The sequence below is a fragment of the Siphateles boraxobius genome, unplaced genomic scaffold (assembly GCF_051911475.1).
Source record: "Siphateles boraxobius isolate OS27281-9 unplaced genomic scaffold, OSU_SipBor_1 2, whole genome shotgun sequence".
Classification (NCBI taxonomy): domain Eukaryota; kingdom Metazoa; phylum Chordata; class Actinopteri; order Cypriniformes; family Leuciscidae; genus Siphateles; species Siphateles boraxobius.
In genome coordinates, this window is record NW_027508810.1 from 2270999 (window position 1) to 2393825 (window position 122827).

Here is a 122827-nt window from a genome sequence, read left to right on the forward strand (position 1 = left end):
GCCGACTCATAAGCAAGTGAGATAGCCTCAACCACCCACTTGCTCATTCTCTGTTTAGACGCCGGACACCCTTTCCTGGGTGGCCCGAAACATACAAAAAGTTGTTCTGATTTCCTCCACAGGGCAGCTCTGTGGACATAAGCGTCTAATGCCCTAACAGGGCAGAGTGAATTAAGTTTCTCCTGGTCCGATGACATAAATGGAGGAGGACAGAAAGCCTGCAGAACCGTAGGTCTAACAATATTAGTAGGAACCTTAGGAACGTAACCTGGTCTAGGATGCAGAAAAGCTTTAACCATGCCAGGTGCAAATTCCAGGCACGAGGGTGAAACCGACAGAGCCTGCAAATCTCCGATTCTTTTTAGTGAAGAGATAGCAAGCAAAAAGATAGTCTTAAAAGTGAGAAACTTCTCGGGAACTTCTTCGATAGGTTCAAAAGGAGCTAGGGAAAGACCTTCTAATACAATGGCCAGATCCCAAGTCGGCACCCTCGTACGAACTGCTGGCCTCAGCCTCAAAGTGCCACGGAGGAAACGAGTTATAAGCGGGTGTCTCCCAAGAGAAACTCCACTGAAAGGGACGTGGTAAGCAGCTAGTGCCGCCACATACACCTTTAGTGTGGAGGGGGATAACCCTGTGGAGAAGCGCTCCTGCAGGAATTCCAGCACTGCACCCACTGGGCAGTTAACTGGGTCCTGCAGGTGTTCTCCACACCAAGAAGTGAAAAGTTTCCACTTCAAGGCATAAAGCTTCCTCGTGGATGGAGCTCTGGAGTTAAGAATGGTCTCAACAACCTCGGTTGAGAGACCGGAGTCTATGAGCTGGGCCCCCTCAGAGGCCAAGCCCACAGTTTCCACAATTCTGGGCGGGGGTGAAGTATCGTGCCCCCCGCCTGGGAGAGTAGATCCCTCCTGACCGGGAGCTCCAAAGGAGAACCGTCCAGGAGAGAAATCAGGTCCGCAAACCATACTCGGGCCGGCCAGAACGGGGCTACTAGTAGTAGACTGACCCCGTCCCGGCGGACCCTCTCCAGAACTCCTGGTAACAGAGCAATCGGGGGAAAGGCGTACAGACGTGACCTCGGCCACGGCTGCACCATAGCATCCAACCCCAGGGGGGCTGGAAGAGTGATGGAGAACCACCGATGACAATGAGTGGTCTCCTTGGAAGCGAATAGGTCCACCTCGGCGCGACCGAAACTCAACCAAAGGAGCTCCACCACCTCGGGGTGGAGTCTCCATTCCCCTGGCCTCGGCCCCTGCCTCGACAGGGAGTCTGCTACCACATTCAAATACCCAGGGAGATACATTGCTCTCAGAGATAGTAGCTTCCCTTGGGACCACAGGAGGATCTGACGGGCCAACTTGTAAAGCCGGCGAGACCGCAGGCCCCCCTGATGATTTATATAAGAGACCACCGACGTGTTGTCTGATTGAACTAACACATGATGGCCTCTCAGGTCTGTTAGGAAGTGTTTCAGAGCCTGAAACACAGCCAACATCTCTAGACAATTTATGTGCCACGAAAGATGATGATCCTGCCACAGACCTTGGGCTGGGCGACCACTCATGACCGCCCCCCACCCTGTGAGGGAAGCATCCGTCGTTAGCGTTATGCGACGACAAAGAGCCCCCAGCACAGGACCTTTGGATAGGAACCAAGTTTCTCTCCACATGACCAGAGCACGAAGGCAGCGCCGCGTGACTTTGAACGTGCGGAGCGGATTTCCCCTCGGGGAGAATCCCTTGGTCCTGAGCCACCACTGTAGCGGTCTCATGTACAACAGGCCGCAAGGTATAACGTTGGACGCTGCTGCCATCAGACCCAACAGTCTCTGAAACTGCTTGACAGTGAGTAGCTGGCCTAGCTTCACTTGTTTCACAGCTGAGAGAATCGAAGCGATGCGGGTCGGAGAGAGTCGCGCCCGCATCGATACCGAATCCCAAACGACACCCAGAAAAGTGGTCTTCTGGGAAGGAGATAATACACTTTTCTTTGCGTTCAGCCTCAACCCCAACTTTCTGATATGAGCGAGGACGACATCTCGATGCCGAACCGCCATCTGCTCGGTCTGAGCTAAAATCAACCAATCGTCGATGTAATTGAGAATACGAATGCCCTGAAGCCTCAGAGGCACTAGTGCTGCATCCATGCATTTCGTGAAAGTGCGGGGAGATAAAGCTAGGCCAAACGGAAGAACCCTGTACTGGTACGCCTCGCCCCCGAAGGCGAACCTCAGGAACTTCCTGTGTTGTGGAAGGATGGACACATGGAAGTATGCGTCCTTCAGATCTATCGTGACAAACCAGTCCTCGGACCTGATTTGAGACACGATCTGCTTGATAGTGAGCATCTTGAATTTTAGCTTCCCTACCGAGCGATTCAATATGCGCAGGTCTAAAATTGGACGCAACCCCCCATCCTTCTTTGGAACGATGAAATATCGGCTGTAATAACCTGACTCCAAACTGGGAGGAGGAACCCGTTCTATAGCCTCTTTTTGAAGGAGCGTTTTCACCTCTTGTTCCAATACCAGAGCCTGCTCGGGGCCCACCACTGTGTGCAGAACCCCTCTGAATTTTGGTGGACGACACCTGAACTGGATAGCATAACCCTTTTCTACTGTCTGCAGGACCCAATGAGATATTTTTGGAAGGCTTTTCCACTCTGCCAGAAATTCTACTAAGGGTACCAGCCTCTCGAGACTGGCCTCTGGTGTAACTTGAGCAGCAGACGCAGCGCCCTGTAACGGCGCACCGGCAGGGAACAACTGGTCTGACCGCTCTGAGACCCTCCTCAGAGGGAGCGAGCGTCCCTCGGGAAAGCGCTCGCTGGGATCGTCTGTGCCCCGGCATAAAGGCGGGGTTGGCAGAACGAGCCCCTGAGGGCACCGAGGAGGAATGGGCACCGTAAAAAGAGGTGAACACCTTTCCGCCTCGGTGGGGACCACCCTCAGCATCCTGAACGGCTTGGCGTCAGGACTTCTTCTTAGCCGAAGCCTTCTTAGCCAATATAACTGTCCTCAGATCAGTTCTACTGGGAGAAGGCTTCGGCTGAGAGTGTCGCGGCTGAGCCCACTGTCCAGCAGGGGGAGCACGAGACGCGACACTCTGCCTCTGCTGCGCTCTATGTGATGAGCTCGAAGACGGCCGGGGCTGCTCCCGCCCAGCAGCCCCAGGGACATGAACTTTAAGGGGAAGAAACTTTTTAAAAGCTGCAGTTTGTTTCTTTTCTTCTTGGAATTTATCGATAACTGAATTCACAGCATCACCAAACAACCCCATGGGAGAAAGAGGAGCATCTAAAAGAAAAGCTTTTTCTCTCTCTTTAATATTAGTCTGATTTAACCACAAATGTCTTTCTGCGGCCACCAGAGCTGCCATAGAACGACCCATTAATTTGGCCGATTCTCTGGTGGCACGCAGGGATAAATCAGCAGCCTGACGCAGTTCGCGAACTACGTCAGTACTGACCTCCTCACTCTCACTCATGTCCCTTAGCAGATCAGCCTGGTATGCCTGCAAGATTGACATAGTATGCAGACATGACGCAGCCTGACCTGCTGCCGAATATGCTTTACCCACCAAAGCCGAAGTGTTTCTTAAAGGCTTGGTGGGTAATGCCGGTGCCTTAAAAGATGATGCTGCTTCGGGGGAGAGATGGCTCGCAAGCGTCTCTTCCACACGAGGCAACGCACCATAACCATGAGCCTTGGCTCCCATAATATTAGCGTATGTTGAAGTCTGGGGACTAAACACTCTATATGACACCGGTTTTCTCCATGATTTCGACACCTCGGTGTGGAGATCATGGAAAAACGGCAGGCACCGGCGTGGAGGCTGCACACGTGACGGCAAAAATCTCTCATCCAACTTTGATTTAGAAACAGACTCCTGTCTAGTCACTGGCCATTCAATATTAAGTTTTTCAACAGCTCTTGTTAACACCTCCATAAGCTCATCACTCTCAGGAGTGTGGGGTGGCGAATCCTCCACATCTCCCTCAACACTAACAACATCAAGTTCCTCAGAACTGGATAGCATTGGTGCCTCAGCCCGAGCGGAAGAAACCGCAGCGCGTGCTTCCGAACCCGGGACTGAGGCACTGGATCTCACAGGTGAAGGGAGAGATAAGGCAGAGCCCGTCTCAAACCCCGCTGTGAGATCCATCTGCGATCCCCACGATAAGCGCCGCCGCTCTGCCTCGGCAGAAGCGGGACCCGAACCGCGGGGAGCGCGCACCGAACCGCTCTCCTCAAAGAGCGACCGGCGGGAGCGGAGCGTCCTTAACGGCAAACGCTCGCAATGCTCACAGTCTGCTCCCTCGAGAGCAAACTGGGCATGCTGAACTCCCAAACAAACAACACAAAGATCATGTGTATCCCCGCTCGTTAAATAACGCGAGCAGGGAGGAACACACTTTCTAAACTGCTGTTCGTCCGCCATAATCTCTCAATATATATATATATAGGGATAAATTGTTTGTGTGGTGCAGGGTATGTAAGACAGACAATATCACACAGGGACAGATTCACATGTAGCGCGACTGAAAGCACAGAAGCTAATGCGCTTGTGTTTTTGGGGTGCTTTATAGTTTCCTGGTCGATGACGTCACCCGCCTATGACGTTTCATCTCTCCATTGGGCTGATTCCATACGTGCTTCATGACGCACAACGCAGGGGCGTTCCCGCAGCGTTTGACGCAGCTCGAAGTTCCCTTGAAAGGGAACACTGCTGGTGACGGCACACCATAACACATGAAAAAACACTGCTGGTGACGGCACACCATAACACATGAAAAAACACTGCTGGTGACGGCACACCATAACACATGAAAAAACACTGCTGGTGACGGCGCACCATAACACATGAAAAAACACTGCTGGTGACGGCACACCTGCACCATAACACATGAAAAAACACTGCTGGTGACTGCGCACCTTCACCATAACACATGAAAAAACACTGCTGGTGACGGCACACCTGCACCATAACACATGAAAAAACACTGCTGGTGACGGCACACCTGTACCATAACACATGAAAAAACACTGCTGGTGACGGCGCACCTGCACCATAACACATGAAAAAACACTGCTGGTGACGGCGCACCTGTACCATAACACATGAAAAAACACTGCTGGTGACGGCGCACCTGCACCATAACACATGAAAAAACACTGCTGGTGACGGCGCACCTGCACCATAACACATGAAAAAACACTGCTGGTGACGGCGCACCTGCACCATAACACATGAAAAAACACTGCTGGTGACGGCGCACCTGCACCATAACACATGAAAAAACACTGCTGGTGACGGCGCACCATAACACATGAAAAAACACTGCTGGTGACGGCGCACCTGCACCATAACACATGAAAAAACACTGCTGGTGACGGCACACCATAACACATGAAAAAACACTGCTGGTGACGGCGCACTTGCACCATAACACATGAAAAAACACTGCTGGTGACGGCGCACCATAACACATGAAAAAACACTGCTGGTGACGGCGCACCTGCACCATAACACATGAAAAAACACTGCTGGTGACGGCACACCTGCACCATAACACATGAAAAAACACTGCTGGTGACGGCGCACCATAACACATGAAAAAACACTGCTGGTGACGGCGCACCTGCACCATAACACATGAAAAAACACTGCTGGTAACGGCGCAACAAAAACCATAACACATGAAAAAACACTGCTGGTGACGGCGCACCATAACATATTGTTAACTAACTGCTATGACTACACACACATAGGCCTAGGTCCAAATACATTAAAAAAAGATGCTCACTTACATTATATCTGCATTTTCCTCTATGCGAAGTTGTCGATTAAATCCTTAAGATCCAGATGGCGCGCAGGGGCATTCTCAATTGACAGTATGGCAAGTCCAGAGAGACGATTCTGTCCCATTGAGCTCCTGAGATAGCTTTTTATCAGTTTCAGTTTTGAAAACTGAATTTCGGAAATCAGTAGTAATGTCATCTCTGTAAATCTCCACCAGCCTGTTCGCTTGCAAAAACAGTTCATCATCTGTTGCAGCGCAAACAGCATAGAAACGTTCATCTTGACACAGCTCATCAAAATGCGCTTGCACTTTTCTCAACCGAGTGTTCTCAAATGCCTTGCTCATTCCCCACTTCTCTGAAAGGCCCTTCGTTGTTTGTTTGGCATCTTCAAAATGTTCTCGGAACGCGGTTAGGTCCAGTCCAGTAGCTGGACTACTGTAGCCAGATCCATGTCTTGGGATTGTAGAAGTTTTGATATCACATTAGTTCACTCCAGGATTTTGCTTTGGAGGACAACAAGACAAACAAATGAGTATTTCTCCATTGCCCGTTTCAATGATGCAGCCTCGTCCCTTTCATCTTTCTTTCTGCTTGTCAGTGAAAGTCTTGCCAATGCCTTCATCACATCATTGTACCAATATCTCAGAGTGGTTACTGCATCGTAACGCGAGGACCATCTAGTTGGGCATAACTTTTTCAGTGTTATGTTGGAGTCACTGTTTGTTTCGAAATCAAATCCAATGAAGGACGGATTTGATCGTCCCATCAGTGGCAACACCGAGAGCATCTCACTCAACTATGACATATCTGAAGATCTGGCTCATCTGATCAACTTTAGCCACATCTTGTGTTGTGTCCATAAATCACTGAGAAAAATGGAGCTGATCGTATTACGCCTAGATTTTCTTTCTGACTATGTTTTGCTAGAATCTCGATTAGCTCATTTTGTATCACTGGGCTTAGGTAATTGATCGAGCGAGCAGGGCGGCTAATCAGATCTTTAAGCACTGGGTCGTTGTATCGAAGGACGGCCGAGGGACATGAGAGAACCCAGGAGGCCGGTGGTGCGATTGCTAATGAGCAGAGAACGGCCTTGCGCCGTTCTCTCACGTCCCTCGGCCGTCCTTCGCCACAGTCGTCAATTGCCAGGAGCTCAATGACAGAAAGGAAATTACCATTGTTAATTTCCCCTATTTTTTCCCTATGTCCTCTAAATGGAATGTTGTTCATTGCTAAAGTGAGCATAACATTAATCACACGATGTAGTACCGGTCTCCAAAACCTGGCCTCATGAAGTGTGTCCCTCTCCATAAGCTTACCCATAGTTCTGTTCTGACGCCAAAGGTCGCATATCACACATGCAGCTTTATGTAGAGTGAATGACTCGTGTTGTTGAATTTAGTTTGATAAATTGACCCTTCGCAGGGAGCTTGATTGACAGGTGATCTGACCAATCAAACTTCGCCATCCGCCATTTTGTCCGACAAAGCAGTCAGGAGAGTTAGTAGATTAACATGGGAAGATTTGAACTTGAAAAACTGAATATACTGATGCCTTTCCACGGTTAAAACAATATTCCTTCTTATGTTCATTCATGTTTATTTGATGCTATAAATGAACTAGAAGGAAGAGATGATCGGTTCACGAGCAGCTTTAACTGAGGCTCTACAGCGATCTGTCACGACACATTAAACAGCCACAAAACGGTACTTATTGTTTAAATTTCTTTTTAAAAATGACCAAATTTGAAAGGTAAGACTTTGTTTAATATGTTTAATCTCAAAAGTAACCGAAAAGTAACCTGGTCTGTCCTGTCTGTCAGCATATTGTCAGTCTCCACTCTGATCCGCGATGTATTTTTCACTGCGTGAGAACATGGTGTGTGCGTGAGAGCGGCGTAGCTTGTCGGACATAGCGACAGTAACTAAGAGGGGCGGGTCTTCGCAAAGGGTCAATTACGCCAGGTATTTGTTTTCCATGTTGACTTGGCAAAAAGCCAACAGGGCTCGCAGTAGGCTATAGTAGCATCTAGTGTGGGGGAGTAGCACAACCATGTTCTCGGTATCTCCAAACCAGACTTGGTTTTGCAAACGAAATATGCCGTAGTAAAGGAGCGGTTATCCTGTGAGGGATCCCGTGGGAAAGGGCCAGTAGGTTTGCATGACCCCGTTGATACTAAATAACATTTGACATTTGTGTCTATACTCAACAAAATGACCCATATCGGTTGGATAGAGGATATATTAGCAGTGATGGGCATAGAATCTACCTCGTTCTCCTCGATGCTGTTGGATGACCCGCTGGTGTTAGCACAGGCCACCGAGCTCGCAGCGGGTGCCTCACTCCCTTCCTCCTCAAAGTTTTCACCTTCTACATCGATGTTGCTAGATCCACTGGTGCTAGCATTAGCTAGGGAGCCAACGGTCACTTCAGGTGCTTCACTCTCTTGCTCCAACTCAATCGCCAATCCCCCCTCCTGTGCTATCTTTTTAAAGAAGCTTCCTATTTTTGGTAATCTACCCATTCATTTCTCGAATTCCTCTTTTCGTTTTCGCCTTTGAAAGCCACATTTGTGTTTGTAATTTGACGACGACTCCATATCAATATTGTCTGTCTCAAGTTCAACGTTTTTACTGTTTTACATGCAATACGCATGTTCACTCGGGGATTCCCCCAGTCAAACACGCGGGCCCCTGATTGGTTCGGGCCCATAAGCAACCGCGTACCCTGCTTACTGATAGTTACGCCTGTGATCAGTGGTTGCAGTATCAAGCAGGGACACGTTTGTGTGCTTTTTGTTTTGTGATTTCACCGGAACGAATAGAGAGTTTCCGCAATGGTGATAGATTGAAGCGCGCGTCCGAGTAAAGACTGCGCGAGCCACAAGAGAACACTGTATCCTGATAGCCTGATAGCCTGTAACTGATAGCCCCGGCAACGAGCTTGATTTAAAAAACAACACATTTTAGCGCTAGATCGTCTCTTATTTAATAACGAACTAAATGAATGCTCTGTTAGTTAATTGGAGATTGTATTAGCTACATCCGTGCCTTGAAATGTTTCACAAAGTGGTGAGGGACAATATTGACCCTGAGAAAAAGTGCTGGGGACATGTCCCACCCATAAATTACACCTATGCACATTAAAATTAAAGCTCCACTTTCACATGAATGCTTTACTTTGCGTGTCAGAATGTTTGAATCCATGTGCTAACTGTAAAGCTGAATGGCAAAAAGCGCTAGGCTACATAAATAAAGGTGACTTGACCATCATATAGCCTATTCTACTAACAGCATAAAATAATTAGAGCACCATTTGTCTCAAAAAAGTCTGGTATTGTTATTATTATTATTTATTGCTATACTTCAACATGTGAATTATTCCATCAGGAAAAAAAAAAACACTTTTAGCGTTGTCAGACTTTAAAACAACGGAGCTGTGCACTTGTTGATATTTGTGTTTTGAAAAGGTTTTTGATTGATGTTTTGACTCCTAACCAATTTTCTACATTAAAAACTGTCTTTTTATTTGGGCTAGCTAGTAAAATTAATTTCGGGCTAACAAAATCTGAAGAGTGCCTGCCCGAAGGGCTACCAGTGATTCTGAAATTTTGAAAGCCCTGCCACCACCACCTCCTTCACTTGGAAGGTCTCTATCTATCTATCTATCTATCTATCTATCTATCTATCTATCTATCTATCTATCTATCTATCTGTAAATAGTATAGCACATAACAATCTGCAATTGTAAGTGCTAAAAAAAATGAAAAAGCATTACAACAATCAGCAATCAATAAATCTGAACATTTTAGAAATGATAATCTGCAACTGTAACTAAACATATAAATAAAGCAGAACATAAATAAGCTGTATGTCTGTTTAACAATATATCTATCTATTTGTAAATATATCATAACAAATAACAACCTGCAATTTTGAATGCTAATTAAAATGACAAAATATAAAAAAGCATAACAATCAGCAATCAATCAATCTGACTGACAATATAAGAAATGACAATCTACAACTGTAAACATGATGACAAAAAATAAAGTATAACGAAAATAAGCTATCTATCTATCTGTAAATATTATAGCACATAACAATCTGCAATTGTGAGTGCTAAACAAACAAACAAAAAACAGAAAAAGCATAACAACAATCAATCAATCTGATAATTTTAGAAATGACAATCTGCAACTGCAAATACCAAACATGATGAAAAATAATAAAGTGGGCTATAACAAAAATAAGCTGTAGGCCTATGTCTGTCAATCTATCACTTTTGCTTGTTCAGTGGAGTTTGTCATAGCACTCACACAAACATGTGTACAAATGCACTGTATACAGTATGCATGCACGATTGACGAACTTTACTGTTATGAACTTTACACTTCAAGTCAACAACACTGAGCTGACTTGAGCCGAATAATTACACTATTGGCTTGTTAGAGACGCTTTTCAGGAGAATTTGAAATTGTTAGCTATATTGTGAAGCTGCTTTGAAACAATCTCTATTGTTTAGTTGAATAGAAATAGAGGTGACTTGACTTGTAGGCTATGCATTCAATATTTTTTACACAATAAACAAATGCAATGGTGGAAAATGTTTTTGTTTCTCAAAATATTGACTTGATTCCTATGTGATCAAATTAGGTATATTTACACTAAACAGAAATACAAGGGGTAAAAATAAATTATTTAGATATATACATTAATTAATTTTTGATTTCTATGTGATCAATTTAAGTGTTTTCACACATGGTCATTGGGTGTAGGCAATGACATTTAAATGCCAGTGTTTTTTTAAGAAACAAGAGCTGATAATTTTGAATGATGTGTCCAATGTAGAAGACCATGTTTAGCATTTTGCAAAAAGTTTGTTTTACAACTGCAAACAGAGTGTAAAGCAGATGCAGCTTTGCAGACTTGGTCTAAAGGTTACATGAGTGAATGGTTTCATTGAGTGAGCCTCAAGTACCAATTGTAGTGTGTAAACAATTAAAAAACTGTAATATCACAACAGATCATCAATAGTGCATTTTTTTAAAAAACATTTCTGCATGTTTTCAATTGTGTTAACTTGGCACAATAGACAAAATCAACAAGTATCCTTTTCACAATACAAGATAAGCGTGTCATCTATAACGTTAAACATTTCATTCACAGCCTTTTATAATGAACGCTTCACCCATTTATCACTGCACAACACCCCTAGCAACCATCTTAGCAACGTAAACATATATTCTCATTGATATTGTTCATTGAAGCTTATAGAGTAAAGTATTGCGAGAGATTGAGTAACTTAAGCGAGAGTAACGTTGCATTTACAGTAACGTTAGATATAGCATTATCCTTCAGGCCAGTCATATATTCGTAATAAAAAATCCATTTGAATGTCCGCTGCGATATTTTGAACTTCTAACAGTTAAGGGTTTTTCCCCGTGCCCTGACACGCTAGACATTTGCGTCTTGCTTCTCCGTGTTCACAACTGACAGACTGTCTCATAAAGACAGTCTTTGCCGCCATCTAACGGTGAAATAATGTAAATATAGTTTTGCCTACCTTTGATGTCGTGCGATGCAGCAGATTCACTTCTCTTCACTGCATTCACTCATTGCACATTTGCCCGAGTGCTTATGACGTCACAGTGGCTACGTCACCTCGCCAGAATTCCTGAGGATGGAAATGATTGTTTAAATTCGCGAATTTATGTTTTAGTTGTTGCTTCAAACAATTAGATTAACCTTTTCTTTTTTTATCACGTGTAAGTGTTTTAAATTACTTGTATGAATAGATTTTAATTTACCCTGCCAGCTCTAGAAACTAAAATGCAATGTAAAACTATGATAAACCGAAAATAAATAAATAAACATATATTTTAATAGCTTATTTATCAAGTGAAAATTAATTCTTCAAACGTTATTGTTTCCCAGTTACCAAAGAGCCAACAAAATGAAATGAGTTGTGTGTGTATACATAAAAAGGGTAAATTTCACATATCAAATATTTTTATTCTATTGTGTTTTTATCTATGATGCATTTTTTGTCAAATTATGCACAAATAAAAAGATAATTTGTTAGTAGTTAATATAAAATAGTATTTGTTTGTGTTCATTCGTCACCGTCAATTCCAACACTGAATATCATCAAAATGAATACATATAATTTTTTTAGTTGGCCCATTGACTTAAGTTTTAAAATATGTTTGCTTAACTAGTTTCATAGTTCATTCAACTGGGATGTTTAGCCCAACATTTAGAAATCTAGTGTGAAGATTCTGTCAATTACAAATTACCAAAAAAAGTTTATTGTTTATTATTTTATTTGTTATATGATAATAGGAATAGTTGTGGAATTAGTTAGTAAGCAGTTTTATACCGACGATGCTAAACTTAAAATACTTAACTGCCAAAAGATACATACAATTATTTGCATTTAATGCACAAGAAAAAACATATTACGTAAAGTGCTGCCTTGGCCGACAGTATACAAATGGCTGAGGGCAGAAATATGCTAATATGGGACAGTCCATCAGCGGTCGTGGGAGCATGAGCAATAGGACATCATATTGCTCAAAAAATCCAAACGCCATTGATTATTGAGAGTGTTTAGGCTTTTTGAGGATTAAAAAAAGGAGTAAATGGATTTTTTTCATTGTATGGTGGTTGTGTTCACACTGCAAAGACACATTTATATGCGAACACCATATAAAAGTGAATTTTGCATCCGATGACCCTTTTAAAGCCCCAGACACAACCACAGATTACTTTTGAATCCTTAGATCTTTAAAAAACTTTGTGGAGCAGCTGCTTCAGTTTGAGCTGGAAACTTTCACTGCCAAGACCCAGAAACACTTTCTGTGCAGCTTTAAAGGGGGAATTGTTTAGGATCCTCAATGTAGATCGAAGAGGAAAGAAATAAAAAATTAAAACTGAAAGATATATAAATAATACAAATATATGCAGTAAAAAACCTCAAGCCACGTGTTATCTGAAGTTTGTGAGAGTTGATATCCTTCAGTTCCTCCAGTGATGATGGCTGAGGTAGAAGGTCCAGCTCTGAATGTTGTCAGGACCCAGTGTCACATGAAGACAGAGTTTCTGATGCTTGAACAGAAATAGAGAGAGAAAATAAGGAAGTCATTAATGAGATGTGTCTATGTGTAGGGAGGGTCTAAAAATGTTTTCACTTTCTTTAAAAGCTAACAGTGTATTTGTTTCAAATTAGGGATGCACAATATATGCCACTATATCGGTATCGGACGATATGTTAATTTTTACAGTTATCGTTATCGGCCCGAAAAGAAAATTTGGCCGATGTATTAAAGTGGATAAATAATGTATTATTTCCTTCAGCTGAGACACTTCAGATGCGCACTGTTCGCCATGATGTTTTTGAATTGCTTGAAATATGATTGAAATCACTTCAAAAAAGGAAAATACAGTTCAGTGCAACATGTGCAGTGAAGTCTGTCACATAGACTTAGACTACATAAAATTATAATGAGTACATTATAATTGTGTTTGGGTCATGGCTTTTAATAATGAGACTTTTGTGTTTTTAATCCGGCTCTCGAAAATTACATCAAAATTTGGATTTAGATTTATCTGCCAACATATCGGTTATCGGTATCGACCAAAATGTTCAGTGTATCCCTATTTCAAATGTACAGTTCATAAACATAAACAAAGATGTATACACTGTAAAAGGGGTGGTGATGGCGCAGTGGATAAGACACATGCCTTTGGTGTGAGAGACCTGGGTTCGAATTCACTGTGAGACACCAATGTGTCCCTGAGCAAGACACTTAACCCCTAGTTGCTCCAGAGGCGTGCGACCTCTGACATTATATATAGCAATTGTAAGTCGCTTTGGATAAAAGCGTCAGATAAATGTAAAAAACTGTATAATCCAATATTCTGCATTTTGTACATTAAAAAAAACCATAATTTAGTATGATTTATAAGCTGTTTTAAATGTAGACTAAAAATGTCCCCATAAGGACAAGGATTTTGGATATTGCCATCTTTGTGTACACGTTTTGTCCTCATAATGTAGTGTTTACCAGTACACACACACACACACACACACACACATAACGGGACTTTTATTAGAGGAGTTTGTTTTTCTCGAATCAGCACTATGCCAAATGATGTTGACTTTATGCAACAGTTCAATAAACAATAGGTTAATAAAATTTGTCATTGCTCTATTTCACCAACGAAAACAGTTTTCCAAACAAATCCACAGCAGAACCGTTCCGTCCCCGAACAACGATGATTCAGCGTTTTGAACGAATCGGTTGAGTAGCCTACAATAGATGATTTAAATTAACCGCCTGCCGCTTGCTTTGTTTCTGAATGAATCAGACCATTTGAGCGAATTGAATGATTCAATAGACTCAATTTAAAGGGAACCTTGCTTATGATTCCACTTTTTTAACTTTAGTGTGTAACAGCCTATAATGTTTAAATAAAAAACATACCACTCTGAAACTTCCTGTGAAATCCGTTCTAGCAAAGTCCGTGCTTGAAATCGTTCAGCACATTCCTCTTGATCGTTCTCGTTCCGTGCCGATCTGGTCCAGCTGGTACGGTTACGGTATCCAGCAGCTCTTTGGAATGTATACAAACTGGTCAGTCGTTGCCTTGGTAACGCAAGGATACGCACAACCGGCGCAACGTCATAGAACTCTGAACAGATTCACGCCCACTTTTACGGGAAAATAAAAAGACTTCCCATATATCAATACAAAATACAATAGCGTCACAAAACAACGTCAGTACACAGGCGTGAATAACTTAAATCACTAAGATTAAACATGTCAAAAAATTATATGTCCACCCTGCCTGCCATAGAGCGTGAAAGATACATTTTTGTTTTTTAATGTTAATTTAAAAACACGTCCCTTCATTCTCCCAGCGTCAAATTGGTGTAACAACCCCACCCAGTGGCCAGAGGTGTCTCACCCGGACATTTACTCGTAGTCGTACCTCATCGAGTAACCATGCTAAGCCAGTGAATGATTTTACTTTGTTTTTTAAAGTAAACATCTTTAAATATATATATTATGTCTTATAATATACATTATAATATATCAATATGATATAACCCCACTGGGTAAGGTTGTTACACCAATTTGACACTGGGAGAATGAAGGGACATGTTTTTAAATTGACCAAATTAAGTGGGCAGGCAGGGTGGACATATAATTACTTGATATGTTTTATATTAGTGATTTCTTAAGTTATTCACACCTGTCGGCTGTCTACGGACGTTGGTTTGTGCCGTTATTTTGTATTGAAGGCTATGGGAAGTCTTTGTTTTCCCCTTTACAGTCTATGGTTTTCCCCTAAAAAGCGGCAGGGACGAAATTGACAGTTAAGTTCCCGGATGTGCGAGAAGCACCTGGCTGCAGCCTGCAGATCGGGGCTGGGGTGCACCTGGGGCGGGGCTACACGTCTCGTCCCGCCCACATATCTTCTAATTGGTTAGTGGCGTCATGTCATCTAGCGGGTTTCCATTTCCGCGGTTCTTTTTTTTTGTTTTAATTTTAATTGCAATTTTTAATTCTGAGTGGCGTTTTAGTGTTATGTTAAAAGCAAGTATTTAAAAAAAAAAAAAGATCGTGTAACTAATTTGAGAAGCACCTGGCTGCTGGCTGCAGCCTGCAGATCGGGGGCGGGATGTGTGTGTGTGTGTGTGTGTGTGTGTGTGTGTGTGTGTGTGTGTGTGTGTGTGTTTATTTTGTATTAAACCACATAACTTGTTATTTAATTAGTTAAGATATACTGTTATTTTTTTACATTTAAACATGAAAATTTGCCTAAGTCATAGAAAAGTAATTTAAATGTATTGGTAGAAATGTGTACAAACCCTGTGCATTTCACATACCTTTCCTGTACTACTTTTCATTACAGGTCGGATGAAGAAAGACGGGCAAGAAAAAGGCAAATGAGGCATACGGAAAAGAATGTATGAGACATTTAATAAGACATTTTTACTTCTCTTACCATGTATATTTTGACATGTATTCTCTGCTATCCTTTTAGGCACAAAGGGCAAACAAGTGTGTTAAAGTTTAAATGTGTGCAGCATAAGTCCTCATGGGTATAAAGTTGGCTTTTTTTTAAGTTATCTTGCTTCTTGCATTTTCTTAAGCAGTATCATGGCTAACATCTTAGATGTGCATATGAAAGGGTTCTGTTTTGTATGTTTTTGGCTATAGGTGACGTGAACTGGGGAAAGGAGATTGAGGAAAGTGTGTAAAGGATGTTAATGTCTAACCACAGATGTATATGTACAAAAATCTAATTAAATTGTACAAACAGATTTGTATATGTGCAGAGAAATGTATATGTAAAGTTTCACCCATCTTTATCAGAACTAATTAAACCGTTTGATACCTAAATAAATAAAAATGAAATAATTGTCTAGGCATGTTATACATGTATAAACAATGCTGGTATTTTAACCATAACCCTTTTCATTATCAAGTAAATCCATCATTTATTCATTTTAATAACATCTTGAGACTTGCTGAAAATATTTGACTGTTTTAAATGTTAATAATTAATACTTGTAACTGTAAAGCATATACTGAAATAACATTCAAATTAATAAAAATAACTTGAAACTAAGTTCGTTGGCATTGCAATTTGGCAAGTCAAAAGAAGTCACTGGATTATTGCTTGGAAATGTACATGAAACGTTTTCCAAAAAATTACAATATTTATAATACTATATATTATCACCAGATATAAGTAATAAACGGATTGAAAGTTTTGTTTTATCTACCAAGTATAAGTCATAAGCATTGTTTTCAACCGCATTTCCTGTTTACCCCGGCGTTGACTTCATGACTGTGCTACTAACCAATGAGAAGTGTTATGCGCCCCAGGTTCAGCCCTTCCCCGATCTGCAGGCCACAGCCAGGTGTACTTGTTTAATTTTATTACTGCTTGTTTGTTTACTTCGCTACAGAGAAACTAGTAGCCAGGCAACAGACAAGTGACCAATCCTGAGTAGCGACGTACTTCATGGAACTACCAGCATGGTTCGGGCCGAGAATGGTCTGTAATCAGAACCAGACTCAAGGGGAAACAGAGCTGGAACAGTTCCTTACCATTCAGAACCGTTCGGCCCGACGGAGGAAAAGCGACTATGAGTAAGAATCAGGCTCGAAATTGACACTATCGTTAATATTTACATTTGAGTAGACATTGCGGTTATGAAGGAGCGTGACATTTCCCAAACACACGCTAAGCACTGCCAATCACAACACACTGGGCCAGCTGACCAATCACAGCACATTTCCTATTTCGAGAGGAAATTTCGAGAGGGCTTCATCGAAAACTACGCAATCAAACCTATTTTTTAAAAGTCTATGGCTCAACCAGACTGGTGATAGAGGAGCTGTAAAATATTGCGTTTTTTGAACAATCAAGCATGAAAACTTATTCTAGTACACCCAAAAACAAAATCAAGATTTCGTAAAAAGGCACAATAGGACCCATTTTTAACACCGTGATCTGCTTCCACCTACTGGCGGTTTTAGTTTCCTATCATATATTTTCCATAATTTTATTTATTCAAAATGTTATATTAAAAATAGGCTATTAATCTAATCAATTATTTACGCTATTGTAATCACAGTGTAAATTCATTCATACCTGTCACAATTCCAGACTCAGGAAGTTCCCTCTCTAGTCACCAGAGGGCGCCCTCGCCCGAATATTAACTCCCTTCATTACATTCATCTCTCACAGCCGCTCTGACTCTAATCACCTCCTCCAGCTGTTCCCCATCTCCTGGGCTTTATAGCCATCTCTCTCACTTCGTTCCTTGCGAAGTTTTGCATTACCATTGTGATCAATTCTGAGCGTTTACCTCCTGTGAAATTGTCTACCTGGTTTGACCTTGTCTCTGTTCCTAGACTCCTCCAGTTTGCTGCCTGCCTACTTCGACCATTGCCTGGATAACCCATACTGATCTGCCCGCTGCCTGTCAACCTTCTGCCAGTATATCAAGACCTTGTTTGCTCGCTGCCAGCACTGACCCTTGCCTGTTCTATCGAACCCCGTTCTGGTCTTATGATCCCTTGCTTTACCATCTCAGCATTATAAATAAAACACTTAAAAGCTGCACATGGATCTCTCTGACTCTGATTCTGAAGACCCGCAACAGAAAACTTCGCCGCAACCAGATCCAGCAGCTATGTCTTCCTTGTCTGCCGCCTACACAGCCCAAGCGAAACAGCTCGAAGTTCATCATCATCAGCTGTCCCGTCTCACCGCTTTGACGGAGAAACTAGTCAAAGCAGTTCGAACTCTTCAAATGCCCACACCAACACCGATGCCCACACCATCGCCCGCACGCCCGACTGAGAATGTGTCCGCCACCAGCCCTCGTCTCGCATTACCAGAAAAATTTGACGGGGACCCAAGCAAGTGTAGAGGTTTCATTTTACAATGTACCCTGTTCATCGCTCAACAACCCTCGCTGTATACCACTGAAACTGGCAAGACTGCTTTCGTATGCACACTGCTCACGGGAAAAGCGCTGGATTGGATAACAGCTGTTTGGAGAGAGGATGGTACAGCATTCTCGTCTTTTGAGAATTTCCTCCAACGCTTCCGCGAGGTGTTCGAGCATTCTAAGGAGGGTAAGAGTGCGGGCGATCACTTGCTTGAGCTCACACAAAATAAATCTACCGCTGCTGAGTATGCTCTCAAATTTCGCACCCTTGCCGCTCAGACTACATGGGTGAAAGACACATTGACAGCTATCTTCCGTAGGGGCTTAAATTACGAGCTTCAGTCTGAACTAGCCTGTCGTGATGAAGGCAGGAACTTGGATGAATTTATTAGCCTCACTATTCAAATTGACAACCTCCTACGCAATCGACACGCTAATCAATGCACCAGATCTCAACCTCTTAACATGAACATTCCTCGCCTCAGCGCTCCCGCTCCACGTGATGACGCCGAACCCATGCAACTCGGCGCCTATCATCTTTCTCCTGAGGAACGAGAGAGGCATGTTACGTAGCGGTTATGTATGTATTGCAGCGAGGCTGGTCACCTCCGCATCACCTGTCCTTCCCGCCCACGCACTACAGTCCCGAGGTCGGTGAGTTCACTATCTGATGCATCTATTCCTGACTCGTGCTTTTCAGTATCCATTGTAATCACAATCCACGACCATGAAATCTCCACTAGTGCTTTGGTGGACTCCGGAGCGGCCGGAAACTTTATCTCCAGGGACTTTGTTCAAGCTAACAACATATCTTTAATTCAGTGTGTTTCCCCTCTCACAGTCGAAACCGTTGACAGACGACCGCTGGGTACAGGAAAGGTGACCCACATCACTCAAGAGCTCCACCTGCAGACTGGAATCCTTCATAGCGAGGTGATTCAATTTTATGTTCTCAACAGTTCTCATGTCCCTGTCATTTTAGGACTTCCGTGGCTCCGCAAACATGATCCCCAAATCAGTTGGAAGTCCAATCAGATCGTCCGCTGGAGTGAAACCTGTCACATCAAATGCCTCAACCATGTCACCCCCTTGTCTGTACGAGCCCTGTCTGCGTCACCAAGTCTGCCAGTTCGGCATGCCCTGAGAGGATCAGTTCAGAGAACCTACCCTGTGAGTATCATGACCTGATGGAGGCCTTCAGTAAAACAAAAGCTTCCAGACTCCCTCCTCATCGAGCCAGCGACTGCGCCATTGACCTGTTACCTGGTTATGCTATCCCTAAGGGCCGAATATTCCCTCTTTCACAGCCCGAGTCCGATTCCATGAAAAAATATATTGAAGAGGAACTAGCTAAAGGTTTCATTCGACCTTCCACCTCTCCAGCGTCCGCCGGGTTCTTTTTTGTAAAGAAGAAGGACGGGGGCCTTCGGCCATGTATCGATTATCGAGCTCTTAACGACATCACTGTCAAGTTCCGCTACCCCCTACCGCTGGTACCAGCCGCCCTTGAGCTACTACGTGCAGCCAAATTCTTCACCAAACTTGATTTGCGCTGTGCGTACAACCTCATCCGTATCAGAGAGGGGGACGAGTGGAAAACAGCCTTTTCCACCAACACTGGGCACTATGAATACCTGGTTATGCTGTTCGGCCTATCAAACAGTCCTTCCGTCTTTCAATCCTTCATTAACGATGTGTTCAGAGATATGCTCCACAATACGGTAGCAGTCTACATTGACGATATCCTTGTTTACTCTGACACATTTTAGGACCACGTGAAACATGTTCGAGCGGTTCTTCAGCGGCTTATCCAGCACCAGTTGTATGCCAAGATGGAAAAGTGCGAGTTTCACCAGACGTCAACGACCTTCCTGGGATATGTGATCAGCCCTGATGGAGTCGCCGTGGATGACGGTAAAGTTCGAGCGGTCCTGGAATGGCCACAGCCCAAAACTCTTAAGGAGCTCCAACGCTTCCTCGGGTTCGCCAACTTTTATCGTCGCTTCATAAGGAATTTCAGCTCCGTGGCAGCCCCTCTCACATCCTTGGTTAAGAAAGGAGCACACCGTCTATCCTGGAATGAACCTGCAACTCAAGCTTTTAACCTCCTTAAGCAGCGTTTCACCTCTGCACCCATCCTGTCCCATCCGGACCCCGAGGTTCCCTTTATGGTCGAGGTCGACGCCTCCAATACTGGGGTCGGTGCAATTCTCTCCCAACGACTGGGAACTCCTCCTAAGTCTCGCCCTTGTGCTTTTTACTCTCGAAAACTCAATGCTGCAGAGATAAACTATGATGTGGGAGACAGGGAACTTCTCGCTATGAAGGCAGCCTTCGTTGAGTGGCGGCATTGCCTGGAGGGGGCTCGGCACCCTTTTACTGTTCTAACAGACCATAAGAACCTCGAGTACTTGCGCACCGCCAAAAGACTTAACCCCAGACAGGCACGATGGTCATTATTCTTCAGCCGGTTCAACTTCTCTGTCACCTATCGTCCAGGATCCCAGAATGTCAAGGCAGATGCCCTCTCTAGACAGCACGACCATGACTCTACACCAGAAGATCCTAGACCCATTCTGCCCCCTGACCTCATCATCGCTCCCATCCGGTGGGACATCGAGACGGAGATTGAGCAAACTAACTCCCAATCCGAAATACCCTCAGCTTGCCCACCTAACAAGCTCTTCGTGCCAGAAACCGTACGGAACCAGGTTCTGGAACAGATCCACTCTCATCCCAGCTCAGGTCACCCGGGAATCACGGCCACCACTCAGCTGTTGCAAAACCGCTTCTGGTGGCCATCATTAAACCAGGATACCATCAATTTCATTCGGCATTGCCGGGTCTGTAACACCCAGAAGTCGTCACGACAACCACCTGCTGGACTGCTCCAACCTCTTCCAATTCCTCAGCGACCATGGTCTCATATCGCAATTGATTTCCTCACCGATCTTCCACTCTCTGATGGCCATACCACCATTCTTACGGTAGTAGATCGATTTTCTAAGGCCTGCCGCCTTATACCCCTGGCCAAATTACCCACCGCTCTACAAACCGATGAACTCCTATATAATCTGGTGTTTCGGTTTTACGGCCTCCCGGAGGACATCGTTTCCGACAGGGGCCCCCAGTTCACTTCCCGAGTATGGGGGGCCTTCTTTCAGACATTGCAAGTCAACGTCAGTCTCACGTCGGGTTACCACCCCCAGTCGAATGGGCAGGTCGAACGCCTTAATCAAGAAGTCACCCGGTTTCTCCGCACTTACTGTCACGAACATCCCGAAGACTGGAGTCGCTACTTGTTATGGGCCGAGTATGCACAGAATTCTCTCCAGAAGCATTCTACCGGGCTAACTCCTTTCCAGTGCGTCCTGGGTTTTCAACCACCTTTATTCCCATGGTCCGGAGAACCAACCAACGTCCCGGCTGTTAACGATTGGTTACAACGAAGCGAAGAAACCTGGAACCAGGCACATGTACACCTCCAACGGGCCATTCGCCGCCAGAAGAGACAAGCAGACCGCCACCGTCGCCCCGGTCCTGTTTATCAACCCGGTCAGTGGGTCTGGCTATCGACCCGAGATCTCAGACTGAAACACTCCTGCAAGAAACTCAGCCCTAGGTATGTGGGACCCTTTAAGATCACTCACCAAATTACACCTGTTTCTTTTCGTCTTGATCTGCCCAGACACTATCGGATTGCCTCCACATTCCATATGTCTCTACTCAAACCGGCCGAGGGTCCCGATGAGGAGGAACCGCAGGAGTCTAACCCACAATCCATCCTGGTGGAGGGTGAGGAGGTCTTCCAAGTTCATGCACTACTAGACTCCCGCCGCCAGGGCAGTACCCTTCAGTATCTGGTTGATTGGGAGGGGTATGGGCCGGAGGAGCGTTCCTGGGTCAACGCCGGGGACATCTTGGAACCCAGCCTTACCAACGACTTCCACCGTACATATCCAAACAAACCCGCTCCTCGCCCACGTGGACGACCTCGACGTCACCAACCCCCTCACGCCAGGAGTCGTTCGCAGGGAGGGGGCTCTGTCACAATTCCAGACTCTGGAAGTTCCCTCTCTAGTCACCAGAGGGCGCCCTCGCCCGAATATTAACTCCCTTCATTACATTCATCTCTCACAGCCGCTCTGACTCTAATCACCTCCTCCAGCTGTTCCCCATCTCCTGGGCTTTATAGCCATCTCTCTCACTTCGTTCCTTGCGAAGTTTTGCATTACCATTGTGATCAACTCTGAGCGTTTACCTCCTGTGAAATTGTCTACCTGGTTTGACCTTGTCTCTGTTCCTAGACTCCTCCAGTTTGCTGCCTGCCTACTTTCGACCATTGCCTGGATAACCCATACTGATCTGCCCGATGCCTGTCTACCTTCTGCCAGTATATCAAGACCTCGTTTGCTCGCTGCCAGCACTGACCCTTGCCTGTTCTATCGAACCCCGTTCTGGTCTTATGATCCCTTGCTTTACCTTCTCAGCATTATAAATAAAACACTAAAAAGCTGCACATGGATCTCTCTGACTCTGATTCTGAAGACCCGCAACAATACCACATCTGAGCTTCATTAAGAAGTGTAATCAACCTTAAATGCCTGCTCAGATGCTTTGCCACTTCTACTGTACAAAGATTTATTCTTTTGGTGATAATGTTTTTATTGATTTTTAGTGGAATTTATTGATTAAATTTAATCAGTGACGGAGATAAAAAAAAATCTTACTCCCAGTAGCATTAGCTTTATGTTATGTTTTTACATACCCTATATTCTGTGGAGAAATGTTTTTTGTCCATCATGCTGTACAGACTCTTTATAGACATGTTCTCAAATCCACAAAAATGTATGGCCAAAATCATTTTCTGTTGATCTGTATAAATAAACAAGTACGTAAGGAAGGAAAATTGGGCCGATCAATAAATAATCAGGTCGTGATGTAATTGAACAAAATACGATCACTTATTGTAAAATAAAGGTTTAGGATATTTTCTGTTCTATGATTCCTGAAATCTCTTTGAAATCCCAAAAATGTATGCTTAATATTATTGGTTATAATTAAGAATAATATTATTATTAAAATAATAAGAAAAGGTCTATAAAAAAGATATTTGTATTTTTTGATTGATTATTATGATGTAAAAAACTGTACAAGTAATACAATGTATACAGTACTGTCAAGTTTGGAAACATTAAGGTTTTTGAATGTTTTTGAAAGTCTCTTAATCTCACCAAAGCTGCATTTATTTGATCAAAAATACAGTAAAAACAGTAATATACATTTTAAAACGTTATTTATTCCTGTGATGTAAAGCTAAATTTTTAGCATTACTCCAGTGTCAAATGATCCATCAGAAATCATTATAATACTTTATGCTGATTTGATGCTAAAGAAACATGTTTTACTATTATTAATGTTAAACACAGTTGTGCTGTTTTATATTTTTGTGGAAACTGTGATTTATTTTTCAGGATTCTTTGATTAATATAAAGTTCAAAAGAACAGCATGTATTATAAATATTACTTTTTTTGTAATGTTTATTAATTTCATAAATGTCTTTACTGCCTTTTTCATCAATATAATGTGCCTTAGCTAAATAAAAGTATTAATTTATGGTTGTATCTTACTTATCCCAAACTTTTAAATGACAGTGTATCATGGTTTCCAATAATGATGATAAGCAGCTATATACAGGCTTTGTCAACACTGCCTTTATGTATTGAAACTACTCTACATTTATTTTTGGAACTTCGCTCTCACAGTGACATTTGTGATTTTATCAAATGCTTTGTGAATCCTAACTATAGTGGCAACATATAGCCGCTGAGAGGCTAAGCAGCAGGAAAAATCCGTTACGCCTTTCCATGCATTCATAATCCATGAAAATGTATTGACATGATGTAACAGACAGTCCACGCGCAGTAACAATTCATTATGAGAAACATATTATATCAATGAGAACCTATAAACTGTCAACAGAAAGTGAGCACTCCTCGCTACTCACCCCCTCTGTACACTATGAAAACAACACAGGAAACACTACCAGGTTAATACCCACCTATACCCATGTGACCACCTGGAAACGTACGTGCAAAATACAAAATAAAAGACAAACGTTTTCTGCATTCCAGCCCCTGATTATTACACAATAAACCTGTAATAATCACCTCTGTGATTATTATATGAACAAAAAATGAACAATATAAACATACATTACATAATTAATAGTTATACGTGATTCCTCCCCCCCCCCCCCCCCTTGTTTTTTTTTTTTTACAAAATGCTTAGAAATGTAAAAAATGTAAGTGTGTGAGAATGTCCAGATCTCTCAAATGTTTTAGTTAATCCTTGTAGCCGAGTAAAGTTAATGTCCAAGTCCAGTCCAAGTTTGTAAAGTCAGTCATCAGTAGTTCAATCAAGACTAAGTCAAAAGTCGGGCCAAATGGGTCAGTTGAGAGCTCTCAAATCTCAGTCATAGTTAATCTTTAAATTCCTCAGCTTCAAGAAGATGACAAATTTTTGTAATTGGCCTGGTCAAGCAGGTAGTCATAGTCTTGATCTTAACTTGCCGCGTGAGTCCTTTTTTGTCTTTTTAACGTGTGAATAATTTTGCCCATGATCCGGGTGGTAATGTAAGCTTTGTTTTTAGAAGGAGAAGATGATTAGGTGTTAAAGCTTCTACACACAAGAAAGTATGAAGACCTTCTTCATCCAAACTTTGCCCTCGAAGGATGGAATTAATTTTCTTTATTGATCTGATGAGCCTTTCCCAGATCCCTCCATGGTGTGAACCGGTAGGAGGATTGAAAGTCCATTTTATCTTCTTTTGTAGAAGAACATCGTTTATCTGACTGTGGTTTCCAATTTTGTATCGCCTCTTTTAATTCACGCTCAGCCCCGACAAAGTTCGTTCCATTATCTGAACGTATTTCAGCCACTTGTCCTCGTCGAGCGACAAAACGTCTGAGTGCATGAATGAATGAGTCGGTGTCCAGTGATGCGACCATTTCAATGTGAACAGCTCTAATAGCCAGACATGTGAAAATGACTCTGTAGCGCTTTACAGTAGTTCTTCCTCGCTTTACCCTCAAAAGGGCCGAAACAATCCAGTCCAACATGGGTAAAGGTTGGTTGGTCTGGTGAGACTCGATCATGAGGCAAATCAGCCATCTGTTGATGACCTGCAATTTCGTTGAACCTTCTACACACTACACATTTTGACAGAAATGTTCTTATGGCTACACTAGCTCCGGGGAACCAATATCGCTGTCGTAGAGTCCCCAACGTGAAGTTCCATCCACTATGTCCCACTTATTCAGGAAATTGTCGCAAGGTTAGGTTAGAAATGTGCAAGTCTTTTGCCAATATAATTGGGTGTTTGGAGTGTTTAGGGATCAATGTGTTATCAAGGCGTCCACTGACCTTGATGATATCAGACTGAAGTATTAGATTAAGACTATAAAGCGGACTATTTCGCTTGACTACTCCACACTTTTGTGGACTCTTCCGGAAATCTCTTTCTTTGAGAAAGTCGGATGATTTCCATTTCTGCCTTTTCCAATTCTCCCAATGAAAGTAAGTCCTTACGCACAGTAGATTCAAACTCCTGCATTTCCTGATTAATAGTCATCTGTTGTTGATATGGATCTGTATCAGAGCAGACAAGAGCAGTCTGCAGTTGTTTCCTTTCCTTGCTACGATCCATCAAGATTTGTTTCAAATGAAGGATCCATGCTACGGCTTTCTTTAGTCAAATCCAAGATGAGAAGTAATCAAAGAGACATGATATGGAGTCAGATTTTTCGTTGACTTCTATCATGTTTACCAGAGCACTCCTTTTAATCTCAGGATCGTGAGATAATATTAGGTCGCTATAGGTGGGGTCCATTGGCCACTCTTCTTGTGATTGAACAAGAAATGTGGGACCAGAAATCCACATCTCATTCTTCAAAAATGAGTCCACCTTCACTCCTCTAGACGACAGATCTGTTGGATTGCTTGACGAATTCACATACCTCCACTGTGCTACATCGGAAAGCTTCAAGATTTCAGACACTCTATTAGCCACAAAGCACTTAAGTCTTGAGGTCCAATTTCGAAGGTATTTAAGTACTGAATTGCTGTCAGTCCAAAAAACAGAATTCTGAAAGGGCATCTTGAGTTCTTTCGTCCAGATCTTGTTGATACGGCTTGCAAGAGTGGCAGCTGTAAGTTCCAGGCGAGGGATTGTAATGGAACTCAATGGTGTAACTCTAGCCTTGCTTACCAGAAGGGTAGAATGTGCTCGCTTGCATCTGAAAAATTATGCATTTGAGCAGAAGTTACTTCTCCGAACCCATCAGGCTTCAAACATCTTCTGACCTCGAAACTCTCCAAGCAATGCAGATCATCCAGCCTGTTCATCCAACGTTGAACATACACTGAAGGAATAACATTGTCCCATCCTATTCCTTCTCTGCACAGATCTTGCAGTATCCTCTTGGCAGACAGAATCACAGGTGACAAAAACCCCAGAGGATCACAGATGGAACTAATAACTGAGAGAATTCCTCTCCTGGTAAGAGGTCTATCCTTGACTACTACTTTGAATTGAAAGGCATCTGATTCAGCACGCCATTGCACTCCCAATGCTCTTTCCAGTGGCAAAATGTCACGATCCAAGTCTAAATTCTTTACCTTTTTCTCTCTGTCCTTCCCAGGTACGGCGCCCAATACAGCACGGCTCGTTAAATGCAATCCTCCTTTAGCACACATACCAGTAAGATCCGTGAACAGCTGCACAGCATCTGATTCGGAAGGTACAGAGACAAGGCAGTCATCCAAATAGAAATTATTGAAGAAAACATCTATTGTCTTGGGGTCAAATAGATCCTTTTGATCCATTGCACATTTCCTCAATGCAAAACTCGAGCAACTTGGTGATGATGTAGCCCCGAATAAATGAACCACCATTCTGTATTCTCCCAGACTGCTGTTTACATTACCTTCTGGCCACCACAGGAATCTCAAGAGATCACAGTCTTCTGGGTGAACTCTGATTTGATGGAACATGGATTCAATGTCGGCCATCAAGGCAACAGATTCCAGTCTAAATCATACCAGTACGCTCACTAGTGAAGTGGTTAAGTCTGGACTTTGTAGAAGACTCAAAGTTCTGAGAAGAATATTAACTATCTTTCCAGGGAGGTTGAGCTTATTCATCAAACTTTCCGTACGGAAAGAAGCAGAACTTTGAGAATCAAGAAAGGCATACGTCATCACCACACTGTTTCCCTTTTTTGATTTAACACACACTTGAACGACAGATAAGACACAGTTGTCATTACCAGCCCCAGTAAGACCCCCTGTTTGGAGAGAGACCATAGCACTAGCTACTGCTACTGCTGACTTGAATTCGGCTTTCTTCTTGTCTAAAGTGTCTACCTTCTCGAGAGGATAAATGTGAAGAAGACTTGGGTTTTTAAGACTACATATGTTACAGTTAAACTAAAGCTTGTCCAAAATGCAGCCGCTAGAGTTCTTACCAGAACCAGGAAGTATGACCATATTAGCCCGGTTCTGTCAACACTGCATTGGCTCACTTTTAAACATCGTATAAATGTTGCTGATTACTTACAAAGCACTAACTGAGTTCGAAATTAACCTTTTTACTTGGTAGCACTGGTGCTCCCAACATTAAACATTTAGGAGCACCCACCAAATTTGACGTTTAGCTCTCCCAGTAGAGTGGAACAACCGGCTGCATTCTGGTGATTAAAAGCCTTAATAATCGAACCTGATTTGTTTGTCACACACTTGTCCCTGCATTTATTTGTGCTTGGCACTCTCTCTGTGTTTAACCAAGCTCTCGCACTTAAAATGTATTGATTTTCGGTGGTTTCATCCTTTCTTGGCCTGGTTTTATTTTTTATTTATTTATTTTTTTAAGCTGTGATTTTACCACTGGATTTCATAGCTTTGTAAGACAAAATCCTTTGCTAAACCTAATAATTATTTTGGTATACAATCATATCAATATCAGGAATTAGAATAAAAAAGTAGCATTAAAAAGTTTATTTTAACTAATAGTCTAATTTTCTACCATATACAATTGTATACAATTAGAGGCTAGCTACCAACAACTTGCTTTGCATTTTTTTTCTGGTTTCACCTCACTCCAGTCTAAACTAAAAGGGGTTTTTTTTTTTAAGTTTTCTTCACATTGTCATATAAATAACCTGAAAATACTGTAGTTTATTAAGGTTAAATCTTCCTAACCACTTTTACTAAATAAATGGGGTAAGCACACTTACATTCTCATTTTAAGAGGTGTTTTGACTAAATATGGTTTGATTTTATAACATTAGTTAATGCATTAGGCTAACTAAACTTAACCATGAGCAATACATTTGTTACTGTATTCATTAATCTTTGTTAATCTTAGTTAATAAAAAATACAGCTGTTCATTGTTTGTTCATGTTACTTCACAGTGCATTAGGCTAACTAATGTTAACATATGCAACTTTTGATTTGAATAAGGCTACTATTAATGGTGAAATTAACATTAACAAAGATTAATAAATGCTGTAGAAATGCAGTTTATTAATAGTTAATATTAACTAGTGTAGTTAACTAGAGTTTAATAAACTGAATGTGGGGATCTACACAGGCAGGCATACAACACAACTGCATCACATTCACCCAACTCCCGGGATCACATGATGTACAACCGAGCATTAACATGTGTTTCATGGAGCGGAAAATATGATGACTAGTTTCCTATAAGTATTGTAATGCAGCAAAAAGTCAAACTTCAGAGGCATGTTATCAATAACTTTTATTGGAATTTAAATGTACATCCAAGCTTAGCTGCAGGAATCTGTGAGTTTTTTGTTTGTTTGTTTTTTTGAACAATGACAAGCCGGAATGAAAACAAGCTGAAATTAAATAGGAGTAACGAGGCTATTTTAAAATGTAAGGAGTAGAATGTACAGATAATTGCATGAAAATAAGGAGTAGAAGTAAAAAGTTGGCTGAAAAATAATTACTCCAGTCGTATACTAGTAATTACTCAAGTATAGATACCCAACATTTCTACTTAAGGTAACGAAGCATTTGTGCTTCGTTACTTGACACCTCTGATGCCTCAATATGTACATTTTACATTGAATGTGTTATACCTGCATTGGAACATGTTTTAATGACTTTCTCTGTCCGTAGCAATGGAACGTTCACCTTTTTCTTTCTTCATGTGCCAATACACTGTGGGACAGTTGAGCATACTGAAAATTAGGCCTATATTTTCTAGTTATGTTTGAGTTGACTATGCTGTTTAATGAGGTTGGCAAATAACATGCTTAGTGATGTTAGTTGCTTTTTGTTTCTTTTGAAAATGGACCAGGCCACCCACTGTTTTTCTGTGATTATTATGCATTTCTTCATTGCTTCTTGTTGTTTGATCATTTTGTTTGGTTATCTGTGATTTTGATTTTGGACCTACCACTTTTTTGCCACATTCATAGTAGCATTGTTTTATTGTCTTGACTAAGTGTTGACATTAATGCTGGTAATTCTCCTCCCTAACTGTGTCTTCTGCGTAGGCTATCCCTGTACAAGGCCGGATCCACTCTGTTGCTTTTCCCCTTCTTGTCAGGGGACCACACTGGAAGAGACACTGTTGTAGGGTCTGGACCAATCAGACACACACTAATTATTCATATTCATTATATTTAACGAATATAAAGGTCTATGAAACTCTCCCCCAAAACTAACCTCACAAATGAAGTTAATTTGACAGCCGGGTGTCCGGTTACAGAACACTTTAAGACTGATAACAGACTTTTACGACCTCAAAGGAATGTGGCCACATGCGCCACATGCTTAAGAGAGAGAGACAATCTTTAATTAAATAAACTTTGCGGTATTACTCTGATCTATGAAGGAACATGCCTCACAGAAACTATGATGATTTACTGTCTCAGGTACTATTAGATATAACAACATGGTATGTTTGATTGGGGTGTATGTGGTTGCACAACCACCCAACGGTCAATATAACCTCACCTGTATCATGCTCCCTACCTAATTAATCCTCATTTAATGACACACACTTTGATGTACATCACCTTCTCTTAGAATGCAATGTGAATTTGTTATGTCTATTTGAGCTTGAATGAAAAGTCTAAGCACGCTGGGGACAAAGACCATAAATCAACTAAGAGCCGGTTCCCCTCTCGGACATGTCACCTTACTCATTGGTCCATTCAAACCTTCGGGGTTGGTTCTTTCTCAGGCTATATCAGAGGCAAGCAACAGTGACCACCCTCTCTTAGTTCTTTCATCCAGCCGCAACACTGTTCTGGTGATACTGGGGAACCCCCTCCCCCTCCACGGGGGCCCCAGGGCCCAGCAGGCCTCGATTCCAACCAGATATGGGCTCAGGCAGGAGAGAGAAGACTCTCTCACAAAGAACCAAGGACAATCTCAGGAGTTTTGGAACAAAGACTCCAACCAACAACGACTCCAATCACCCATCCTTCCGACTTCCTCAATTCTCCTGGGTGCTCGGCGTGGCCTCAACAGGGCCCCAGGCCTTGACCAAACCAGCCATGCGTTCCTGGAGAAAGAGAACGCTCAACCAACTTCCACTTGACACTGCCGGAACCATCAACGACTTCAATTTTCAACAACTTCAAGAATTGTTCCCATTACAAATGCAAGTATTCAATTCAATGAAATGTGAAAATGAAATTCTGATGGTTCTTCTCATAGACCCTCTTCCGGTTTCCAACTTCATCCTATCACTAACCTATTTATGTATTCATGTGTGTATGTTGTTTAGTTTATTTATATTCATACAAATATCTATATTTAGTTAATAAAACTTGTACATAATATGTATTTGGTTCTGTTTTGTTTGCAATACAAAGTCACTTTACGATCACGGTTTTTGCTACGAGTGCTGTACATACAAAGAAATAATTATTCTTCTGTGGCCATGGAAGGATACCCTTTTCTTAGAATAAATTAATAATCAACAGAGTTCGTTGGACGAACTGATTAATTGATTGTAATATTAATTCAGCCACATCAAGTTAATCCAATTAACTGACCCAAATATTTATAATTAATAATAACAAGATATTATTTATTATCAATATTTCCAAAAAGCTGAGTTCCTTACATATATGGTGGAGAATGCAGGCATCGTATTAAACATTATATGCAAGCAGACAGTAATCAATCATATGTTGTTCCACAAGTTTTTATTAACATCTCATACATGCATGTACAAGTTTCTGAGTAAATCAGCAAAACTATAGCTTGAATATGCCTTCCTACGAATGGCAGAAAGTTCACAAATGCTATAATGCATATTTAAATCGTATGATAAGAAACTCCTGATATTAGCGAAGAAAGCCTAATTTCAGATATAAATCGAGCATAAGCCTTCTCTGACGAAGAAATCTCAGATTAGCCGCAGGCATAAATGGCACCAGAACAAATTAACCTGATATGGACGAAGAAATCTCCATTTTTTTTAGCATTTTTGAATGTGATCTGAGCGATGTTCCTCAATCACCGATTAAGTCCTTATTATGCGTTACGTCATTGTATTCATATTAAACCGCTGAAGCGCTCATATGAAACAATCGCGTCAAATTAGTGGTACAAATTCTAGCCTAGCTAACTAGTAATTTGCCATTGTCAGTGAAAGAACGATGCTGTTTTGATTTGTTAAAAAGAGTCACTCGCACGCAACGTCGTGTCTAAGCGTAAGTGTCTAAATAAAGCTTAACTAAATTTGAAATTTAATTAAATTACTTGATACGCTTCCCTTTCCTTTTTAGTTTTCTTAGAGCTATAAGGACGTTCTTACTTTACCTTTACCTTATTTTAGATCACTAGTCACTATCCTCATCTTCTCTCTCTCTATAGGATAGAAATATCTAGCGACTGTTGTTTCCTTAGCGAGTTACACAGGTCATTAATATCCTACTTCCTGTCTGTGTTTTACCCCTCCTCACTCCTTAGCACCAAGCTAAGTACATGAAGTACGGCTAAACACAAATGCACAGTAGGCCCCAGACAGAACTGGAAACACTTCCCGTTTTTCTTCTTCTTCTTTTGGACCTTGAGATGTTTGATGTGTCCCTGCTAGCTTAGTCTAACAGCAGCATAACCCATAAGTGACTCCTGTTTACCTATGACTCCTAGCTAAACCTAAATAGGTAAAACACTTCTTTCTTCCTCTTCTTTTCTGGTTTCATCCTATTGTTTTATTTTGGTTTTGCTCTTCTGTTATTCTCGTAGCACAACATGTGAGAAGAACCATCAGCATTTTTGAGTAATAGGTTATGACATGTAAGAGCCCAGTCATCAGTCGACGCTGCTTAAAGCACGTCAACTAAGATACTCAAAACCCTTTGGTGGTGTGTGCTCACCAACACTAAAATTTAGCTGCTCCACATAGCCGTTCTCCCACACAGATAGCTCGCCACCTCTGTAGAAACTTGCATTTGCTTTTGCCATTTCTCTCTCGTGTGCCAACAAGTGTGCCAGTAGGCCTCAGACATCCAGCCCTTCCACCCACCGGGACCACCTGGAGACCCGGCAGAGCAGTGTCATGGACATCCTTCAGCCGGAAGCAGGCAACGACCTGCCACGGCAGAGAAAGGAACAGTTAGACTACAACGAAAGTGGTCATCTGACATCCAGCCTGAGCCACCAAGAGCTGACCAGCATCATCTTCTCCTTGGCCCGCTCCCACAGGCCTCAAACAGGAGGTAAATGAACTAATGCTACCAGCCACAGAATTCCACACAGAACAAACCCTGCTCAGCGTGAGAGGACACAGGGCAGATGCAAGGACCCTGACAGAGCAGAGCAACTGAAAGAGATCATCAGTTTTCAGGCGGACGACAGCTCTGAGCACTTGCAAACCGACGGGTAAAGAACTGTTTCACTCAAGGAACTTAAATAAATGGTTGAACTCAAAGAGAGCTAAAGCCATCAATGTGCAGCGGAAGTCCGAAAACTGACTTAGTGATGCTGTAACATTATTGACGCACTCCATGTGGTCCAAAGAGAGCTGCAATAGTCCAACCCACTGCAAATGGACCACACAAGAAAGATGGACCCTGCTGACCTTCACATTAGCAGCGCAAGCTTCCCCAGCCCTGCACAAAGGGGGGAGGAGCCAAAGCCCTCGACTTAACACTTCACCAGCCAGTGTCCTGAGAGCCCTGCAGCTGCAGGAGGAAAAGGTAACTCCGACAAACCCTGAAATGGCACATGAAGTGACACTCAACAATCTTAAGTGAAAGGTCAGAAACATCCCTGCCAATCTACGAGACATTGATTTTCACCTGCAGTCTCCAACCGGTGTGGCACACCGAGACAGACTCCATCTGATCTGGACACATCCAGCCCAGCTGGGCCCTGCCCAGACACCAAGCAGGACAGACCTAGAAGGGCCTGTGCTACCACCACCGACTCCGAACGAGTTTTCTGTGGAACTTGCAACGAACCTGTGACGGAGGAGGACACCAGCTTCAAGAAACTTTTCCTCCAAAACCAGTCAGTCACTATATTTTAACCTGCCCCCACGCAATGCCCATTCAACGATGCGTGACCTGATGCAGAAGGCCTCTAACACAGAAGGCCTCCCCAGGAAGGGTTCCTAAGACCCCATTGATTCTGAACTGCAAAACCAGAAGGCACACAGCATGAACACAATGCAAGTTCCCTGGTCAGCATAGGACATAAAACTTTTAAAGTAGATGAAAATGTGTGCTAAAAGAGCAGGAAGACTCTGCATTAGTAAAAGTAGAATTTTACTGATATAAAGAAAATCTTGAATGGACGTGTAAGCCTCACCTGCCAACAGACTATGCACGACTCTTGAAACAAACATTTGCTACATGCTGGTTGAATTGGCACTGCTAAACATTAGTTTCCATGACAAGGAAGAGTTACAGGAAACACTAGCTCCAAATAGGGCATACGTCACCTTGATGCCAGAATGTAGGAAAACCTCCTGAGATTTAAACTACTGTTAACCTACAGGCGTGCTTTTGACCATTGCGGTCCAACTGGATCACTGGTTGCTGGCTTGTCTAAATGCAGATAAAACGATAGCTGGAATTGACATCTCTACTGTAAGTGAAAGAGTCTTAGATTTCCAACTGGTATCAGTAAGTTCAGCATTAAAGCGTAAGTCTGTTTGACAAAGGAATCTCATCTCAGGAGCTTGTAAACTGTACGGATATCTATCCTGCTTTGGTTAAAGAAATCCAAATTGCAGTATTGCTTAATCTGTTTCTGACAAAGAAAGCTCAGGACAGAGTTATATATATATATATACGTAGACCTGGGTGATGCTCCCCTTTCTACAATGTAAAGGCCTTACAAATTATTGTTAGATTGATGTAATTCACCTAAATTTTTAGCTGCATCTACAAGCAGAGAGCTACCTAGCGATCAAAACTGTTCACTCGCTGAAAAGTCAGCATTTATGCATGAGAGGGACGTAACTATATAGGCTTACACAAGCTTTGACTTACAGCAAATCTATTTCCTTACTCTGTAAACAAATAGAATAAGTTGTGTAAAGTAAAGAGAAGAGTTCCATGAGTAAAATTAGCAAATGCCAAAACACATTTGCATTTTACTGAATGTAACATCAAGTTCTTGAAAGACTTAAAGTACAGGCGCCCCCTTTTAACCCGTTTAAACATGCATAACTCAGTAAAATGTGTAGACATTCTTCAGGTACTGTTGAATTGCTCTGACATGCTCTGGTTCCCATGACAACAACTGGTCACAGGAAGGGCTAACTTGTGAAGTCACTTTGTAAACAAACCAGCCTAGGTGGCTAAGCTAACCTAACCTAGCGTCCATCCAGCTTAGGCCAAGCTAACCTAACCTAGCATTCATCCAGCTTAGGCTAAGCTAAATAATAACTTCTACAGTTAGCAGTTAGCTTCATTCACTTGAAGCCTTAATTACAGCTTTTGTTTACACAGTGCAAAGTATTCTAGAATACTTTCTTTAACCCCAGTTAGGGTTTCTAATTCTTCACTTTCCGTACTTTCAATTCTTCTCAGCTAAATTTCACCTTCACTAGTTAGGCATAGTCCTGGCTGAGCGCTGTAGGCTAAATTTGCAGATGCCCTGTCAATTAAACTTTGTTGACTAAACCTTTGAAGGGACACACACAGTGTGGTCTTGAACACACAACCCCTGTAAAGTTTAGTCACTAGTGCTGCTGATTATTCTCACATTCGGATCATTACCGCTGTTTTGATTACTTACTTTATTTATTTTTATTTTTTTTTATTTCCACTTTGATAATAATAGCAGTCAGCTATTCCCTTGTCTATTCGGTCATCTATATGATTTAATTCCATTTCCTTGTGTTCAAATGTGGTTCCATTTCCCATTGGGCCCAGAAAGGAAACAGAGACACCTTTATTTGTGATTAGGGATGGGAATCGAGAACCGGTTCTTCTTCAGAACCGGTGCCCAGTGAACCAATTCCTTGGAACCGTTAGTATGCTTGCTTAACGATTCCTCTTATCGGTTTCGCTCGTTGCAAATGTGTCATGACGTCACACACACGCTACGTTGTTTTGGTTATATTTCACGCGAAAAGACGACAATACGGTCACTTGCAACACTTGTAAAATTTCAATTTCGTCAAAGGGAACTACCTCCAATATGCAGAAACATTTGGCCACACAGCATGCAATTAATTTGACGTGAGTGTGAGTAAATAAAAATGCTCCAACTACTTTAAAAGCCTACATCTGGGCACATTTCGGCTTTTATGAACAACCTGGTAAGCACGACCTGGAGAAGAGACAGTGCGTGTGCGCTCATGTCACGCACAAATAGAATATGCAGGAGGTAATACCACTAACTTGAAATACCACGTTAGCCGTGTTCACTCGAGCTGTTATAACGCCTGCAGAGTCTGACTGCTTTAGAGTAAGCATGAGCTTCAGTATCACCTGAATCCGCAGCCAAAAACAAATCATCCACCCGCCCTAATGTTATCTGATTTAGGTATCCGCACCCAATGGTCAAATTACAAGTATTCTGTGTTGTTACGCGTGATTATAAATGGATAATCGTCTTCAACAACGGACTCGTTGACGGATGCGCGCGTCTCAGGGTTACATTATACACTGATGAATGAGCGCTGCTTTTAAATAAACATTTCTTTAAAACAAAATTGATTTGACAGAATTTCATTTTCTTAATGGCATAAACAGACTTTAGTCCCATGAAACTTTAACTGGAATGTGACTGTTTCTGTCACTGCGACTTCCCGAACAGGCGAACACACACACACACGCGTGCGCACGCACACATCACTTTTGAAGTAAAATTGAAAATTGGATGCAGTGCATCGTAATGCATCGAGATATTGAATTGAACTGAATCGATGACATGATAATCGTAATCGAACCGAACCATGAGACCATGCAGTGTAGGTTCAAACCACTAATACTCTGTGCTGTGTCTTCTGATCAGATATTAAAGCGAGTTAATACAAACAAACACATTTGTACTTATTCCCTCACCCAATGAGAATCGATAAGAGAATCGATAAGGAATCGAATCGATAAGCAATATCGATAATGGAATGGGAGTCGTTAAATTCTTATCAATTCCCATCCCTATTTGTGATTGTGTTTATTTTCAACAAGTGCACTCATTTTTGTGACCCTGCAACACAAGTAATTTCAACAATTACTAGGGCATAACTATAGTCCTGAGGATTGATAATAAGTATCATTTGAATAGGAAAGCTGTCCCTTTTCCTCCTATCCTTCACTTCGTCAAGCCGTTGTGAACCACCATTTTAGTCCAGAGAAATAATTTAGTCATAAGAACCATCTTAAGTCATTTATTTCATCTCGGCTATGCCCTTTCCAGGAAATACTCTAGGAACCACACAATTCTTAGCCTCCTAACATCCACAGCTAAGATGATAAAGATACAAGAGACACATCACTAGCTAGATACACATGAAACACCTAACTTTATGCTACATATCTAGCGAACCCATTAAACAGTGGTTCTGAACTTTTAGGGTCATGCATTAGTCTCTCACCACAAGTGTGCCAAAATGGCACAGAGCCTCTGCTTAACCTGACCCCAACCTTCCAGCTTACCAAAGACTATGATAAACCAATGGACACTATGAGAAACCACCTCTAACCCCTCCAACCACCCACGAACGCCGTCTGCACCCACCGACAACCGGTGCCCCAGACAACTGAAGTCAACAAGCACACACTGCGTGCACAGGACAACACTCTGTGTTATGCACCTGATGACATCGCTGCGCCAAAGCTTGTGGTGCCACAATGCAAAAGGGGGGGTCATGCCAGTGTATGCCCATGACACACCATATGCTGCACACCGCAGCACCAAAACACCGAAGCAAGTGGCATACCGGCGTCCTCGAAGGGGAAAGACTGCCCAAGCCAACAAAGGACGACAGCCGCTGAGATCTTTCCTCCCTTTCTCTCTCCCTCTCCCCTTTGTCTGTTCCACGATGCTGCTGTGGTTAGTCTTCCTGTGCCTCCAGCCAACCAGAGGACAGCCGCAGTCGGTCATCTCACCAGGTCCGGTATCAGGCAGCGTCCCGAAGAAACAACCGGGACTCCCTATCACCAACTGCAGGACCCACACCCAGAGAGTGTATGTTCGACTCCACTCCCTCGCCCACGCTGAGGCCAATGTCGAACACATGCTCAACCAACTTGAGAAAAAAAACTGTCACACAAGCAGAGCTAGATGGACACAACCGCCGCTGCCGTGGGAACTCTGTTAACATTGGCATGTCCAGTGTCAACGCACTAAACCTAGCCACCGTGAGACAACGTGTGGCTGAAATTCAAACTAAAATCCCACAGCTAAAAGGGCAACTCACACGGAACGACCACCGCTCCAGAAGACGCGAGCAACCAGAGGCCACCATAGCCTTCCAGCCTTCTATGACAAAGGTGTGTCTGATCTCTCTGCACTTTCAACTTCGATCATGGTTGTCCTTGAGGGGGACAACAACGGTCGAAAGGGGGGAATGTAGGGTCTGGACCAATCAGACACACACTAATTATTCATATTCATTATATTTAACGAATATAAAGGTCTATGAAACTCTCCCCCAAAACTAACCTCACAAATGAAGTTACTTTGTCAGCCGGGTGTCCGGTTACAGAACACTTTAAGACTGATAACAGACTTTTACGACCTCAAAGGAATGTGGCCACATGCTTCAGAGAAAGAGACAATCTTTAATTAAATAAACTTTGCGGTATTACTCTGATCTATGAAGGAACATGCCTCACAAAAACTGTGATGACTTACTGTTGCGTGTACAATTAGATATAACAACATGGTATGTTTGATTGGGGTGTATGTGGTTTCCTACCTAATTAATCCTCATTTAATGACACACACTTTGATGTACATCACATTCTCTTAGAATGCAATGTGAATTTGTTATGTCTATTTGAGCTTTAATGAACAGTCTAAGCACGCTGGGGACAAAGACCATAAATCAACAAAGAGCCGGTTCCCCTCTCGGACATGTCACCTTACTCATTGGTCCATTCAAACCTTAGGGGTTGGTTCTTTCTCAGGCTACATCAGAGGCAGGCAACAGTGACCGCCCTCTCTTAGTTCTTTCATCCAGCCGCAACACTGTTCTGGTGATACTGGGGAACCCCCTCCCCCTCCACGGGGGCCCCAGGGCCCAGCAGGCCTCGATTCCAACCAGATATGGGCTCAGGCAGGAGAGAGAAGACTCTCTCACAAAGAACCAAGGACAATCTCAGGAGTTTTGGAACAAAGACTCCAACCAACAACGACTCCAATCACCCATCCTTCCGACTTCCTCACTTCTCTTGGGTGCTCGGCGTGGCCTCAACAGGGCCCCAGGCCTTGACCAAACCAGCCATGCGTTCCTGGAGAAAGAGAACGCTCAACCAACTTCCACTTGACACTGCCGGAACCATCAACGACTTCAATTTTCAACAACTTCAAGAATTGTTCCCATAACAAATGCAAGTATTCAATTCAATGAAATGTGAAAATGAAATTCTGATGGTTCTTCTCATAGACCCTCTTCCGGTTTCCAATTTCATCCTATCACTAACCTTTTTATGTATTCATGTGTGTATGTTGTTTAGTTTATTTATATTCATATAAATATCTATATTTAGTTAATAAAACTTGTACATAATATGTATTTGGTTCTGTTTTGTTTGCAATACAAAGTCACTTTACGATCACGGTTTTTGCTACAAGTGCTGTACATGCAAAGAAATAATTATTCTTCTGTGGCCATGGAAGATACCCTTTTCTTAGAATAAATTAATAATCAAAAGAGTTCGTTGGACGAACTGATTAATTGATTGTAATATTAATTCAGCCACATCAAGTTAATCCAATTAACTGACCCAAATATTTATAATTAATAATAACAAGATATTATTGATTATTAATATTTCCAAAAAGCTGAGTTCCTTACACTGTATTGGTGTGTACTTATAGCTACGACACGTGTGATATTTTGTAGTGGTATCTAAAGATTTTAAGTGTGTAGTGCTTGCTGTGTTGCATGCTTCGACTGGTGTTGGGTTGCTGTCTCCTGTTTCCGTCTCCCCAGGGTCCTCCTGAGAAGGGGTTTTGCATTGGCCGATCCGACCTTCCTAGACATAGTAAATTTTTTGTACTAAAATGTAATAAACTTGGAATGCATTTACATAAATGCCTCTTGTCCCTTTGCGGGGAAAAACATATAATTAGCCACACTATATTCATGGGGAGATTTGTGGTTCCTCCTGCCCATCATCAGGGGGTGGCGTAGTCAGACCAAAGAAGGTATACTGCTTTGCAGGTACTACATGAACTTTATTGTAAAGTGTTACCGCATTGTGTGATTATCCCAGCAGTTAGGGCAATGCACAAGATTCGTGTCAACACAGAAAACATTTCATCACTAGATAGTTTGTTTTGTTCATTGAAATTGTGGTTTATGTCATCTGAATGTACAGAACTGTTTTCAGAAAAGATAAGGTAATTCAGGACAAAAATCTCCAAATGCTCCACGTGAAACTTCGGTCTTCCTACCTTTTACCATCGTGTCAATTCTCAATTGTTTTCGATTAATATGTGCAAGACGGTGAGAGTGCGTGCGTGCGACCGTCTCTCTCTCTCTCTCTATGCTCGTTCTTTCAGTAACATGCACCCTATCACAAGCACAGCAGTCTGTCATCTATCACTCACCGATCAAAGATAGAATGATGGTCCGGCCACCGCGTGTCAGCGCACATAAGGTACACGCTGTGCAGTAATTTGTGAACGTTTTGTTGAGGAATAAAAACAATTCGCACCACATCCATTATTTGCACTCGCACAAATGCACCCAAATATATTTTTAGGTCGCACAGATTAAATTTCAGGAGCATATGCAACCAATATGGTCGCAATTTCGAGCATTGACTAAATGGTTTAGCTCCCCAGTACTTGAGCGAGTTCTTAACGCATTATAGTCCTTCACGTCTATTGCGATCTCAAAATTCTGGCCAGTTGATAATACCTAGAATATCAAAATCGACCACTGGTGGTAGATCCTTTTCCTATTTAGCACCAAAACTTTGGAACAATCTTCCTAACATTGTCTGTTCAAATCTAGACTAAAAACACATCTCTTTGGCTTAGCATACACAACACATTATAGACTTCTATAATTCAATGTTAGACTGCATAGTTTAGATCAGCCTGAACCGGGAACACTTCCCATAAATTCTGATGTACCTGGTACATCATAAGAAGGATGGCATCTACGCTAATATTAGTCTCTCTGTTTATCCCGATGTAGTAGGCCTGTGGTGTTTCCTGACAGCCCTGTTTGAGTTCCATGGCGGCGAACAGTCCTTGTTCTGACTCTGGGTCAGAAAACTCTCTGACCAAGGCCTGCTGTAACTGCTGGTAATCCGTTCTGACAGTTTCTGACTGGCAATCAAGGAAGCTTTGTGCTTCATGGCTGGATGTGATTCTTAACAAGTACAATCTGTCTCCTGTGGTCATATTGGTCATACCCTGTAAGTGAAAGTCAATGTCCTGCAGGTAGGCGTGCACGTCCTGGCCTCCTGCAGGGTTCGGGGTGAAAGTAGGGATGTTTCTGGCCAGTTTGTCAAGGTCTCTGGGAGACACGCCATGACTAGTGGCAGGAGTCCTCTGGAAGGGCTCCCACCCCTTTACTGCTGATGGGGGTCCTCGGATACTGGCTGGTGACATCTCAAGCAATGGGCTTTCACCCCCCTTTTGGACTAGAAGCTCTTGGAAGGGAGGCCTGGACCCACCGGTCGGGGGAAATTCTGTGTTGTGCGTTTTCCCCTTTCTGGTCACTTTGCAGCTCATAGGAATGTTTCAGTTCCCTGTGAACTGTCTCAAGTTCATCTTTTAAGCAGTCCCGTTGCTGAATCAGAGCTTTGACTTCAGCTCGGGCTATTTGCATGTGGCCTTCACAGGCTCTGGCCCTGGCATCCCTTTCTTTCAGTTCAGTCCTTGCTCTCCCAAAGAGAGCTTCAGCATGTTGGAGTTTTTCGTTCAGTTTCTCTCTGATGTCCTTCTCCAATTGCTCCCTGTTCGCTGCATCTAAAGGGAGATCCGTCAGTGCATCTTGAGGTCTTTTCACTTCCTCCTGTAGCTCTGGGTCCTTATCATCCGTTGTTCTATGCTGGTCCCGGGTCAGCTGGTCTAGACGACTTTGAGCGTGTGCCTGGTTCCTCTGAGCCTCCTCAGTCTGGAGCTTCAGCACTGCTGCTTTTTGCTCCAGATGGAGGACGCTCTTCTCACTTAGCCTTGCCTGGACGATGTGATTGTGGGCGGGGCCCCCGATGATCTTGGCCAGCTATTTGTGGTTGTAGCTCTTGGTCGGATCATTGGCCATCAGCCTGTTCAATTCGTCGTCCAGTTGCTCCTGGCTAAGGTGCTGTAGGTCACCGGCAGCTCTGGGCAGGAAGGTATCAGTCAGGTCGTTCAGCCAATGCAAGTCCGCGCAGAATTAGCAAACTAACTGGCGTATTATGAACAATGCGTGTGGTTTGGCTAACTGGTGCAGACAGTTAGTGGAGTATAGGCCAGACACCTATTATCTTGGATCGTGGATGTCAAGGTGTGGCTAATCTGTGTGGGTGAGCACCGGAACAGTTCTAAACAAAGATTATTGACAGGGTGGTAGCCTTATGGGTCGCCTAACGACTTTTGGCTACTTAGGTCGTCAATCTATTATTCAGCATTCCATATTGTTTCTCATAGGTTCGATCTCTACGTGAACTAAAAACAAACAAAACCAACAAATCAAAAGAGAGAAAGGTAGGGAAGGAAAAAATAAAGCTAAGCTTATTACCACTGCTAGGGGTTAGGGCTGGGCCTACAGAATTGGGGCGCTGTTGGGTCGTAATGCCTAGGGAGATGGTATGGCTAGGAGAGGAAATATGTGAACAACACTTAAAAGGCCAGGGAATGTCTAATCCTCTTTGGGCTTATAAGAAGTGAGTGGGTCTGTGTCTAAGTTAATAGGCTTGGTGGTGAATTGAGGTCACTCAGGTGAGAACCAGTGGTAACATCAACCGTTCCTTCACTACCCAAGCACTAGGGGTAGTGCTACCTATAAATAAAACACAGATGGCTGAACACAAGGGAACTTAACTTACATTTAAATTCAAACTGTGTTTAAGCTAAACTTAAATAAGTGTGCATATGAAGACAGAAAATGGTCTCAAAAACTGTAAATAAAAAAACAAAGAGGTAGAGAGAGGAAAGCCGACCTAGCTGAGGATGGCCACAAGGTGGCGTGATTGAGCCCACACAAAAGAAGTCGGGAAGTCATGAGAAGTGTTAGACACTTAAACAGACTGCCCTCTAGCATTAGTCAGAGGTGTTATGACCTAGACTAACTTCAGATGTGATTAAATCTGAATGCATTTAGTGAGATTACTCTCTTCGGTTGATTTACTGCAACTATCACAAGTACAACTTTTTAGATCTCAGCGGATCCTTTTCTGCCAGTTTACTGCACAAGAGTGTGAGGCAGGATTTCTTCGCTACCTATACACAAAAATATACACAACAGATTTTCTTTGCTGCTGTCATGAATTATCACTTGATCAAGGTTTTAAGGACTCATTTACATATCAATCAGATACTGGCCTGCAGTGTTTTTAGTGTTTTCTGATTAGATTTGCATAAGCTATGCATTAGTTAGCTAAGCTAATGGTCAAATTTAAGGGATTAAGTTCGCCTTAGTTGAATTGAAACAGGAGCATGCAGTAACTTCAATTTAGCCATACAAAAGATAGGCCTTCAAAAAGATGAGAGGAGGAACATTGCTCAAATCAATCTTTTATCACACTAAAAGAAGATTGCTTCGTTCTAACAGGCGATCTTGATAATATTAAAACGTGCTGTAAAGATGTTTCTTTCGTCTTTACAGAAACGATTTTAATTTTATGAACTGTAGTTTAAATTTTACCAATTAACAATGACTAATTGTTAGACAAATAGAAACTGTTAACGTACTGAACTGAAATCGGCTTTGAGACTTTCAGTTTTCACAGAAGTGAGTTTGCGTTGCAACTTGTCTCACTCTGAGCGCGCATCAAAAAATTGACAATGTGTTTGCTCATAAAAAAAGTTTAAAACATGCCCGCATTCATTCTCCACCAATTATGTAGCAAATTAGCTCAAAATATATTTATAATGAGTCATAACGAATTAGAATAAATTATAAATATTTGAATATTTTAGAAATGACTGTAGCAGAATTAATAGTATAATTATTTAATCAGTTCATCCAATGAACAGAAAGCATAATCAATTATAAATTCTAGGAAATAAGTTATCTTCCCGGCCAAGAAAGAATAACCTTTTCGAACTAAAGTAAATAAAACACTAGCAGGGTAATAGCATAGGTATAGCTAGACCAATATATTTAAGTGACTTAGATTTTTTTGTGAGTGGCAAACACAGACAATAAAGATATAATGGTTTAATAAACGAAACTACGGTAGGCCACACACACAACTAAACTGGTACTTGCATTGACTTCGGTTGCTGAACAAGTCCAGATGCAGGAGATTCTTGAGATTCTTGATGATTTTGCCAGGAGTGCGCTGAAGCGTTCGTTTGGGTTCTTGGGGTGGTCCACGTGAATCCAAAGAAGTTCACTTGAAGTTGTCGGAAAAAGACCGGAAATGTTGTCTCAAAGAGATTGAGCGAAGATCTGAACTAATTAGACACTCTTAAAGGTCCTATCAGTTCACAACTATTTGGTGAGGTGACCAATCAAAGATGACCGTGTGAAAGTCTTTGTTCCATCTCATCTCCATTTGCATGTACATGGTGGCATGGAGAATTTGTGCAGTCTTTACACAAAAGTATGGTGAAAATATCATGATGCAATTTATCATAACATATTGTACATCATTGATTATAAAATCAAACGAGGATTCTTCTGATACCAAGAAAGAGGGGATTTGAAGACATTAAAGCAATGATACGTCATCTTTGGATATCAGCATTTGAAGTTACTCTAACATAACTAAAGAATCATAACTAGGCTAATAAAACATAGGGACATGCATAAAACACAGGAGAAATACAATAAACAATTGAGAAAATTTGTCAGTATGAATGGAGTAAGTGTCCTTGTGTATTGGAAGTTTATCCCCATAGTCTTTGACCAAATGGCTAGTGCCGTCTGGTCTCCTGTGCTGTCTTTGTACGGTTGCAGACACAGTCTTGTGATGAGATAGTTCAGCTGAACATAGGTGATAATGGCCTTTGAAGAGAACTGGTTTCGAGGGCCGATGACAACAGGGGAGAGGGGGAAGGTTTTATGATGTCTAGAGCATTTTGATTAAGTCCATTCGTTACACCGAGGTTTACCGCAAACTGCCGGATCCAGGCCATATCCAGAGCTGATGAAGGACCATCGCATGGACACAATGACAACGCACATCCCTGAAGTGCCAGCCTCATCAACACTGTGGAGGCCTCATCTACACCTCAACAAACTCGTCTCCATACCGGTGTGATGACTCCGACCCACAACCACATGGAACTGGATAAATATTGTGAAAGTTCTGATCCAAACTGACTTCTGACTTATAATGCTGCCTAAATCATAATCATACACTGTTCGTTCATTGGCCAAAAGAGGGCTGGCCCCGTGACTGAGCCTGGGTTCTCCCAAGGTTTTTTTCTCCATTCTGTCACCTGATGCAGTTTTGGTTCCTTGACACTGTCGCCTTTCTTCGCCTTTGTCGCCATTGGCTTTTTGGCTTGCTTAGTTAGGGACATTTTATATTTAACAGTATTATGACAACATGATTTACCTGTTATCTCTGTAAAGCTGCTTTGAAACAATCGATACTGTTAAAAGCACTTTATAAATAAAGGTGACTTGACTTGACTATTTTCTTCTAATAGGGTTAAAGAATATGCCGATCTATGAGTTTTTAAGCCCTCTCTTTCCATGAAATGCGAAAAAAACTATAGTTTTGTTTTCTTCCAGTTTCGCTCCATTTTTCTGGCTTTAATCTTCTTTAAGGTCAAAGGAGCAACATGTGTTGTCTAACTCCAATAGAGTTCAGCATGTCTTTGAATGCCACTCCCAATGCAACTTTTTTCGTTATTTACATGTATATTAAAATCACCAACAATTAGTACTTTTTCTGAAGCCAGTACTAACTCTAATAGAAAATTAGCAAATGCTTTGATAAAGTCTGTATGGTTAATATCTTGGTTTGGTGACAGAGCTCTGATACTCCTGGTTTGGCATGTGTTTATGTTTAGTCTGGTCTGTTGTGAGCAAATGGCTTGTCATGTATTTCCTTGTGCCATGTGCTCTCCTGTCACTTGTCTAGCCCCGCTCATCTTATCTCATTCAAACTCGATGCTCACTCCAAGCTGAACTGGAAGATGGTGATGTACGTTTTCCTACCGGCATAAAAAAACACACACACACACACACACACACACACACACACACACACACACACACACACACACACACACACACACACACACACACACACACACACACACACACACACACACACACACGACAATCTCTAAATATGCCTAAATATATATTTTAGTTAACTTATTTTGTTTGATAGTATTAAATTATTTTATAATGTTTTTTATGCTACCGACTGTTGTGTTGAGAAGCATACAATACTTGATGTTCAATTCATAGTAATTTCTAACTATAACACATTAATGTGGAACTGCACCACTAGGGGCTCTAGTGAGGAATTGTGTTAAAAATAGAGTGATGATGAAGAAGAATAAAGTTCGAGATGTGAATTGTACACCGCATGGAGTGTGTTCTGTTAAAGTGTGAAACACCACAAATTGGCGACGAGGATGAGCGCTTCAGTGCCGAGCCCGCCCCCGTTTCTTCCTGTTAGTGGGGAGCCACCGATTCCATTTGATACGTGGCAGAAAATCTTTCATAATTACATGATAGTCATCCAGGCAACTGGAGATGCATGGCCGGAGAGACGCAGACGAGCGGTCTTGCTGCATTGCTTGGGGATGGAAGGCCAGCGCCTGTTTTATACTCTGCCAGACCAAGGTACTACTTTTGATGAAGCAATGGCTGCACTTTAGAAACACTTTGTGCCTAAAGTTAACGTAGTTGCATGCCGACACACGTTCAGACAACGTGTGCAAAGAGCGGATGAGACTGTTACGCAATACGTTGCCGCTTTAAGAGCGTTAGCAGCCCCATGTGCGTTCGGGCAAATGGAGAGTGAAATGCTCCGTGATCAGTTGATCGCAAATGCGACGTTGACTGCAGTAAAGGACAAATTACTGTTAGAGGATGACCTCACTCTAGAGAAAGCGATTACAATCGCATGTCAAGTGGAAGCTGCAGTTAAAAATTCGTCATTACTCTGTAATTCCACTGCTACTGCCATGAAGTCGGTACAAGCCATTAGTATGAATACTAAGTATGGCAGAGGGGGAAAGGGCGCACGGTCAACTAAGCAGTCACACGTTGCTCAGAGACGATCGGAGGATCGAAAACAAACAACGACCGATCAGCAACGTCGACAATGCTTCAGATGTGGATCGGACAAACATCTGGCAAATGATAAAAACTGCCCTGCTGCTAAAGTGACATGCAGACACTGTGGAAAAAAAGGACACTTTGCTAGAGTGTGTAAAGCAGCTGTGAGTGAAGTAAGAGAGGTGGTAGTTCCAGACGTGACTGTTCTCTGTGTGGATAACTTAAAACAATCTGTTACAGCCAATGATAAGATCACCTGTGAAGTGAATATTGAAGCACCAGGAGGTCATAAACATAAGTTACAACTGGTTGTAGATACGGGTGCATCAGTTTCCATACTTCCAGAAGATGTGTATAAGAAACACTTCTCACAATGCACCCTGAGTAAGCCAAAAATTAAACTTGTCACTTATGCAAAAGAGAACCTACCAGTTATTGGCTGCTTATCAGCATTAGTGGGTGTATCAGCAAATGAAAATGTAGTTCCAGCTACTTTTTATGTAGTGACTGCAGGATCTCCCTTGTTAGGGTTAGATTTAATAAGACTGCTGAACCTGAACATTGTAAGCGGAAAAGTAAAGCCAATAGACAATGAATGTGGAATCTCACCTGCACCTCTCCATATGTCTCAGCATTCCACAAGTCCTGTGTACACAGTTTCACCTGTACCTGCTACTCACCTTGGATGTGTGAAAGGATTCATACACAAAGTGCAAGTTAATTCAACAGTGACACCAGTACGTCAAAAATTGAGACGCTTACCACTCAGCATCCGCAAGGAGGTGTCCACTGAGCTAAATCGTCTCCTTACAGCGGGCATAATTGAACCAGTTGATGCTTCAGAATGGGTTAGTCCGTTGGTGGTGGTACGTAAGCGTGATGGACACATTAGACTTTGTGTAGACCTCCGTGAACCCAATAAGAGTGTGATTATGGATTGCTTCCCATTACCTCACATGGATGATTTGTTTACCGAACTTGCAGGTGCTTCACATTACAGTCAAATTGATCTGAGCTCTGCTTACCACCAGCTGCCTCTCCATCCTGACAGTCGTAACCTGACCGCGTTCATAACGCACGAAGGCCTTTTCCGCTTCACTCGGGTTCCGTTTGGACTAGCTTCAGCGCCGTCAGCCTTTCAAAAAATGATGCAAACGGTCCTAAAGGAGTTTGAAGGGGTAAAGAATTACTTAGACGACATTATAGTGTATGGAAATTCTCAGGAGGCCCATGATAAGCACCTCCACGATGTTCGTCAAAGGCTAGACGAGGTTGGCTTGCAGATTAACTTTGATAAAAGCTCTTTCAACCAAGCAAGCATTCCGTTCCTGGGTCATGTCATTTCTAAAGAAGGACTACGACCCAGCCCAGACCACCTGACTGCCATTTCAGAAGCACCTCGACCTACAGATATGGTAGCTTTACGTTCGTTCCTAGGGCTCACTTCATGGTTCAGCAAATTTCTCCCAAGCTACGCTACTGTGGTTGAACCGCTAAGGCAGATGCTCAGAGCTGATGCAAAAACGCCATTACAGTGGAGTAAAGAGACTGTTGAGAGCTTTGATACACTTAAGAGAATGCTGCTGGAGAGCCCTGCTCTTTCCATTTATGATCCTTCCCTTTCCACATTCATTACTACAGACGCCTCAGATTACGGCCTTGGTGCTGTCCTGACACAGTTACATCCTAATGGTGTCGAACGTGTGGTAGCCTTTGCATCCAGGACGCTATCAACGTCTGAGAGGAAATATTCTACTGTGGAGAAGGAGGCGCTTGCGTGTGTTTGGGCGGTAGAAAAGTGGAGAACGTATGTATGGGGACATCATTTCACTCTAAGAACTGATCATCAGGCCCTCACTACGCTTCTCTCCACAAAGGGCATGAATAGAGCAGGCATGAGGGTAGCTCGTTGGTCTGCTAGGCTCCTGTGCTTCCAGTATGATGTACAGTACTGTCCAGGTAGAAAAAACTGTGTGGCGGATTGTCTCTCCCGTATGCCATTGAGCCACACAGACACCACTGTATCCATTGAACAGGATTTGATTTCTGAAATCGCAGAAATACAGCCCTTTCTGAATGCGTTGCCGCTAGTGGACTTTAAAGCTGAATGCGAGGACTGTCCAGAACTGTCTCAGTTACGTCAGACAATTCAGACAGGTTGGCCTAAACTGCAAAAGTCTGTCTCAAGTGACTTGCGTCCATATTTCCCCATCAGACATGAACTGGCGGTTGAATCGCCATTGATTTTCAGAGGGAATCGTTTGATTGTTCCTATTGCACTGCGGGAACGCCTCATCCACCTGGCGCACGAGGGACATCAGGGGCTGGTGCGAACCAAACAGCGTCTGAGGGAGCTGTATTGGTGGCCGCGAATGGACGATCTTGGTCACACAATCCTGTCTGCATGTGTGACCTGCCAGGCCAGTGATAAATCGACTAAAACTTTTGCAGCTCCAATGCAGCCAGTGGAGTTCCCAAAAGGCCCATTTCAACATGTTACTATTGATATAGTAGGACCTTTCGAAAAGGGAGCTACTGACTGTAAGTTTGCAATAACATTGATTGACTATTTCAGCAAATGGCCAGAAGTTGGTTTTGCTTCATCAGTAACAACAGAGACTGTTCTGAAATTTCTGACCACTATCTTTGCTCGAGAAGGAAACCCCTGCAGCATCACGACAGATAATGGGCAGCAGTTCACTTCGTCTGAATTTGCTGATTTTGTGAAAACACAGGGAATAAAGCACATAAAGACCAGTGTTTATCACCCTCAGGCTAACGGGGCCATCGAACGGTTCAACAGGGTGCTTAAAGGGTGTATTCAAGCTGCTGAAGCGGTTCGTAAGCCCTGGAAATCTGCAGTCCTGACCATGCTGAAGAGCTATCGAGCGACACCCCATGCTACAACGGGTGAGACCCCTTTTCTGCTCTTGAGAGGCCGACCTATGAGGACAAAGTTGAATGTCCTTCTTCCTGAGGATAGCCCTGATCAATTTGCTCAGGTGAGAGCTCGTGTGACGCAACGACAGAACAAAAGTAAAGAATATACCGATCGTAAAAGAGGAGCTAAATTTCCTAAAATTGCGGTTGGAGATAAGGTGAGAGTGAGAAAGCCTTTTCACGTGAAAAAAGGAGAAGCCCGGTTCACTGTATGGAGGACCAGGAGTGCCACTTAAAAATAAAATGAAGATTCAATATATCAATTTAATAATCCAAACATAAAAATTGATATAAATAAATCACTTTTAAATGGACAAATTAATAGACATTTTTAAAGTTGTTTATTTAATTTGTGTTTTTAAATGTATTGCAATAAAACCATAAAACAATAAATAAATAAAACATTTTAAATGTATAAATAATTGTCCCGTGCCAAGCCACCAGCGTTTGATCAAATTTTTTCAAGATTTTGATATCTACTTGGCGGCTTTTTCTTACCATTCAAAATGGTCTGGGTGGCTATTAAAACAATTTTTTGTGGTATGACAAACTCAGAACATTTTGACTTTACAGGGACTTTAAAGCACTCACATACAATCGAATTTTCCACCTTCACGTAACCAACTCAACTGTAGTAACTTAACGTTAAATATCCAGCCTAATGTTTAGTTAAGACATGCTGAAACGCATAAGGATCATAAGATTGTCATAAGATTGACCGCTGTAGTTAAAACTAGCGAGCAGGCCGTTCAAGGCACGGGACGATGGGAGGCCATTCTTTCAGGAAAAAATTATACAACATTTTCTTCTACATACCTCAAACCATCATGTGCAAGTTTTCGTCAGACTGTCCTTAGCGACACATGATACATCTTGCCGTCTCTTCTGCTGGTACATCCAACGACTGGTGTTGTTCAAGAATGCTTGGAAGTACAATAGCGTGACGGCTGCCTCATCAAACATAACCCAAATCCTTCCATTTATTGTACAACCACAATTATCCGCTGCGTTTGCAACGTCTTCCCTCAACTGTGAAACTCTTCGATATATAAAATGATAATCGAAAGGAGAATTTCTTCCGCAGAAATCAGCTAAAGACAACAAATCATCCGCAATCCCTCTGAAAACACATTCAGATTCACCTGCTATTTTTGCGTCGCTCGCCTCGAACCCGTCTTCAAACTCCCGCTAATGACGTATGGTCTCTCTAACTGTCCAATGACAGTGCGTGTTACATTTACAAGTGGGAGACAGGCGAAAGGTGATTGGTTGCTCCCACGTGTGTACTGTCCAATGCCATTTTTTAACTCGATTGACAAATGGATAAAGAAAAGCATTTGGCAAACCGACAAAGAAAAGCATTTGGCAAATAGATAGAGAAATGGTTTGCGAAATGCTTTAAAAAAAGCGATTTAACATGTGCCTTTAAAATGATTTATTAAAGTACTTTTTATTGCTTTATTAATCTACGTTTAAAAACATTAATTAAATAAACAATTTTAAATGTGTCTATTTATTTATACATTTAAAATGTTTTTATTTATTTATTGTTTTATGGTTTTATTGCAATACATTTAAAAACACGAATTAAATAAACAACTTTAAAAATGTCTATTAATTTGTCCATTTAAAAGTGATTTATTTATATCAATTTTTATGTTTGGATTATTAAATTGATATATTGAATCTTCATTTTATTTTTAAGTGGCACTCCTGGTCCTCCATATCACTGATCCGTTGTCAGTACAACAACAAATAGGACCGAGTACTTTCATCTTAAGTGATGGGAAAACATGGAATTCAGCACGTCTTTCACCATGTCCAGAAAGAGAGGAAAACTCTGCACAGAATGAAATACCTGAAAGAGACTATACAATGGAGAACACTGCTTTGAGCTTGAATAGGGGCTTAAGACCGAGACGCCCACCTTTGTGGACTCAAGACTATGTGTTGGAGTAATGTGTCTGAAGAGAAATAAAGAAGTCAGACCAAGAAGATATGTAAAGGGTGTAGGCGGACCGCTGCCCTATTTAAAAAAATCGAATGTACACTGAATTCTGGAATGTTATTCTGTGTTATGTTAAAAGGATAAAAGTGTGCTAGAAACTTTCATTATGCTACATTGAAATGCCTATTTGAAACAGACTGTTGTTTGGTTTGATAAGAAGTTATTTGAATATGTTTATTTGAGATAAGTTGTTGTTTGAGTAAACAAAATTGGAATAAGGTAATGATCTTAAAAGAGTAGTAATTCTGTTTGAGTAACAGGGGAGATGTTGTGTTGAGAAGCATACAATACTTGATGTTCAATTCATAGTAATTTCTAACTATAACACATTAATGTGGAACTGCACCACTAGGGGCTCTAGTGAGGAATTGTGTTAAAAATAGAGTGATGATGAAGAAGAATAAAGTTCGAGATGTGAATTGTACACCGCATGGAGTGTGTTCTGTTAAAGTGTGAAACACCACACCGACTCTCACTTGATTCTTTATTCAGTTCTTTGTTTCCAGAATATACATTTAATATATAATTGAAAGCATAAATAAAATAAAGATAAAACTATATAACCAGTCTGTCATCAGAAACTCCACCCTCTTACAAAAACAACCAGGAAGTGACTAGTCATTATTTCTGCCTTTCATTTTTACTGAAAGCTAAAACGAGTCAGTGTTGTGAAAAACAGAGGAAGACACTTTATATTATAGCATTTTTGTTTATTTCTAAATGAACCCAGATGAGATTTTGAATGTAATGTTCATTTACTCTTTAAACCAAAGTTCAGAAAGTGAAAGTAAATTGTAGATCATTGGATCTTTTACAAGACGAGGAAATGGATTCAAAATCTCTGGAAGAGCTTTCTTGTCCTGTTTGCTGTGAAATCTTCAAGGTTCCTGTTATTCTGTCCTGTAGTCACAGTTTCTGTAAAGAGTGTCTACAACAGTTCTGGAAAACTAAGGAATCTCAGGAGTGTCCTGTCTGCAGGAGAAGATCCTCAAAAAAAGATCCTCTAGTTATTCTCGTGTTAAAAAACTTGTGTGATTCGTTGATAAAGCAGGGAAATGAGAAACGTTCATCAGGATCTGAGGAGATCTGCAGTTTACACAATGAGAAACTCAAACTCTTCTGTCTGGAGGACAAACAGCCTGTGTGTTTAGTGTGCAGAGACTCAGAGAAACACACCAATCACACATTCAGACCCATCAGTGAAGTGCTTTCATCTTACAAGGTAAGATACGTCTCTCATCTCATATTACAAGACGCACCAAAAAGTGGTCGATACTAACATTCTCTTTCTGTATTTGTATTTGCACAACCTCAAATATATAACTGTATGGATATAATAATCAAGAATTAGCGATTGCAAAAAACACATTTGCTTGCTTAAACCCTCTGGTCCTCTTCGTTTAGGGGTCACACGTGGCCTCTTCTCGGTCAAAACAGACCGAAGCCTTAAAATGGAACTTTTTTTTTTCAGGGAAACCAATGTAATATATTTTTGTTTATATAAATGTATAAACATTTATGTATATAAACAATGTTTTTTTCAATAAATTCAACATTTCACATTAAAATAGAGAGCAGGCCTTTAAAATAAATAAAAAAATTGAAGTGAGAAAAGCGCCATCCAGTGGTGTTAAAAACCAAAAATGTGTGTAATGTCGTGTAACCGCATGTAGACTCTGCTAATAGCTCCCTATATAAATACATAGAGAGGCTTTTTGATTCCCTTTGCTTTTTTAGACATGATTTCTCCATTTTATTCGTTTTTCTTTATTTATATATATATTAAGACATTATAAAAGACTACTTTTGATATTTTTAGATATTTTTTGAGATTTTTGTTAGATAAGAATCAGGTTTTGCATTATGATTACAATCAAACAACATTTGGTTAGAAAGGGAAAACAATGCAATCATTTTTGTTACTCAGTATTTGATAATTAAAAAATCTAACAAAATAAGGGATGGATATTGGATAGTGATAATTCAAAACACTTTATATAGACATTTTGCAATTAATTGGTATTTTATTCAGTTTAATTCTATAAATGGTAATACAACTTTAGAAGGGAATAGCAATTATGATCTAACAGCAAAAACAATAAAATAACATAACAGCAAAGAATCATTATCAAACTGTAGGTTAAGAAAAAGGAATGTGAAAATGTAATAATAATAATAATAAATATTATTTTAACTATATACATACAAACTAATTATTTTATTTATTGTTGGAGCAATATCAGGAGCACATATTATGCTAAAATAAGAGCAAACACAATAATTATCAAACAGTAAATTGAATAAAAACAGGAAAAATTGGAATAACCATAAATGAATATAATTTAATTTAGAATGGGGGGGGGGGGGGGGGGGACGGGGGGGGTCTTATTTGCACTCTTGATATTTTAGAGTGTCCCTCCTTCATTGCTATACACTTTTTTTCTGCACAGTGGCTGATTTGTAGTTTGTACCGCCAAAAGTTTCTCTGAGTTTTCATATTTCCCATTCATTTTGTATGTCGGTCATGTTTGACCGAGAAGGAGGCAAGTGTGGCTCTTTTTTTATGACCCTTTAACATAACCGAATCATGTCCTTGATTTTTTTTTGTGTGTTCACATAGCTTATACAACAAAAGTCACCAAGTGTCATCCCATTCCGATGAAGCAAAAAAAATTTATAAATTCAAAACTTGAAAGTCTTCGGTCATTTTTGACTGAAGAGGACCAGAGGGACACGGTTTATTGATGATCCTTTCCAAATAAATAATTAAAAAATATATGTCCTTCAATTTTGAGGCACAAATGCTTCCTGAGAATGACCCATTCAACATATAAATAATATAACAATAAAAACATCCAAACATAAAATATTTAAAACTCTTAAAGCTGCAGTTTCACAGATTTTCACTTTAACCTGTAGGAGGAATTTAATACAGCACTGACGTCCTTACTAAACAACCTCGAACATGGAGAAGAAACGAAAGAAGAGTGTGATGAAACAATTGAACACATCACGGTGAGGATGTATAAAGAGTTAAATACTCAACATTCACACACAGAGTTTATTATTGACATTAGTGGAGTGTGTGTTCATACAGAGCTGACTGAAGTGAATGTGATTTGATTTCAGTCTCAAGCTGAGCACACAGAGCGTCAGATTAAATAAGAGTTTGAGAAGCTTCATCAGTTTCTCAGAGACGAAGAAGAAGCTACAATCACTGCACTGAGGGAGGAAGAGGAGCAGAAGAAGCAGAGGATGAAGGAGAAGCTGGAGGAGATGAACACACACATCTCAGCTCTTTCACACACAATCAGAGACATGGAGGAGATGATGAAAGACAATGACGTCTCGTTTCTAAAGGTGACAAATCAATCTGACTTCATTCTTTGTGCATAAAACAACTTGTATAGAGAGACTCATTGACAGTGAGAGTGTTTGATTAGATATTAAAATGTTTTCAAACTCTATATTTTCCAGAACTATAAAGTCACGATGGAAAGGTAAGTGAGCTGCTCGTATCTCTTCTCTCAGTGGATCTGAACTCAAATTCACTGCAGTTCTGACTCCTGAATGTTCCTCAGAGTCCAGTTCTCACAGCCGGATCCACGGATGAGTTCTGGAGCTTTGATTCATGTGTCGCGTTATCTGGGTAACCTGCCGTTCAGAGTCTGGAAGAAGATGCTGGAAACTGTCCAACACAGTGAGTCTCGCAGATCTGACACAGTGCAGAAGATATTTCAGATATAAACACACACAACATCAACATTTGATAGAAATATATTTAATAATTCCAAAGTTAATCTGAACTGTATTTCAGAAAATCATCAGATCATACAGCAAACTCATAAAATAATCTATGTTTATGTATTAGGATATAATAGTGTTTATTGAATACTGATATTAAACCTGAAGCCTCAATCCATTCTGACAGTAACTGAGAGAATATTGTTATGATTTATGTGTTTTACATTTACATTTTTAATACATCATATTTCATCCTGTAATCTGATGTTATTGTCTTTGCAGCTCCATTGACTCTGGATCCAAACACAGCAAATCCTTATCTCACACTCTCTGCTGATCTGACCAGTGTGTCGTACAGTGATGAATATAAAACACTTCCTGATAATCCAGAGAGGTTTGACAGGTATGCATGTGTCCTGGGATCTGAGGGCTTTAACTCAGGAACACACTGCTGGGATGTGGAGGTTGGAGACAATACAGAGTGGAGTCTTGGAATAACCACAGCATCAAACCAAAGGAAGGGAAGAGTTTTCTTTAAGTCTAATGTCTGGTGTGTGTGGTACATAAACAGCAAATACAGCTCACAATCCCCAGAGCAACGCCTCACTTTCTTCACTGTTAAACAGAAGCTTCAGCGTGTGAGAGTTCAGCTGGACTATGACAGAGAAACAGTGTCATTCTCTGATCCTGAAACTAACACACATTTACTCACATTCAGGACATCCTTCACAGAAACTGTCTTTCCATTCTTATATAATCAGTGCACAACTTCTCCTCTGAGGATCTTACCAGTTAAACTGTTTATTACAGCAGAAAATCACAGTTAAATCTGATTCTGCTTCTAGATTAATTCAGTTTTGAAAATTATGCTTCAATAATAACACCGTAATAAAAGGGTCTCGTTCATCAATCACACTTAAATGTAAAATTTAGAGCTAACTTAACACTTCTGTTTCCTTAAGGACATTTTTGTATTTTTCCGTTTTAATAATTTTTCCTGTGTTATTGCCAACTTTATCAATTTTGGGTTAAGTGTATTTTTATTGGAATTTTCTTTTTCACCCTCATCTTTTACACTAGTAACACAAAATATTTACACTCAGGACATTAAGGATAAAATATCCCCATTGAAAATTTTTTTTTATTTTATCCCAGGGCCGTTTAACAAACATTTAACATTTTTATTCTGTTGGTAAAGATACAACATTTTAATTTGGACTTTTTCACAAGATGGCTCCATTTTCTCAGGTTTGGCCTATAAAGAAAATACTCGCTTTATTCCTGTTTTCTTCTTCTGTGTATTTCCGTATCAATTAAATAAATGATGCAGCTATAATTCATGTGGATGTCAGTGTGGTTTGTATGCAGGTACTAGTAAAATGGTGTGTGTGTGTGTGTGTGTGTGTGTGTGTGTGTGTGTGTGTGTGCGCGATATTTGATAGCGAAAGTTCCTGCTGTTTATACTAGTGGAGCTTTGCTGGTATTTAATGAGGAAAGTTTAGTACTGAACCCAAACAAAATCTCACTTAAAGCACTTTTTTTAATTTAAAACACAACTTGTTTAGATTCATGGCTTTTATTTGGTAGCAGTTTTTGCGTTTAACATGTTTTATTAAATATACATTTTATATATAACATTTTTTTATAAATTATTTTCATAAATTTAAAATTCGAAGCTTCGAGTGTTTGACAGTTAATTTTTTGACAGACATTTTTGTCCTCTAAAGACCTCAGAGTAACTTACAGAGTAACAGAGTAAAAATCTGATTTCTGTATTTTAAAAAAATGTTATTATTATTATTATGAATTTGACAATAAAGTAACCATTGAATAAGTCATAAAATAATGAAAGTATGTTTAAATCCACGTTTACAATGCAAGACAACATAAAGTGTTGACACATTTTAGTAATAGACCCTTTTCAGATTTCTGGGTTTCTCAGAAGCAGAAGTCTTCATATTTGGGTAAACTTATATAGCGGTGAATATAGAGACTACATTATATATATTTGTTTGTGATTCCAGTTGCTCAAATGGCAAAAGAAAAATAGAGAGGGATTCGACCGTCAGAACCCACAGTCACTGTATTAGAAACACAGCAGCAAACTCTTTTTTTTTTTGTGTAATTTAATGCAAAGGTAATATAATGCCTTGAAATCTAGACGCACCGTAGCGGCAGCAAAAATTATTTTGCAGCCAGTGTAGTCTAGTAACTCTCCGTTGACTTTCGAGCTGGAAAAACAAACGGCTGTGACACTGTTGTCTTTTTAGAGCCGCTTTACAGCAGAATTGATTTCTGTTTGCATCATTGATCATTATTTTCCTGTTTATCACTGTAAAGCTGCTTTGAAACGATCTCTATTGTATAAAGCGCTGTATAAATAAAGGTGATTTGACTTAAAGTCGCAATGATAAGGAAATAGTGACAGATCTTTTCTTATATTATGACGTTCATCCAAGTGTATCAGATGATCAGAAATGTACTAGGGCAGGTTCATCAGTTGTGATCATGTTGGATGAAAAAAATGTGTACATGAATGAATCGTTCACAATAAGATCTGCGCTTTTTCAAAAGAAATTTAATTTAATTCCAAATGCTTGGAAATTTCACTTTCATTTTTGACTTTTATGCATTGGTTTAATTCAATTGAATTTTATAGAAATACAAGTATAGTTAATCAACTTGAAATAAATCAACACATGAAGAGAAAGGCATTAAAGCATCAGTAAAATAGATGTGAAATAGTTTGAGAAATCACACCAGTCTCTAGACCAGGGCTGCCAACTTTTGAGTTCAGTTTGGAGTGAGAATTATAGTATTTACACAAATAGATTTGATTCAATAAGCTTTCGATCTTGATTTAAATTAGATTCAATGTTGGTTAATTTTGAAATACTGTATATAGCAGGTACAGTGTGTTATTTTGTTTCTCAATGAAAAACATCTCTCTAAACTAATGCTGTAAACAATAGACTACAGGGAACAATGTCAGCTGCACATTATTATAAACATAGGACAAAATGGGGAAAAATGTTTTCGATTTGAATCCCATTTCCTGCATTTACATACATTTAGAGACTATGGTGATACAAAATCCAGGAAATAATTTGATTATAATGATAAATTATGCCAAAAAGAATAGTAGGCTACTAAACTATGTATAAGAAAAAGATGTCTTACTTTCCTTATTGTTTGACAGGGGTCGATCGCCAAGACTTGAGAGAATCATTTTATAAAGTAAAAAATGTCTGTCATTAATGTTTTGTGCGTAAATAACAATTTTAATTATGTGAGACTCTATTTCCACTCTAATATTGAAACATAAAGACAGTATATTTTAAATAATTGTTTAATGGGATTTGTTTATGAATGAAGGCCAGTATCACTGATATTAATATAGCTACTGATGTCTTGATGAAAATTATTTCCCCCCAAATTTTAAACATTTATTAGACTTCAAAAAATATAACAACGTTTAATTTAAGTGAACTTAAAACAATCCTCACATAAACCCATAATAAATGTCATATTTCCCTGTGCCTTTCCTGTCTAACGGGTATGAAATATACAGACATTGAATAAGGTTATAAAACAGTCCGCACTGAATAAATTACAAATGAAATATAGATTAATCCTTATTAAAGCTACAAGCATTCTTTAGTTAAGAGCAGTGAGTAATTTTCTCTGTTCCCTTTGTTCTTTGGTTAACTTCACTGACAGAGAGAATGAGTGTCTGCTGTCACTTTAAGATCTGCCGCTGCTGACAGGATCTCACGCGTCTTATTCTCTCACTACTTTTTACTTCCATTTAAGATTGTATTTAACTCATTTAAGACTGTTCTTGTGAGGATGCTCGACAAAATGGACATTTCGGCATAAATGTGTGTGTTATGGTCCGTTCAAGGGCGAAAGAGAACTACTGGCACGTTGTCTGTGCGATACTGGTGCATGTCTTTCTGTGTGTGTGTGTGTGTGTGTGTGTGTCAGGAGGACATTCACTGACAGCGCATTCTCTTTTCTCTTGTCGCGCATGAATGGTTTAAAAGCATTTGCGTGAATAAGAGTGTGATCACTCTTATGTTCAGCAATGTATAGCAACGTGGGGCCGCCCTCCCGTGGGCTCACCACCTGCAGGAGGGACCGTAAGGGGCCGGTGCAAAGTGGATCGGGCGGCAGACGAAGCCGGGGGCCTCGACGACCCGATCCCTGGACACGGAAACTGGCTTTAGGGATGTGGAACGTCATCTCGCGGGCGGGGAATGAGCCTGAGATTTTGCGTGAGGTTGAGAGGTACTTATAGAGATAGTCGGGCTTGGGCTCTGGAACCACACCTTGAGAGAGGCCGGACTCTTCACCACTCTGGAGTTGCTCACGGTGAGAGGCGGCGGGCTGGTGTGGGTTTGCTTATAGGCCCCCAGCTCAGCCGCCATGTGTTGGAGTTCACCCCGGTGAACGAGAGGGTCCCACTGGATTCAGTGTGCGACCAGCAACCTTCCTGCCTGTTTTCAAGTATTCCCTTGGCTCTATGCACCTGAAGATAAAGGATTTTTTGTCAATTTAAAGTGCAACAATTTCTTCTAGTTTACAAAAAGTGTAAACTAAATATTATATAAATGTTCTTACTCTGAATATGAAGACCTTGTGCCTGAAGATCACCATGTATAATCCTGTACCCAGCGTTTGGGTAATGTCCTGGTATTTCTGCCACAATGGTGTCTAATACATCATCAGTGACATCAGAGTACAAGTCTTTAGCCCTTGGGGGAGAGGACATTCTTTAAGGCTCATGAGAAAACTCGCAGCATAAATTTTTGTATAAGGCAATAATCATAACAGAATGACCACCAATGCTATCATCACTATCCTTTAAATTACAAATTAATTAAAAAAAAAAGTGATCTGGAGTGCCAAAAACAGCTGCCATATGTTTTATAGTGTATGTATTTATATTTGTTATTTGTACAGTGCCATTCCACTTTTTCCTCTCTCAATAATACAAATTTATTAAAATTAAGTACCTTAATCCGTGCTGTTCCAGTCTCCTACGTATGGTTCGCTCAGATACTCCAAGCAGGCGCGCAAGCTGGGCACGAGTAACCACATATCACTTAGTACTCGATCATCAGAACAGGACATGTTTTACTGGTTGTACAGTATAAAAATAAATAAATGAGCATGTCTATAGAACAGGAAATGTTAGAAACAATAAAATGAATTAAAAAAACAACAACACTTTAAAGACTTATTAAATTAATAAGTTAAATAGTGACTAGTACAATAATTTAACACCATAACTATAATAAGATTGATAATGGCACGTGGTATAATATAATAATAATAGCAAATACAATGTAATATTAATTGCAGAATAATATAGACAATAATAAAATGATTAATTTCACTGCTAGTATTACCTGAATTCAGCTGTTGCTTCACAGTGTTTAAACTGAATAGCCAAGGTCTCTCAATGTGCACAGAGCTACAGCGACTGTGCAGCCAAAGACACCTTCATCTTCTGGGAATCAAAACGCACGTGCTTGCCCATTACCTTGTTGGCTGCATGCAGTCCATCTTTGACTTGAACTTCATTTAGATGAACAATGAATGTCCAGTTGATCTGACCAGTGCTGCTGGTTATTGGACTGTAAGCCTGCAACATATTTCGAGCCAGCTTCAACATGTGGCAAGCACCCATCATCACAAACACCTTCTCACCGGTCACTGGATGTACGAAAAAGGTATTTAATGGCACAAGAGAGTTTGCCTTTAACTGGCACCCGAGTTGGGTGCACATGCTAATATTAGTGGCATGTCCATCCATTGTGACACACACCACTCTTATTCCACGCTCATGCAGTTCCTCCAAGGCATGCACAATTAAGACCTTCTGTGTATCTGGTGACAGAGAGTTGGTCAGGTAGTGGGCAATTGGAGCCTTCCAATGGCCTTGAAGGCCAACCACCATACAAACAAGAGCTTCGGTGGCAACATCAGTTTCATTCATACCATCCCCCATATCCACAAATCCAGACATTTTCTGTGTATGTATGAGGATTGTACTGAACATGTTTTTTGATAGCCATGGCATCCAACATCCACACATCCATATTTAGCTGGGTCTTCCTCTTGTCGTCTTTTCAACATGTCCAACATCATCATGTTGAGGCCAGGTTTGGAGTCCAAAGAACTCATTCACCTTTGTAAAATGAAAAGTAGTTAATTCATGTATTAAACCATTTTGTGCAATAAAATTCAATGTGCAATCTTTGTGCACCAAATCAATTGTGCAATCAAATAAGAATACCTCTATAATGTATGTGGGTGTGGGAGCTGGAGATGGAGAGACTTCCTCAAATAGTTATAGGCTTTTGGGCCATGTAAGTGAAGAGTGAGGGCAAACTCCCTCTGCTCTTTTGTGTACTCGTCGTGGCACTGTTTTGACGAGGTCTATCGAAAGATCTGAAATTCAGTTATAACAGACTAACTAATAAGTGTTCTTGCAATAATAATGGAAATAATAATAACAATGGGAAAGTGTACACATAAGATATGCATAAAGATAGATTTATTTTTTCATAAAGATGCATTTTTTTTTTTTTTTTTACCAGAGTAGAAATTGAGCCTCTCTTTCAAGTCTTCATTTATGAGGTTCTTCCCCTTCAGATCCTCCAGAAGATCATGCACAGTGCTCTTTGCCCTCCGTTCTCGGTCCTTCACATTCCTCTTCTCTCGCTCCAGACTCTCCACTCTAGCCAAGGCTTCACAGAGTCTGGCCTTCAAATCAGCGGGAGACGCAGGCAGTGCATACGTGTGGTCCTAGTAGAAAGAAGGATGGAAATGTTTTGAGTAATGTTTATATCACCTGACACACACTCTCAGCTGGTTAGTGAATAGCTAGTACAATGTTATACTTGCTGGCTTGCATTCTTAAACATGCTTACCTGACTGACACACACAAACACAGACGTACATACATTTGTAACAGGTATACAAAGTGTACTGCTATATGCATGTATTGTTTTGAAGTCTGAATACAGCTCTCAGCTGCTCACAGCTCTTCTGGGTTTAACTAGAACAAATACTCACAACATTAGGCAGAGGAGGATCGGTCTCTTGGAAATGCTGAGAACAGTCCACTAACAGGCTTTCCTCAGCTTTCCTTGAGGCTTGTGTAGTCCTGGTTTTTGCAACGGGCTAACAAGGAAATACAAATATAAACAAATAACCATTTAATGGCAAGTTATTAAATCCTTATAATCTAGTGATGAAAAACTTACTCTTTGTAGATGAGTCGGGAAACTGAAGACTGATGGTTTAGCTCCATCCCTAATCCTGACAGTCTGACCTGTCCTGTCAAAGTGATCCGACTTGAAGTGCTCACTGCATAGCACAGAGAAATCGCTTGCGGAAAAACCTTGCCTTCGTACAGCTACTTCCCACTGTCTCCTCAACTCTTTGTCTTTGGGAAACCTTCAATGTGTTAGAAAAGTGAGCTAGCCAACTATTTAACTAACTGTTAACTAACATTACAGTATACACAATATGTCAGTCGCCTACCCGAAACGAGTACTTGTCATAAAAGTCGGTTTTAAGAAAATATTTAGATTTTCAGGAAATTTACTTTAAAATATAAAATATAATATAAGCTAAAACTATACTATAAATCATGTCAACTCATGTCTCAACTTTCACAGCTAAGTTAACTGGCGACATCGCAAGCAAGCTTTTTTAGTCTGACTAACTCCGGTGGCCAACTAACATTACTATTACTAATTATTAGGGGTGTAACTTTCACAAAATTCACGGTTCGGTTTGATACGATACAGTGGTGTCACGGTTCGGTTCGATACAGCAAAAAGAAAAATGCCAGAGAAATTTCCTATTTATTAAAAGAAAAAATATTTTTAAAGTTTGAGTTGTCCTATTTTATAAATGGGGGTAATCTTTGAAGGATGAACAAATAATGTTTTGATCATCACATTAAAAAGTTTTGAAGTGCTGGAAAAAGATGTGTGACGTATTTGAAAGCATTTTACTACTTCTGCCAAACTTTCATGGTTACAGTGAGTGTTACTACAGTAAATCCACAGTGAATGTTGCTGATCTGTGGACTTAAAACCTATAACTAGTTCATTCATGGAACAATGTTTCTCCTGGTTTCCTCGTCAGCGCTGTTTGATCCGTTAATAACGGAGAAATATCAATGCTTCTCACTAGATCTCGCAGCGATGTTATTACTTCAGTGGTGAATTCAAATGCTTTGTTTACTGGACCTATCAGCGCTGTGTAACAGTGTCGCTTGAAATAAGATCGGCTCGCGCTGCACTGGTGTTGATGGTCCGAACTGATAAACGGTCCGTGAAGCACAAAATAATGAGTAGCGCAGGTACGTTCCGCTTTCAATACGTTTGCCATTTGATGTTGCGCAACGTTGTGATGGTGGATTTTGGTCAGCAGGAAAAATGGTCCAACGAATGATTCGGTTTGTAATGTGTACCGATTACCGAACCGAAAGCCTCGTAACGTTACCGAACGGTTCAATACGAATACATGTATCGTTACACCCCTACTAATTATATAACGACCAAATACAACCAGAAACAAATGTTCAGTCTTACTTGTGAAAAGTAATTCCCCGAGACCTGTTTTCAATAGTGCGGCGATTTGTACAGCCCCAAGCAGCACATGAAGTAGGCATTTTTAACTCCCGCTATGAGAGAAATGCGAACGTTGCCCTCAGCAATATGGCGGCCCGTTGACGTACGCTCCAGCAGCCTAGTGGCTACAGGAATCAGCTGAGCGGAAATGACGTCACGCATGACGTTGCCTCAGCCCTTCGGTTCAGCATGGCGCCGCTGTTGGTCCCGCTGAAATGTGGATTTCACATTCAAAGGCGTAAATTGTCACTGTTGCTTCAGCAGAGCAGAGCTGTTCACGCGTGGATCTGCCACGACCACCGAGTGGCGACCCATCGGAAACAGCAGAGCACTTATCAGGTACATTCACCTCTGTCACACACACTTCAGGACACACGACACCAGCACAAGGGCAGTCATCAAACTTTACAAACACCCCAGAGCTCACAAACGCAACCGTACACTATGTAGTGCCACACGCAGTAGAGGTATTGACTATACTCCAGTGTTGTGTTGTTTGCATTCTGTTGTGACTAGTTGTTGTGGTTGTTAAGTAGGAAGTTGACGTGGTTCATCGTGACTAATGCAATTGTCCCTGTTCTGTTGTGTAAATGTGGTGCTGTAGGAACTTTAGTATCATTTCTGCTAGCTAGTATGGAGGTACTTTCAGTATATGCCGATGTGTAATGTCACATGAACAGTTCACTTTAGTTTGTAGATTTATTTGTTGGTTTTAACTTAACTTTTAGCTGTTGTTTTGGAGTTAACCCCTTTCAACCTGTAGGTCACATGATATAAGTAACATGTGTGCTTAGATAAGACTGAATCCTGCCCTCTTTTCTGCTCATATCAGAGTCACATGTGACAGACTCCATTTACGCCAAAAACACTCTCCAAATAGTATTTTTTTGCAAAAGATCTGTGATTACATTGCAGTATGATTTACGGTCAAGACATAGAAATTATACTAGTGTCACAAGCTCTTTTTGACAAATGGGCAATAGCCAAATGTGCACGATATAAATGATTCAACACTAGGGCCTATAGGGGTGTGTGAACTAGCCAATATATTACTTTTACTAGTTGTTGTGTTGTCTAAACAAGTGGTCAATCTTAACCCTTTGGCGTCCTTAAGGACATTTCTGTCTTTTATCAGTTTTGTTTTTTGGGCATTTTGCCTGTGTTAATGCCAACTTAATCAATTCTGGCACAAGCGTGTATTCTTATTGTAATTTTACTATTTCACCCTCATTTCCATTAATAAATCTATTTTACACTAGGAACAGAACATAGTTACACTCGGTAAAATTATGTCCCCATTGAAACCTGTTCAAACTGCATTTTTTTCACTTCAACAAAAACCCGCCGTGGGTCGTCTTCAAAATGAGACCAAACTTAAGTCTGTGCTCTGAAGCTTCAATTTTTTATGACGATATTTTTTAACACAGACATTTTTGTCCTCCAAGAACCCCAGAGTATGTGTTGTTCCTGCCCTAGGTGCGGCTTAATGACCATGAGAAAATGTGGGTCTCATTATATCCAAACCAGTTGAGAGCCACTGATGAGTGTGTGTGTGTGTGTAAAGAGACAGACCTGTGTCAATGTGCGAACGAGTAAAGATTCAACCACTTTTCACTGTGGTTTTTCTTGCACATACAGCAAAGAGAGACACATCTCTGATGCGTGTTTATGTGCATCATTAACAAGTTGTTCAGTTCGTTTCTGTACAAACTACAAAAACAATTATTTTTTTGTAAATGCGGTTGTCATCAGTTAATTCAGTTGTAGAATTACTCTGTAAATTAGTCAACTCTATAGAGAGCAGGATTGGGCACTAAAATGTGAAGTGACTGTGACAACCAAATGTATTACATATCAGTGAATTGTAGTGTTGTCATGATGTTACGGAGATGCCATGTGTTTTGGATGCGAAAGCAAAACTGCATTTGTTTTCAAAGGTTACGATTTATTTATAAAGGTGTTCCTGAGCAGTACAACCCAAAAGTTTGCTTGTGCTCATCACATTTTACAGAGGACAGCTGAACCTGGTAGAGCAAAAAGCCAGCTATAAACACGGACTACTTACCTGGGATGTCACGAGCAGATTTCAAGGAGCGGTATCGGGGCTGATACAGGATTTTTTAACTGATTTGTGTCGGCTATCCTAAGCCCGATCCTTAATTTCCAATCACAGCGCACTGGGTCAGCTGGCCAATCAGAGCACTCTGAGCTTTTCAGAACGAGTGGCTTTGCAGAAATCACCGTGTTTCAGACAGATTTGGAGTAGAGGAGCTGCAATAATGAATGTTAAAAATGTTTTAACCTTTTCCATTATCCCAATAAACAAAACAATGAACAAAATAGCATCATATGACCCCTTTAGTCACAGTCGCCAGAGTCGTCCTGATGGTTGTGTGTGGCTCAACATTCAGTTGAAGAATGTACAGCCCTTCAATAGATAACTGAAAAGTATTTAACTAATAAATAGGCTAAATATCTATATATTTTATGGCACAAATCATATTTATTTCAAATTTCACAAAGCATGACAGACACAGTTGCAACTTTCAGAGAAATGTATTGTGTTTTTGGATCCTGAACAGTTACTTGAGGAGAATGGTGAAAGAATAATAAAAATGGTGGTAAACCAAATTTACTTATGAAGTGAAGTAGAGATGCATTGTGAAAGAAACCATATTGATTCCCATTTATTTTCATATAAATTTCATAGCTCATTTTTCTTCACTTTCATTCAGCTATCAAGTCAACGAAGTGCGTCATCAACATGGGCCAACACCAGAGGTCAGAACAGCCGACAGATCTTAGAAGCAGTGAAAGTAAGTCTTTATTAAAATAGTGGATAATAGAAGACATTGTGCTTGATTTTTCATGAAATTGATGCATGGTTCATCACAATAACTGAAATGCAAAATGCTGGGAAAAAGTGTTAATATGCGAGTTGGTCTGTTCCAGCATTTACATCTTCCAGAGAGACATTGCTGGCATGGGAATGCAGGTGGAGGGCTCAACGCAGATCCCAAAAATGTGGTAAGGGTTTTTGTTTGTATGGTAGAGGGGTTTCTCACCTCTGCCTGAAATCATGGATTCGAATGCTATTTAATGTATAACATGGAATCTCAAAAACTCAAAGGTCTTCATGATGGAAACGAAATAGTTTGATTAAACATGAAGGAATAGAGGGTATGCATTGAGCTAACTTTCCTGCTGGATCACGTCCCTCAGCCGGACTGAGTGGCAGAAGAGCTGCTGCATGACTGCATTTAACACGGGCAAACGCTTGTAAATCAAATGATTATCAGTTTAAACCATAGGTTCTCAAAGTGCTTTAACTTTGTTAAAACGAACTTTTATTTTGACGGGTTGCCGTGAAGACCTTTGAGTTTCTGTGTGTGTATGATATGATGATAGTTTTTCTCAAATGAAGCGGTAAAATGCTCATGAAGTGACTCTTAGATCTGCTCTGGAGAGGAAGTTCATCATGTCCTCCTATCGTGAGGCAGCAGAGACTGAAACCTGCACGAACGTCGTGTGTGTGTCTGTGTCTGTCTGTCTGTCTGTGTCTGTCTGTCTGTGTGTGTCTGTGTGGTAAATGAAACCGCGCGTCTGCGCCATTCATTCACACAGAGACAAGCAGAACATGCAGGGTTAATAGCCTAGTTTTGTTGCGGTTTAATATTCACAGACACTAGTATAATACATCGTGGTATATATTGGCTACAGTGCTCCTAGTAAAAAAGTTAGTCTGGAGCCCTGCACTTAGATAGATAAACACGGAAGCGACTGAAAGCAGCTCCTATTAGTGTGTACCAAATATACCCGGGGCTCGGTACTACAGAAATGCTGCAATTGTCACATTTTCAAAATTTCAGTACCGACTTGGTACCGAAGTACCGGTTCTTTTGACAACACTAGTCGGGGCAGTGTTCCTGGACCTAAAAAAGGTTTTTAATCACAGTATCTTGTTACATAAATTAAATCAATTTAAAATGTCATCAGAAGCTTTGCAGTGGTTTAGGTCTTATTTGAGCGGGAGACAGCAATGTGTCAGGGTCAAGTCACCTCTGCATGCCAACAACAGGGGAGTACCACAAGGGTCTGTACTTGGCCCATTGTTGCTTTAATGTACATAAATGACTTAGCAAAATGCTGTCCGGGCGTCTACTGTCAGTTGAATGCTGATGACACTGTTGTCCATGTCTCCACTAAAACACCCAGTCTGGCAGGTGAACACCTGTGAACACGCTTTTTTGTTAGTATTGTTATCATTAGTTTCGTTATTAGTATTGTTATTGTATTTTCTTTTTAAAAGCCTCCCGTGGACAGGTGTTGAAAATTAGCATGTGTGCTAAAACACCATGTCAAAAAAAAAAGACTCAATATAAGTGTTCCTTACAACTTACCAAAGATCCATGGATATCGACATGCATCCAGGAATCCTGTTTCCTGACATTTATATGCCTGATTTCGACAATGAGGAGATACATAAAACAAATTTGCCTGGGAACGCTTTATATAAATACAATATAGGTAGGTCTAAATCATGTGATCACTTATATCAATGTTATATATATCGTCATATCGTCCAGCCCTAGAACTTGAATAGTTTGTTTGTCATTGTTTATCTAAAAACAACCAATCAGGGCTCCAGACTAACTTTTCCACTGGTTGCACTGGTGATATGAACTTTCTCAGTTGGTCGCACCAGCACATGATTTGGTCACAATGTTTTTTTTCCGCTACAACATGGAATGAATCTGTGCATGGCGATGGATATTTGTCTTAATCTGCATACCCTAGTTTTGCACTGATGTAAAAAGACTGACAGTGACACGAGGGTAAAATAGATTCTGTAACAATGTAAATTATATGACAATAATAATTTATTTTTTTAACCTATTATAGTAGATCAACTGAACAAAAGTATAAACCTGTAAATGATTATTATAGGACCCCTTTAAATAATAAAACAGTTTTATTCTTACCCAAATTTTGTTTAGTTTTTTCTGATTACATAGGGTCCTATTCTTTTTACATTTTAAATGAATTATATATTTTTTGATTAGACCTGGTTTTTTTTAAGCCTTAAAACAGAAAAGTTTAAACGTAAAGCACTGAATTTCGGGAAAAGATAAACCAGGTTCAGATATATCTAGTCCTCGTTGCTAAGAGTTGTCAGATTATGTAACGGCATCATTTGTCTACACTGTGACCATTATTTGAGTGCAAATGTATTTGAAAATTTAAGTGCAAATGGTCAATAATTCTGTCATCTAAAGCAAACAGAGCCTCTTCCTCTCATAGCTTTTAAACTATCGAGTGCATTTGCGTATGATTCGATCATTTAAATATGGGAATGTTCAGATGTTTTTTTACATGTTCCCATAAACTAGAACTAGTGTGCTTGCAGAGGGCTTTGATTGTAATGTGGTCAGTCTGGTCTGGCACGTCGTGTTACTCTTTTGCGGTGTAGATGGGGTGGTCACCGTGTCACCGGGTTGATTGACAGCGGACTGAACTGTGCAGTTTTGTGGATCTCTGCTGCCCCCTCCTGCAAATGTTGATACAGCATCACATAATCATTTACAAACAGCAACTTATTACAGAAGAGTACAAGAGTATTACAGAAAATGCTTGGGATGTTGAGATGTATTTTGTTTTGGCTTGAACACACATGTTTTAAAGTCCCCCTGTGGTGGAAATCAAGCTTTTAATGTAGTTTATATGTCTATGTGGTGTTTTAATATGCTTTAAGACAAACCATGTGTAAATTCATAAGTCGACAGCATTGCTGAGTATTTTCTGCTTAAACCTGCAGTGAACAAAAGACAGTCTCAAAAACACGGTTTGAAATCACTGGTGTTTCTGACGTCACAAACTACCTTGTAACCAATCAGAGCAACGTGTGATCGTCAACGAGTGGATCTCTGAGCTGAGTGAGTGGAGGCGGGGCTCATTTGCATATTCATAGAACTTCATATACTAAATGAGGCAAGGGTGTCGAGTTACATTCGAGATATTTTAAGGCATGAAGAATTTTCTTTTCAAGGAAAAAACTTTTAAATGCCATTTTGGTGATCAAAGATGAGTTTTAAAGGATACAATTATTCACTACCGGGGGACTTTAAGAGAATGAAAACTCTGTCTAGAATATGCAACCCTTTTTTTATTTTAAGATTTATGATATTAAAGCTGGGAAACCCTTTAAAAAAAAACTTTTCTTTTTTTGTTTCCAGTTGAAGGAAGTGAACTCTACGAAGATTCTCTCAGCCATGTTGATGTATGTTTGGCCCAAAGACAGACCCGACCTCCGTGCTCGAGTGGCCATAGCACTGTGTCTGCTCGCTGGATCCAAGGTGCGTTCTTTATCCTACCACTATATCACCTAATGGCTCATTTGTCCAGGGTGGCCGCGGGTCCTTAAAAAGTCTTAAAATGTCTTAAATAATGTTTTCCTAATAAAAGGCCTTAAAGTATTAAAATGTCTTGCATTCAGATTCAATGGGTCTTAAATATTTCTGGTCACATTACCGCTAAAATTTCTCCAGTCTGACGGACCCAATGTCCGTCAATTAACCAGTGAAGCATCGAATCGCGAGAATGATTCTGATTTTATTACATAAACAGCGATTGATAATGATAATGTATTTCTGGTAGCGCTGTTGTGTCTCTGTGAGAGATTTTATAGTGAGAAATCAAAACAAATAAAATACTCACAGAAGAAACATACTGAGGTAAAAATTCAAAATGTTGAGTTTTTTTATTTATAACATGACAGGAGCTGATTTGCTGAATGTTCTCACGATTGCAAATGTTACATTGCTATTTTTAATGTGATGACCAAAACATTATTTGTTCATCCTTCAAAGATTACCCCCATTTATAAAACTAAAAGTTTCAAGATGTAGAACTCACACTTATTCAAAAATAATGTTTCTTTAAATATATATATATATATATATTTTTTTTAAATCAAGGATATTTCTCTTGCATTTCTTTCTTTTTGCTGCGCTATATCGAAAACGTACCGAACCGCGACGCCACTGTGTCATGCCGAAATAAGCGGAAGTAGAAGTTTTGTCATTCAGTGTAATGCAAATTATCTGTGACACCAAAGTATCATCCATTACATTGAATAACAGGATCACTGTATAAATTACAATTTAGCATCTTATTTATATTACAGATGTTTAGCACTGACAAATATGCTAAATGCATCTTTGCGTTATTGTTTAAGATGCCCATGAACAGGGACAGTTGAAAAGCACTGTAACATGCAAATCAGCCAAAAAGTAAATGCAGACCCAGTATGGTGACGCTCTTAAAGCCCAGTCACACCATGAACAAGAGCTATAAAGATAACTGTAATGGTAACTACATTAGCGTCCACAGAAATGAACGATAACTCTGTTCATTCTAAACATGTACTGCACTTTCATCGTCTGCCAATTTAAATGCTGGAGCTCTTTAATGCAGAATGGATTACAGATTTGCGTGACGGAGAGCGAAACTCAAGCGCTAAGGCAGTTTTCAGCGAGTGAAAATATGTCTATGCTAAACTAAACTTAGCAAACACACAGGCAAGTAAAATCTAAGAATTTATCAGCCAATGGCTAATGATAGACATTATTTAGTTGCCCGGAGTGAAGATTTACTCGTATTGTAGAGGGTTGTAATCTGCCAGTGATTTTTCCTGCACAAGACATGTTAGGCCACCAGAGGTCACATGTGGAAACACTCTTCCTCTCTATAAACGCATAACTCCCTGTTTTGTTAGCGGCTCTGATCCCTGTCATGTGAGTTTAACATGGAGGGAATTTTCCACTATTATTGAACCAAAAGAGAAAAGCTTGAGACACCTTCATCCTCCTTGCAGACAGGCTTAGTTTGCCTCTAGCTGTACATTAGAGGCTGCTGTTGTGTCGTCCTGTGTGTGAGATTGGTAACTAAAACCTGTTTATAATCACTTGCCTCCTGACTCTGTCCTCTTGGAAAAGGGCATTGCTATGGATGTGTGCTGTTTGAAAGCGACATTATGGTGTTGGCAGCTCATTTTTATCTTCCACAAATGAAGCTTCAGTGTAGTAATTAGTACGTTACGGATCCGTGATTTGCTTTGCAACGATATTACTTCCTGCAGAAGCAAACCTGCATGACTTACTTTTTTGTGCGGAAAACACAAAATAAGTTCCTTTTAAATGTCTGTTTTTGTACTTTAAATTAAAGTTAGCGAGGTCCAATGTGTTTGGACCCCAAAATTGTTCATAGTATCTTTGTTTGTGTTGCGCAGGAGAAAGTAAGGTCGTGTGTCCACAAGTGTTTTTATCCAGCAGAAAACACCAGCGAGAGTGATGCATATGTGCTATAATAATAACCGCAATAACCACAGAACTGTATCTAATTTTGCAAATAGTTTGTTTCTGAATATAAAAATGTCGACACAGGGTAACGTACTTGCTCTGGCATTAGTTTTGGATGAAGTGTGGTTGTCAATTGTTATAGTTGTACAAGCAGAATGTGACGGTTGGTTGGTGTGTGGTTTGTCCCGCCCCTTCTCCACTGTGATTGGATGGCTGGGTGAAAAGCGACAGTAATGTTTTACGTTTTACGTTTGAAAAAAATAAAATGATAAATGCACTAGCCTCGGGAGAAACGCTTTGGTGGACAGACGGCCTAAGTCATACCGCTTTGAAACGACAATGTTTAAAGTGCCCCTATTATGCTTTTTCAAATATTACCTACCTTTCTTGCATTGTGCAATATTGCTGACTGTGCATGTAAACGATCTGCAAAGTTGTAAAGTCGAAAGTGCACGATAAATAAAGTTGTCTCCCAAAAGAAAGAATCGACTCTGAATTATTACTGTAACGGTATACCGGTATGACGACATATCACGGTATGAACACGTACGATTATCATGTCTTGCACATTTTCTTATCTACGGTATTGGGAACAGTTTTTGATGGAGAATCTCACCTGCACATTAGCAACGTCTTTCCATGAGACTGCTTAGACTCTACACACACGCATACAGCGGAGAAAATGTCAGAAACAGAGGGTGTTATCGCTAACCTCTATCCCGAATGAAAAAGAAGTTAAAATTTGCAGTATGGGAATTCTTTGGATATACAATTAATATACAATCAAATCAAAGTAGCCCAATCACAACAGACTGGGCCATCTGACCAATCAGAGCAGAGTAGGGTAATGGAAAGGAGGGGTTTAGAGAGATTGAATCTTCAAATTGCTTTGAACTAATCATTTGAAAATCTTTGAGAAATGAGGGGATATTATAAGAAAATGGAAGAGGTTTTTTTTTACCTTGAATGCATGCAAACCTATTGCAGGAGACTCCAAAACAAAAGTAGGAACCTTTAAAATAGCAAAATAAGGGCACTTTAATGTAATCCAGACAGTTTTGTTTGAAGATTTGTTTTAGTTTGTTTTATAATTCTCATTTTTCTAAGTGATGATTCTCAATATGTTTGAACATACTTCTATACAATTCAATTTAATGTAAATCCACTTTAAATGAAAGACAACACAACAAATATTTCCATGCAGAGCTCAACAATAAGGGAGACGTAACGCCAGTGTGAATGAGTTTGGGATTGAACTGCCCTATAGTGTCAATGCCTATGTTGTCTCGCATTTGGTTCACTTCATTTTCTTTTGTGAAGACACAAAGCAGCCCTACTAGTAGTACGTTTAATTGCTTCACAATTTGTATGATACAGTCGAACCAAAATTTATTCAGACACCTTCAACATTTCTCACATTATCAGTTTATTCACTATAGCTTAGAAAATGGTAATAAAATATGACAAGAACTCAGAGTTATCAAATCAGTTGATATTTCACCTGTTTTGTCCATTCTTCTGTTAGACTGTCTCACAGATGAATTATGTTGATTATCTGTCAGATGTTAAATTTAACTACACAATTATATAATACCAATTTAGCTCAACCAATTACAAAGCAATGCTTAATTTTGTTCAGTCTGTGGTGTAAAAAGCACGCATTAGCAATTCAAGAAAAAACACTTTAGCAAAACATGGTCAGGTCAAAGTGACTGAGTAATTTTTGTAAATTGTACTGGTAATCCACTGTATGAAGCATTTTTGGCTATAATGTGTCACAGTTTACTTTATTTAGCTCTCCTCACTTACATAAATTATCTATAGTGTCCTGCACCCACTCGTAAAAAAATATAACTAATTATATCTGGTGTCTGAATAATTTTTGGTTTGACTGTATATCAGTATTTTCGCCTTATAGGTATTTAGGAATTGACCCTTCGCTAAGCCCCGCCCTCCCTAGTTACTGTTGCTACGCCTGTCAAGCTTTCGCGCCTGGCCACGTCTATTACAGTGTGTATGCACCGGTGTCAGACATTCCCAATGAGATAATTAGTAATTTTTGGCAAACATGTGAAATATCTGAGAGAGCAAGACAAAAGGGACTGCAGTATGCATTTGAGGGATATATCCACGACATAATATGCAACCTATTAGAGAATCATTTCATAGAAAATTGAAGCTAAAGCTTACAGTCCCAGCGCAAGCAGCCGCCGCCTCATACCTGACCATTCAAATGGGAAACACTCAAACTGAGGAACAGCTGTGTTCGTGCACAGCAGGGTAAGTGAAATGTGAAAACAATCTAATAACTATAAATCAAACAGTTTATCCATAAATCTTGTGGAATAACCCTTACACTGGGAGAGCCGCGATCGGATTGGGTTAAAGTTACTCAGTCAGGGGTAACGTTAGTAGGCCGTTGATTAACAAAATGCTGAAATATATTTTAAAGTATGTCAGTGAGCCTCGGTCTTGTCTTTAAACGTCTTATTTTACGTTAAAATATATGCATTATGAACAAAGGACCGTCATTATTTCCAAGCTGTAGGTGTTTATGTTAATCCTGTGGACATGTAGTTGTGAATGTGGTCTCCCACACTGCTTGATCCACACACATCATTTCTCCCCTTGGCTTTTAGATTTTCGGGAAGGAAAAAAAATTCACTCCCCCGTCCAAACTTTACGGATACCGGGTATCAGATTTGAACAATCCTTACGCACAACGTTTTGGCATGTTTCCCTCGGTCGAAAGCTTGCCAGACCTCCCGCGCCTAGTTACGGTTGCTAAGACACGATTGGCCAGTGGCGGTTTTCGGGCGTGGCTTAGCGAAGGGTCAATTGGGGTAGAAAATAAATGACGCAAAACAAAATATCATCTTCAGAGTAAACTACGACCAGGATTTGTTCTTGACCGGTTGCATGACGTTCGCCTTTGAGATTCATTATTGTGTGGCGTAGACGTTTGCCATTCACCTGAAATGAGTCATATACAATAAAAAAGGGGTGAGCAAAAGTGAGGCCTTATTGAAGGCAAATGTCATCCGGCTAATGTGCTGCTGTTTATTGGCACGACCCAGCAGCTTTCTGCAAGCTTTTAATTAGCTTTAATAACCATTTCAGTTCCATTAGTAGATGCATCAAGCAAGTCTGCAGGAGGAGACACACACACACACACACACACACAAACACAGCTTGCTGTTAATGTAGTGCTGAGCTTCTGCCCATCAGTGCACTCAGAACACAGAACAACATTTGGTGTGCTCACATCAACCTTTGCTTTTTTCTGCTTGTCCTCCAGATAACCAATGTGATGGTGCCCTTCATGTTTAAATATGCGGTGGACGACCTGAACCAGATGTCGGGACACATGTTGAACCTGAGCGATGCGCCAAACACGGTGGCGACCATGGCAACGGCTATTCTGATTGGCTGTAAGTTCTGCCTGCTCCTGTTTGGCAGGTGTTTGACTTCATTTTGGGAAGTGTGCTGCATATTAAATGGCATCTGACCTTTCCTGAAAAGTGTGTCAATATTGCTTTTTAGATTCATTGTAATGTGTTTTGTCATGCATGCGTCTGCTCTAGGTTCTAATGCAATGTGAAATTTTGCATTTCATTTGCTCCTCACCAGAACGAGTCCGATTACAATGCTTTCATTTTTGGTACTTGCCAAACATTTCCCTATCCTCCTTCTACCTCAAATGTGACATATCATTATTATTAGCCGCTTTACATGGCGACTCGCTCTAACGTTAACAGATAAATGTACTATCCAAGTGTTCGTGTGGAGTTTGGAAGCTAAATTATTACAACGCTTAACTGCATGATGTTTAACTTAACATGCATTTCTGCAATAATATTATCAACAGGGTTCCCACGGGTCCTTGAAATCCTTTAAAGTTTGTGAATCAGAAAAAAAAATTCAAGGCCCTGGAGAGTTTTTGAAAATAAACATGCATAGATGCAAGTCCTTGAAAGTGCTTATTGCGGAGTATTTTCTCCTTAAAACTGCAGTAAAACAAAGACAATCTCAAAATAACGTTTGAAATCGCTGGTGTTTCTGACGTCACGAACTGCCTTGTAACCAATCAGATCATCGTTGATCGTCAACGAGTGGATCTCTGAGTGAGTGAGTGGAGGCGGGGCTCATTTGCATATTCATAGAACCGCGTATACTAAATGAAGCAAATGTGTAGACTTGCATTCAAGCTAATTTAAGACCTGAAGAAAAAACGTTTAAATATGTAATTTTGGTGATCAAAGATGAGTTTTAAGGGATACAACTATTGACTACAGGGGTACTTTTAAGAAATTAAATTAAGAAAAATCATTATGAAATGTCTACTAAAGTGATAGCGCCAAAAAGAAAGAGAAAAAATTGGACCTTATGAAAAACATAGGCAAATTGCTGTGACATCAACATGCATTTATTACTCTTACAATCACCAAATCGGGTTCTGTTCTTTTCAATTGTATTCAACAGTTCTCACAAAACGAAATTAATTTCAAACACAAATTCGATAAGAACAGTGTGGAAATTACTAGCAACCCTAACATAACAGCTCAAAAGCTAAAACTAAAAGCTCAAACTAACCTAAGTAAAACCTTTAATGTTGTATCATTAAATTAAACTAACTGAATCGCAGGCTGTCATTAGATAAAGTGCAGCCAAACTCAACGTATGGAGTATTGTCTCCAGCGGGGCGCGTGGCTTGGGTCGACGATATCATTGAATATCGCACTATTTTTTAAGGCGATCATCGTATTTTTTTGCATATCGCTCAGGTCAAAGTCAGAGTTTGCTTCTGTTGAAGTTATCAGTGTGCATTGTGTGCCACTGAATGGAGCCCCAAGTACATGTTTAAATAAAGATAAATGAAGATAATGACTAATGGTTACTAAACACTTAGCAAGTCATTGTGTCTTAAAATTGAAAATTCACTGTCTTCCCATAACTGTGTATTTTAATGAGAGCCATTAGGTCCTGTGCACACAGACCATTAAATGCTTCTCCGTGCTGCTGCTTGTGTGATTTGTGTTGATTGATATTGTATTGGAGGCACTATTCATCCTGAAGCTGAGATTTGATGCACTGAGAGCGGTTTTGTCTACCACGAGCAAATTAAACCTTAATCGGATGTTCAGGTCAAGCTCAATTTTGGCGGCGAACTCCGGCGAGGCAACATTTTCGCACTGGAACGTTTGTTTTTTAGCGGGAATGCAAATTAGACTAGCACTTAACCATGAACACAAAAGCCAAAAAAAGCAAGTGGCTTTTAATTGGATTATTTAGTTAGCAAACATGTCACTATAATTAAGTTCTTTCCATCAATCAATTTCTTACTTTCATATTTCAAATATTTTATGAGTTTAACTTATACCCTACTTGTGGTCAATCTGCACAAATAACGATCAACATGCTTGTTTGCTTTGCGGCCCCTTTAAATAAAGTTTAAAAAAAGACCAAGCATTCGATCTACATCAGAGCGTCCACAAATCTTTCTACGCCGTTATTGGCAGGGTGGCGAGAGCCGTTTGCGGAAGGCTTTGGGACCAATCAGAATCCTCTGTCTGCTGTTTGCTTGCGCTGCTTCCTATTATGGTATTTTATGCTTTAGTACAGTCAACAACAACAAAAAAGCCAACAGCTTAATAGGCCCTTTTTCCTGTTCAATGATTGGACGTTTAAATTTTCGGACTCTGAGTGGACTTTGCAGATGGTCCCTTTAGAAAATGCGGCGAATATGAAACCTAAAACTAACTGCGCTCTTGGACCTACACATGCAAAGTTGAACGCAACCGCGAAATTTCACGTTAAGCTTTTTCTTTTTAATAGGCTCTAAGGAAGGAAAATGCCATTAAAGTGAAACTTTGCGAGTCACGTTCATATAGGCTCGTGTCTGTATATAGTTTTCCTCCAATAGAGCCTATTATAAAGAAAAAGCTTAATATTAATGCAGTTAAACGGTGATATTAAAACTCAGTAGCCTATACACCTTATTGAACATGCGACACGCTATTGCACGTTAAGCGTTTTATAATGGTTTTCTCTGGGTGGTGTTCATAATCTGATTTAATTTGTTTGCCTCTACAAAGTATGCTTTATTAATAAGGTAGATCTATATTGTGTACTAAATTTGGTGCTTCAGTATCACTTTCTTAATCCACATTAAGTGTCTTAAATGGGGAAGAACGTTTTATTACGCTGCCGTTGTCTGTTTTAGCAGCTACTGCCATCTAGTGGTATCAGGTTTCCTTAGACAGTGTGTGTGGATCGTGCAAGGCTAAACCGGCGAAATGAAACTCTCAAAATCCAAATGAATCAAATGGGATCGACTCAGAAATGAGTCAATGAATGCACGCGTGTCACCTCATCCACAAATGCACATCGTACTTGTTGCATGCACGAATTCTGACCCACATTAATACAAAATCGAGGTTTTTTATTAACAACTATGTCTCTATTTGTACAAAATGCTGCACGTTCATGTGATTCTGGACTTTGCACACACAAGTTGTACTGTATCGGTTTAAATGTAGTGACACACATGGATAGTTGTGCACACATTAATAATTAGCACCAGGCTTATTTATTTGTAGTTGTTTTGTGTGTGGGTTGTGAAATGCTTAAAAACAGCGGGAAAAAAGTCTCACAATCCAAATGAATCAAATGAGATTGATTCAGAAAAGACGTCAATGAATGCACGCGCGTCACCTGATCCACATATGCGCCATCTTCTTTGTTGAAGGCGCAAATTATGATACACTAATATAAAAGAAAACATTTGTATTAATAAAAATGTCTCTATTAGTACAAATCTATTGTATTCTATTCTAACCGCAGAGAACTGAACAGAGCGGGCTCAACATGGAAGAAAGCACAGAAACGGGGAATGGATTCAGGCCAGGATAAGGACTTAATGCCAAAAAACAATTAACATCCGTGGTTTGGGAATATTTTGGATACAGGAGAGATTATGTACTCTGGCAAAACAGACTAGCTCATTCACTCAGAACACGTATTTGCAGTTAAAAACACGAGACGCAGGTCACGAGACATATTGTTTCAAAATCGTGATTAAAATTGAAATTACAATATAGACCAATTTTTTTCATATCGCACAGCCCTACTCTACAGCGAGTCAGATATACTTATGGGTCAAGGAGAGTTTAAACTACAACCAGGTGTGATGGGATGTTGGCTGGTTAAATGAGGCTCTTGAGTGAAGAAGTACACTGTTGTCTATGACTGTGAATATATTCCCTGAAGCTTGTTAACATGCACGTATGATATGTTAGGCTCTTCATATTTGTCATTAAGGGGCTTAAGAGTGCCACGACAGCCTCCAATATATTAGGATTTATTCGAGGCAGTCGTCTCTGCCACACGCAGTGACTTCCTCTGTTTATCCAGCAACTACGTGAATTAACTGACACACACTTCATGCAGTTTTCCTTTTCTGTACTTTTAAGTTTTTATTCCATTGGCAGTATTTCATTGAAAGTGTGTGTGTGTTCTCAGACGGTATTTCCCGTGCCGGAGCGGCTCTCTTCAATGAGCTGAGGAACGCAGTGTTTGGGAAAGTGGCTCAGAGCTCCATCAGGAGGATAGCCAAGAACGTCTTTCTCCATCTCCATAACCTGGATCTGGGCTTCCACCTGAGCAGGCAGACAGGAGCGCTGTCCAAAGCTATTGACCGCGGCACTCGAGGAATTAGCTTTGTGCTCAGCGCTCTGGTCTTTAACCTGGGCCCCACGCTCTTCGAAATGATACTAGTCAGCAGCATTTTGGTAAGTCCAAATGAAGTCTTCATATAAAGCCACAGTTTTCCCACAGATAATGTCTGTTCTTGGAGTCTTGGACACAAAATGAAGAGCACCAAAACTTCCCTTATACTTGGGTAAAATGGCTTTTTGCATTCATAATACTACATTAATAGGATAAAAGAGAACAATGTTCAAAAAGTGCATTTATTGCTACTGCTGAATATATATGCACTGTAATTTTAGCAGCTGAAAATATTCAGCCAGAAATTAATTTTTCATTTTGACCATGACCAACTGTTTTGGAGGGCTGAAATAATTGATGCATGAATAAAAAGGACTTGTTTACCTAGGGTTGGGTATTGTTTGAATTTTAGCAATTTCAATTCCAATTCTGCTTATCGATTCCGATTCTTATCAATTCCCAGTTTCGATTAAAATATGCTAAGAGAAAAGTCAAACATGGATATCAGACATATGTATTCTGTCTTTTTGCAAATCATTTTTGCAGCTGAATACCATCAACAAAAAACAGCAGTTTAAAGAGCAATTAACTAATAAACTAGACTAACTGATATACATTTCAAAAAGACTAGTATACAGTCAGTAATACAAAAAGTAAAATTTTTGACAATTTTATGTGTTTTTGTCCGTTCAAATGCAAGACGACATGAAAGTGGAATACATTCAGTATTTGTGTACTATATGAGAGGCGGCTTTCGAGCACTCTGGATATTCCCAGCACAGAAAAGTGCCAAGTTGAGCGCTCTTTCACACTCGAATGGTTTAAAAACCACATTTAAATGGGCACATTAAAGCCACATGCCATATTAAAGAACGGCAAAACAAAAAATTTTGAATTGCGTAATAAAATTCATATTAAAAGTAGCAAAGCATAAAGCTTTTGAAGTATTTGGTGTTGATCAACCGTTGGATGTGAATATCAGGCACATGTAGGAAACGTGGAAGCATAAAGCTTAGTGAAGTTTTTTTTTTTTTCACGGATCAACAGAAAACCGCATAGACATTGTTCTTGAAATTTTAGAATCCATATCAGTATCAATTAAAATCGAGAAATGGATATGGTCAACCCAGCTCTAGAGTCCACACAGTTGACACTGTTGTAGTTTATCCATGTTGTGTGCATGAAATAGATATAATGCACAATTGATGCGCTAGTTGATGCATGGTCAGCATTTTACAACGGCTTGAATGCGGTTTACCCCAAAAAATACTGAGACGGATCTGCTTTATATAAATTTCGTCTTCCTTCAGTTGTTGCAGTTCAGTGCATAAAGCTTGGAGTCTTTAAAACTGAGTTGTTCTTTTTGTTGGAGAAAATCAGCAGGACAAGCATTTCGCTGCCTGTGCGTTATTTATGTGACATAAAACACTTTGAGTTTGTGTAAACAAGCACACTACAACTATAGATAGTCAAACAGTTTTTAAGGTGATATGCGCTTTCTATATTTCAGTGAATATTCCTGTACTAAATTAGTATCTGGAGATGACTGTTTTTGTTGGCATTCACCAGACCATGTATACATTAAATCACAGTGAATATATATATATATATATATATATACATACTGTATATACACTCACCTAAAGGATTATTAGGAACACCATACTCATACTGTGTTTGACCCCCTTTCGCCTTCAGAACTGCCTTAATTCTACGTGGCATTGATTCAACAAGGTGCTGAAAGCATTCTTTAGAAATGTTGGCCCATATTGATAGGATAGCATCTTGCAGTTGATGGACATTTGTGGGATGCAGATCCAGGGCACGAAGCTCCCGTTCCACCACATCCCAAACATGCTCTATTGGGTTGAATTCTGGTGACTGTGGGGGCCATTTTAGTACAGTGTACTCATCGTCATGTTAAAGAAACCAATTTGAAATGATTCGAGCTTTGTGACATGGTGCATTATCCTGCTGGAAGTAGCCATCAGAGGATGGGTACATGGTGGCCATAAAGGGATGGACATGGTCAGAAACAATGCTCATGTAGGCCGTGGCATTTAAACGATGCCCAATTGGCACTAAGATGTCCAAGCACACATGCAAGTTCTCCACCCCCTTGTCAAAGCCAGGCGACGGCTTTGACAAGGATTTATTTATTTATTTATATTTCAATTAAAGTATACCGGTATTGTAGTATAACACTATTATTTATTACACACATAATTGTTTATTGACTTATTTATAAATGTATAATTTGAATGGATGACTTCAGACAAAAGTACATGGATACCACAACAAGAACAAACTTACTGCCAATCCACTTTTCCATGTTGATAAGAGCATTAAAATGAGAAAAAATAATGGGAAAAAAAGAAATCAAGGGACATTTATAATAGATAAAAATGTGTGATTAATTGCGAGTTAACTATGACATTAATGCGATTAATCTCGATTAAATATTTTAATCGTTTGACAGCACTAATATACACTCTAGGGCTGCAACAACTAATCGATAAAATCGATTATAATCGATTATGAAAATCGTTGTCAACGAATGTCATTATCGATTAGTTGGTCTGCTTACGTCACGGGGAGCGTTTACTGGTACGCACACACACGCAAGGTCTCTCTCCCTCAGGCGCTCTGCCGAGCGCGCGCGCTACACGGTTTGGAGCAGTCTCTTCTGTCGAATATCATCGGTCTGCGGAACAAAAATGGGCGTTTTATCCGTAAACGGGAACACCCCCACTTTTCGGAACATAAATGGGCGTTTTATCCGTAAACGGGAAAACCCCCCTTTTCTTCTTCTCCTACAAGGAACTGTCAACATCCGGTCTATATTATGTCAAAATAAGGGTTGGGTTAGCATTGACGTTAGCATTGAACCAAACATAGGAAAGCAGGAACTTAAGTTTGAACGTAAAGCCAGCTACCGAACGTCGCAGTAGCAGTTGAAAATGTTGGGTTGTGCAGTGCATTGTTCTACTTGTCAAATAGCTTACATGCCCCTTATGATAAAAAATAAAATAAATTGTACTGCAGTATCAACACAGTATTTCCTACAGTACAGTAATTACTGCAGAATAGGCTACTGCACCTCAACACAGTTGTAGTACTGCTGTAAGTGCAATAATTTGGATACGAAAAAAACTGCATTCATAACAAATATTACAACAGTGTTACCATTGTATACTTAAGATACAAGCAGCATTTATTTACAATCAGACAGCATAGTTCACAAGGGTTCCCTTATTTACACACACTAATACTTGGCTGAATATGGATATTTTCAGTAAAGACACAGACAATTTATTTTACGTAGCAAACTTAAAACTTTATTGTCATGCAGTATAAAATACAAAATAAAATACAGTAAAAAAATAAAATAACAACTTATAAATACAAACTCAAGTTATATCAACTAACTATACAAACTAATCAAGTGGGCTCCCCAAAGGACACGGTATAGTTTGAACGGTAAAGTGTGTGTGTGCGTGTTGCATGCATGTGTGTGTGTGTTGCAGGGGTGTGTGTTGCGTGTGTGTGTGATACAAACTAATCAAGTGGGCTCCCCCAAAGGACACGGTATAGTTCGAACAGTGTGTGTGTGTGTGTGACATGCGTGTGTGTTGCATGCGTGTGTGTGTGTGTGTGTTGCATGCGTGTGTGTGTGTGTGTGTGTTGCATGCGTGTGTTGCATGCGTGTTGCATGTGTGTGTTGCATGCATGCGTGTGTGTGTGTGTGTGTTGCGTGTGTGCGCAAGAGTGTATCATGCATGCACGTGTGTGTTTCATGCATGTGCACGCGCGTGTGTGTTTCATGCATGTGCACGCGCGTGTGTGTCATGCATGCGTGTGTGTGTGTGATGCATGCGTGTGTGTGTCATGCATGCTTAAGATGTCTGAAAGGCAATGGGACCTACTTTGCAAACTGTACATCCTGTACCAAGTACCTTCCATAGCCTGTGTGTCTAAGCACCAAGCATGCCTTCATCCAATTTTTTTTGGAAGAAAACAAATGTGCTAGTCGTAGCACAAGGCCACTGCCACGGCCTGCCACCTTGTAGATTTTGCCAATGCTAATATGCACCAGATTACTTTCAATTTCAAGATCCTCAGCCACGCTATCATTAATGCTGATCATTGGATGAAAAGGCCTCGAAAGATCTCGAAACAATTTAGACACCCTATTAAATGATTCCAGCATGGTCATGTCCATTCTAAGGGTAATCCCAATGATCTTCTGCAAAATCTCTGGAGGGAGGTATGGCTGGTCCTGTTTCTGGTCCCTTTCCGTTGCAGCAGGTGTGACCACTGGTCCTTCAGTGTTGCTGAGAGATGGAGAGAGTTTAGCATATTGGCCTACATCCTCAAATGTAGGTCAATCACAAACTAAGGATACAATGTGATACCTTTCAACAGTAAATGTCTGCAACACTTGCGCACACCACCACCTTCTGATAGTTGTCATGTCCACCTGAAAAGAATTGTGGTCAGCAATACATATTGTGGTCAGCAACTTCCAAATAGGACGAGTAAATGACTGAACATATAATATTTAATATTATACATCGGATTAAGATTTTAAGATAAAAAACCCACCTCACTGAAGTCAAATGGTTTTTGGAGGGTAGCATACATAGCATACTGAAATTAAGATAAAAAAAAAAGTTACTAATTCAGAAGAAGTCAATAAAAGACGTTACAGAAAACATTAGGCTACAACTCACCATCAGCATGAACACCCCACAATTATTGCTGAGATGCTGATGAGATGCACCCTAGAAAAATCATAACAGAGCATGGTAAATGATGATGATCCGTACATATTTGCATTCACTCTCCAAATCAAATTGCATTTAAGCCCGTTTGTTTGTTTCTTTCTTTCTTTCTACCACAATATGCTTTAATAGGTTTTTTAATAGGTATTTTTTTAACAGCAACTACGGTCAGCAAGTAGCAACACATGATTGTCTATGCTGCTATACTAATTGTAATGGATTAGAGCTCCATCCACACATGCCAATGTTTTACCTCATAGTCTGACAAGAAAAGGATGTTCCACTCTTCACTGGACACCATATGTGCGAGGTTACTGAAAATAATTTTGAAGAAATATTAGTTGCAATTCACCTCTTTCAAATGGAACACTGAGCCCTAATAAGGAATTGCCAAAACTCTGCCTTGACTACACATACCCACCTTGAGAGCACAGCTTATAAGTGTAATGAATAAGGTCTACACTATACCCATACTAGTAACTGGCCTAGGAGTAACAGCATTTCCTAATAGAGACTTAGGAACATATGGAACGTGTGAACAGTGAAAACAATTTATCTGAAAAAAAAAGGAAGTTAGTCTAAAACAGAACTACTATACTTCCATTAAAAAAACACTCTGTTCTTGAAGCAGTGTTTTGAAAGCCCACATAATATTTCTAAAAAGTAAAGACTCTGATGTTTCCAGGGAAAAAATGATCAACTGTCTTCATTTTAATAAAAAAAAAACTACATAACTATTCTCTTAAAGGTTTAGACATAGGAAAGAACAATGCTTCAAGACCCTCCGAGTTTTCCATGAACATAAAGAACCAGCAATCAGATTTCTAGGAAAAACCTGAAGACATCTAGGTAGCAGCCATCTCCAAAGCCACTAGGATCCCTGGAGTCAAAAAAGTGCATAGTCCTCTGTCTTGGTTTGAGAACCTGTTAAAAGTTTAATTTCATGGAATAGCAAGACATGGGTTGGTTAAGGACCCAATTACAACCATAAAGCTCTTTACAGCTGATGTTTCTCACTCAGCCATAATCTACCTCCTGAGCTTATCACCCCCATATCATAGATGTTTTATGACTGAGCACTTGAGTTACCCTAGGCAAGGCAACTGATGAAAGAAATAGGCTTTTAAATATATTAAATTAGCATTTTCTGGATTTTGTGCCCATTTCATATTAGAATTAAACATTCCTGAAACAAATTGATGCAGTACATGGCAACAAAGTAAGGATGATGGTTGTATAAAAATAGTATGATTTCAAAGAACAATATGCCAAGGTGAGATTACTCACACACAAAGTCCAGTGTCCTGGCTGCCAGGCCGGGAGAAGCACAACATCCTTGGATGCAAAGTCACACTGGAGGAAACAAAAACTTTTCAGAGAGGAATTTGAAGGATATGAGGTAAATACAAATAGGTAGATAGGACAAGGTAGATACAAATTATTTTACATCACTACTCACAATCATGGAATCAGCAGGGCAAGCTGATAATGGAGGAAGCCACGTCACTACCACATAGGCATCCACAGCAATGGTTGCTATGCCCTTTAATAAAATTTTTTTTTTTTTAATCATAGAAACAGACTTTGCCTACACTACATAAAATTCAACGGTTAAAAACACAAAATCAGAGGGCAAGGTTGTTTCGTAAAATGAATAAACCACTTACTTACATGTGCATTTGCAATGTTTGTGATAATGTTGAAACAATAATTTGCTATCTAAAAAGAAAGAAATAAGATTATTCATACTGCAAGTCCACATACAGATCAAAGAATAGACACTAAGTTTTTACTTACCGTTGCTTCTATATCTCTTTCTAGGCCAAGTGTCCAAAAGTCTGACCTTTTGAGGATCGGGGAGTTGGCTAGGACAATTGGCTCATGTGGGTCGGCATTAATGTCCAACACATAGTCTAGCTATGGGGAAATGTGCATAAAATGATATACATGCATGCATGATTGAAGACGCTGATTGAGAAATACTACTATTACAACTTACTGCTTGAGAGAGTCTTGCATGTAGTGTTTGTTTCCAATTTGCAACTGTGGAGTCAAGATTAGTGGGGTGAACAGCTGAAGAGAGAGAAAAAATAGAATGTATTATTGGAAACATATATACTGTATTGTATACAATCACTAGTGAAAACAGCTTGAAAATGTCTCTTACGCTGACATTGTGGTGGGAAATTTGGGTCTAATTCTGTTGTCTGTAAAGTGTCCATGACAACATGCGTGTCTGGGAGAAGATCACATTCTCTTGTCTGAGAAGAGGGCAAGAGACAGAATTCTGCCTGTCCATACTCATTGAGAGTCAGTGGAATGTCAGGGCTCACAAGCTTCCTTAATTCCTCCATGACTGTCTTGTTTTTCCGTTGATTGTAGTGATGAATGATATTTCGCATCGTGAAGACATGTGCAGAAGGAGAGAGCATATTCATGAAGTAATTATTTTTCTTCATGATGGAGAAGAGCTGTTCAGCTACTTGGCTGTTTATTCTTCCGGCAAGCTCTGGTACCAGCCCTAACCTCCGAAGGATATCTCTTGGGTCTTTCGTGTTTCTCTCGTGGAAGGTGTCATAAAGACAATAGTGTTCTTCCGACCCAGTCAAAGGATGGCCATTCGGGTCCGGGAAAGTTTTCTTGGTTTTGAGCCAGGGTAAACTGACTGTGCCACCTTTGGATGCCCACTGCAGGTTTTCAGGGCTGGGGTCCAGCAGTCGACCCTCATGAGGGCTGAAAGGGACCACCTCAGGTTCTCTCAGGTTAGCATGTACTGCAAGCCCTCGGGCAAAATCGTAGATGCTTATATTTGGCATATGTTTCCACGAGAGCAACAAGTCTGTGAAGTCTCGCGGACTTTCTGCCCTAATTTTGCATTTTAAAGAAACAACTTGTCCACAGGGGCACATAACAACAGCCCAACCACCTGTGGTAGAAAGAAAGACCTCAATGATGTCCAACTACATTACCAGTAGACAGTCCAAAAGATTAACACTGTTGTGATAAACACTTGTGTTGAGCCAGTTATTTTAACTTACCAGATGCACCCCAAACCTTCTGAAAGACTTTATCGTACTTGCTTCTAGTTGCCATCTCTTCTCTTAGACGCAAGATTAATTCCATTTTTGAGCCCCTGGAATCAATGCTGCACTCCTTACAGAGTTTGCGGATGGCATGGACCTGTAATGTATTAAAAAAAATAAGGTGTAATTGCCAACTGCTGTATTGTTTGAACAGAATAAAAAAAAGAGACACAAAACGTTTATGTCACATGCATAGTTTGCTCTGTGTATGCTGGAGGGGGTTGAGGTTACTGGTGAATTGGTGACTGGAGAGGTGAAGCAGTGTGCTGGTGTGTGTGAGGGGGGAGGGTGTGAGAGGTCTTACTTATAATGCCAGGGGATATAGGATAGTGAGGGTAGAGGAATATTATGCATGGAGATATGTAAGACAGGTCCATGAAATAGGGAGGGAGATGTAAAATATATATATATATATATATTTTTTTTTTTAAGTCAGGTGTGTGTGTGTGTGTGTGGTGCAATGTGTTTGGATGTGTTCATAAGTGCTAAAGAGTGAATGTGTGCAAAGTCAGTATAGTATGAGTTTAAGGTTCAGATCATGTTCAGGAAATGCAGATAAGCTCACCTTTAAATTGGATATTTCGTCCAGTAACCGGTCCTCTGTTATGTCCATCTCCCTGCATTCATTTGGCTGCATGGACATGTGGACCTTCTCATGCTCTGTATTGAGCACCATATTCGACTTGCGAGTATGAGAGCCAATCCAAGGGGCCCAGTGGTTGTATGTGGGTTGAACTTGGAAAGGATTTTGCCTGTCACCTGAAAGAAAACAGTCTGTACTTAGGGTTTGTAAGGGCAATAGATAGACAGGAAGTGAAGTGGAGAATTGTATTTCAGTGGGTTACATGGCAATTATTTAAGATTAAAGCCACTTACTTGGAACAAAAGCCCTTGCGATTCTCTCCAGACATACAGAGTCCCAGAAGTCACCAATGTCCACCTTTCCATCAAAACCATCAGGTGGATTCTCTAGTTCACTGACTACAAGTTATAAGAAATATTAATATAGTTGACAATAAATGGGGGTCGGCATTTTCTAGAATAAAACCTGGACAGTACCTGCCATGCTAAAAACACAGTTCTTGTGAAGATCCATGACAACAATAGGTGGGTGATGTCCACAGCGAACACAGGCAAAATCATAATTATGATCTGTTAACGCTTCAAAATGAAGGTACCCATGTATCAGAGTGTTTTTGTTGGGATATTTTTGTCCTGAGGTCAGCTCACATGTTTCAATAGCTCGACCTAGAGCTGTGTGTGTCTGGAATAAGAGATTTTCAATAACAAATTATATGAAATGCACATGTATGCAATATCCAATTTCACATCTTGAAAACTGTACAATTACCTGAAGGCAGTTTTTTGTAATTTTATAACAAATCAATAGAAGATTTCATAGAAGGCCATGATACAGGGCATAGTGCAATATATGCGACAGGCTGTGTACAATATCAGTGTGCAACATAGGTCAAACACTTTTTATAACTTTATGATCTTCTGATTAAGTGATGCAGATTTGTGTATTGTGCATAACACAGATGGGGAGAATCTTATGATGCGTAATTGGTTGAGGGGTATGTGGTCTGTGTGTGTGTTTATGAGTGTCTGCATTCATTTATTTATTTAATATACTGATGGGACAATACTTTAAGGAAGGCCATGATATAGGGTAGGATGCATGTAGGCTGTGTGCAATACATGAGGTAATGAGGCAGTGTGCAATAGAAGATTGTGATTGTGATGCAGATTGTGAACTGTGCGTTAATTGAATACTTATCATGGGGCTATTTTATATATGTACTTGTAATGGGGAGGGGAATCTCTCCATGTATGCATGTCTATGTGTGGGTGTGTGTTTTTTTTTTTTTAAACATGATTTTAAGTGTACCTGTGCCAGCCTCTCACTTCCCAAAGATGAATTTCTCCACTCTGGAGACAACAAAGGCTTAACTATCTATCTAAAACATACCTCCATGATGCACCACCGTCTTTAGATGGCTCTGCATGTGGGTTTCCACCCTCGCATAGTCCCCTTTGTACTGAGGACAGAAAGGGCAGTGGAGCAGTGTGCAGCCTGGGTCTGGGCATCTTTGGTATTGCGGCTTCTGACCGCTGGACAGGACTGAAGAGTGTAACTACAGTGGAAGAAAGACATATGGAGAACATTAACCAAACTCAAATGTATTCTTATACCATCTTGCTGCTGCTTGAACTTGATGCGTTGTCTAACGTGTTCAACAAACAAGCAACACGGATGCATAATGTTTTTTACTTCTTTACTTTGAATGACATTTAGATGGAAAGAAACAATGTGCATTGCTGACATGTTTTTAACGTTGCCACAAAAACACGATGACTAAGTTAGATTTGTCAGTATTTAACTTACGTAAGGCTAAGCAATCATAGATTGTATATAAAACCAAACAATCTAACTCCGTTCTGGCTAGCTGCCATGACATCGTTAACTAACTTGCTTGCTTTCGTTTCAACCACATTCTAACATGACGCTGGAATTGCTCAAACTGTACAAATAAATTATACTTACAGACATAACTTCTCAAGAAACAAATAGACCTACGCTAACTCTTTGCCATAGCTACTACCATAGACTCGTAAAGACTTTTATCTAGGACTAAAAAAGCGGAAGCCAAAAAGCGGAAATTACGCCTTTCCCAGAAGGCAGTGCAAAACTGTTTCTGATTGGTTTATTAAACGCTACAGGAATGCCCATTGGGGAGTTTCTGTGGCTCGTCTGGAACGCCCATGCCGCAGTCGGACCCTCCTCCTTCTGTCTGCATTGCTTGCGCGCTCTAGATTTCGGGAGTTTGAACTAATTCGCGGGCATCAGGGAGCCGCAATCAATATGCGGGAGACTCCCGGGACTTCCGGGATGTCTGTATTTTGTCTCGAGCATCAGGTTGTGCAATCAGTTCGCTCGCAACGTAAGTGATGGATTAAAATAGCGCTACCGCAGAAATAGGTTAAATTAAAACGGTCTTTACAAAGCGAAGCACTAAATATAAAGGCAGTTAATAACAGCAGCAGTAAAATATTGTTTTTTAGTCACTGTACTCAGTGGTTTTCAGCGAATGCTTGTGCACTAATGCATAATTTCTCCTGTCCTTTACTCAAGCCTGTTAGCTTGCTGGGTAACGTTACCTCCATTCCGTTCTCTTTTTATAGCATTTGTCTACTAAGTTTTAATTGTTTTTCAAACGCGATCTACTGCGGCTCTACATTCACACAATTGTTTTCAGTCTTTCTATATTTATTTAATCAATTTATCCTTATATTATTCTTTTATATATTATATATAATATATATTATATTCTTTATCCTTATATTCCTTATATATAATTAATTTTAAATAAAAATTAAATGAATTATATATTTTAGATGTTTTTAGTTTGTTTTTAGTTCAGATATTCACATCTGAACAACATGTCTGTGTAAATTTGTTTTAACAAAAATTGTGTTAAAACATAATATGTTGGATATCATTTTTTTAACAATAATCATGTTTGTCAACTTGCCATCAGCAATTATCATTAAAAACAATGCAAATATTGATATTAGTAAAACTCAATGTGTGGCTTTTGCACTTTTTAAAGTACACTTTTACACATAAATACCCTGATTTACGGTTTTATTTAGTTATAATAAAAAAAAAATCTAATTTAATTTCTATCCGATTAATCGATTAATCGAAAAAATAATCGTCCGATTAATCGATTATCAAAATAATCGTTAGTTGCAGCCCTAATACACTCACCTAAAGGATTATTAGGAACACCTGTTCAATTTCTCATTAATGCAATTATCTAATCAACCAATCACATGGCAGTTGCTTCAATGCATTTAGGGGTGCGGTCCTGGTCAAGACAATCTCCTGAACTCCAAACTGAATGTCAGAATGGGAAAGAAAGGTGATTTAAGCAATTTTGAGCGTGGCGTGGTTGTTGGTGCCAGACGGGCCGGTCTGAGTATTTCACAATCTGCTCAGTTACTGGGATTTTCACGCACAACCATTTCTAGGGTTTACAAAGAATGGTGTGAAAAGGGAAAAACATCCAGTATGCGGCAGTCCTGTGGGCGAAAATGCCTTGTTGATGCTAGAGGTCAGAGGAGAATGGGCCGACTGATTCAAGCTGATAGAAGAGCAACTTTGACTGAAATAACCAGTCGTTACAACCGAGGTATTCAGCAAAGCATTTGTGAAGCCACAACACGCACAACCTTGATGCGGATGGGCTACAACAGCAGAAGACCCCACCGGGTACCACTCATCTCCACTACAAATAGGAAAAAGAGGCTACAATTTGCAAGAGCTCACCAAAATTGGACAGTTGAAGACTGGAAAAATGTTGCCTGGTCTGATGAGTCTCGATTTCTGTTGACACATTCAGATAGTAGAGTCAGAATTTGGCGTAAACAGAATGAGAACATGGATCCATCATGCCTTGTTACCACTGTGCAGGCTGGTGGTGGTGGTGTAATGGTGGGGGGGATGTTTAGGCACACTTTAGGCCCCTTAGTGCCAATTGGGCATCGTTTAAATGCCACAGCCTACATGAGCATTGTTTCTGACCATGTCCATCCCTTTATGGCCACCATGTACCCATCCTCTGATGGCTACTTCCAGCAGGATAATGCACCATGTCACAAAGCTTGAATCATTTCAAATTGGTTTCTTCAACATGACAATGAGTTCACTGTACTAAAATGGCCCCCACAGTCACCAGATCTCAACCCAATAGAGCATGTTTGGGATGTGGTGGAACGGGAGCTTCGTGCCCTGGATGTGCATCCCACAAATCTCCATCAACTGCAAGATGCTATCCTATCAATATGGGCCAACATTTCTAAAGAATGCTTTCAGCACCTTGTTGAATCAATGCCACGTAGAATTAAGGCAGTTCTGAAGGCGAAAGGGGGTCAAACACAGTGTTAGTATGATGTTCCTAATAATCCTTTGCGTGTGTGTGTGTGTGTGTGTGTGTATATATATATATATATATATATATATATATATATATATATATATATATATATATATATATATATATATATATATATATAATAAAAATCATTCTTTGTTCGCTGGGCTAATATGAGACTTCATTAGTAGTGTGACACTCTTGAGTATAACACATCTTTAACCCTCATTGTTTTTCTAATCTCCTGAAGTCCAATGATAGCTTTGTGTAAGGAATAGAATGAGATATGTTATTTGTTCACTGATAATCTTCCCCTTCAATGAAAAGATAATTCGAGAACCAGATGAGCACATCCAGAGACATGTACAAGATTTCAACTGACATCTTCAGTATTCCTAACGTCATGTGTCACAGATCATGTGAAGTGCACACATTAGTTCAGCTCATTGACTTAAAAGTCATGTACAGTATGAAGTCATTGAAATGCGGTCACTGGAGGTATTAACGCCAGGACCCTTGATAATCTTGTATAGTGGTTTCCCAGATGTGCCTGATATTCACATCCACAGGTTGATTAACACCAGATACTTCAGTGATGCCAGAAACGCTAGCTCTAACAGCTCATCTCCATTAGATGGTGAAATGCTGCAAAGTCAGGGTACAATGAATACGAGTGCAGGTTATGAAGATTGATGTAGCTGCTCTCTAGAGACTCGATGTGTGTCGTGCATTGCTTGCCCCAAAGGGGTTCCACAAGGTTCTATTTTAGAACCAATTCTATATTCCCTAAATAATAATGATGTTCCTGGAGTATCTAAAGATGTAAATGTTCAGTTGTATGCAGAAGATGTATTAATTTTTTCCCATTCTAAGAATTTTGAAAAAGCCTCGAGTACTTTGACTTCTGCTATGACTAATATACAGGATTGGCTTACCAGGACAGGTTTAGTATTGAACACACACACAAAAAAAAACTGTGTATGATGTTTTCAAAAGTTAGTAGAGATGACACATTCAAATGTATTTCTGAGAGGGGAGGAGCTTGAAGTTGTTAAAGAGTTTACGAATCTTGGGGTTACTTTGGATTCTACTCTCACTTTTAAAAGCCATGTAAAAAAGTCATCTATTGTGTAAATGCATTAGCCCATTCTTGACAGTTGTTGCTGCAAGGTTGTATTTATATTCAATGATTTTTTCACATATCCAGTACTGTTTCAGTAGTTGGTCATTCACAGGTGGCAACTCTAAAGTTAATAGAAACACTGTATAAGAAGGCGTTAAAAGTGTTGGATAAAAAACCCTCTCATTTCATCACTGTAAAATATTTGTAAAAAAAGAACATACTTTGAGTTTTGAAAATGTAAAAAATTTCAATTATGCATGTTTTATTTATAAGGTCTGGCATGGGCTTGTTGTTGTGTGTGTATAGTTGAGTATTTGTTCTTGTGTGTACCTGCCGAGGGACTACTGACGAAAATTAGCAATGTTGCTATAATCCGGCTTGTTTACATTGTGTTTTTTGTAGAAATGTTCATTAACACGCTTTGTACCTATCAAATAAAAACAAACTGAAACTGAAATATAACCGCATGTTGCTCTTTCAGTAACCCACAACTGTTTTGCTGTTTCTTTGCAGTATTATAAATGCGGGGGTCAGTTTGCTCTGGTAACTCTCGGGACCCTCTCAGCGTACAGCGCATTCACAGTTGCTTTTACACAATGGAGGTACTGTATGTGTCTGTCAAATAGCAGCCGTTGTTTGTTTCATTACCGAACTGCATTTTGTCTACTGTTGTATTAATCACTCGTCTGTCTTTGATCAGGACACAGTTCAGGATCCAGATGAATAAGGCTGATAATGAGGCTGGAAATGCTGCAATCGACTCTCTCCTCAATTACGAGACTGTTAAGGTGGGTCACATCATCATCTGCACTGTCACTGCAACATTTGTGACATGCCTGAGTGAAGTCATCATTTGTTTTTTTATTTATTTGTTTTATTAATTTTGCTGGATCACTAATTGTTTCATAAGAGTGTTGTGGGTTTTCATGTGTGGTTTCGGTTGCTTACAGAGAAGACGATATGAGCCGTTTGTGTCATTCAAAGGTTTCATATTCAGGGATGCACAATATATCGACCACATATTGATATCGGCTGATAAATAGTCATTTTTTATATCGTTATCGATCCGATAAAAAAATTAGGCCGATATATCAAAGCCGATAGATTATTTACTTCAGTTGAGAGATGCGCGCTGTTCGCCATGATGGGTTTGAATGATTGGAATCACTTCGAAAAGGAAGATATGTTCAGTGCAACATGTGCAGCACAAATCTGTCACACAGGCTTCATCACATTATAATAAGAGAACGCCTGTAAAAGCATGTTGTGAATTTGTGTTCGGCTGTGTTTCAGCACGACGAGCGCGTTGAGGCGGAGAGAGCGGGTTTATGGAGTCAAGCCTTCATGACAAGCACAGTCAGTTCGCTTGAGCATTAATGTAATATGTTTATTTATGTATACATATATATGATTAATCTAGGATGCGTTTGTTTGAGGTAATGAACGATGCAGTAAAGCGCTTAATTTTACCTGTGATCATCTTTATCTTTAGCGTGTGCAGCTCAAACAGCAGTGCACATTAATTGTGACTGTCAAACATGAGATTACAATGAGAACACTATTCTAATAATACGTTGTGAATTCTCTGGGTTTAGTTGCCGTGTTTCAGCGCGTTGTTGTCGGAGTAGCGCGTCCAGAACAGGGATTACACGTTCTGACCACAGTCAAGTTCGCTTGTGCATTCACATCTTGTGCAGATATAAGTCATATGAAGTTTATGTAATATAAATATCTGATTGATCTCACATAGATCATTGCATTGATTAGTTGCATTGATTTCCCGGTGCTCGTTCTCTTCAGCTTCAGCGCACGCGATCAAACAGCAATGCAAAACATTAGAAGCTGTGATCGGGACTGTCATATCATTATAATTGTATACACTATTGTAATAAGTTGAAAATTCTTTGGGTTTAGTTGCATTCTTCAGCAACCGTTGAGTTGATTAACCTAGCAAAGCAATTCAGTTTACACACGCAAACAGCAATGATGTCATTAATAAACAGTAAGCCTAATATTGAAGATGTTTACTATTACTGTAATATTAAAGATGTTTCGTTTTTTTTTTCTAAAACATTGTTATTAATAACTAGCATTTTTTTGTTCTTGTATTATTTTCATCTACAATATGGTTTGATTAAAATAATTTCCTTATTGTCCGTGCAGAGGCGATGTCATGACACATGCATTTTGTTTCTTTATTTATTTATTTATTTGCATCATTTAGGAATTTTATTTAAATTTTTTGTTAGGCAATAGATTTTTTGGTAACACTTTACATGAAGGTCTCACTTGTTAATGCATTAACTAACATGAACTAACAGAGAGCAATAGCCTTTGTTAATGTTAGTTAATAAAATATTGGTGTTCATGTTAGTTCACAATGCATTAACTGAGGTTAACAGATATAACTTTGGATCTTAAAAAATTCTTATATCTTATTCTTATTCTTATAAATGCTGTAGAAGTTTTGTTCATTAATTGTTGGTTCATGCTAACGAATACTAACAAAAATGAAACCTTATAATTAAGTGTTACCATTTTTTAATAAAGAAAGTTGGCCAAAGGAGTGTAAAGTTTAAAGTTAAGGAATGCGACACTGGTTCAAACTAGGCTACTGTATTGTATATGTTTGATTTATGTTGAAATGTTTGGGACATGGCTTTTAATGGTGAGACTTTTGTTTATGTATACAGGCTATCAAAGTATATCAAAATTTGAATTTAGCTTTATCGGCCAATATATCGGTTATCGGTCAAAATGTTTGTATCGGTGCATCCCTAATAAATTATAAGAGAGCGAGAGAGAGAGAGAGAGAGAGAGATGCAAATGAGACAAACCACAGATTCAGATCGCTCCACAAATGCAAATTTAAACAGACAGGCCGCAAGAACGATACTTGTCGTCTTTTTATTTCTTTTAATAATTTTCATCTTTGAAAAGGCTAAACACTGCAAGCAGATGACGGATATGTAGTTTTCAACTGCTTTATATTATGCAAACTGGTAAAACCTTAAGAAGCTTCTCTCAAAAGCTAAAACGTGTAATTCTAATTCCAAATTGTTAATTTTTACTTTGTATTGAAGCACAGAGATTGCACATTCTGCATTTATTCACCCACCATGATCGCCAACAATAAGGTTGAGATTCATGTTTGTATTTATTACAGTTCATCAGAGAAGGTTCGCTCGCAGATCACCAATCGCACACACGGCCTCGTGAAGACTCCTATGACACTTTCAATCGAGCACAATTTCACAACGAACATCGCTAAACTTCAACATGTTTCTCAGTGTTATCAGATCATTACAGCTTTTTTTTTTGCTGTGCGTGTGCATGATTGCCAGATTGAGAAGATTTAGTAAAACATGGCAGAAAATGTATCCTTTATGTGAAAAGCCTCATTTGGGGGATTTAATCTCTTGACATCTGGCAACCCCAAGCAGGAACGATAGTGGAGGCTTGTGATTTGTGATAAGACTTCCAGTTTTATGGATGTCTACTGTAGTCATCTATGATTATCTCGAATAAAACACAGACGTGACTTCGGTTACTCGATTCATACAGACACTATTGTTTGGCACTAAGGCCCTTTTGAGAATCATACCATTAAGTAAATGGTGTTGTCAGTCCCAAACAGTGGCCAGTTTATTTTGAAGCTTAAAAATGTTGATTTCCTTGACTTTCAATGGATGGACTGAAAATTGAGAATATTAAAAATGTCATCTTCATTTCTATTCGGAAAAGGAACAAAAGGCATGAGGGTGAGTGAATGATGACAGAATTGTATTTATATGACGTTAATGGAATTGTTACCAATGGAAAAAGTTTACAAATAGCAGGTCTGCCGCACTTGACAGTTTCTTGATCATTTTGGACTACATTTTTGGAGCTGAGCTTTTACATGCATGTTTTCACCAGTTGTCAACGTGTGTGGTCATGTAAACGTGTTAATCCCCTTTCCTTTATCCGAGTGAGTTCATAACTGACAACACAGCTAGATTTCTGCTCTTTACCTCCATTTCGCCTGCCAGTAAACTGCCTTCTGTTGAAGTATTGAAGTGCTCATGTCTGACTTCGAAAAGCATCCTTACTGCGGATTTGAGTCCAAACAAAATGAGAGGAGTAATAAGTCCTTAGAAGTTTCCCGATGACATTTTTGAGTTTTTAATGGATTGTCTAACATCACAACTCAGAAAACAAATTGAACACTAAGAGTCAGACTCGCAGATGATTATTTGTTGATGTGTTCCTGGGGAATAACCTTTATTTTTATATTAGTTAGCTTATTAGTTTGCATCTAAACCAGTAAAACATTATTTCTTTATTCATATTTCAAGTTGTCATTATCACTGTATTGGTGTGCATCTAACTTTAAAACTACTGTAGCCGTTTTTCATGCATGCATGCTCTGTTTTTATTAAGGTGTCTTTGAAGTTAACAGCAATGGCACATAAAAGTTACCCTAAAATACAGCACTCTATCACTTTATATATCTCTTTATATATTTATTAGTTTTGTATTGTAATGCAGATTAATGTGACTTAAGTTTCCACATGCAATGTTGTTCAGTTGGACACATTTGAATGAATCGGTGAATTATGCAGTCGTATAATATGCTCTAATCAGTGAAAGGTGTTGTGTCAGGAATAATTCAAGACCTTTATATAAGCATCTTATTTCCAAACAGCTGTTGTGATCGGTTTCTGTCTCAACCCTCAGATCTTCTGCCCTTCGTCTCAGTCTGTTTTGTGTTCAAGAGCTGAAATATTTTGTGCCAAGCTTTGTTTTCTGTCATTGGTGTCAGTGGATGTGGATTTAATGTCACTTTAAGCCGGTGTGCATGCATAATGAGATCTCCACCCACTCCAAATCCGTTACACTAGCACCTATATCTGCCTGTTTCTCTCTAAACACACTTTCTGACAGCACTATGCACGTCTTTAAAGCAGCCGCACTCGTGAAAAGATCCTGCTTCTGGCTTGCTCTGATAATTGGCACAGGAGTCTTAGCCGAGTTTGATGAGCTGTAATGAAATGTTCTGAATGTCATGCCAGTCCAGGAGAGCTGTCCGTTATGTGTTCATAAAGGTGCGGAAATTATCGCCGTAATGCTAACAAGATGCACCATCTATCTCCTTAACACCACAGTAGAGAGTTTTTTATTATTATTATTGATTCTATACCATATGCTGTGATAATATTCAGACTAAAAGCACAGTTGTGTGATATTGCTATTATATAACATTCAATAAGCAAGAATTTAGTATTTGGTCATTTACATTTTAGGCACAACTTCAATAGTTACTTTGTCTATTTTTGTTTTTATGAAAATCAAGCTCTACGTCTTCGAGCTACACAGTAGTTTTTGAATTAATCAGTTGAGTGAAATTGATATATTATGTAGAGGTCTACCGATAACGATTAATCATTCACATTTGTTCATAGTGCATTAATGGTAACAGATACAATTTAGAAATGTGTTCATAAATGTTGAAATTGTCAATGAGCAATACTTCAACAGCATTTATTAACCTTAATGTTACAGATGGACTCTTATTATAAAGTGCTACCATTTCATATAAATCCAAACAGTCATGCTTAAAGATGGCCATCTTTAAATATCTACACAAAGGCCATAGCACTGAAAATAGAAGCAAATGAAGTGTGAAAGTATACATACAATATGCATGTGTCTATTTTAGAACACTTGATTATCTAATAAAAATGTGTATTACAGTGACGATAAAAAAAGAACTGAAATCAGATGCATTTCCAATTTGTTTGTTCTGTCAGCTGCTTGAACATATACATTAGCTTTAAATGACCAGCTGTATATGCATAAACTAATGCAAACAGATGGCAACAATCGTGACATTAAATATTTAGTTTGGACTTGCGTGTATTTCTTCCTCTCAGCCTCGATGGAAACACACTGCTGTTCTTTCTCTACTAATGCAGCATCTAGTCAACAAATGAATTACTTCATAATGATATGAAAGCATGTACGGTTCTGTATACACACGGTTTCGTTGTCTGTTTTAAATCCGCATCTGAACTGAAGTGTCCCGCTCTGTGCTGTACAGTCTCGTGTGTCAAAACAAACTCCACGAGGCGTCAGTGATGGTTTTTATTTGGCCTCTAGAGGCCGCTCTCGTACTGTATAATGACAGCGCACCCTTCTCAGCCGCTCCAGTAATGGACACAACCCGGAAAAACTATCGATATAGATATTTGCCGATAACAGATTCTTTCAGCAATCGGTCGACATCTATAAGCTTTATCGTTAGGCCACATGTATGGCCATATATTAATGTGTTGGGGAGAAAAGCAGTGCTCAGTTTTTTATCTTGTTGCTCTGGTGATCTTCATAATCCGGTCTCTGTCCTCCAGATAAACAACAGTTGCTGTTTATCGCCACTCCTCTGTTTGCCACATTTCAGAGCTAATTAATTGTGGCGCACTTGTATTTCAGAGCCACACACACTGCATCTGTCTTCACTCCCGTCACTCTCCCTGCTGAAGACTCAGATGTTTGAGCCACTCGGCCTCATCTTTGAGTCTGTGAAGGCATTAGCCTGTGGTTTACTCAGCTGCTGATATTTGGGAGATGCAATTGCAGCTTTAATGACATCTGGATATGTGATTGAGGCATCAGCAGCATGTGGCATGGGTGCTGTTACACGCTTGATTTCACATCCCAGAGGCCTGAGAACTGCTGAGACGATGACAGACACTTAAAAGGGTGTTTTGTTTTTTCGGTTTATTGGTTTTGTTTAATAAAAATGATTATCTCATGTTTCTTGTAGTGCCTTGGCATGAAAATGCCATAGTATATGAATACAATCATATACTATGGTTATCATACTATATTAGCATGATAATGCCATGGTTATTACCATTTGATGTAACCACTGCTCCTTTTTTTGTAATGAATCCATTGTATTCATTGTATGTGATTCCAGTCAGATATATTATATCAAGTAAAAATCAAAGTGATGGATTTGCTCTTACAGAATGTCTTTTATTTGACTCCTTGTGTTCAAACAGGTCATTGTTATGACCTTTCTTTAGTAGCCGTTCTGTTGTGCTCTTTTCCCAAGGTCTTTTTCTGTTTCTCTCTCTTTCAGTATTTCAACAATGAGAAGTATGAGTCTGAGCGGTATGATGGTTTTCTGAAGGTGTACGAGTCGTCCTCTCTGAAGACCACCTCTACTCTGGCCCTGCTCAACTTCGGTCAGAGCGCCATCTTCACCGTCGGCCTCACTGCGATTATGGTCCTGGCAAGCAAAGGCATAATGGCAGGTGAAAATCAGTGGGCACATTTTCATCACTAGATACACAAAATAGCTTTAGGGCTGTACTGAAGTCTTTTCCCTTAATGGGTTCAACTTCTAGACCCTTGTAGATTTTTTTTTGTAGTGCTTCATCAACATGCAGTTGCAGAGCTGCATGTTCCCAATCCAACAAATAGAGGGTATGCGTGTGACGTCACTGTCGGCCGGAGGAACTGCCGTTACGGCCATCGAGTGGCAAAAAGTCTGAGTGGCAGCATTTGTTTTCAGCGTGAATGCTGCTAAAATGGGAAAGAGCTTTGAGTTTGACTGTACAAATAGGTCTGAAAAGAAATCTTAAGGATATTTTTCCAGACTACCAAAGGCTACAGAACAGAGAAGCAAATGGATTCGCTGCATTTCACAGAAACGAATGGATACAGCCAGCGAAATGTGGATTTGCAGTTATAATTTTGTCAAATATATTGATTTTTTGGGGGGTAAAATCATACCTTATAAATTGTATTGTTATATATTGTATTGACAACTCATTAATTACATATTTACTATCGTATATTCTGCATAATTAGATATTTTTAAAAATAAACACTGACACAAAAAATACAAGTTTTTGGCCTGGACGATATGACGAAATATATATACACTCACCTAAAGGATTATTAGGAACACCTGTTCAATTTCTCATTAATGCAATTATCTAATCAACCAATCACATGGCGGTTGCTTCAATGCATTTAGGGGTGTGGTACTGGTCAAGAGAATCTCCTGAACTCCAAACTGAATGTCAGAATGGGAAAGAAAGGTGATTTAAGCAATTTTGAGCGTGGCGTGGTTGTTGGTGCCAGACGGGCCGGTCTGAGTATTTTACAATCTGCTCAGTTACTGGGATTTTCACGCACAACCATTTCTAGGGTTTACAATGAATGGTGTTGAAAGGGAAAAACATCCAGTATGCGGCAGTCCTGTGGGCGAAAATGCCTTGTTGATGCTAGAGGTCAGAGGAGAATGGGCCGACTGATTCAAGCTGATAGAAGAGCAACTTTGACTGAAATAACCACTCGTTACAACCGAGGTAAGCGCAAAGCATTTGTGAAACCACAACACTCACAACCTTGAGGCGGATGGACTACAACAGCAGAAGACCCCACCGGGTACCACTCATCTCCACTACAAATAGGAAAAAGAGGCTACAATTTGCAAGAGCTCACCAAAATTGGACAGTTGAAGACTGGAAAATTTTTGCCTGGTCTGATGAGTCTCAATTTCTGTTGAGACATTCAGATGGTAGAGTCAGAATTTGGCGTAAACAGAATGAGAACATGGATCCATCATGCCTTGTTACCACTGTGCAGGCTGGTGGTGGTGGTGTAATGGTGTGGGGGATGTTTTCTTGGCACACTTTAGGCTCCTTAGTGCCAATTGGGCATCGTTTAAATGCCACGGCCTACCTGAGCATTGTTTCTGACCATGTCCATCCCTTTATGGCCACCATGTACCCATCCTCTGATGGCTACTTCCAGCAGGATAATGCACCATGTCGCAAAGCTCGAATCATTTCAAATTGGTTTCTTGAACATGACAATGAGTTCACTGTACTAAAATGGCCCCCACAGTCACCAGATTTCAACCCAATAGAGCATCTTTGGGATGTGGTGGAATGGGAGCTTCGTGCCCTGGATGTGCATCCAACAAATCTCCATCAACTGCAAGATGCTATCCTATCAATATGGGCCAACATTTCTAAAGAATGCTTTCAGCACCTTGTTGAATCAATGCCACGAAGAATTAAGGCAGTTCTGAAGGCGAAAGGGGGTCAAACACAGTGTTAGTATGGTGTTCCTAATAATCCTTTAGGTGAGTGTATATATAACATTGATATAAGTGATCACCCTGAATTTAGACCTACCTATATTGTATTTATATACATATAAATTATATATATGCTTTATGTATTTCCCTGTCGTCGAAATCAGGCGCATTTAAATGTCAGGAAACAGGATTCCTGGATGCATGTCGATATCCATGGATCACTGGATCTTTGATGAGTTGTAAGGAACACTTGTATCGAGGCCAACCTTTAGTTTAAACTGATAATCATTTGATTTGCTCGCGTTTTCGCAGTTTCCCGTGTTAAATGCAGTCATGCAGCAGCTCTTCTGAAAATGACGTCAATGCATACCCTCTATAAAAGCAGGTGTAAAGGTGTTTGTGTAAACAGGGTGTGATGGGTACTTTGGCTTCTTTCTGGTCTAGGGACCATGACTGTGGGTGATCTAGTGATGGTGAACGGGCTGCTCTTCCAGCTCTCGCTGCCACTCAACTTCCTGGGCACCGTGTACAGAGAGACCCGACAGGCCCTCATCGACATGAACACGCTCTTCACGCTGCTCAGCGTGGACACTAAAATAAAGGTGTGTTAGGCCTTTACTGCAGCTTGCTTCCATGCTTTACTAGGTTATGCAGAGTTATTTCAATGTGAAAGGAATACCCTGTGAATGGTGCTGTATTCGCTTTAGCTTTCTAAAATGCCAGAGCTTTTTAAAATACCATGACAAGAGCTTTCTTTTGTATTTGAATAATAAAAATTGAAGCTCTAAAGGATGTCGTTCGTCCTTTTTGTTTTGATTTCGAAAAAACATTTGAGTGTTTTCTGTCTTCCATGGTGTTAGTGGGGGAGGTTGATGAATCTCATTCTTCGTTTGGCTAATTTCGAATGCAGCCTGTAATTACCGTGTATAAAATCTGTCTAATTGTTCACCGCGATCAGTAATGGTTTTCACCGCATGACAGCACTGCCCATCAAGCCATTATTGTGAGACCCTAATTTGATTTCTCAAATAACGCATCTGTGTGTAGAATTAGAGTAAATGTGCTGAGTTCTATTGTTTTCGTGACGCCATTACAATCGATTGTCGTCGAGACTCGTTTGAGAAGAAACTCCTCTGTTTCAAGCCTCAAAACGTAAACTTCAGACTGCTTTTTTTTTTTTTTTTTTTTACCTCTGTGTCCTGAAGGAGAAAGAAATGGCCCTGCCGCTGCTCGTTGCTCCTCAGGAAGCCACCATCAGGTTTGAGGATGTGTATTTTGAGTACTTGGAGGGACAAAAGGTGCTTGACGGGGTTTCCTTTGAAGTCCCTGCAGGGAAAAAGGTGGCCATTGTTGGTGGCAGTGGATCTGGGTAAGTGCTCCAGGAAAGATTTACCTGCGTCATATTACTTTCAGCTTTCACTGAATTTTTGATCGTGGCACAATAGGATACAAATTGGAGCCCTATTACTTAGAAATACAGCAATAAAGGCAAGAGTTATGAGAACTATTAGATGCGTTTGATTATTGCCATTTAAAACTGTGATATGATTGAAATGTGATCATTTCAATGCTTTTTAAATCATTTCAAGTCAAGTATATAATCTCATACCCTTTGTTTTACACATGTTGTCATCAGCATTTGTCAAGCTTAACCCTTTTACCAAAGTTTTGAGAGAAAAAAATTAATCACATTTTTTTTTAATTTTATTTTTGGGTATATAAGTTTATCAGCAAATGCCAACCAACACTTAAAGCTCAGATACTGTATACTCCTGGCAAAGCTCTTCTCTGTTCAGGGGGGAACAGAAGTTTGAAACAGACTGCGATGCATTTTCACAGTTTCTTATATTTAAATTATTAAAAATGTAATGCTTTTAAAACTCTATGCAATAGCTGATATAAACTTCACTAACCCTTTGTTAAAGGGTCACTCCACCCATTTGCATTAAGCTTTCCATTGTTAGAAACACAGTTATACTATTGAATGGTCGTGCAACACTCTCTCATTTTCCCCTGAGACGAGAGAAATCCTCTATTTACCTTTTTCACTTCCTCCTACAATGACGTAAAATGACGATTTTTGCGTCATTGTAGGAGGAAGTGAAAAAGGTAAATAGAGGATTTTGTAGTAAAGACTACAAGCTCTAGTTCCCACCCTTTCAAACCCGCCCATAGGGGGCTGGACCTAATGCGCTAACAGACCTATCACAGATCAGTGCCAGTGCGTTTGATTTCACTGGCAGAAACTTTTTGAAAATATGGACGAAGGCACTGAATACGCAGACTGATGCATTATGGAGGATTGGGATTACACATAGTGTCAGCCATCTTTTTTGGAAGGTAAGCTAGCAGGCTCTTGTTCTTTGGAGAAAGCTGAGTAGTAACTTTAGGGGTTACCGTCCTCTTTTTCCCAAACATGTCCGGCCGTCAATGTCCGGGTTTCAGCTTTTGCTTTCTGCGGTCGCCATTCATTGTTTACATGCACAGCTTTTGTTTCAATCTAACTGAATTCATTCTGATTGGTGAATCTGAATGTAGTGTTTACATGAACGCTAAACAAGTGATCGGTTGATGTGCGTTTTAACATTGCTAAGAAAATTCCCGCTCCTCCGTGAGAGATATGAGACCGGTGCGACTCACAGGTGTCGCTCATCAGTAATCACGCCACCGGCCTCGTGTCGTTCTCCACATGGCCTTCACTCGTCCTGCTCGCCACAGTAAACATGATGAAGGCGACTGTAGAACGCAAAAGCCGAATCTCGGTCATTTTGGGCGATCTCGAAACACATTTTCGGGGAAAGACTCACGGAGACTCACTAGTAGCCTAGACTTGTTGTTTAACTACTGCGCTCTGTTACCGGTAGGTGTGGCCTCCTAGGGCAGTGAAGCAAGTGCATTCTGGGGGGAGTTGTCTTTCATCCACATAAGCCAAAAATACATTTTCTGCCTTTTCTCAGTCTAGAAAGCTCAAAATTCAAAAATAATTTCACATTTCTTCTACATATATTACCCATTTTAAATACACATTCATCTTTCCAGAGGTGGAGTGACCCTTTAAAACAACAGAACAATTGAAAAGTCCTATTTTGTACGCAGTTCGTGCGGTCACAGTTGAGACGGTGCTTTACGAATGTTTTAATTTTTTCTAGGAAGAGCACAATTGTCAGATTGCTCTTTCGTTTCTACGAGCCACAGCAGGGCAACATCTACATCGCAGGCCAGAACATCCGTGATGTTAGTTTGGAGAGCTTGAGGAAAGCTGTGGGTGTCATTCCGCAGGTGAGGGTTTGCCATTCACACCGCCAGCGATAAACCCACATGATCCCATTCGTTTTAATGGAGAGCCGAAGATTTCCGGCGACAGGATATAGGCGTGTCCAACGCTGTGACAAAGTTGAGATATGTTTAACTTTATGCAAATGAAGAGCTACTCTGCAACGACAACCAATATAGAGTGAAGTCAGTGAAGCGCACATGATCCGCCACAACATCCTGTAGTGTTGGTTATTTTAGCGGTCAACTAATTTCCTATAATTTATGATTTGTCTCTGTGTACATTTGACATGCAGACTGAATGCTTTCAAACCTCAATGGTGTCGTGAACCCAGATAGATCCGTACTTGTGCTTTCACTGCAGATAAACAGCTGCAATGGCAGAGAGCACTCGCTGTTTCTCATGCACCTTTAATATTAAGCATTTTTTGTATTGATTCAATTTATATTTAGGGTATGTTTAGACTACTATGTTCTAAAAACATTTTTTTTTCTTTGTACAGACAACAACGTTGTCAAAGCGATCCCCGTTCACAAGGTTTCGGAAAAACGACTAAAATCGATAATGGCTTTGAAGCCCAATTTCAAAACTTTGCGTTGTGTAAATGAATGGCCAAGATGCATAAAAAGTTTTCAGTTTTAGTTGAATTTAGTCTTTTCCCTCCAAAGTGTTTGTTTTTAGAGGCAAGAAAACTGATTCGCTGTCTACAGTAGAGCTGCACGATTCTGGATAAACCGAGAATTAATGTTTTTGTTTCAAATAGAGATCGCGATTCTCACAAGATTCAACAAACAACTAAACAAAAAAACATGTAATTTACTCGAGGTTCTGACAAAATGTTAATTGCTTCAGTTTAGATGTTTAAAAAAGAAATAGTTTTTAATGAATAATTCAATGACTTCCGCAAATCCTCCACTTGTTTCATTTACTGGATGAATCAGCGCCTTTAAATTAATCTCTTGAAAGAATGATTCAAAGACAAATACATTTTTGGCACTATTGGCATAACGATGTAATTGATACTATCTTATTAATTTGATGCGATTTCAAAACGTGATGTGCTCTATTTTGATCGCTAAAGCATTTTGAATTACTGTTTTAATTTTCCTTGCTTTTATTTTGTGATTATTTTTATTCCTTTCTATGTAAAACACTTTGAATTGCCATAGTGTATGAAATGTGCTTTAAAATAAACTTGCCTTGCTTATTAGAAATTAGTTTCTTTTTTACAAGTAAGGTACCATGGGAACCATAATCAGACTTAATTTGAGGCTGTGGAAAAATAAATAAATTCATGAAACTTATTTTTATGCCATGTTGGTTTTAAAAGCATCTACTGAGAAATCAAATGTAAATATAATTTCAGGATGCCGTGCTTTTCCACAATACCATATTTTACAATCTGCTGTATGGAAACATCAACGCCACAGCAGAGGACGTGTACCGGGTGGCCAGACTTGCAGGAATCCATGATGCCATTCTCAAAATGCCTCATGGATATGAGACGCAGGTCGGAGAACGAGGCCTGAAGCTCTCAGGTACAAGCCTCATTCTTTGTCTCAGGAGTATTTCAGAAAAGAAAGACAATATCCTTAAAGAACACCTTGGGTTTAGAGGACTAGGTTTAGTTTCTTCTTGAGTGATCTGGTGCATGTTGTGTTGTGACAGGTGGAGAAAAGCAGCGTGTGGCCATCGCACGCGCGATCCTCAAGAACCCCCCCATCCTGCTGTACGACGAGGCCACATCTTCACTAGACTCAATCACTGAAGAGGTAAGAGACTTGGACTCTTTATCAATTATATAGTAGATTCCTTAATAACAGGTATGAAAACACAATTGCACATTACTGTCTATCTGTACACACTAAAGCACACAAGCTTAGTGTGTTTTCACTGTTATACGGTAGGGGGCGCTAATACACAACTTCTGAAAGAGTATTGAATCTCCACATCGAAACACAGCCGAAGATCATGCAGAAGCAAGCGATATCATATGTAAGCAGAATTATATGTAAAATAACGCGATCATCAACATTAAGCAGCAGATAAATCAAAATTGCCTAATTTTACTGAATAAAATGTCGACGAGCCGTTGGACTGTGAAGCTCTGAGGGTGTTGATGGACTCGATCTACTCCATCTGTGTTTTGAACAGCGCTCTGAATCCCATCCAGATGTAGTCTGACAAAAATGCTTTTTGCAAAAAAATTTTTTAAGAAATTTACCCACATTCAAGTGTTGATAAGAATGCATGAAGCTAGAATAAAAGGTTTTTGTTTTGTTTTTTAAACCAGAGATTTTTTTTGTTGATATATTGCATTTTCAGATATTCATATCACAAAATATTCTGGGGACCTTGAAATTTTTGTACAAATGATCAAAAATGCTGGCGGTGGCTTACAACTTTTTCATAACTTCTATACCTCCGTCTTGCTCCATCCATTACCATAGCCCATGGCCTGCATATTACAGTGGAAGTTGTGAAGTTGTGGCACAGATGTTCAATGTGAGTTTGAATATGGGGGAGGTTCCTGTTATCTGGAAGACATCTTGCCTGCTGCCAGTGCCCAAAAAGGGGATCTGTAAGGGTCTCAATGATTTTAGACCGGTGGCACTGACGTCACATCTGATGAAGACATTAGATCCGCTGCTGTTTGCTTATCGGTCTCATGTGGGAGTGGAGGACACCATCATCTATCTCCTAGATTGGGCTTATTCACATCTGGAGAAGGCTGGGCTGGCCAGGGACACTCCGAGATAAGCTGATCTCAGCTCACGTGGATGTCCCCACAGTAACTTGGATCATGGACTATCTGACAGAAAGACCACAGTATGTGCGCCTACAAAACTAGGTCAGAACTGACAGTTAGTAATGTGGGTGTGCCACAGGGGACTGTTTTGGGACCTTTCCTTTTTACTTTGTACACCTCTGACTTTAAGTATGATACTGGGGCATGCCATCTCCAGAAATATTCAGAAGACTCTGTCTGTGGTCATGGGATGTATAAGTGAAGGAAATGAAGAGGAGTATAGGAGCCTGATGGAAAGCTTTGTGGACTGGTGCAAGCAGAACAATCTCCAGCTTAACGCAAACAAAACTAAGGAGATTGTGATTGATTTTAGGAGATCTAAACATGGAGTGTCTCCCATCAGAATGAATGGTGGAGAGATTCAGACTGTCACTTCTTATAAATATCTGGGAGTGCACTTGGACGACAAATTGAGCTGGGCCACTAACATTGAGATGACATATAAAAAAGGACAGAGTCATCTCAATTTCTTGAGAAGATTGAGATCTTTTGGAGTTCGGGGAGAAATGCTTCGTTCCTTTTACGAGTCGGTTGTGGCGACAGTACTTTTCTATGCTGTTGTATGCTGGGAAGTGGAATCAGGATCAGCGATGCAAACAGACTGAATAAACTGATAAAGAAAGCCAGCTCTGTGTTGGAGAGGATCTGGCCAAACTCTGGCATTTTGTGTGACACTTGTACAGGAGAGTACATTTAGTAGGAGGTTGATTCCTTCTCAGTGTAAGAAGGAGAGATGGAGAATGTGCAGAATAGTGAGGGTAAATGCATTTATATGGATAGAAGTGTGTATGTGTGTATGAGCGTGCATGTATAGGTATATATGTATACGAGTATATTTAGGTATGTACGAATGCATAGGGATGTATACGGGTTTGTATGATTTGCGTGTTTGTGTATATATACTTCTGTAGATGCACGAATGGAAGTTATTTAATATATTTACTGTTTTAATATTTTAGTCCATATTACCGTAATAACTTGTTTTAAATAATATATTGAATGTTTTTGCTTGGACTAGGGGTTGAGTGGCATTGTTTTGGGGTATTGAGTGTGTTTGTAGGTAAGGGAATTGAGGTGTTTTTTGAATTTAAGTATGTCGTTATATGCTAAACCAAATCTACTTTAGATATTCAGATTATTGAGATTATTGATTGATTGTACTGCGTATTTTTGTTATGCATGTTGTCTCGATTTCTGTCGCTGCTGTAACACCTTAATTTTCCCCTCGGGGATTAATAAAGGAAGTCTGAGTCTTTTCCTGCCAGCGTCTTTGTAAAAAGTTAAGTGAACGTAAACATTGGAGAAAGGAATCGGGCCGGATTCACGAAACATTCTTAAGAATAAAATTCTTCTTAACTGCTACTTTCCAATTTGAGAAAAAATATAAGAATATTTTGTATTCCCCAAAACATTTCTTAAGAACAATCTTAAGAAAAAAGATAAGAACATTCTTAAGACAACATTTAAAGAGTATTCATATTCCTGAAAAGAATGCTCTTAAAAATAATCGTAAATAACTTCTTAAAGTTAGGATAACTTCAAACCTGTCTCAAATCCCCAAAGGTAAGATGATTAATGACTTTGTTGGGTTGTTTTAAAGATTAAGCATTACAACATAATACAAGCTACATATAATACATATTACTAGTACCAGGAATGTGGACAAGGGCACATATCGATCACAGAGGGTACGCGTATACATGATGTGTTCCCTCTGGCCAGAACTAGCGGGCGGCTCACAGATACAGGACGCATTCACTTAGAAAGAGCACAATGGAAGCTCAGGGATCATTTGTGCACTGTGTGTGGGAGTGCAGCATTATCAGAGACTTTTGGGTGGAAGTGATTAATATTACAAAAGTTCATTTTATCCTTGAATATTCCTCTAGATGCAAGAATGATTTTGCTACACTTGTATCCAAAGAACCTTAAACTAAATCACCAGCAGCGTAAATGTATAGATTTTGCTATATTACAAGCTAAAAGAATGATAGCTCTTAGCTGGAAAAGGTCTGATCCACCAGTTATTGGAGCTTGGGTTACTTCCATGGCACAGTGTATGGCCCTGGAAAAAATAGCATTTTATTAAAAACAAAATGGATGTATATGAGGAAATTTGGAAGCCGTTTGAGTACTACATTAACAACGATAATATTGGTCATTTATTACAGGATGTGTAACTATTTGTGTTTTTTTTATTTATTTATATTTTTATCTCTTTTTTATTTTTTTATATAGTGTCTTGCTGGAAATGTAACTTTTATGTTTAAAGTACAGTAATGTATATTTGGTTTCTGGGTACCTTGCAATGTCTGTTTTGCATTAAGATTGACTCTTGTCTGACACTTTTGTGTATTTGTGTATGGGAGAAGAGAGATATGTGTTCTCTCGGTGGGGTGGGAAATAACTGTGACGAACTGGAAAAGTGTTTTTCTGTTAAATGTCTTGTATAATCAAAAATAATAAACGCATTGTTCAAAAAAAAAAGAAGAAAAAGCATAATGAAGACAGAGCGCAAATTAATGGGAAAGACCTCTGCATTTTGACACTGGCCCTTTTAATTTAAACTTGTCACGGTGCATTAAAATCTCAGCGCTGAGTGATTAAATCCCATCAAAGCTAGTCGGACAAAAATAGTCTGTGCGTTTATATCTATGGTAATCTGCAGGTGGTGCAAAAAGGTGTTTTTCATTCGGTTAGTCTTCAGCAATACCCACCTTTCAATCAAATAACACTAAAGCCAATAAGCCATTCATTTTCTTAAGAAAAAAATGATGTTTTTAAGAAAATATTTGAGAACTTTCTTAAGATAAACTCGAAGAAGTTCAAGAATGTTCCTAAGTGCAATTCTTGAGTTCTTTTCGTGAATCCAGAACCGAATGTGTATCATCAATCACATCTCCCCCCGACATTGTTTCTTTCTTGCTGATCCAAAAATTATCCGATCTGTTAGTTTTGTGGTGCGTTGCACCACTAAAATACACAGAAATATGTCAAGATGTCATGTTTGTCTTAAGTGAACATAAACAGTTGAGAGAAAATTCAATGTGTAACAGTAAATTAGATCTGTGCATTCGGTCGTAAAGAGATAGTTCACCCAAACATTACAAGTCTGTCATTAATCACTCACCCTTCAAATCTTTTGAAACCTGTAAGACTTTTGTTCATCTTTGAACACCAATAAAGATATTTTAATGAAATCTGAGAGATCTCTGTCCCTCCATTGACAGCTATACAACTGACAAGTTAATAGAGAGATCAGAAAATGAATTCATATAAATCGACTAGTTTAGTATAAAGGTTCTGAAGAGACACGATAGCTTTATATGATGAACAGATTTAATTTAGGCTTTTATTCACATAAGTCACATGTGTCTAAAATGTTGGTGTCATACTATGTTTATTTATTATATTACAATGTAACATGGGTCAAAAACAATGAAAACAATTACTATTATATTTATTTGCAAGTGAGCCACATTTTGTCAGGGCAGTTTGGACCACTGGCTAGCCCTGATCGAGTTAAATTTTCCTCCTCGTGACATCAGGCCTTAAAATGCAGCTGGTCAGACAGGATCTTGTCAGATCCAGAAGGTTCTTGCTCCTCTGTGTGCTAAAAGACTAAACCCATTTGGTTTATCTGCCTCATTTTTTAAAAACTATTTAGCAGTGTAGATCACAGACAGATCTTTTGAAGAAAAAATATCTGCTCAATACTGCTAGTTTTCCCGTTTTAAGAACACTTCATTTGATATTTACACTAAGCCTTTTCATTTTCACGAGGTGTTATGTCTTATTATAGTCAAGGAAGTGTTTGCTCTGTTGGCTTTCTTCTGTTTTAATGTATCTTATTGTCAGAAGGTCTTCATATAAAGCCTGTCAATCATATCAGAGCTTGTTATTGCAGAGAAATGTTGCTGTCGTGAGGCAGACGGTTTCTTAATGAAAGACGCATCTGAAAAATATCACTTCAACCTTGCAGACTCATTCAGAGGAGTGAGGATAAAAGAGAAACAGTACTTTCCAAACACCTCATGATTGTTTTGTTTTTTTTCTCATTTTCTTTGCAGAATATTATGACTTCCATGAAGAAGATGGTGAGGGACAGAACATCTGTCTTTATTGCACACCGGCTGTCCACTGTTGTGGATGCAGATGAGATTATTGTACTAAACCAGGTAAGCTCGCCTGAAACCTGTGTGTGTGTGACAGGTGGTGAAACATGCAGAAATCACATTCAGGAAGCGCATGCATAATCCAAGAATAGTGTTAAATCCGAAAAACTGAAGATTCACTCCAACATTTTGCAATGCATTCGACTCTGAAGCTACAAGTGTTACCACCAGGTCAAAGTTCAGTCAATTTTAAACCCTGACCCCAGTGGCTGCTGACCTTTTAAAGGGCAGCCAATGATTATTGGTCAATTTATAACGATCACCTAAATAGCGAGTTACATTACAAGGAGTACTTATTATTCACTCTACAATGTGCATGTAAAAAATGATAGCTATAAATTTCCTCTCCTTTTTATTCTGTGGTTTGAATGTATGCAGGAAATAGTTAAATACTGTTTGACAGTGAGCTGAGATTATTTGAACCCATGGCAATATATGTTCATCTGACGTGTCAATACGGGGCCAGTGCAGAAAATCTAAGCACATTGATTTATGAAAGCGGGACTGGAAATTATTAAGGATTGCATGACTATTGTGTTTTATTTGTGTACTAGTTGTAGTATTAACATGTGACGCAGGACATCTGCCAAGTCCAGCATGACGTCGACGGAGAGTGTGTGAGTGGAGAGATGATGCAGGCGAGAAACAAAAGCTCACATTGATCCATTGTAACGTTCATGGCAACATGAGCAGCATCAATCTTTCAAAGAAACAGCCATGTGCCACTGGGTGAAATTCGATTGGCAAGAATCCCGGTTCACTTTATGTGTTTGACTATTTCAGGTTATTATAGAAGGAGAATGACCATTTGATGCGGTTTTTAATCAAACGATGGTCCTTCTGCTGTCGCCACGTGTAGATCAAGCTCAAATGCTCAGCCAAACCCAGTGCATCGCCTAGTGAATGCAGTTGAGATGTTGACAGTGTCTAGATGCATTAAGTTGGCTGACACCACAAGAAAGGCATGTCATACCCAGCCCGTTTTCTCCCAGCCTCTTAAAATAGCATTTATGTAATTTTGTCTGCTTAGCTTTTCACATGGAGGTCAAAGCAGTACTAGCAGGACCCTGGGAAACATTAGCATCCTTTGCATATATTGTTGTATTTTGCCATTTGAATTGAGGTGCAAATGTTTTTTGTGGTGCTTCTTGGATTGCTACATGGAAACAAGTGGTGTAATCAGTTTAATTTCAGATGGACTGGAAGAAAGACTGGAAAATTCACATCTTCTGTGGCCTTCATTGCAATGAAGAAGATCACTCTCTCGATTGCTGTCACTGCCCATGTGACCTTGGACATTCAGTCTGTTGGTGAAACCGAGCTCATGAAACAATTACTATATCCTACAAATGTGCCCTTGAAATGGGTGTGGAGTTTGTCAATAGGCGCATATCAATTACAGATTTGTGCAAAACTTTTGTGATTATAATTTTTTATTTATTTATTTTCTCTAAATGTCGACAAAAAACTATTGCGAAATGACGGCGTTTCCATTAACCGATGTTATGCGACTAAAATGTCATTTGTTTTCCTCTCGCGATAAATCATTCTAAAAATCTATCATGGTGACGGATGTTGGTAGGCTTGCGTATATATCCCAGCCACTGCACTGGCCATTATTATTAATGGAAGGTTTCTCCCTCATATCTCGTTCGAGGTCTTGATTGTGGCATTTCTTTGAGGTTTAGAATCCAGTATTCCTGTAAATCTTTTGTCTTTTATGAACTTAATAAATAAATCTGTCTCGTCTTCTGTCCAAATACACTGCGTCATCTACGTCAGCTGACCTGTAAATGCGCAAAAACTGTTTCCATTGCAGTTTTGCGGAAAAATTATTTTTCGAATTGCCTGAAAAACCACCTCATGCGAGCATGACTTTTTTCCGATAAAGGGAGTTTTTGTGAAAATTATGTGTTTATTGGGCGCATTTCTATTTCCACAATTTGAAGGATAATGGCGGCTAATGACACACTGCATTGTGTCTCATATCTTTTCGAATCAATGCATTCATGGAAAAAGAAGGTTCCCACTTGAATTAATTTTGTTGCTACAGGACTCCTGCACTGGGTATTAACTGGTTTGTCCATATAATTTTCAAACAATTTATGAATGACCTGAAAATTACCGCTCCACTTCACTCTGTCCAATGAAATTTGAACTTGTTGTGCCAGATGATGATTGGTCGGTGTATTATACATGACGAACAGGCATCAATGAATTATGTAAGATTTAAAAAAATATATGTTGATTTTTAATTGAATCGACACTACCTTTATTGGAAGAAAAAAAGTTTAAAAATTGTTTGGTTTATTTATTTCCTGCCGTCGAGCCGTAGGTAGGCTACTCACTGAAGGAGCCATATTCTAGAGCATCGGGTCCCGGGCAGACTGTGGAAGACCTACGTTTACACTAGTGCATTTTCGTTTTAAAACGCATAACTTTTGCTACAGTTACGCCTGCCGTCCACACACACACACACACGCACACGCACACACACACACACACACACACACACACACACACACACACACACACACACACACACACACACACACACACACACACTACTCTGGAGTTTTAGACCCTCGAAAATGGAGACTGACCCCTTCAGTCTGAAGCAAGACACACGCAAGTGAGGCAACGTGTTATGGCAGCGACACCTCAGACTGACAGATATGTAAAAATAAACGTGAATTTAGGCTACTTTATTTTTGTACACAGTCATGTTAATTATAATCAACTGCATTTTGTTTAATTGACCACAATATTATCGTTGATATTTGTTTGAGAGGGGCACTTTTGATTGATTTTGAAAAAGGGCACTTCACAGACTTCAACGAACAAACGTTTCTATTTAAACAATAACATTGTTTAATGTAATGGATTAAAATAAATGTGTATTTTTTTTTAATGAATACAATTTTCAATCGATTCATTGTAAAAATAATCTACAGATTAATCGATGATCAAAATAATGGTTAGTTGCAGCCCTAGCATCCACACCCGCGCACGATATTGTTCTGTTTATTATAAACGCTGCAGTTTTATCATATGCAGCTTTAAATGTTCAAGCTCTTCAAAACAGGATGGATTCTGATTGGCTGTCAATATTTTTATCGTTTATCAGCTGGAAAAAAAGAGTTATTTGATTCCGTGACAAACTGATTCTGACAATATTGTTTGTCTGTGCTGTTATTGTAGTAGTTGGGATGTGGACTGCTATTCTTTACATTTAGAATGATTTATAAAACTATATCTTCACTGTCCTCGGTGTGAACTGGTCTGTACTGTAGAAAGACTGCTATGGTACCGAAGTCCCAGCAATTTTAGCATCCCTTTTCAAAAGTAGTATTCCTCTTCTTAGTGTGCAGTAGAAGTATGCGAGTTGATGCACACTTCTGAAGCTGGTGTTGTACGCTCATGACTATAGAGAGCAGTCTCACGGCGTCTTCAGCTCATTAACAGTGGAAATACCTTTAGCCCAATGCTCAGTGACACCTTTGTTTGTCTCCCATGTGTGGAGACCTTTTTTTTTTTTTTAAATCTCGCGTTCAAATGTGTTTGTGAAACGTTGCGTTCGTCCAGCAGTTTCTAAAAACGGGTTGTAATTGCACGGCATTCAAGCTGTAAACGACACGGCTGCTAAAACTGCTATCAGTGTTTGAGTCTTGCTTGGCAAAAGTGGCGTCGTAATTGATGCAAGTAACTAGCAAACAGCCGGGAGACGCATTCAGTTGTCATTGTGCAAGCTCATTTCATACTATGCTTTGTTGCTGGCAGTCTTTTAAGAGGCAGTGCAGCATGAACGCCCACACCACTGTCTTTCTGCTCTCTCTAGACCTTCCTCAAACATGCACACGCTCTCTCTCCATCAGTGCCCCTTCATGGCCCTAAATCTCTTGTTTTTGCCCAGTTCTTCCAATTTAGACGAAGCCGCACAGTCTTTCTGTCTGCAGGCAGCGTTATGCTGGGGAATATCAAGGCATCAATAAAAGAAACGAAGATTTGAATGCTGAAAAACACTCTCTGGCCTCCTGAAACAATCCTAAGGCAAAGCCTGCATAAACGCTCAGGGTTTTTTTCCTTGTGTGTACGTTGCTGTGCATCGATGCTGTTCTCACACAACGACCCTGGTGGACAAATAGATGATTATTGTTAACCTCGCGGGGTCTTAACGAGTCTCATTGAAAGTTAAATGAATGTTCTGGTTAAGCTGTATGTTACGTGCTGCCGATCGTCAGGCTTAACTCTCCGTTGGTAAAAGCAAAGAAATGTTCATTTAATTAAATAGGATAAAATAAAGTAACGGGGTGAAAAGAAATTAAATTCAGTAAGTGAGTCAGATGTTGATTTCGTTACTGGCTCTGATGGTTTCAGTTCAGTGAAATAATTCAAACTCACCTTTCTGAATTATTCATTATAAGAACCGCCTGATAAAAATCATTTGTTTGGGAATCTTGCCTAGAGACTGTTGTATATTGTTTTTTGCATGCAGCCCACAGAGACTCAAAAGAAAAAATGTCTTGCCATTATTTTGTTGTACATGTTCACATATTGGCTTATTTAAGATACATTTTTCCAGAGGAGCAGGAGCTATTTTGAAGAAGGAAAAAAGAAGCGCATAAAGAATTTTAGGGGCACAAAAAAAATATATAATTAGTTTTTTTCTTAAAAAAGGTTTATGAGGAGACAGTTACAAGCAAAATTTAAAGACAAAAAGTACAGTAGATTTTTTTAATAGTTCTGCTTCAAAATATAGCCTAATTATTTAAATTCTAAACAAATTGAATGGCTTGTAGTTTGTGTAACCGATAATAACCAGAAAAAAAATCTGTATAATGCAGGACTTTTAATTATAAGCAAGCACAAAATACGCCAGGACTCTTATTTTGAAATGTCTGCCCTACTTTCAGCTGCTCATTCAAATAGATGAGGGAGATAAATCATGCACTTTTCATCTATAGGGATCTACCAGTCACGTGACCCCTAGCCGCGTGTCAGCCATTTTGACGGAATACATCCGTCAGCTACTCAGTGGCAATGGATCTATTATTAGGGGTGGGCCACCCCTAATAATAGATCCATTGCCGTGGGTAATATATATTATTAGTATATTATTATACTAATAATATAATTACATAAAAAAGTTTTGACATTGGGCTACAGTGTGTTAGGTAAATGCATTTACCAGTAACGTTACTGACTCTGAAGCTAACTGAGAAGTTCCACGGCTCTCTTCTCTACTCTTTAGTACTACTTTAATACTGTTTCTAGCTAATGTTGGTAGGTTTTTTTTCACTGCTACAAAAAAACGTAGAAAAATGTAGTCAACCCATACACTGTTAGAACCGTGAAAAAAATGCACAATAGTGCTATCATAAAGGGCGACAGCTAACCGTTTGATTAACAAATGATTTTCTGTTTAAAGCAAAAAATAAAAAAAAATATATATATATTTATATATATCGTAAAATTGGGAGCCTGATGTTTCCGGCTAAGACAAGCTTATGTTATGTTGAATGGTAGTGCACACAAACATTGTGATTTCTATGGCAACAGAAGATTTATAACATTTCATCCCGAACTCCGAGAAATCATTCATTAGCCTTCGAGAACACAACTTACCTGATCCAAAATGAAGACTGTAAAGCTGTGTTGAGTTGGAAGCCAAACAGTAACACCGCCATCAGCGTTTTGCCTGTTTATTATCAACCACTTGTTTCTCCGTTTTGTTTCTTTTGGGATACGTTATAAAGACATTCCTTTTGTATGATCACGTATCTGATCGCATCCAACTGCACAGCATCGCTCAGGCATGATAGAAATATTTCGCAACGAGCTGTATTATCACCGGCAGGATAGCATTTTCTATTCCGTCAAGATGGCTGCTCCAAATGGCGTGACGCGGGACGTCTCTATAGCATATATGATGAGATCATAAAGTAAACTGGTACATAACGGTAAGTGCATATGACGCAAATTTTGTCATCAGAATAGTACGCGCGGCGCCCGATTTGCACATGAATTTGTTTTGCACTAATCAGTTGATAACACAAGGTTGTTTCACAGTAGAAAACGAAACTAAAGAGATTGAACAACAACATTAACGAAATACTGCAGACTATAACAACAGACACCCGCACAAGTGGTTGTGAGATAGACGCAACTTTAGTTTAAACGAATACAAAGACATTTTTATCAGTCATAACTTCTGGAGAAAAATAGTGCAGTAACTGGACAAAGATGAAACTTTCTAAAGCGCATGTGTTGACTGCCTCCATTCACGCACCGTATCAAATGGAGTCTACTCTGAAACGCTATGTGTTCGACTACACATACATTAGCGTACATGTAAAACAAGGTAAACTTTGGCCTTAAAGGCACAATATGTGCCACTAGAACCACCAAAAACCACTAGAACAATATTATATATATTTTTTTTTTTACTTCAATGCTTACATTATCCCAAATGTTTCCAAAAATTTTTAAATCCAGAGAAATACGAAATTTTAACCAGTGTAACGGCTTGTCATTGCGTTGCTGTCAATGACGTCATATCTGCGTTACCCTTGATTTCCGATTTTACTTCCATTGAATCCATGGAAAAAAAACACTTTCCATATTTTGTATTATTAGACAGGTTAGCAACTGTTTGGATGGCTTAATCAACAGAAAAACTAATATTTGTCATATTATATAACTGGTAACACTTTATTTTGATGGTCGCTTTTGAACATTCTGTAGTCCCCGTGGGCAGGCTAGCCAGAAAGTTAGTTTCGGACCCTGTCTCCGTCACATTTCTCTCAGTTTTTACAAACTGAGGGACGGCTCTGTTTTATTCTGTGGTAATCGAGAGCATGCCAGACATTTCCCTGTTTTCCACCTGTGTTTCTCTCCTGACTCTCTCTCTCTCTCTTCTCATCCGCGTGACGCAGGGGAAGGTGGCAGAGCGTGGAGACCACCAGACTCTCCTGAACACACAGGGCAGTCTGTACGCCGACCTGTGGAACACACAGAACAGCAGGATCCTGTCTGACGGAGGCAAGCCCGAGCCCGTAGCCGAGCGCATGTCCCAGAAAGAGGAGGAGCGCAAGAAACTGCAGGAGGAGATCATGAACAGCGTGAAGGGCTGCGGGAACTGCTCGTGCTGAGCTCACAAAACACCAATGCCATGCCTTTATTCACACACACACACACACACACACACACACACATCAAGGTGACTCAAACCTGTTTTAAAAGATTTGTGTGTGTAACTGGAACTCTTGTTTTTACTATGGGTATATATGTACATATTAATAATGCAATATTTTTGTCTCCAAGTGCTGAGAAGCACATTGTATATAGCGCACATATCATCAAATAGATATCTGTCTGTTAAAATGTGTTCGATATGGATCATTTTTGGAGTTTTTCTGTGAACATTGACACCTTTGATGTCTCATATTTAACCAATATTAATTTATACCAAGTCTGAGTCTGAATGTACACTTAACAACTTGTATTAAATGAGATTACTTCACTGAGTGTCTCAGAATTATTTCTTTCAGCTAATCATACTTCATCTACAACATTTCTATTTGTCAAATTGGCAGAAGCGTTCATTGTTACAGGCCACAGGACGTCTGTGGAAATCATTCAAAATCATTCAGTCATTATTTGATGAGATGTATATTTAGACCATGAATGTATAGAGGTGTGTTTGAAAGATGTTGTAACATTTCCACAGCCACTCAAATACATTCATGTGTGAGTTTGAGATGAATATGGTAAAGTGTGTCAATGATGTGACTTGTGTTTTGCCTGGAAAAATACATTGAAATTAATTTCATACTTACAATAACTTGAATGCACCTCTGTAATGAACCTTTTATCATTATAGATTTTTTTTTGTAACACTTCGGTTTAGGGTCCAGTTCTTACTATTAACTAGAGCTTATTCTGCATGGCCATATTCCACATCCCTTAATACACCCAATACCTAAAGTTAACAACTACCTCACTAATTATAAGCAGTAACTATGAGTTTATTGAGACAAAAGTCGTAACTAATATTTAATAGTGAGAATTGGACCCTAAACTAAAGTGTGACCTGTTTTGTTTAAAGTGTCGAGGTGTTATCAGCCTGAGATTGTAATGAAGACAAACGTATTAAAATAAGCTGGACTTATTGTGGTGGAGCTGGTTTGTCATATATATTTCTTATGGTTTATAATTTCATTTAAAATAAGTAGTGATGCAGTTTCGTTTTAAGGGTGAATGCCGGTAAAGTGGGACACTGCAGGTTGATCTTATTTATAATCATGTAAATTCTCACTTTACTAAAAAAATTAAGTACCGTATGCTATACATGGTTTTCATATTTCTGACATTTAAGAGGCTGTCATACCTGATTTGTAAGCACTTTGGGAGGTATGTTTTTTACAGAATTGTTCTAAGGTTTTGTTTTTGATATGGGACACATTAGTGAATCAGATTGTCCTGTAATATTTTTCATATTAATTTATTATGCATCTTTGACACCGTCTAAGTTTGCTAATAGTGTATTAGGATGATGTTATTGTTAAACTGCGACTAAAGGAAAATTCTGTATTAAGATATATTGTTTGCTATAGTGGAAATAAAACTTGTATTTCAGAATCCATGGACAGTAAAAGAAGAAAGAATACACCACAAAGTTGTTATTGTAACAAACTATTAAAAACATTGAAATAAAGCTGAA

At 39.8% G+C, this 122827-nt stretch overlaps 2 protein-coding genes, 1 long non-coding RNA gene and 1 pseudogene across 6 annotated transcripts; 2 read left to right on the forward strand and 2 right to left on the reverse strand.

Annotated features, from left to right (window-relative positions):
- The first annotated feature begins 52915 nt into the window (after nt 1–52915).
- LOC143744245 (nuclear factor 7, brain-like) lies at nt 52916–57415 on the forward strand (annotated as a pseudogene). The gene is made up of 6 exons (XR_013205821.1): nt 52916–53553; nt 55251–55346; nt 55461–55691; nt 55809–55831; nt 55913–56031; nt 56358–57415. The product of XR_013205821.1 is annotated as a nuclear factor 7, brain-like (transcript).
- Nucleotides 57416–58633: 1218 nt separating this feature from the next.
- LOC143744248 (THAP domain-containing protein 6-like) lies at nt 58634–64824 on the reverse strand. Of its 3 annotated transcripts, none has more exons than XM_077235631.1 (9): nt 64694–64824; nt 63353–63545; nt 63162–63269; nt 62681–62891; nt 62380–62522; nt 61490–62271; nt 61094–61217; nt 60699–60832; nt 58634–60606 (listed from the first exon to the last, which is right to left on the reverse strand). In XM_077235631.1, the coding sequence occupies exons 1-5, from the start codon at nt 64771–64773 to the stop codon at nt 62434–62436; spliced, it is 681 nt and encodes a 226-aa protein (XP_077091746.1). In that variant the 5' UTR covers nt 64774–64824; the 3' UTR covers nt 58634–60606; nt 60699–60832; nt 61094–61217; nt 61490–62271; nt 62380–62433. The 3 variants fall into 3 exon arrangements, with proteins under 3 accessions (XP_077091746.1, XP_077091745.1, XP_077091744.1); XM_077235630.1 differs by having other exon boundaries at nt 61624–62271; nt 62380–62534; XM_077235629.1 differs by having other exon boundaries at nt 62380–62534.
- On the forward strand, nt 64823–121627 carry abcb7 (ATP-binding cassette, sub-family B (MDR/TAP), member 7). Its single transcript, XM_077235628.1, has 16 exons — nt 64823–65071; nt 67468–67548; nt 67685–67759; nt 70966–71085; nt 76388–76520; nt 80611–80879; nt 95261–95349; nt 95448–95535; nt 101874–102048; nt 104292–104449; nt 105053–105216; nt 106997–107126; nt 108488–108659; nt 108790–108893; nt 114001–114108; nt 121041–121627. The coding sequence occupies exons 1-16, from the start codon at nt 64922–64924 to the stop codon at nt 121254–121256; spliced, it is 2232 nt and encodes a 743-aa protein (XP_077091743.1). The 5' UTR covers nt 64823–64921; the 3' UTR covers nt 121257–121627.
- LOC143744249 (uncharacterized) lies at nt 85039–85462 on the reverse strand. Its single transcript, XR_013205822.1, has 3 exons — nt 85423–85462; nt 85233–85297; nt 85039–85151 (listed from the first exon to the last, which is right to left on the reverse strand). It is a non-coding gene; the product is annotated as an uncharacterized LOC143744249 (long non-coding RNA).
- Nucleotides 121628–122827: the final 1200 nt, after the last annotated feature.

Bases quoted from the DNA above. Each gene is read 5' to 3' on its own strand.
- LOC143744248 (XM_077235630.1), bottom strand. From the start codon at position 64,773: ATGCCTACTTCATGTGCTGCTTGGGGCTGTACAAATCGCCGCACTATT. The intron at 63,270-63,352 runs GTAAGTTTTTCA...TTTCCTTGTTAG, and splicing joins TCCCGACTCATCTACAAAGA to CCCGTTGCAAAAACCAGGAC. The intron at 62,535-62,680 runs GTAAAAAAAAAA...ACTGAATTTCAG, and splicing joins GAGGCTCAATTTCTACTCTG to ATCTTTCGATAGACCTCGTC.
- abcb7 (XM_077235628.1), top strand. From the start codon at position 64,922: ATGGCGCCGCTGTTGGTCCCGCTGAAATGTGGATTTCACATTCAAAGG. The intron at 102,049-104,291 runs GTGAAAATCAGT...TTTCTGGTCTAG, and splicing joins AAGCAAAGGCATAATGGCAG to GGACCATGACTGTGGGTGAT. The intron at 108,894-114,000 runs GTAAGAGACTTG...TTTTCTTTGCAG, and splicing joins TAGACTCAATCACTGAAGAG to AATATTATGACTTCCATGAA.